Below are 144179 nucleotides of genomic sequence, written 5' to 3'. Positions count from 1 at the left end.
TACCGAATCGGTAAATACCGTGGTAGTATTTACCGAATCGGTAAATACCGAGGTGGTATTTACCGATTCGGTAAATACCGAATCGGTATTTACCGAATCGGGAAAAGAAAATCACATGACTGGATGAAACAGCCAATCCTGTGCAACCACACCCCACCCAACCAGGAAGTGGCCACACCCAGGCAGGTGCACACAATTAACAGACTCTGGAGAGGCTTGGAGTGCAGAGGAGAGGCAGGGAGCCAGTGCCTGTTTGTGCAGCTCTAAATCAACATGTCCAGCCAGAGGACACAGAGAGATGGAGGGGAAAGGAGGAGGAAGATGAAATTCAGCCCCAAGGAACTCCAGGTGCTAGTGGAGGAGGTGGTGAAGCAGCACCAGAAGCTGTTTGGGAGGCAGTCCCTGCAAGTGCCGGAGTCTGAGAAGCGCACTATATGGCTGGGTATCCAGGCGCAGGTCGATGCTGTGGGAGTGACCCACAGGGACATCGAGGTACTCAAAAAGCGCTGGTACGACCTGAGGATTGTGACAAAGAGGAAGATGGGGGAAATCCAGAAGGAGGCCAGCCAGACTGGAGGTGGAATCAACAGGGCACCTGCCCTCACCGAACTGGAGGCCACAATAGAGCACGAGAGCGTCGTGGGCCTTGGGGATGCCGACAGCTCTGCCAGAGCCGCCACCCAACAAGGTAAGACGAATGCACAGCAATGTAGCCCCTCCTACCCCTCTCCCACATCCCCCATTGTGAAATGAGTATCCCACTCCAGTCCATGTGTTAGTGCAGACAGGCAATGCATTATGGGAGATGTAGTCAGGGAACCCCCAACCATGAAGTGATTAGCACAGGACAACAATGCATGGTACACACATTAGCCAAAAGCAGGCAGAGGACAATGTGAGAGTGTTACATGAATTTATTGTGATGCTTGCAATGCAGCCCTTCAGGTACACTGAGCTGATGTTGCATTTCTGTCCACAGATGTAACATCGCGCAGGACTGCACATGGTACAGGAGAGAGGGCACACCGGCAAGACAGGTCTGCTCTGGCCAGCACGAGTACTGCACAGCCAGCATCACCACCACCACAGCCTGCATCACCACCACCACAGCCTGCATCACCACCACCACAGGCCGCATCACCACTCATGCATGAGTCACCGCCCACATCACCACTTGCAATTGTGATGCCGAGGAGGCGTGCTGCTGGCAGGTTGACAGCGTTAGAAACCTCATCGGACGACAGCATGGGCCCGGAGCCAAACACAATGCCCCAGGATGGGAGCTCTGCCACTGTGCCCTCCACCTCACAGGGAGCACCCACGGGTGCAAGACGGCGCCGCAGGTCGCGGGTTCAGAGTCCACCAGCAGACGGTGACAGCCATGGGGTCTTTGCGGGACTCGAGGGCAACATGCTCAAGCAGCAGCGCCTACAAACAAAGGCAGTCATGTCAGTCCAGCGGCATGTGCGGGGACTGAGAACCACATTCAAAAACATGGGCAGGAACATCAGCGCAATGGCGGCGGGGATTACTGACATGGCAGCGGGCCTGCGGGACGTGTCACAGTCCATGCAGCTGTTGTGCAGCAAGTTAGACGCAGATAGAGCTGCAAGGCGCCGGGAACGCCAGAGGGGAGACAGGCACACCAGGGCACTCAACCGCCTGGCTACAGCAACTTCACTACTCTGCCGGCGCTCAGTCAACATGCAGGAGGGCCTGACACACTGCAGCAGCGACGTTACTAGGGGGATGGTGCAGGTCACCAGTGCCCTGGAGGTGCTATTGACCAGTCAGGCGGCCACAAGTGGTGCAGGGGATGCTGCAGAAAGCATCGAGACCAGCAGCAGGAGCAGCATAACACCCCCGGTCCCAGATACCCGCAGGAGCAGCAGGCGGCTTGGGGTTGGCAGTAGTGAGGAGACTCAATCCGTGCCATCCGGCACTGTAGCGCGTGGACGCAAGCATTAATGCTGCACCGCATAGCCAAATACTATTGGGTGACGTAACCCTGGACTTACTCCTTGTACATACGCAATGTTGCCAGAATGGCATATTTTTGGTGTTGTGGCGTAGTGCCTCATTAAAACTACGTCATGACATACAACAATTGGCTGTGTCCCCTTACTTACTCAGAAATAGTTGCATGTGATCTCTGCCCGTCTCTCTCTCCCATCTGTTGCTGTTGGCACTCCAGCAGCGTTGTCCTCTGGCTGACCTGAATCATCATCATTGTCCTCATAATCTGTTAGTTCCACCTCTGTACCTCTCTTTGTGGCAAGGTTGTGCAGCATTGCACAAGTGGCAATGATCTTGCAGCAGATGATGGGTGTGTACTGGCGTGCGCCCCCGCTTTTGTGGAGGCAGCGGAACCTGCTTTTCAATAGACCAAACGTGCGCTCCACCACGTTGCGTGTAGATTTGTGTGCCACGTTATATCGTCTCTCACTCTGGGTTGATGGGTGTAGGTAGGGAGTGAGGATGAATGACCGCACGGCATATGCACTGTCGCCTAGGTGAGTGAAAGTGAACCATCAGTCACATGTCTCAATACACTATGATTTGCAAGTTTCATGGGGCGTCACTGTTACTTACCTAGCAGGTATCCGTCTCCAAATTCTCCGGCAAGCAGTCGTGTGTAGATCCCACTGTTCTGGAAGATGTAGGAGTCGTGGGTGCTCCCAGGAAACTTCGCTACAATATCAGTGATGATGTTCCCTGAATCGCAGATTACCTGCACATTGATGGAGTGGGTGGACTTTCTGTTCCTGTAGATGTGCTCAGTGGCAGCTGGTGGGCAGATTGGGATGTGTGTGCCATCAATACAGCCAATGACATGGGGGAACTGTGCCATGTGATAAAAGTCAGTTTTAGTTTTCTGCAGTTCAGCCTGTGTGTTTGGGAAGCTGATGTAGTGGTGCATTCTCTGCATCATGGCATCCAGGAACTTCCTGAAGAAACGGGACAGGCAACTCTGGGATACACCGCCCACCGCAGCTATCACCCCCTGGTAACTGCCAGATGCGAGTAGATGTAGGCTGCAGAGCACCTGCACATGTGGTGGTATGGCATGCGCCCTTCTTGTTGGCTGGTCCAGGAGTGGGTGCAGGTCCCTGATCAGGTCCATGATGGTTTGTGGGTGTAGCCTGTACCTTTCATGTATCTCTGCGTCAGTCTGTTGAAAGAGTGTGATGCGCTGTCTGTAGATGCGTTCCTCCCGTCTCCAAATCCTCAGACCTGCTGCCTGTAGACGTAGGCGCCTTGCAATGACATACAGAGCGGCCATGTTGTCCACGCTGTTGCATTTTGGGATTGCTTATATGCACTGTTGATGCTTACCACCTGCTTTCAATCCGTGTTAATTACCGACTCTTAATTACCGAATTTCATGGATTTCTTAATTACCGAATTTACCTACATGTCTTTTTCAGTTTTACCACTTCATATTTACCACTTCATATTTACCACTTCATATTTACCACTTCATATTTACCGATTCGGTAAATCTGTATTCGGTAAATATGAATCGGTATTTACTGCTTCATATTTACCGAAAACTGGTTTTTGGCCTCCTACATCTCACTTGACTAAATACCGGTCGGTAACGGCATATTTACCGAATTTCGGCCGTTACCGACCGGTATTTAGCTACCTACATATGGCCCTAAGACTCTAAACCACATCTGTGTTTGAAAACAAATTATGAAAAGAGACCCTGTGAGGAGAGTGCCTGGAAGGAGTGAGGTTCAGTGGGGATCCTTTTACAAGCGAGGAATAAGTCCCAGTGGGGATTCTGTTGAGTGGATCCTTAAAGAAGAGTGTGAGATTTGGCTCCGCATGGAGGACTGTTGCACTGATCAGGCTATCAGCTCGAGTGCTGCTGTTTTCAACCCCTGTATGCCTGGGGCCCACGATGAAGGTAAGGGTCGTCACCCTGGTGCTGTGCTATGACCAGAAGATGTCTGTTACCCATATAGTGTTGTGATCTGAAGGGGTGGTCACTCCTTGTGTGCTGTTTGCGACCCTTGTATGCCAGGTGGGGGCCTCAATTAAGATAAGCACCGTTGCCCTGGTATATTGCTGTGACAAGAAGCGGGCCATCACCCTGTGCACTGTTTTGACCAAGACGGGCTATTGCCCTGAGTGAGCTGTTTGCGACTTCCTAATGCTAGATGTGGGCCGTGGCGAAAAGATAGGACCGTTGCCCTTGAGCAGCATGTGACAGTGAAGCGTAGCAGGTTGTGACACATGAAAGCAGAGCATCAATTAAATCATCCAAACCCAGAAGAAGACAAGATTGCCCACCGGACTCAGGAAGAGTTACCGCATGATCAGAGGAGTGTCGTGGACACTTGCCACCTTACAAGCTGCATCCAGACTCCTGCTTGCTGCCTTGATAATGTGTGCCCAGGTCTGCCAAACCGTGGCTCTGGCAAGTGTGGGGTGAAACTGATTGTCAGGCCACCAACCCTCTGGGAGAACCTGCTCTGACTGAAAGCACCATGATGCTGAGACACTTTGAATTTTAAGAAGTCATCATGGTACTTGTAAAATGTGTACTTCCTAACACAACCTAACACATGAATGGGAAATAATGATAGTCTTGAGACGGAGAAGTGGGACTCGGGGACTTGCCCGGAAAATGCTACAGTGTCGGACTTATGAAGACTCTGAGTATATGTTGTGTGTCGTATTTCACTTTATGTTCATATATAAATACTACTTTTCTCATAAAAGCAAATACCTGACTGGACATTCGTTTATAGGGGTTGCTGTGTGTGTTTATGAGTTGTGAGTTTGTGTACACCTTGCATCTACCTACCCCACGATAAGTGTTGGACTGCTCGACCCAACCTACTATTAGGAGTCAAGTCCTGAAGGGGAGGTACTTGGCGAAGTTACACTTAGTCCATAGTAGGTTGGACTGGGACATAAGGACTAAAAGGCCACAACCACCACTGATGGGCCAAGTAGCGCCTCTTGCTCTGTGGCCCTCTGATAGGGGTTCTGACAGTCCCCATGCAATCAAACCTCGCTCAAGATGGCAGAGAGCCCCATTTGGCTGGCATCAGCTGTCACAATAGAATTCAGGGACTCATCGAAAGATTTTAGGGAGGGGACGTTCTGCAATTCATTTTTCATTTCTTTCATACTTCTACTGCAATCCTCGTTCCATACAAAATCTGCATCCATTTTGATTAGTGATTGCATTGTTTCCACTTTTTCTGTGTACGTTTTTATCCTCCTTGTTAGCGCCTTGCGGTAACTTTTGTATGGCTGAAACCAAACTTGGCTTGAGGACAACACCTTCTTTACTGATGATGGGTTTTTGAGAATGCATTTGTCTCTTTTGAGGGTCACATTGCTTTTTTCTGTTCTTAGGACTTGCCGCAATATTTTGAAGTGGTCCTCTTGTCTGGTGGAATATATTAGCAAATTGTCTTGAAAGGCACGGACACCTTCATATGGTTTGCTCATTATTTTCTGAAACACAGCAGAAGCAGAATGGAGGCCAAAGGGCACGCTGTAAAATCTGAACGCTATACATAGTGTGATGAATGCTGTGAGATCTCGTGGCTGTTTTTGTAGCACAACTTGATGGTAAGCAGAAGTGAAGTCTGGCATAGAGAAAATATTTGCACCACCCAGTGTGGCCACCATTTCATGAGTGAGTGGTAATGGATTGCTTTCCATGACCACCTTATGGTTCAATTGGTGCAGGTCAATGCACAGTCTAATCTCTCTGCTTTTCTTTTTGGCTACGACCACTGTAGACAGGCCTGAAGATGCAGAAACAGGCTCAATTACCATACTTCAGATTGCCAATTGTCCAATACCTCTTTGACTTCCTTGCTAGCAGAGAGAGGGATATTACATGCTTTTTGCTCTACTGGTATTGCTTGGCCTTTTAGTTTTATGCAATTCTGAAATTCTTTAAATTGACCCAGAACCAGTCCTATAAAACACCACCAATGTTAATCTCAATAACATTAAACACAAATGGTGCCTTGCAAGGGTTAATTAGCATAGGTAGAATCTGTTGATATTTCCATCCTAAGATATTGACTGCATGCGTGATAACATAAAGTTTGGCAGAAGATGACCTCCCTTCAAAGTCTAGGCCTGCTTCAAAGACTCCTTCAGGACTAATTTAGTGCCCCCCCCATGAGCACGTAGTACAAAACGACTTTGTCATAGACTCTCTTTATAAGGTAAACTGTTGTCGTCTTCTTTAAAGATAATGGTAATTCATGAACCAATATCTACTAGGACCTCGACGTTAGAATAATTGACTTGTAATGTACATAAGGGTTGGCAGTTTATTACATTTGCCAAGGATAGCCATCAGTAGGACAAGGTCCTCTATAGGATCGTTATTGTCCAGAGCACCATCATCCTCTTCCTGAAACTTGAAGGCCCACTAAGGGTGGATGTTCACCTTGCACACCTTTAAGAAGTGATCCTTTTTTGCCACATTTATGACAGTCTTTTCCTAGAGGTAGACAGTTTCAGTTTTTGTTTGATGCTAGATGTTTCCAGGACTCACAATAGCATTCACTCTTGTGGGGCTCATCAAGCTTGTGTTCTTTGTCCTTGAACAAAGTCCGCTCCAAACACACCTCACAACCCCTCTGGACAGACCATCACTGCGTACACTTCCCCTTCAACACCACTACAGCGCACCTGCTCATGCCGCATCCACCAAGAAGACACTGGGGCAAAGTCACAGAAGAACTCCTCCATGCCACCCTTATCCACGACCCCGCTTCTGCCACGACCGACGCCAACTCCGCAGCCAAGGAGCTTCACTGCTGGATCTCCAGCTGCGCAGACAAGCTCGCACCCCTCCGCAAACCCGACAGACAGCGCCCTCTGAAGGCCCCCTGGTTCACCGCTGACCTCCAAGAAGCCAGACGCTCCTGCAGGCACTTTGAAAAACGATGGAGAAACAGCAAAGCCACCAAAGAGCAGACCTCCTACAAGAACGCCGTGACAGAATACCACCAACGCATACTGAACGTCGGCTATCATTAGAGCCATTGCCAGGGAAGCGATCCTCCTTAGGAGGTATAATATCAGCCTGCTCTCCTGATAAAGGCCCAATTGTATCCTATGGGGCCAAACACACAGAGGTACCCCCCGATGAACCAGCAATACAACGGGTTTTAGAGGTCACAAGGCGATTCGACTCAGCCCTTAATGAGATACCTGCCCAAAGGAGAGAGCCATTGCCGCCCGCCCCTATTTTCACGAATTCTGTCACTACAAGGTCAAAGACGGACCACTCCGTGAGGAGTAAGGGGCTACGAACAAATCCACCAAAGGGTAAGAAGCGTGAGGGTGGCCCTACAAGACACAGCAATAATAAAAAACCAAAAAACACTCTCATTTCGAACAATGGTCCCAGCGATTCACCCGAGCAGGGGGGCATAATTACAACAATGGGACTGGACATTACACCACCTATGCCATCGGATCTCACCTTGCAAGAACTTCCAAAATGCCCTAAATGTTCGACTGATAATGCATTTTGGGTAAAGATGGAGCTATTAATTTCTGGGAGTTTATCACCACTATTCAAGCGATTAGCCACTATAGAAGAAAAACTAGGGCTGTTTTCTTCCGCTGCGGATCTAAATGGCAGCGAGATGGCCCACCAATTTAAGAAGGGACTTTGTCAATCAATATCCCTGCCACAAGCTTCCTTGCCGATTGTTAGAGAGAACGAGCTGGACCCATCGTGTAATTCCATACCAGCTAATGGGGACCAATTGCGAATTAGTGAAAGAACTGCTGTCCCCATCCACTCTTCTCAAACCCCCCAGGCCCCTATCGACGTCAGAGTGGCTAGGAAATGTACCCAATTGCATAATACTGTACCCATCACTGACTGCAGTAACATCATACCTCTAGGTCCTAAAAGAAAATGATCAAGGCCAGATCTTCCCCCAGAGTGTAGCCCTTATATTGTGGTTCTAACTGGTGCTCCCGAACTCCCTGTTGACAAAATTGAGCCATACATGGCCTTGAAGAATAAAGTTATGTATTGGCTACGCGTAAACAGACCCCTGCCTTCTCACCTTGATGGGGAAATTTTGATGGTGCACAGAGTTGAGTGGGTCGGTAGGAGCATAAAAAATATAAGGGGTGACTGTATCCTTATAACATTCAGGGATAAAGGGGTGGCTAAGTTTTTAGTGGACGGAGGGTGGGCTAGCCACCCGGACGGAATTCAATCTGTCCCCCTCTCATTTTTCTACCCAAACACAACACCCAACTTTGAAATAGGATCTATTGAGCATATCGGGGCTACCTGGGAAAGGTGTAGGGGCCCCTTTGGGTCTAGAGTGGCCCCTCTACATGATCCATGTCCCCCGATTCAATGCCACAATAGGTTCAGTACTCTTGATCTCGTTGATTGACTGCATCCTGGAGGTGAGGCCACTATAAATATCGGACCCAAAGGGGCGGGATACACCCAGGTGGGTAGTCAGGTTACTCTCCCCCACCAGAGTAAGGCAAACAATGAACAAGTATATCTATGGGTAGCTCCCATTGCTCCCGAGGGCCCTTCACAACCAACAGTTTTGGCCTTGGAATGTCCCCGAGATTATAACAGTATTGAGACTAGTAAAAATATTGCCCCCGCGCAATCAATGACTGCTAGTCTCCCACTAATAGTAGAGCCAACAGAGAATAGTGGGGACGTATTGGGACAACAAACACATCGAGATATGGACCCTGAAATTAGTCTCAATACCACCAATAAATTAGAATATGGATCGGGCCTACGAATCATATCTTGGAACTTGGCAGGTATCGCCACATTGCTGGACTCCCCGGACTGGGGAGAGTTTATAGATGGCAACGACATATGCCTCTTTCAAGAAACCTGGGCAATGAAAGCATGCCATCGCCTTGGGTTCTTTACGCACTGGGTATCGGCAGTAAGGGCCCAAAGAGGGAGACCATCGGGTGGCTTGTGTATTTGGGTGAAAACACATTTGGGCTGTGCAATTAGAGTAATGGAGACTGGCTCATTGGACATCATGTGTTTGGCCCTATCATTTCGGGATCACGCCGAGTTGAATATAATCAATATTTACTCTCGCCCTGTGAAGAATGGACAAAAATCTAGTACTTTGTCAAAACTCGAAGATTTTCTATGTACATTACCCAAGCAGGACCAATTGCTTATAGGTGGCGATTTTAATTGTCATTTTGAACCTCTGAATGGGGTGTCTAGCCCAGTCACCCAAGAAGAGGATCAATTATGGGCAATTTCTCCCTGCAACTCTTATCCTACCAAGGGATGGACACCCCTGGTTCTCCAACTTACCACTCTATCAATTACCCATTCCCTGAGGGCTTGTAATGGAAGGCATCCAGGGGACAATCCTGGTAAATCTACATTCCAACGGAATAGTTATGTCTCCATTATAGATTACATATTGATTAAAGTGGGCATGTGGTCTAGGGTTACGGAATTCCAGGTAGTAAATCGCAGTGAAAGCGATCATAATCCTCTTGTCCTCACTTTGGAAGGCTATGATAATCCCCTATATCAACCTAGGGATGTTAACCATCTATCTCATCTGGTTACATCATGCGGAGGTCGGAGAGTTAGATGGGAAAAAATTGCCCAATCACAATCCGAGCTAGGAGATATGTACAGGGACATTTACCCGCTCTTTGAGCGGGCATTGGATCATGCTGTTGTGGGAATTGACCCTTTAGACCAGGGCAATATAGGCTCTTGCCACGCAGAGCTTTGTATAATCTTAGAGGGGTACTTTTATCGGGGAATAAGGAGTAAACCACAGATTCTGAGAGAGCGATCTTCATGGTTTACTAAAACCTGTAGAGAGGCAAAGTCATCACTGCTAGCAAACTTAAAAGGGGGGAATAAGGTATTGATTAAGGAGGCGAGGGCCCATTACAAGAAAGTGACTATAGACGCAAAAAAGGAATGGGAGTATAATAGATGGGAGGAAATTTCCATTACATTAAGGAACAAGCATTTGCAATGCAATAGGTCTCGCATTTATACGAGTTTGAGCAATTGGCATTGTAAATTACAATGCTTTTTATTTAAGTTTGGTTTTTTTAAAACATAAATAAAAGGCACTGTCATTTACAATGCCAATAGCTCAAACTCGTATAAATGCGAGACCTATTGCATTGCAAATGCTTGTTGTCCCTTGGCAACCACCGTACCTCGGAAGCATCACATGTCACAGTCTGTGGTTTTCAGACAAGATAAGCAGGACATAGTAACGATCGTCAAGAGACCTAAAAACGCATGAGACCAAATCACACAATCTGAACTAAGGGTTTGGCAGCAGCAAAATATGTAACAATCAAAGCGTAAAAGTTTAGTGCTTGGTTTTCACAATTTTCACCATTCAAATACACTAAGCGTTAAAATAACAGGGAAAATACATTCGTAGGTGTATTATCAAGAGATTGCGATTTTACGAATTTACGGGCAGCTACTAAAATGCAGGCTTGCTCCAATACAAACGATCATGCGGAAGCTTTAGGAGCAAGAAGTTAACAGCCAATTGAACAGCTACGCTCAATGACCAATGGGAAGCTTCGACGCATCACAGCATCGGGAAGTAAGTTTCACTTCTATAACGGGGAGACGTTCGTTATTCATGGAGCCAGAATTACAAAATGATGGTTACAAATTAGACAAAGCAGCTCCGCATCACATGAATAATTCTGAAGGTAAGCATGTGCAATCCTGGTGCCCCTATAGATGCAGAAATAAATGCACGTCCCGGTTTTTGGTGCTTCCTTTACAGTGTTGTGAGTGATTACGCTTCTACTGGCCCTTTCACCGCACTGTGTCCTGAAGTTCAATAGTTTCTAGAGCAGCCTTGTCTCCTTCACTCAGCACAGCTGGTTTTAATGTGGGACCAGTCTCCTTCCTCTGAGCCCATTAGCACGTCCCTGTGAATGATCGAGGCATCGGGGGAAGGAGTATTAATCTGACTGGTTTCATTCAACGTAGGTTTGCACGATATGAATGTTTTCTATTTGAGTTCCAGTTCGGAATACATGTGATTATGGGCATCTTTTCACTGTCTTCTGTTTCCTCTTGTAGATACGCAAATCAAAGCTTATCAGGTCCTGTGTTTTTTCGCTGGCATTCATGGAGGGAGGAAGGGAGGCGGCCGTGCGGCCCCGAATGTGAAAGTGATAGCGATCGCGAAAGTGAAAGAAAACGAGTGCTTTCAGGCTGCCAAATGGTGCGCGCGCCCGGAGCACATGCACTGTAGTTGGCGGCCTGAAATGCACTCGTTTCCACTTCCAAAACTCGCTTACTATAAGTCTCGCCAGGGCAGCGCTAAAGCGCTGTCTCAGGCGAGACCTAAAAAGGACTCCAGGGCATTTTGGAACTTGGTTAAATCGGGGTCCTCCGCCTCCCAAGTAGCAATCCAACCGAATTTAGGTGAGGAGGTATGGCGCCGGCACTATCAAGAGCTTTATGCCAGTAATCCAATAACCCGGGAAACCCATGAATCCCCACCCAGACTAGCCCCTCCATTACTTACGGATGATAGTCACTTATGCACATTAGAAGAGGTTAAACTGGCCCTGAACAAAGTCCTCCCAAACAAAGCCCCTGGATTAGATAGGATACCGGGTGACCTGTACAAGAGTGAACAGGCTGTATGGGCTCCCTATTTACAAAACCTTTTTAATGCTATTCTTATAGGAATGCCACTGCCCCATACTTGGGCCGGTGCCGAGATCATTCCGATACACAAAAAGGGTTCGCCCCTGGATCCGGCAAACTATAGGCCGATTAGCCTAATAGACGTGGCACAGAAGATCTTTGCACGTCTATTATTGGGGAGGCTTCAAACATGGATGGAAGAGCTTAACATCCTGACCCCATTACAGGTGGGCTTTAGAGCAAAAATGTCAACAATAGATCAACTGTTCAGATTACAGATGATCTACTGGAAATCTATTAAACTGGAAGGAGGCAGCCTCTACCTTTCCTTTGTTGACCTAAAGTCTGCCTTTGATATGGTAGACCGACGTCAGTTGTGGGACCTTCTGAAGGGAATGGGTGTCCCCCCCCATACCTATGTTACCTTATGGAAACACTACATAAAGATACTTTTGCCAGGGTAAGGTATGGCCAAAACGGTGAACTAACATCCCCCTTCCCTGTTGAAAGAGGTGTAAGACAGGGCTGCGTGCTCGCACCTACCCTCTTTTCTCTCTTTCTAAACGGCCTTGTGGAAGAACTGCTAGCTTTAAATGATATAGATGCACCTAGGATAGCTGGCAGGAAAATACCCGCACTCATGTTTGCAGATGATACTCTTCTCCTGTCCAAGACCGCCATGGGGATGGAACGAGTCTTGGAGGGTTTTGCTACTTTCTGCAGAAATAGGAATCTGGTCATTAACGTCAATAAGACCAAATACATGGTTCTGCATGCGGACACTACAAATTGTCCTATTCCAAAATTGGACAATTTGCCGTTGGAGCGAGTAACTGTTTTTGATTATTTGGGGTTAACATTAAGTAATAAAATGGATTGGGGAGCTCAGATCTCAAAGGCCAATTTGAAACTGGCCCAAGTTTCTGGGGGAATCCTGAAGATGTATAGAGATAGCCCGCTAAAGTTAATTAATCCACTCTCAGAGGTTTATAAGGTTCAGGTAAGAGGTGTGGCGCTTTATGGCGTTGAACTTTGGGGCCATAGTCCAGTTCAGCTGTTAGAAAAGTCAGAAAACCATTTTATGAGACAACTCTTAGTATTACCCAAGAGCACTCCCCTTCAGCCCCTTAGGATGGACCTTGGCATCCAGCCAATAGTAGATCTGGTTGCGTCGCGCCCGGTCATGTACTGGCGGCGATTGTGGAGCACCCCAGAACTTAAAAATTTTAGAGAGGAACTAAAATCAATTATGATACTCCCGAGGGCTGGTACCATCCCGTGGCTTGCATATATCAAAAAGTCTCTAGGCGAAATTCATCGGGAAGAACTATGGGCTTACCCAGAGGAATCTTGTGCTTCCATACCAAAAAAATCGCTGGCCAAAGCGATAGAGGAAAACAACTTGACACAACTACTATGTCTAGAGTCTAGCACCAACCTGACTTCTGTATTCCTTGAAATGAAAATAAGCTATTGCTTTGAGCCAGCCTTGGATTTGATCCAACCATTGCTTACTAAGAAACTTTATATACAGTTTAGACATGGATCTCTTCCCCTATTCTGCAGGACAAACAAATGGGAAGGTTCTATAACCCGACTCTGCCCAGGGTGTGGATTGTATGAGGAATCAGAGTTCCATGTATTATTCTTTTGCAAGGCTTACATAAATCCACGTAGAAAATGGATCATCCAATTAGCAAAAAATCTGTGTGTAAGTAACTTTAGAGACTTGCACAGGGTAATGAAATATGATACTTCCCCCTTATTTGCCACAGTAACTGCTAAATATTTGTTCACAATGTGGATAATTAGAAAACACCTAGCATTGTAATGTTTTTCTCTCTTATGCAAGCTATGTTCCTTTTATTGTATTTTTATCACAAACATCATTCTTTTTTATGAACATATATTGTCTTAAATTATTGTTTTATCTAAGGTTTTAAAGTTATTGCCTTCATGTATAAATCTGTATTCTTTTATAAAATGTGATGTTTCTACTTTTATGGCATTTTCGCCGAAATAAAGTTTTCTGACTGACTGACTGATCAACGCATAAGAGTCACCAAGAGGACCTTCATCCGGAACAAAATCCTCACCAATTCCTGCAACCCGAATGAACTATTCAACATCATCCAGCAATTCACCAAACAACCCAATTAAACCACGGATGTCACACCCTCACAGGACCTCTGCGACAAGCTCAGCACCTACTTCCACATAAAGATCAAGACCCTCTACGATAACTTCAGCGAGCAAACCCCGGAAAGCGCCCCCCCCCCAGCAAGAAAGACCTGCCCACCATCGCCACCTGGACCCCAGTCACCACCGAAGAGACCGCCACGACCATGAGGAGCACCCATGGACCCCTGCCCGCCGCACATCTTCCACAGACCCACTGTCGCTATAGCGCCTGAACTATGCCACACCATCAACACCACCTTCAAAACCATCATCTTTCCCGATGACTGGAAACGGGCCGAGGTCATGCCCCTACTCAAGAAACCCTCTGCCGACCCGACGGACATGAAGAACTACCGCCCCATCTCTCTCCTCCCTTTTCCAGCCAAGGTCACTGAGAAAATCATCAACGCCCAGCTTACCACCTTGATCGAAGAAAACTACATCCTCGACTCTTCCCAGTCTGGATTCCGCAGAAACCACAACACCGAGACCGCCCTCCTTGCCGCCTCAGACGACATCCGCGCGCTCCTCAACCTGGGCCACACCGCAGCTCTCATCCTACTAGACCTCTCCACAGCTTTCGACACCGTCTCCCACCGCACTCTCCCTGCCAGACTCCAGGACGCCGGAATAAGAGGAACCGCCCTCGACTGGATCCGCTCCTTTCTCGCTTGCACAACCTAAAGGATCAGACTCCAAAGACCTTCAAGTGGATCCCCCCCCGAACCCAGGAAGACCGTCACCCACGACTCATAACCAACCGACTGGACTACGGGAATGCCCTCTACACTGGAATCAACAAATCCCCGCTACACAGACTCCAGACCATCCAGAACAGCGCGGCCAAACTCATCCTCTGCACCCCTGACAAGAGCACATGACCCAACACCTATGAGAGCTCCACTGGCTCCCTGTCAAGAAGAGAGTAGCGTTTAAGCTACTCACCCACACCTTCAAATCACTCCACAATATCGAACCTAAATACTTCAACGACAGAGTCTGCTTCCACGTACCCAAAAGAAATCTCCGCTCAGCCGATCTCACCCTGGCAGAAACCCCGTGCATCTGCAGATCCAGAGCAGGTGGAAGAGCCATCTAAGTCGCTGCCAAGGCCTGGAATGAACTCCCAGTCGACATCAGACGCTCCCCCACCCTGCACACCTTCAGAAGGAGCCTAAAGACCTGGCTCTTCGGCTAATCCCGGAGCTGCACCCGCCCCCCCCCCCCCATCCCCCCGCCCCTCAGTGCCTTGAAACTCTCACGGGTGAGTAGTACGCTTTAAAATTCCCCGATTGATTGATTGTAGTGTCATTTCTAGTCCACACAAGGTTATCTTCATTAACCTGTAGTTCTGTTTTTTAAACATTTTAATCTCTTTCGCTGAGCATTCAACGCTTTTGGATGAGGTAATGACTTTGTGCAAGCTGTGGTTTTTATAGCATAGCAGTCATTCTTGTGCTTTGGTACAAGTAATATGCATTTCTACCTGTTCACATATTATTTTATCAGTATCTCAGAATACACATGTAGATGCCAACATGTGTAGTGTTTCAGCGTAGGCTTTTATTGATTCTCCAGGAGCTTGATACCAGTAATAAAAGTTATGATGCAACATACTCATCCCCCCATTCTCTGTTTTGCCTCAGTGCACAGGTCCCATATCACTTTTCACTCAGGTTTCTCAAATGGTGTTATATTGTCAAATAGGCGCCTGTCCTAAGCGCCTAGATAATTTGTATAACAGTGCTTGTTTTCTTTGGGCACTATATTCTGTTCCAATCAATGGCCACCAAGTGCATTTTGAACATCCTGATTCATTGACGGAACACTCTTGGTGTCAAGAAAAGTATTTGGCATCATAATTGCATTCATAACTCCTGCCATGGGTGCAAGGAATGGCAATGTTCAAAACAACAGAGAAGGAAGCAAACTTTCTCCCTTACATTTCACTCATGTAAGGGTAGAAGAGCTCCAGATTCAGTGAATGCGGAATTGTTTTTAGAGAATATGCTACAGCAAGAATGGGCACAAGGATAAACTCTGCCTCACACTCAAGTATGTGGAAGTGCAATTCCATTAGCATTTGAGGATAGGCAGTCAGAGGTTAATACAAGAAGGGTTGACAGCACAATTCATCACAAGTTAACTCCACTTCAGGGTGGAGCCTCACGGAAATGATGCAGGGAAAGCAGGCACAGATACGTCACCGGAAGCCGCCTGCTGATATTGAGCAGGCAAATGAAGAAGGCAGAAGGGTGGCACCAAGGTCTGGAAGAGTATAACCCCACCTCAGGGGTGTGGTGTTGACTGAATGTGCAGTGCGCAAAGAAGGGAAGACACTGATGCTGGCAGCAGAAGCCCTAGGTGAAGGAGGTAGGAAAAACAAAATAGTACAGGTGGCAAGGACTGGAGGCACATTAGGAAGAATGATAATAATGCAGTGCAGCGTACAGCGAGGGGGAGATAGCAAATGCCGCTGTAGCTTACCTGCGATGAATGCAACGTACAGGCAGTCACAATGTCTCGACACAACATCATCGTCTCACACTAGCTGCCAAACATGCTATCTAGTGAAGACAGAAACTGTGAGGCAGGAGTACAAACTCTTTATTCTTCAGAGCCAGACGCCTCCTCATCAGGGGGTCCACTTGGCAGGTTTTTTTTTTTATATCCCGGCACGGCTGATATTTCAATATCACAGCTGCTGCAAAAATTTAGAAAACTACCTAATTGCAGTATTTTTGCCCTTAGTACATACTTAAGGAGAGAAGTTGGCCTAATGGCTAGGGCGGTCGATCTCGAATCTGGGGAACTGGGTTCGAATCTCGGCAATGACGCTGAACATCTTGTGATTCTGGGCAAATTACTTAATCTCCCCATGCCTAACAAAAATGAATGTGTCCTCATGTAATGCAACTGGTGCTATGTAAAAGGCTCTGATAGCCGATACCCAAGTTCGCGCTATATAAAACTCTGTAAAAAAACAAATCCGTAATTATAAGAAGAAATCACTTTGAAATATGTTCTAGAGTTACCTTGATGACTGCTCACTGATAAATAAAGTAAGCAAACGCAGAAAGGCCATATTAAAAATGAAAACAGATGATTTTATTCAAAGTTCCATATTAAGTATCATAGTCAGGCCTCTGCAAATGCTTGGAATGTGATCAAATGGCAAGTATTTTTTTCTCTGGGAAAGGTGGCTACCCTACTCCTCACAGAATGAATAACTGTTCCCTGCTAACCACCACATTAGCCCAATGTTCCGAACAGTATATCAAGTGTTGATGCATACGCACAGAGACACAAGGAAAGCAAAGCTGGGGAAGCGGGAAGTAAGGACACAGAGGTCGAAGTAGGCAGGATCTGTTGGGCATGACATGCCCATACTTTTTTAATTAACTAAAACAGTTCCTCTACTTTTTGTAAAAAGGCAACCGCCTCAGGATGATTTATTCCAACAGTTGAGATGCGTCAGCTTTAGTGGATGGGAGGGAGTCTCCAGTGCTGTGAAACCAAGGGAGAGACCAACAGCTAAACAAGAAATACGTCTTCTTGCCAGCCAGAGTGCTTGCTGCCTTGAGAAATATAAATATGTGAATATGGTTAACCTGCAAATGTAAAGCCTCTTTGCAAGCAGGTATTTGCTTTAATTGATCGACACAAATGAAGCTTCATGATAACAAAAATGTATTTTTTTTTTTTTTAAATATTGCACGGGTGTTACCAGTATACATGCCAACACTTGAGGACAGGAAAGTGGGAGATCTTGAAAAACAAATCAGGGAAATTATTTTTTCCCATTCATTTCTATTAATGAAACAGGCAATTTTAGACAAGAGACAGCTAAAATAAAGACATTTTTGGCTTAAAAAATAGGGAGTCTCTCACCCGAGTCTGGTCTGTAGGTAAATGTGGTTACCAGCTAAGCTGTGGAGTGTGTGGTTTAAACAGACACTTAGAAAAGGTATGCACAGGCAGGAGATAGCCAATTAAGACATCTTTGGCTTAAAATTGTGTGTCTTCCTTCTGAATCGTGTCTATTGTCATGTATGAGAATAGTGCATTTCTCACTGATTATTTCAAGTTGCATTTTTTTTTCATTTAAGGTGTGCATTATTTTAGATGCAGTTATCTGAAAGTCGAAGACCCACAAAATAACTGCAGAATATTTCGGTTTTTTTCTGGCCATGCCTTTGACCCGGTTCCCACGCTCCATGACTCCGCATACATTGCGTTCAGGGTTTATTTTATTTAATGCAGTTTTATATAGCGCAAACTTTACCCAAAGGTGTCAGAGCGCTTTACAAAAGAACCAGGTAAGTTACAAAAGGTACACAAGATAGTCTAAACTCACAAACAAGTTAAATATATAGACAGTTACCAAGGTACACAAGATAGGTTGTGCACGCTAAAAAGTTACATATATGCAGTTACAAAGCTAACAAGTTGCATATTCATATTGTAAAAAATAAAAGGTGTCAGCGTTAGCTTAAAGCAAGAGTAAAATACATATTTACAAAGTTGACATCATGTGAATGTGAGGTGGCTGTAAGGGACAAGAAATTGGTTGAAATATTCCAGGAAGTTGTAGTGTCGCGCTCTAGTCTTCACGGTGCGCGTGATGACGTAGAGCGCGGTGGCCATCTTGTGCGATGATTATTAGCGCGCAGCCGAGGAGTTTATCGGACGTCTCCCGGCGCTTTCCGTGATACTTGTAAATTAATGAATAAAAGTCACTTACCTACAAATATACAGTGCCAGAGTCCTTCCTCCACGTGGGCCCTCTAAACACACTACAACTGGCGACGAGGCTGGGGATCATAGAAAAAACCACCCAGGAGCAGCCCAGGAACCGCGTGGGACAAGGGGCAGCACACCTGCAACCCGAGGGAGTAGAGGCCGACTCACGCAGGCACAGACAGTAAGGAGAGCGCGGCAGAGGGGAAGCGCTAAGCCAAACTAGCGCGAGAACAGTCCAGAGCATAGCTGCTATATATAAGCCAATTGTAGCCGGTGCAAGCAGCCACGGGCAAGAGGGGAAGGAAGTAACAGCCAAGCCACTCCCTAAGGCACGTGGAGAAGCGGAAGGGGGCAAACGCAACAGGACCGACACTGCCCACAAGTGAGAAGAGCAGTGGGTCAAGACAGCGACCGGGGAAGCGCAGAGGCTAGGTTCCTCATTCGCGCAAGACAGACGGAACGCCTGAGGCCCTGGCGGAGCAAGCAGAACACAGACCAGGGGGTGGAGCTGCGTCGCAACAGAGCCCCCCACGCCTACCCAGGCAAGGCACGCCAAGCAGCCCGAGGGGTGAAGAAGAGTCACCGGGAAGAAGAGCGGAAATGTGTGCTCAACCGTCCTCACTCACGACACCCATTCCCTTCCTACCAAAACCAGGAGATCCATCGATGAAGTGGAAAGACTGGAGAGCATACTTTATGAACTATCTGGAAGCCCTGGAGGACGAGAATGGAGAAGCATTTCCCAGCAAGAGAAGGAAGAGGATTTTACTTCACAACCTAGGTCCAGAAGGCATCAGAGTGTTCCAGAACATAGTCCCGACTCCACGACAAGCGGCAGATGATGACGTGTTCCAGCATGCAATTGATGACCTGAATAAACATTATAGGCCAGCAGTGTGCACGTCCATAGACCGATACAACTTCCAACAGAGGATACAGGCAGTGGGGGAGTCCATAGATGAATATGTGGCAGCGTTGAGGAATTTGGCGGCCACATGTAAATTTGGTATGTTACACGATGAATTCATCAAAGATCAGATCGTAATGCACACCACGAACGCGACGATCCAGGACAAGCTGTGGGTAAATGGAGACGCAACTTTGAAGGACGTCATAGCCATGGTGAAGAAAGCGGAACTGTCAAAAAGATGTGCGGAGGCGGCGAAGAGAGAGACAGCCGCTAGGCCCATGGTGAACAAAGTCACCGAAGCAGAACCACCGGAAAAAGGCAAGGGAGATACGGGGGACACGAGAGCACAAGCTAAATGGACGCCCAAGTCAGCAACGGCGAAGAAACCGGGTAATGAAAGCAAGAACACGTGTTACAGGTGCGGCAGTCTGTCACATCCAGCCTACGACAAGCGATGTCCAGCCTTTCGAGCAAAATGTATGTTTTGCGGGATCGTAGGGCACTACGAGAAAGTATGTCGCCGTAAGCAAAAGAGAGCAGCAGTAAAATACGTTGCACAAGAGACAAAGGCGGAAAGTGAAGGTGAAGAAGAAGGCGGCATGTTGTGAATAGAAGAACACATACTTGGGATCAACTGCAACCGTTCCAAGAAACCCCAGTGCGACCTGGTGATAGTAGGTATACCGATAAAGATGGTGGCAGATTCACGATCCCCATACACCATAATACAACGAACGGTATGGGATGATCACTTCAAAGAGCACCTGGGGCATCACATGGAACCCCCAGATATTCGTCCAGTCACATTCACAGGAGACCCTATTCCTATGGTTGGATACAGAAGATTGAAATTCGAATTTAAGGAACGAAGCGCAAGATGCAAACTATACGTGGCGGAGAAAGGCCCTTCAGTTCTGGGGTGGATCGACCAAGGAGATCTGGGAATACAACTGAACCCCGGAGGCGCCACACAAGTCCCGATGACCAGCGAAGAACAACAACCGGTCGAAGGAAAACTGAAAGAAGAATTTCCAATAGTGTTTGGAGGCAAGGTTGGCAAATTAACCAAATTCACACATAAGATCGATCTCAAAGCAGATGCGAAACCGGTGTGCCACAAAGTGAGAAATATCCTGCTAGCAATTAGAGAGAAAGTACAACAAGAATTACGCAGACTAGAGGACAACGGTATCATAGAACCGATAACCAGTGCGGAGTGGTTGGCTCCCTTGGTAGTAGCAATGAAACCAAACGGCAAGGTGCGTCTGTGTGTAGACTTGAGGGAATTGAACAAAAATATAATAGTAGAAAAATTTCCACTACCAAGGATAGACGAAATGCTAGCGAAGACCGAGGGGGTGAAATGGTTCTCTACCATCGGCCTCACATCAGCCTACCACCACACATGCCGAAAACTGACGTCGTTCATAACCCCGTTCGGATGCTACCAGTTTCGCAGGATGCCATTCGGACTGGCCTCGCCAGCGGCCGTATTTCAGAAACTCATGCACAAGCTATTCAAAGATGTAGAAGGAGTTCAGTATATCCAAGATGACATCTTGGTGATGGGCTAGAACAAAGCAGACCATGACACCAAGTTGTCCAAAGTCCTACACGTCTTGGAGCGCAATGGGCTCACAGCAGAGTGGGACAAATGCTGGTTCGGGATGACATCGGTCACATACTTAGGGCATGAGACCAGCGACCAAGGCATCACACCTAAACAATCCAATGTCAAAGCAATATGTGATGCGCCATCCCCAGGGACCAAGGAAGAAGTTAGATCATTTCTAGGCATGGCTGAATTCTACAGCAAATTTGTACCACATTTCGCCACTAAGACACACCACTTACGCCAACTCCTCCGGGATAAAACAACCTTCAAGTGGACAGAGGAGACTCAAGAAGAATTCCAGAAGATCAAGACAGATATCAGCACAGCAGTTCCCTTGAGCGGATATGATCAGCAAGCTAGATCAGTATTGACGACAGATGCGAGTGAAAGGGGCCTAGGAGCGGTCCTAATGCAAGAGACGAAGGAAGGGGAACTAGCCACCCTCAGCTTCGCATCCAGATCCATATCGCCTACGGAGCAAAAGTACAGTGTAATAGAAAAGGAGATGTTGGCGGCAGTCTGGGCCATAGAGAAGTTCCGCCAATTCTTATGGGGTACAAGATTCAGGATAAGAACAGACCATAAACCTCTGGTCAAAGTCCTCACAACATCCGGACATGCCAATGCGACCCCCCGCATCGCGAAAATGACTTTTAAATTATTGGATTACAGGTATGATGTAGAACACATCCCAGGAACCAGAAATAAAGTAGCTGACTACCTCAGTCGTGCCGCAGCCATGGAGGAAGCTCCGAGTGAATCTGAGGAAGAAGACATTAGAGTGGCGTTCACGGAAGATCACGAACGAGTGATAAGCGAATAGGAGTGGAAGGAAGCGTACGAGACCGACTCGGACATCGGGCGGTCAAACGGTTCACACTAGGGGGATGGCCAGAGAAGAGACACGTGGAGGCAGCGCTCAGGAAATTCTTTGAAGTGAGAGAGGAGTTACCAGTGTGTGACCAAGGGATCTTCCTGCGTAGAGGTGAAAAGGTAGTTCCACCCAACACGCTGGTGTCACGCTTACTAGCCATCATACATGAAGGACACCTGGGCATTGTGAAAACGAAGCTCAGAGCGAAACAGATGTACTGGTGGCCGGCCATGGATAACCAGGTAGAGAGGTACGTGCGGGAGTGTGATCAATGCCAAAGAGCGGACAAGTCCCAAAGCCTGATGCGTCCACCCTTAGGGAAAATCGACAACCCCACCATCCCTTGGGAAGATCTGTCGATAGACATCTTGGGGCCAATATTGGATAACCAGGGAGTCCAGAAATACGTGGCGGTACTTGGGGACCGGTACTCCAAGTGGCCAGAAGTGGACATATAGGAAGACATGGACACTGACAAAATATTAAAATTTCTCACAACCGTTTTCCTTAGAGAAGGTATTCCACGCTCTCTCCTAAGTGACAATGGGCCTCAGTTCACATCGGAAAAGTGGAATGCGTACATGGGAAGGAATGGGATAAAAATCAAACATACTTCCATATACCATCCAGCAGGGAACGGACTAGCCGAGAGGTTTAATAGAATCATCATGGGCTTGATACAATCAGCGATAGGAGCTGGGAAGGACTGGGAGAAAGAACTAAAGTGCATGTTGTGGGCATACAGGATTACCCCGACCAGCACAGGATACAGCCCCTTCCAGATTCTCAGGGGTCGAGACCCATTCACGAAGGACAATGTTGTCTGGAAGGAGCGCACAATCACGAGCAAGTGGTCTCCAGCTGTAGTGCAACATAATCTGGAAAAGGCACAGAGAATATATACCAAACACTTCAATAGAAGGAGAAATGTCAAAGAGACGGAGTTAGAGAGAGGAGAATGGGTTCGAGTCAAACTAGCCCAGTTAAGAAGGAAAGGCAACAGCAAGTTTAGTGCACCGATGCAAGTGGAGGAAGTCTACAACCGAGCAGCCTTGCTGAGCGACGGAAAGGTTTGGTCCCAGGATAGGATGTCCAAATGCAACAAGATCTTGAGATGGAGTGAAAAAGAAAGTGGACAGACAGCAACTCCCCGGATGCAAGATATGGAGGTCAATCTGGTGGGAGCAGGAACGGGAATAACCAGAGAAAGAGAGAGAGAAGAGGAAATAGAGAAAAGGAGTGATCCAGGAGCTGAGGAACATTCGGGAAGCACCAGCAGGTCAGCACAGGATACAGCCCCTTCCAGATTCTCAGAGGTCGAGACCCATTCACGAAGGACAATGTTGTCTGGAAGGAGCGCACAATCACGAGCAAGTGGTCTCCAGCTGTAGTGCAACATAATCTGGAAAAGGCACAGAGAATATATACCAAACACTTCAATAGAAGGAGAAATGTCAAAGAGACGGAGTTAGAGAGAGGAGAATGGGTTCGAGTCAAACTAGCCCAGTTAAGAAGGAAAGGCGACAGCAAGTTTAGTGCACCCATGCAAGTGGAGGAAGTCTACAACCGAGCAGCCTTGCTGAGCGACGGAAAGGTTTGGTCCCAGGATAGGATGTCCAAATGCAACAAGATCTTGAGATGGAGTGAAAAAGAAAGTGGACAGACAGCAACTCCCCGGATGCAAGATATGGAGGTCAATCTGGTGGGAGCAGGAACGGGAATAACCAGAGAAAGAGAGATAGAAGAGGAAGTAGAGAAAAGGAGTGATCCAGGAGCTGAGAAACATTCGGGAAGCACCAGCAGGTCGTCGTGCAGAGGAGTTCCCTGGAGTGTAGAAAGAAGTGGAACGAGGAATTCCCAAGAAGTAGCTGAGTACTCTTCCAAGACTCCGGTGAGGCGCACACGTACTGGCAGAGCTGTGGTAAGACCGTTGAAGTACATAGACTTTGAGATGGGAGAAGGGAACGAGTCCAACAGCAAGTAACCTGAGAGACATTATCTTATGTGTGAAATGTATATCCGTAAAGGGGGGAGATATGTAGTGTTGCGCTCTGGTCTTCACGGTGCTCGTGATGACGTAGAGCGCGGCGGCCATCTTGTGCAATGATTATTAGCGCGGAGCTTATCTGACATCTCCTGGCGCTCTCCGTGATACTTGTAAATTTATGAATAAAAGTCACTTACCTACAAATATACAGTGCCAGAGTCCTTCCTCCATGTGGGCCCTCTAAACACACTACAGAAGTGCCTTCGGAGGAGAGTTTTAAGATCAGTTTTAAAGGTAAGAGGTGGTGGTTCGGAGGGTTGGAAGAAGTGAGTTACAGATTCTGGCCGCATTACCAGAGAAGGATTGTGTAAAGATGAGGCGTCAGAGGTTATGCTTGTAGAAGATTATTACCTTAAAGGACGACGCACTCAACCGGAGGCCAAGTGCATAACTGACAGATCACTATCCTACCAACTGTCTAAACTGTCACCCTAGAACGTCCAGCTGTCAACATTCCAGCTGGTGGCTTCCGCGCGCAGGAGGGAGGGGCGCGCAGTGGGAGCAGGCAACCCTGGTAAAGTACTACTGAGTAATCATCCTAACAGATTGAGCCGTAAATCGTTCCCTTTTGAAGGTAGGAGGTTCGAGCAGTAAATTTTCCTGGGTGACAGTCCCAACCATACTTTTTGATGAACTATGACCACTGTACATTACCAAATCAGAGAGTGATAAATAGCGATATTCCTGTATACTGAGCTAACAAGCATTGGCATAGCCAATAGGTCTCGCCTTTTGGACCTTATAAGTGTTTAGCCATGCAACAGCTGAGTAACTAAATACTTATAAGGTCCCAAAATCGAGACCTATTGGCTATACAAAGCGACCGTGCGCCCCGAAAGTGATCGCGATCCGATCACGATCAAACATCAAAGCGGCCGTGTGGCCGAAAGTGAAAGTAATTGCGGTAAAACGCTGCGCGCGCGCCCGTGCACATGCACTGATCCGATCACGATCAAACATCAAAGCGGCCGTGTGGCCGAAAGTGAAAGTAAGTGCGGTAAAACGCGGCGCGCGCGCCCGCGCACATGCACTGTAGCTCTAGGCAGGCCTGGTAGCACTTTTTTGGAGCCCTCTCAATAAGTCTCGCCAGACCAGCGCATGCGCTGGGTCAGGCGAGACCTAAAAATGCTTTTGTTCTAGCCTCAGAAGTGCCAGCACAAGGCGTTTGAAAAACCAGCGCGTTTGGATGCTGTGTTTATGTTCCAATGTGTTGGGCGGGGCTTATTTGGGTCTTTTGGCAGCAAGGGTGTCATCTCGTCTCCCAGCATGCTTCGAGCGTTGTAAAGATGGCGGCGCCCATATCACGGATGCGGTTGTGTGCTGCCTGGTTTCTTCCACCGACTGGAAGGCGATGGTACTCCTCGGGCTCGTTTCTTTATTCTGCAGCAGAACGTGGCTTGTTCCGGGATGTGTTCCCGGCGGAGGGGGGCGCAGATGTACTTCAGAAGCTAATGGACTCTGGTCCACAGACAGTGTACTGCGGTTTCGACCCCACTGCCCCCTCCTTGCATGTGGGTCACTTGCTTCCGTTGCTCGGGTTGCTACATTTTCGGCGCGCCGGACACAACTGCATCGCCGTCATCGGAGGGTCCACTGCCCTGGTCGGGGATCCCAGTGGCCGTTCCCACGAGAGGGAGCCCCTGAGTCCGGAGGCAATCGAGGACAATGTGAGGGGGATCCGGGAGAATCTGCAACAAGTCCTGGGACACCACGAGGATTGCCTTGACGGCACGAGGGCAAGCCCCACTGGAACCTTCACTATCCTCAATAATGCCACTTGGTACCGGCGTCGCGGCGCCGTGGAGTTTCTGTCCTCAGTGGGTCGTCATCTTCGCATGGGCACTCTTCTAAGCCGACAGAGTGTGCAGAGCCGTCTTCGCAGCCCCGAGGGTATGAGCCTGGCCGAGTTCAGTTACCAACTCTTCCAGGCATACGATTTTCTCTATCTTCATCAGCAGCACGGTTGCAGAATCCAGTTAGGTGGCAACGATCAGCTGGGAAACCTTATGAGTGGCCACGATCTTATTCACAAGTAATACAGCGTTTACCTTTTGGTCTTCTACTAAGGTTATATTTAACCTCTTCATTTTGGAAAAAAATAATATTTTTATTGAGTTTTTTTTAACCCTATCAACAAGGCATTTTATACATGGATCAGGTTATGATACAAAACAAAATCAAGCAAATATACATACAAAATAAATATCATTAACAAAAAAACAATAGCAGTAGCAATAATTGGGGCCACATAGGCAGAATAGCATAATATTACTTCATCCAGAAATGTTCAATTTATAAAGAACGGCCGCTGCCAGCACCTTATATGTACAGCTATCTTTGTCCTTCCTACATTTGTTGTATCCATTTCGTGTTTTGGGGCCCATATTTTACAACCCATATCTTTTTTCCTTCTCCCTTTATTTTTATATACGGATAGCTCTAAATTGTAATTGGCTAACAACCTTGACCGCCAATTACAAAAGGTTGGTGGGTCAGAACCAATCCAATCATTAGTAGTACAACACGTGCCACTGCCATAGCAATAAATAGCATAGCCGATGCGGATCTCGATCTTAAATTACTATCACTATCAGAACCAACACCAATAATTCCTAGTTCCCCATTAATTGTAATTGGGGCTCCAAGAATTAAACCTAAAAAATTCACAATCTCCTGCAAAAAAGGCCCCAATCTTGGGCAGGAAAAAAACATATGAATCGAGTCTGCAGCCTGAAATCCACACCTGTTACATTTGTCCCCCGTCGTAGCCCCACATTTGGCAATTTTAGCAGGAGTGTAATACAAGCCAAAGAGGGACATATAGTGCTGACTTATTAGTCTGCCCGATATTAAGACCTGGTTTGCAAGATCAAGAGATCTTTCTATTTGTATACCAGTGATTCCCAATTTATTCACCCGTTTAGTGTTCCAGATTTCTATGTCATCCGGAAATATTTCCAGTAATTGTTATAACTGACCTATTGTTTTTTTCCTTGTTCTTTCAATAATTGGAATTTTCACAAACTGAGGTTCTGAGCCTGACCCTATCCGACCCAGAAAACTAAGGATTTTAAGATATTTGAAAAAATCTTGTCTCCCTAAGCCATATTTCACCTGTAAATCCGAGAAGGATAGAAATTGACCCTTATCAAACAAATCGCCAATGCAACATACTTCTCGCAAGCCCCATCTAAATGTGGCTTGATCCCGAAAAATTATAGGGAGCAAGCCAGAGGCAGCGAAGGGGGTATATGCATTCAAATTTGGGATATAGAACTGCCACTTAATCTGTTTCCATACACCATATGCGGCCCTAAGTATCTTAAACTTCGGTTTTTTTTTTAAATAGCTGAGTTCTGTAATCCTAACTAGACAGGAATTGGCCTCCTCCCCCAGCCCAAATTCGTAAATGGAAGGTCTGTTAAACAATGGGATCTCGGCCTTAGCCTCAACTCAAATGCCATACGTTTATTATCTAGTAATGCCAACATATTAGAAGAGGAATGAGGAAGATGCTAATAAAATGATTGGGCGAAAGTATTTCCCCCACTGTCTTCTATCGAAGTAGAGGCAATTTCAGGTGGGAGACGGCCAAAATTAGGCCCGCCTGAATTGTCTATTGGCATGTATGAGAATTGGATATCAGAAATTAAATTGTTTCTTCCATATCTGTCAGAAGCCCAGATAAATCGCTATGGCATGGAGAGAAGTGTGACAAAACTGTTGTGCACTTGCTTGCAGGAGCAGGTTACTGTTAGTGCATAATCCCAGCCCCTACCATCTGCATGCAGGATTCGGGAGATTAGCCTTAAAATCGATAGTCTCCCGTCTGAATCAGGAGGGTTGGCATGTATGGTTTATGTTCATGCCAATGCCTATCCATTTGCCTTTGGTCTCCAATCTATCTGTACTTAATGCAGTGCAAGTTCATTCATTGAAAGTGCTGGCATTGGATGTGTGTGTGTCTAGGTTATGTACTCTTTTTTGCAATTGAATTGCTAATAAATCCCTTTTTATTAATTGTGTTTTATGATAGTGCAATTCGTGATAGAATGTTTTTGGATTATGTCAATTGTCTTTTTTAACACTGTTTTAATGAAATATTTTTTATCAATAAATCGATTCATATCTTTCTAGAACCATAGGTGTTGAGATTATCTGTGGGCAATATATGGTCAAAACTTCTTGTGTATGTACCCTGTGGAATGGTATAAGAGGATTGTGTGTTGTATGAGAGAGTAATAGAATAAAAGTTGTCTATATGACACAATACTGCCCAATGGATACAGTTTTTCTACTATTGAATGAGAACCAGCCAAATTCCGGTTTCGTTACCAGTTCTTAAACCGAGATATGGGTTGGTCCCAATTAATATTCCTGATGCAGTGTGGTGACACTGGCCCACGTTAGTCGTAGCTCATGCACATTTGTCGTGCTTTAGTGTGCAGCTTATCAGCAGTTATCTTTTTAGGTCTTGGCTAGATAGCGCATGCGCTGTCTCGAAAAGACATGTTTACAATTTAGGGGGCTTCAGCCCGCCCATAGGCTTACCATTTGCTTGCTCCATCGTCCCACTCATATTCTTTGTCCCTGTTTGTCCATGGCATGCATGCATGTGTCATGCCTCTTCTTGTGTTTAGCTCTCCCCACAGCATGGACCAAATACTTGTGTCCATCCACTACTCTTGTTTTAGGAGCTACTTTTTTCCGTGTGTTCGAGGACTCCACACAAGTGTGCCTCTTTTCCCCCTCCCACCTGCCCCATCCCTACCTTAGCCAGGTCGCTCTCACATCCGAATGCTCCTTTATCTGGGTTTATAAGTGCAGGAGATATTCCAGCGCCCAGATTGTTTCCATGTAAGTGTTTATGCATTCATGTTGGAACAGTGTGCAAGTGCATGCCAGTTATGATTGGAAACAAACGTTCTGTTTCGTGCGCTTAATCATTGTGTTTGATTACTCCACACAAGTGCTCATCTTTTCAATCGCTCTGCCCTCCATGTCCTGGTGCCTCCTTCCCCGCCCTACCCTCCCCATCTCAACCCCAGCCAGATCGCCCTCCCATCTGAACGCTGCTTTATCCGGGTTTATACGTGCAGGAGATACTCCAGCATTCCAGGGCCTAGATTGTTCCCAGTGTTAGCATGTAACCATTAATGTTGGAACAATGTGCGAGTGCATGCCAGTTATGATTAGAACCAAATGTTCTGTTTCTCGTGCTTAAAGCTTCTAAGAAATGAATATTGCTTTCATGTTATTTTTTAAATCCAAAGAGTCTGGAGAAGAATTGCAAGGCTCAAAGTTTACCAAGAGTTCAAGCTGTTTTCTCGTTTTGTACGGTATTGTGTAAAAGACCGCCAGCTAATATTGTTGTTGCCTCCTCCTCGTAAGCTTTTGTATACATGATTTAAAAAAAATCATCTTATTCTTTTCGCATGGCTCAGAGTAGTGGTAAATATAGGAGCTAGAAGTTCAGCATATTCTCTACATAGCTTAAATAAATGTTTTTAAGCAGCATGCTTCTCCCTAGGTGCAGACTACTACTGTACCCGTATGGCCCAAATAATCTGTGTTATAATAATAGCATAATGTACAAAGCTTTTAACCCTAATAATGTCATACCACAGGAAGTACAACACAGCGCAGCTTGAAACTCACATTTTGGATGCCATACTTGGTCACCCAACAAAGATACACTCAGCGGGCTACTTTACCATTCGGCAAGCAGTACAGAGCTTTGAAAGGGTTGTTGATGTCCCTAAACTCTGTGTGTATCTGAGATGCATGGCTTTATGCATACACAGAAGGAATCATCTCACCGGTGCGATTAGGTATAATTTTGTCACATCAAGGGCTAGGTTTTAAATCCAAACCATAACTACACGTTCAATGTTTTTACGTGGATTTCAATGTTTTTTTTATTTTATTTTTTACCCAAGTGTTATGGTGTTATTGCAAAGCTCACCATAACTTCATTTTAACTTGTTTTTTTCAGTGATATAAAACAATAGTTTGCTTTACCAGTACAAAGTCCATGAATTATGGGCCACAAAGGGTCTACGCTTGTCGAGGTATGTGGAACTCAATTCGAGTTTGGATACCCTGCTTCAAAAATAATGCAGCTTTTCAGTATTAAAGCGGCATCTGTGATATGAAAAAAAAGAACTGTGCAAGGATGCATCAGTTTCATCATGTTGGTTAAAATTATAGTTCTTTTATTTTAAACTCTTTTTTATTTTTATTGACATTTTTCAAAACAAAGAAGAATTATAGTTTTTAAAGGAGGTCCATTAGCTCTAATTTGGAGATTCCTTCTCCAGGTATTTTTTTAAATTCAACCCCTATTAGACTAAGTATGTTGGGGTTGGTCCTAGCTAAGCAGAGAGTGGCTATTCACTAACTGTCCCCTGCCCCTCCTATGGTGTGTGAATGGGTGAGAGACATGGCTGAGTGGGTAGTCGCTGAAAAGAGCTGGATGCATAAATGTAAGCATGACGATAAACTAGAGCATGATCTGCATGCTTGGGCGGTGATGCTTGCGGACCTACTTGACCCAGCTGATACTTACTTTCCCCACCAACCCCAGACTAGCGTGCTGCCTCTGCGCAGAGTGAATAAGTCAATACTGTGTAATGTTTAGAGAGGGAGCGGAATAACGTTTCCTTGTGGTATATTGCACCATGGAGGAAACCCCACGAGAGACGTAGGAGTTACAATGACTGTGTTGAACATATAAGCGCAGACGTTCCCCCCTCTGTTATATTTGTTGTTACTCCACAATCGTTTGCAGTAACTGCAGGGGTAGACTGGGTAAGGGGAGGTTTGGATGTTCATATGGTGCTAATTGTGATCTGTAACAATTTGTACTAAATCCCAATAAAATTGTATACCACCTATTAGACTAAGTACACATGGGCATATCCTATGTAGTCCGTAAATAGGATGTTCATAGAGTAATGATGTTCATTCTTAATCACAAAAACATCATCCTTTGTTTGCATTATAAGCCCTACAATGCAATTGTGTTTACAGAGCAGTTATTTAATATCTCTGTGCTTTCTAGCATCTTGTTGGAGAAATTAAGTTATGAAACAGCAATGCCTGTATCATGACATTTGACAGGTATGATGAATTGAGAATTTAGCTTATCTGGATGTATTTCACACCTTTTTGATGATGAAGCAGGTGTGTTCCACATGTGAAAAGGGATGATATTCAAGATTCTAGGAGCGTGCCCTGAAAAGGATTTATATAATGCAGTTTATTCTAAAGTGTGGCGTTGCAAGAATAAGTGTCATCTACGTCTCATTGATACCCCTCAGACTTTGAATTTTTTGGTTAGGTAGTTGTAGGGGTTGAGAGGGTGGGACTTTAAGTTGGCCTTTTTTGTCTTCCACTAATATATCAAATCAAAAATCTTGACACACAAATTTTATGGTGTCGAAAACATAGTGGGATGGAACAGAGAAGGTAAAAGTATTGTTTTTTTAGGTACTTTATATTTTTTGTAATATAGGGTCTTATTATGATGCCTGTCAGATACATGTCCTACCTGCATCGTGTTGGAATGGAACCCGACCGACTAGTAGTCGGCAGTTCCAGCTGAAAAATTAGGATGCGACCGCCTATGAGGCGGTTGGGAACATCAATTTTTCCATTGCAGCTTATGCTGCGGTCGGGAAAGGGCCGCAGCATAACCCGCATTGGAAAATTTGATGTTTGCAAACATCAATGCCCTGTGTGCCAGGATGTTTTGCCAGGTCTCGTAGCGGAGGCTCAGAGGGACAAGGGCCTTGCTAAGGACTGCAAAAGTCTTTTTTAGACAGCCTTTCATTGGTGGTCGGACCACCATTGAAATGCTGTCTGGAAGGGACATCGTAATTTGTAAGATGCTGCCTGAGCAGGCACCGCCCTAATCGTAGGAAATTACATTTCGACGAGTCAGAATCGTCGGTCGGTCCCTACGCCCTGCCTCCGATCCGCGGCGGTCGGACTGCGGCAGCAGATGATGACGTCCTGTTGTATGCGATCCAACCGACTTCCTAATGAGGCAGATAGTTGTCTATAATATTACCCTTTGCTTTTTAAGTTATTATTTCAATGGTAAATTGTGTAATTATTTTTGTGTAGTTTATTTTTGACTTAGTGATATATTGTTTAAGATTGTTATTTTATTTGCATTTATTTATTGGCAAGTTGGGTTTGTAGAGAAATGGAGAAGTTTTTTAATGTTTATTATTGCATTCATTTTTTTAATTTTGTTAATTTGATTAATTTTGTGATTTATTAGATAATGTTAAATAAAATGGTACTAAATTGTAGTTTTTTAATTGGTTAATTAAATGTAATTGGTTTAGAAAATTTGTAAATTGTAACTTTTATACTTTTTTAGTAGTTAAATTAATGTGTATTCTATATATATATGTATATATATATATATATATATATATATATATATATATATATATATATGTTTTTTTAAGTGCCTTAATTTGTATTTGTTGATGCTGCATTTGTGGGATAGTAGGTGCGGAAGTGTTTTAAAAATGTATATCTTTTTTAAGGTTTTATCAAGTAAATATTTTTAACTGTTTATGTATTCTTAATTTTGAATATATTTAAAGTTGTCATTATTTTTATAAGGTTTAGTATCTAAAAATGTGCTTTTAATATATTTATTAAAAATTATTTTCTTATATATATGTGTGTGTTTGGATTGGTACTTTCCGTTGTCCAACACTTTCCCTAGCGTGCCCGGCGTGCATTGGAATAGATAGTTAATCTGACCCATTTTAAAGTTCAACACTTTACCAACTGGTGCTCAGGTTCGAGCGAGAATAGCATATCTGAACCCTACAAATTTTCATATTTTTATAGATTTATTTAGGGTCTGATTACGATGTCAGCAGCAGTCCGACTGCCGTATTATAATACTGGCGGTTGGACCCACAGCTGTCGGGCTCAACATGGCTGCCTCTGCCAGGATTGTATATCCTGACGGTGCAGCGGTTGGAGGAGCATCCCAGAATGGCGGTGGTGCTGAGGCAGGTACAGCCATCAGGATTACAACATCCCTTTATGACAGACTTTTTGTGATGTGGACCCTGCCATGAAAAGGTGGTCGGAAAGGTATCCGGATCCCCAAACAGGGCCCCCGTCTGTCGTAGGCCAATGAAATGTGTCCCTGGGTACACATGTAGTGCCTCCTCATCGATCAGCTTTTAATGGGCTGAGGCATTTTTGTAGGTATCTTGTTAGAAGGGAACAACTGTATAAAAGGCATAAACAGCCATTTCTTACATTCTGGTTATAGACTATGGTACCTGATTCACAAAGGTTAACAATGCATGTGTATGTTTACTCATGTATGTTTACTCTTACTTCTAGGGTTAAAGCTCAATGTTTTTTCCATCCGCCATCGCGAGTGGAGATTTACACCTTGGTTTAGACTTGCATGTCTCCACCCCTTCCCAATAGGAGAAGTTGTGGAGTCTCTAACAACTAAATTTACATGTATAAAGTTCATTAAGAGTTATTTTTCTCCTACTGGTGGAGATCACCACCACAGGGATCGAGATCTTCCTCTTGTAAGCTACAGGGAAATTGAATAAAGTTCATTACTTAGAATAAATCAGTTTTAATGCCTAATATACTTGCATAACATACTTGTAAAATAACTCAAAATATTTCTTATTAAACTGGACATAATAAAGTAACATTTTACAGCACATTAGCTCTTCAAATCAAATATATATTAAATTATACAATGATTATTTTATACATTTTATTTTTTAAACAATTAAATAAAATATTCACCCTCTCTAACATTTAGTTCATGTTTTGTAACTCAGTTGAAATGTATATATTTATTAAAGAACATTTGCATTTTTATTAAAAAAAAGTTTAATTCCTTTGGAAATTAAGGGGTCTATTAGGATGGCGGGCGGATTCCAGTCCGCCCGCCACTCTAGTGGTGCTGGGACCGGCCGCCAGTGGTGCGGCGGTCCCGCTGTGCCAATTAGGATGCGACCGCCACCACTGCGGTCGCATCCTGTATATTTAACATTGTGGCGGGTGGTGCTGTATTCAGCACCCGCCAGAATGTTGAAAGGGCATTTTGTGCATTTGCATGCACAACGTGACAAGCACCGCGTGGTGCCTGCCACCTTGTGCATGCAAATATGGGGGATACAATGCGTACCCCCCAAGTGCAGCCACCCACCCCCCAACCTCCTGGGGACCTACAACGGGCCCTCAAAGGCATTCTCTGCATGCCTTTCCATGGCAGAGTCTCCGCCATGGAAAGGCATGAGACCACCATCATTGTAATATGGATGTTGGTGAAGGCACCTCCACCATATTGCAGGTCTTTTCCGCCCGGTAGGCAGTCGGGCGGATTGCCTACCGGCGGAAAACTGGCGGACGGTCTTTCCGTCCGCCTGGGTCTCCACCGCCATCGTAATATGGCAGGGGGAAATGTTAAGCGGGCGGACAGATATGGCGGGCGGATTTCCCACCATCCTAATAGACCCCCTAAGTCTTTGAATGAAAATAATTTTCGTTATTTATCACTTAAAAATATGTATATAATTTTAATTGTCTAGCTCATTCCACTTATTTAACATTAGTCACAATGAAGTATTATTTTAAATCCTTGACTCCATTGTTTTCTATGGGAGTACTTTACCATACCAGTAGTTGGCAAAGTGTGGTGCTTGACTTACTCCAAGGCTGAGCTGTATGTTTAAGCTTGTTTTGACAGCGTTAGGGCTGTAGTTACTTTAGATGTTCATTTTGTGAATTGCAGTTGTCATATTCTTTTCTGGATTTGTGTTTTGTATTGGCATGTACCTCCCAAACCCCTTCTTGAATTTCCCCTAAACCCCATCCCTATTTAGTAGTATTTGTTCCCCATTTTCCCACCACTCCCCCTTGTTCTTCATACATTCACTATCCGTATACCTGCTTGTGCGGAGATCTAGGCCACCATGCTGTAGATCTCTGCATACAAAAGATAGGAGAGGTGGAGGTCTTCGGCCATAGATGTATGTATTTTATTTGGTAGTACGAGAGTAGTACTACTGTAGCACTACTTTAAAGACTACAAAATGTAGTTTGTGAATTGGGCTTAGAGTGTTTGAGATTTTGTTTTGTAGAGGTGTACATGGAATTAAGAAATCCTAGTAATTCGGTACAGGTGGAAGGTTTTGGGGGCGATGGTCAGATCTTTCAGTGCTTTGATGTAAATATGGCCAGCAGCTTGATTTTTGACTGATAGTAAAAATATGGTGTTGAAATTAAGGTGACTTTCGTCCATCCGTTCTGGATGCTAGTGAGCTGTGAGTTTAGTTGGGAATAGATGCAGACAAATTTAGCTCTATATACGACTGCATATCATCTTCATACTGATAAAATACAAGTTTTATTTGAGACATTAAATATTCTAGGGGTTCATACAATTCAATTATTATTCCTTGAAGAGCTATTGGAATTCCTCTTCTGTTTATCTTATTTAATGGAATGTCTTCAAATTGAAAACTGTATAAAGATCAATATTCAGAAGACCTTGTTAAAAAAAAAAAAAACTAACAGCCTCATTTAGAGTTTGGAGGGAACAGAACCTTTTCTAGTTTCTGGAGGATTAAATACGGAGTTGGAGTCTCGGGCTGGATTTGCTTGCTGAATCATTGTTTTCTAAACACTTTATTTTAGAAATGCTTCCAGTGTTACTGTACAAATGCAGTACACTTCTGTGATGAAGCGACATATTCAGTTTGTAGGTACAATTAGGGCAAGGGGAAATTACACTTTATGCAATATGATTTATTCAAGACAAGCTATCTTGGTGTGAGAAGCTTGCTGATGTTGATGGGATTGTATTGTATTGAATCCAAGCCCTTCAATTAATTTCTGTAAGTAGGGTGAGACTGAATGCCACAATTCTGTCCCCTTTTTAACAAAAGTTTTGAATGGCAGCCAAGTGATTTGAGATTTGTCTATTGTGTTACGGCCGTTAATTTTTGAAGGGCATAGATTGTTCAGACTTTTCACTGCCAAACATGTAGGGGAGGAGAGACCTCTTGCTTCCATACCTGCGCTAATACTAAATGTGCTGCCACTAAGAGGTGTGGAGTTTACCCTTTGGTGTGGAAAGAGGATATCTACTGTTCTCTCTGGGGTCGCCTACGAGTATTGTGGGAGGGTTTATTGTGAGTACCAATATTTACCTGATGTGTGACAGGATTTCTTTCCAGTATGCTTGGAGACATCTACATGGCCACCACATGTGAAAGATGGTACCCCTCTCACTGCAGTTCTTCCAGTTAAGAACTGGCGCTAACAAATATTTGCCGATACCATCGGTGAGTAGCGTATATGCATTTTCTTTCTGTGAAGTGCAAATAGATTTTTCTTTTCCTTTGCCAGATTTTGTTCCATATGTCTTCTGGGATTTTGTGGCCGTTTCCATAGTGTCACATAGCTGTGTTGGGCTTTAGGGCCCAGAATAGTGAATTCTCACTGCAACCATGTAATCCCATATCTACTCTGTGTGCAAATATATTTTATAGTGAGGTTTTCTCGCTTTTTGCACCATCACAAACTACTTGTGTGCCTGCCCAGTGGAGTAGTTGTGTTAGCTGAAAGTCTCCCTTCTGCCCAGGTGCCAATAGGCCTGTAACTCCTCTTGAGCGCATAGGTCATTAGCCAGATAGTCAAGGGAGGGTAGGTTGCTGTAATTCCAATGTCCAAACTGCAGATCAGAGCGACCTGGCTGGAAGTTTGATTTGTGGATTATGGGAGTTACTGGGGAGGGGAGTGTGGTAGAGCCTGCATTACATGTTATTTCCTTCATTAGTCTATAAGAATATAGTCCGAATAAGAGTGGTAATCAGCATATGTTGTTTCCCAGACCAGACCCGCTCTGCGGTAGCCATTAGATTAGATGCTGTGGAATTTAAGAGAAATATTGTTCAGCATTAACCCAACCACTCCTTCCCGGGATTTGGTTCCAGTTTAGAGCTGGATGGATCGTTGTAGCTGCAAGGTAGGATCTAATATTGTGGAAGCCTAACTGTTCCTCACGTGTGGTTTTGTACAGTGTTGCTCTACGGACTGTAGGTGCATGATCCTTCCTTACATAGGCAAGAAGTTTCTTTAGAATACAGTCTATGGATCATGCGCTTCAGTTTTTGGGCCTAATGGGATCTTGTCTAGAAGTTTAGTGATGAAGGGCCAATTGACCTAATCGAGGGCCTTCTCTGTGTCGCGCAAGAGGAGGTCCATCGGCTTTCTGCCTTCTCAGCTGCTTCAATTAACAAGGGCAAGTCTTGTATAGCCTCTAGTATTGTGGTTTTGGATTAAATCAGCTTGTTGAGGTGGGATGGGCATATGGTACCTACGGATTAAGCAGGACTGTGTATCTGGACACATAACAGTCAGAATATGGTGACTGAGTCCACACATATCATCAGAGAATGTTGGCACAATTCCTAGCTAGCTCACTGTGTCTCATCTGAACCTCTAACCATGACAGGGTACCAGATGGCATTTGCAACCCAAGAACATGACCACTCTAATTCCCCAAAGAAATGGTGGAAACAGATCTACCCTTTTGTTGTTACTCAGGCATGCCCAAGGGGTCACAAGAAAGACACAAATTGGCTATTCAAACATTTATTGAAACAATTCTATTGTGTAAAAAGGGTGAGCTGCAATTATTAGTAGGATGAAACAAAGTATTGCAACCAGCATTACAAGAGTGATGAAAAAGATAAACTGTTCAACCATTATAACATTGCTGTCTGATTATATGATTATCTAATTATATTTCTACTACTATCTAATACTAGCGAGGGCATAGTGGGAATACCTTCTGCTAGATCTCTTTGGACAACCTAACCCCCCATACCTGTGTATGATGTATCAAAAGGCTGATCTGGTGTAGACCAGACTAACGTCCTCTGCAGGATGAAGACTTGAGTCAGCAGGGCTGCATATCAGTCACAGTGCACAGCTTTCCAGGATAATCCACAGAAGTGCTCCTCTGCTGGATTTGGCTCAGAGGCAGTTTTTATAACAAAAGCACCGTCCCAGTCGTACTGTGTAAAAGGTGCAGTGCCAATGTGATTTTTGTCTTGAGACTCGTAGCTGTCTCCATCTGAAGATCCAAATACGAGGGCATCGCGTTCAAATGTTTCTTTGTTATGAACCCCAATATAGACCTAGGTAGTTACAGGACCATTTACCTATATTCGTCCTACCATTGTTCCACATAACGAGTTTGGTGCTGACCTTTTACCTAGTTAGGTGCTCAATAAATGTCATGTGGTTTTCTCCGAAAACTAGCCTAGTTTATTATGCATGAGTATTCTCCGTATCATAGCAGAATTACAATCTTCTGCATAATAACTCTGTATAAGGGTCATCACTATCGTCATCCTTGGTGTACATGCCCACAGTACCATGACACATCTAGGTAGAACCCCTGAGAGTAGCTTTTGGGTTTTGTAGCACAACATCTTCGCTGGGCAAACTAGAGCAGAAAAACTTCCATCCTGACATGAGACACTGAAGTCCCTGCACGGAGACACTCCAGCACGCAGTGGTCTGACATCCCTTGCGGGGTGTCCAGCTCGAGACCAAGACTGGGTCCTTCGCTCTCTCACATCAGGTAGCGGTGTTTGCTCTTTCCTAGGGGGATTCTTGGCTATACACCTACATACGTGCTAGGTCCACTTAGGTACTTCTAGTTAGGGGGTAGCATCGTAGGAGTACGTAATATTGTCATGTATCTATATGCCTACCTATATCCATTGTTTTAGCACTATGGTAGAATTCTATCTTTTAGTTACTCTGTTGGTGCTTATGACCGTATATATCTGTTTCTGTGCCAATGGTTGCTACAGCTCATGTATTTTACACTAGAATGATGCTGGTTCAAAAAATGCTCATTGAAAACGTCCCCACCGTTTATTCTGTGTGTCTCTCTGAGACAAAGTGAGCACGAGTGACTGAGCGAAAAGTACTGTACTGTTTCTACAATTCCTGAGGGGAAAGGGTTGTCCTGTTCGATAGTTGCCAGAAACTATTCGCTCTTTGGTAAGGTTGTGGGGTTTATAGTGGCACTGTGAGCTAGCTGGTCTACAGGCGGACATATCCTTTGGGGGGGGTCTGGAATCAGTCTGGGCACTAATCCCTTAGTTTGTTGTTTCAATGCGCAGATCCTATATAGATTTGTAGGAACTACACAACACTTGTCTTGGACAGAGTGTACTGGCGACATGATAAAATGCATACTAAGAATTGTACCACATGCTAAATAATTTCTAAGTATATTATCATGTAAGTACAAGGCAAATTTAAACGTGTAGGTAAAATGGAAACTTGTATATTTTCCCTGTTGAGCTCCACAACAAGATTAGGTCTGGCCATATTGTGTGAAGTCGGGAGACTAATATAGATGCAAAGCTTTTTACGTCTGTAGTAGGAGCGCAATTGGTCTACATAATGGGTATGATTTCGAGTCTTTTCCAGGTTATAACAGTAAAGTAAGTTGTTTTTGTAGCATACTGTCTGTGACAATACCCGGTGCCAGAATATTCTGTTGTATATGTTTCTAGGAGGGTGGTAAATGTTATGAAAAAGAAGGCTGAAAATCCACCTGGGCCCGGCATTTTTTGTCCAGGTGAGTTGTTGATGGCTATTTTAAGCTCCTCCTCTGTGATTTTGTCCTCAAGTGACAGGAAGTCTGCTTGCTCAAGCAGGCACTGGCATGTGGCAATATAGGATTATTGTGTTTGGGGAGAGATGGTCACTCGAGGAGAGTGCTCTGTAGCAAGCCGTGGCATCTGAGCGAATTGCTCTCTGCTTATCACTTATGTTGCAGATGTGGTTCTTAGTGCGTATTTGCTTAATCTTATAGGACAGCAGTCTATCTGCTTTGTCGCTCTTTTCATATGTTTGTGATGCATAGAGTAGCTTTTCTGCTGTGTTCCACATCATTAATTGTTTAAGTTCACTGCATAAATTTCATAGCTTTCTATGTGTATGGAGGGAGTTTTCTTGCCTGTGTTATGTTGGGCCTCTTAGTCCTTCAGTCCTACCTCCAACTACATTTTCTTTTCCTAGCTTTTCAAATGTTGTGTTGTGGGAAAACTGCCTTTGCAGTGTCCCAGAGGATGCTCTGGCCGATGTCGGCATTGATAATTTCTTGTAAAAAATGTTCTACCACTTCCCGTATATGTTGTTTCACCATGGGACCTGTCAGCGTATCTTCGTTGAGAAGCCATGGTTCATGGTCGGGGAGGGGGTGATAGGGATTTACAGTATTGAGCCTCGGCAATATGGTGATGTGATCAGAGAGGATTTGGGCCCGATATCCGTTGTGAGTAATGGGGTAATAGCCCTGCAGTAAAACCTGCAGTAAAAAAAAAAATTTGTGCATGTATGATGTGTGTACTTTGGAATAAAGGGTTTTAATATCTGTCCATCCATGGCGTAGTATCCGTTTTTTAATGCATGATGAAGTTAGTCATCAAAACTTGGTCGGCGTTTATTTCTGTCCGTTGGGTTTCGATCAGACGTAGCATAGTTAACAAATTCAACAGAATTCGTTAGCCAAGTTTTCTGGATTGCCTGATTTTTCAGCCCTGTCCAAATTGTAATGTGTTTTTCAAAGCCAGCTATGTTCCAGCTGGCAGTACAAATACTTCTAGCATTAGACATATTGATGACATGAAAAGAGCAATGATAGCATGAATGGTGTTGCAACCATATTTCAGTATTTATCTTAGATTCTTAGAATGGGTTGGTATTACTTTGTGTTTATATTATATGGTGGCCATTTATCCTTGTTTTCTCTATGAGATGGGCCATTTATTTTGTTGTAGGAGAGCATAATTCAGCTGTGGGTACTCTACTTGTGGACTTTGTAATGGACAGTACTGATAGGATCAGTTTGACTTTGCTTGGGTCAGCTTGCCGGTGGCCCTTTTCAGAATTGGAAATGCCACACTTTCTAATGTTATTCTCATAGTTTATAGCTGCCTTCAGTGCTGTCTTCAAAATTGAAATCAATGTTTGCCTTGTTGTGTTGTTATGATACTCGCATTTACATATCGCAGGTACACCAGGTCGGTAACTTGGCACTTAGGTAACAGAGGCATGAAACTCTGCTCAATGTTTTAATCATATGCTTGTCTGAGGAGCCACGTTTTTAAAAGTTGCCTGGATCTGATATTACTGCGGGTAGTCCTAATCTCGAATGGGAGGGAGTTCCAAATGCAAGGTGAAAGTACAGAGAATCTGGAGCCACTCATTTCTTCTTTTTGAAGGTGGTGATTGTAAGAAGGTTCAAATGGATGGATCTCAGGTTACGAGTAGGCGTATATTGCTGTATACGGGCTGATATGAAAGCTGGGCTGCCGCTGTGGAGCAATTTAAAAAATAATGCAGCCAGTCCTGAAGATAGTTGTTTGTTCTACCGCTGGCCAATGTAGTAGTTTTCTCAGGGGGCTTATGTGGCAGTATCTAGCCTGTTGCTAAATTAACCTGGCTTTGTGTTAGTTGTAGTCTACGATTGAAGCCCTTTGGAAAGCCCAAGTGAAGGGAGTTTGCATAGTCTATCCTGGAGATGACTGTAGCGATGATGACCTGGATTAGGGCTTCGAAGGTAAAGAATTTGCTTAGCTTTCTGATTTTGCAAAGTTGCAAAAAGCAGGATGAAGTTACTGACGGTTATTGGGGTTTCATGGCCAGGTTCTTGTCAATGAGAACTCAGATGCTCTTTACTGAGTTCCTGGGCTGGGGGGATGTGGGGGGATTACTGGGGGGCGGTGCACCCATTGCGGATGGCCATAAATGAGGAGTTCCACAAGTCATGCTTGCTTCTAGTTATGACAGTCTCTGTCTTGTTAGAGTTTAATTTTAGTTGGTTGCCTTTCATCCAGTTCCGGATACACATCATCGTATTTTGGAAGGCGTCTTTGGATTCCGGTGAGTTATCGATAGCAAATAACAATTAAGCATATCGTCCGCATAGGTGTAAATTCAGGCCTTCATTTATTTCAGAGAGTGCTCTAGGGGGCGTGTATACAAGTTAAAAAGATGGGACAATAGAGAGGACCCATGGGGTACTCCACATTTTAATCAGACCTTGGATGAGCTGAAGGGAGATAGCGGGACTGTATGAGAGCAGTCCTCAAAAAAGGAGATAATCCAATCAAGCGCTGTGCCGTGCAGGCCCGTGACTCTGACACATTCCACCAAGAGCTCGTGGTCGACCGTGTCGAAGGCAGCTGATAGGTTGAGCATGACCAGCGCCTGAGTGATCTCCTTGTGGCCTTCTTCTCACATGTCCTCCACAACTGAGAGGATGACTGCTTTGACAGAGTGGGCTGGCTGGAAAGCTGCCTAATGGGGATCAAGGATGTTTGTTTCCTCTAGGAAAGATCATAGGCTTCTGGCGACATTTGTCTCTAATAGCTTTGCTAGATAAGGTAGCAAAGAGATAGTGTGGTTAATTTTTCAAGGTAAGTGTGTCTTCACCATCTTTCTTTAAGAGTGGGACCACTTTCACCTTTTAAAAGGTGCTAGGGACAATGCCTTGGCTAAGGGACTGGTTAAGGAGGAATATGGCTGGATCGGGGAAGAGGGAAAATAGTTTATAAGACCACCGGAGGGCAGCTATCATTGGGGAAGACTGATTTAAGTTTGGTCAGCAGCTACAGGAGGCAATCCTTGCTAATAGCGGGAAATTCAGACATGGTTGTCGTGTTTCTGTCTTTAATGGGTGTTGCAAAGGGGAAAGGACATGTATGGGGGGACGCTATCTTTTTTTTTTGTTTTGATCTTAAAGTAAAGAAAGACTTTAGGACGTCGCTTAAGTTCTGAGTAGACAAAATCGGTGTCACTGTCTGAATTTGATAGTTCGGACACAATTCCCAAAATTTCCTTTGACTTGTATCCTTGTGCAAGATCTCTCTTCCTAATTCATCCATGGTAAGGACTACTAGATAGTTGGTGGTAGTCATCCTCAAATTTTATATTAAATACATTATGGAGACAATTTGGTATCAGTTCCATGAATTATTACAGGCAAGCCAAGGGAACCTGGTTGCAGTATACAAACAACAATCATTCTTCTTATGTATAGCTGATAGAACTTTTTTTAAAGGTATCTATGCATTACAAACTATTTGAAAGTATACACACAATCACAATATTGGTAGCAAAAACAAGCTTCCATAATACAGATAGCAAATTTATACACAAAAAAATCACTATGAGCTTGCGATTGCAGTGGTCAGTGCTGTAGCAGTGGTACAAAGAGAGCTAGCGTAAAAGCTAATTTAACTTTGTTATTCATGCGAGTATGATATGTAATGTGTGAGTGCAGCTTCTGTATTTGTTGACCACCTGGCCATTCACCTTCCAAATGGGTTCATGTCCCATTTAAGCAGCTACACTATTCGCAAGTGCCATTTCGCCCATTTTATATATGCAATATAATTAATTGTGGAAACAAGGCCACAGTTATTTAGTAGTAAGCTTCATTCTCTGGATAAAAAGTATTCACCATAAAAAGATAATAAACGAAAAATGAGCTCATTAAACCAATAACTTAAAAGCCAGTTATTGCTTCAAATCATTTCAGGTCTATCATGAAAATACATAAAAGGACTGATGTGTCTATTAACATCTGAGTTAAAAAAATAAGAGTATGGCTTCACAAATTGTTCTACTTTCAGTTTCAATAAATATCAGACAGAGCAGTTTTATTCTCAGATAAAGTAAGGGTGGACATATACATATTACGTGTTCAGTAGATTCATCATATAAATTACATAGGCGATATTTCAGCCGCGAACCCTGTCAAGAACCTTCATACTCAAAAATTGAGAGCTAAAATGGTCTGCAGTGTAAAAAAAATGTTTTTGCTTTGTAAGATCAGTTAGTTTAAAGGTAATACTATTGTCTCTTTGTATCGACTCCTGAATATAGCCATGAAACTTATATTCCAAGTAGCTCTTTAAGGGCCTTATATAGGTGGCCTGGCATTTACCACTTCATAAATACCGAATCATACCGATTCGGTATTTATGAAATGGTAAATGCTATGTAGGTATTCATTCGGTAAAAATTACCGAATCGTAGAAATTCGGTAATTACCGAATCGGTATTTACCGATTCGGTAATGAGGCATACCTTCCCATTGATTGAATCAATGGGAAGGTATGCCTCATTACCGAATCGGTAAATACCGATTCGGTAATGGGGGGAGCACAATCAAGGGTGGCAGGGTGTCACATTGACACCCTGTTGCACCCCTGATTCTTGCATGTGTGCACATGTGGCACACATACATGCCCTAAGGGCATGTATGTCTGCCACATTGCACACTTCTAAGCGCTTGAAAATGCTTTTACAGAGCCATTCTTCATTTACCACCAACTATTAGTTGGTGGTAAATACCGACTCCACACGACACCCACACACTCCCCCTACATATCATTACAGGATTCGGTATTTACCGAATTGGTAAAATTACCGATTCGGTAATTTTACCGATTCGGTAAATTACCGAATCCTGTAATGCGCCCCCTACATTGCAAAAGCCTAAATACCGGTCGGTAACGGTATAATTACCGAAAATCGGCCGTTACCGACCGGTATTGGGCTACCTACATGAGGCCCTTAATGCCATTCATAGGCCTGTTTTTAAATGTATTTTTTTTCAAAGACTACTCTACGGGCAGACAATGACAAACTAACTATGACCTCTAGTGATGGAAGTTGCTAATCTCTAAATATCATGTTAATAGAATTTTTGATTGGTTGAGAAAAGGTGTTATTTAAAGAAAATTTTTCCCTGGAGATTAATTATTTTAGGGTTTCATAATCCCAACAAGCACATGAGTAGTTGATTAAGTGGTGTGTGAATAAAAAAATGGGCAGTGTGAACCCAACCTAACCCAAACCAAATAGCTGCCTACACTCTGTGTACCAAGAGGCCGTGATTTCATAAATCAAAGTTTGGTATGTTTTTCGAGTGGATCCTTAAAGACTGGATTATTTACTAAAGAACGTCTTAATAGCAAATGTAATTTCCTGGTTTCTATGTTTAAGGTTAGAGAAGTGCAGGTCCCAACTTACTCTGTTCTTGATTTGGAAGTCCAAGTAAGGATAGCTGGTAACATGCTCTAAATTTGTAGCCTCCATTTTGCATGACATTTTTTTTTTTACGGGCAAAACCTGTAAACAAAAGCACTGCAAACCATAGCCACACGTGTTCTGTTGTTTCTGTGCAGTTGCAGTAAATTTTTACTACAAATGGCACGTAAATACGCGATCGATGTGTAATTTCAGGAATTTTACGTAACAAGAGGAACGTGAAATTCCCCAAATTATGTGCGTTATGGAGGCATAATTTATATTTTGCCCAGGCATACGCTGGACAAAGATTTTTAGCCGAATACTTTTAGAGGAAATATGTTGATCCCGAGAGGAACTTGGCGCTAACATTTTTGTAATAGGTCTCAAGATGTGGCATAGTTCGTTTTTGCCACCCTTTTTACTAGAATTCCCATAGCTAGGAGAACTGAGTGTTTCTCCTATATTTTGTTAACTCAAGACTAAGACGACAAGGAAAATATGATTGTGTTGTTAATTGATCAGTGACTTTTTATGAAATTAATCAGTAATATATCAGTTGATTTTACATTTATCTCTATGTAAGACATCATGTGGGCCTTTAGTAGAGTGCTAAGGATTGAAGTAAATTTTTGTGCTAGTCAGATCATCAGATTCACACATGTTAAAGAGGGTTGTTAAGCAATTTTTGATATTTTCCTGCCCTTGCACATTCTGAATTGTTAGCATGATCACAAGATCAATTTAGAAGTGCTAAGAGTATGCTGAAACTAAAATGTATCTGTAAAATGTATTTTCCAGTTGCTGATGTTTTTTAATGTCGGTAAGTTTTGGTGTAGTACGGTATTGTAAATCCTATTTTTCTGTACAGAGTTACTGGGCAAGATGTATTTGGTGTCACCCTGCCTCTTATTACCAGCTCTGCTGGAGATAAACTGGGAAAGACAGCAGGCAACGCAGTGTGGCTGACCCGAGAAAAGACTTCACCTTTTGAATTCTACCAGTTCTTTGTCCGTCAGCTTGACAGCAACGTGGAAAGGCAAGTTATGTTTTATTAGCATTTTGAAGGCATCTATACTTGATAAATGAAGTATTTATTCTAGAGTTTATTCTGTGCCTAAAGTAAAGTTTGATTTACTGAGTGCTTTTGCACACCTAAGTTCAACTAGGTTGCCCAATTAACACCAGAAGCATCCATCATCCCACAATTTCTGACACACTGAAGGATCTGCCACCATTTAAACCTGCAAATGGAACCAAGTACCATGGAAATTCTTCCAGAACGTGAGATTTTTCACTGTACTGCATTTATGGAGTACGGTTTGGAGTATGGGTGATAGCGGTAACAGTTGCACATGAGGGGTGCCACCAGCTGATGATCGAATGGCAGTAAAATGAGGAATGAGGAGACAGTCAATGTTGTTAGTAGGAACCCCAACGTTTGAAGAACACAACCATTATGGCATTTGCTGTGATGTCCTCCTTCAATGTGCAAGTCCTTTCTTTTGAAGTCAGATCCTTATCTTTTAGGAAAAAGATGCTGAAATTCTATTACACGCTTAATCAATCTGTGTTTCTAGGTCTCTTTTTCTTTTAAGTTTTCTTTGTATTCTGTTTTAGGATTCCTTACGGAACTTTCAAGGCAGCCTGGGTTTTCTCGTCTCAGATGGTGACAATTGGTGCCTTATACTCGTGAAGTCCTATGGTTTAACATTCTGTTGTGCCGAAAACGGAGCACCAGATACACTCCCTTACACTTGACCCTCAGGGTAGTGAAGTTGAGCAGTTCAAAGTTTGCTCACACGGGTGGTGTGATGTTCCAATTCAATAAACTAATACAGATCAATAACTCCGTGTAAACTCACTGCTTAGTCTTTAAAAATGAAAACATACTTAAATCACACTGCTGTACGTATTAGTGCAGAAGCAATAAGTTAAACTGGGGGTCAGGTCTCTGGTGAGTGTAAAGAGATGAGCACAATGTTCCAACACCTCTCTGCACTTCATCTCTTGCTGCACTCCATCTGTTCGTGCAGGAATCAGTTCAAAGACCAATTGAATCCCATCTACTGAGCCATCTTCTATGCTACAGATTTGGGAGGTGGTCAGTCTCCTCTCCAACATCTTTTACTATTTCTAAGAGCTCAACAGTGTAGTGTGTCCTTCCGTAGTGCTTCATCCTATTCACATGGAGCACCCTGTGTTTCCGGAGAAGAATCTGAATCAGTTGTGAAGTTGACATTGGAAATGTTTCTTACTACCTTGTTGGGGCCAGTCCATTTGCATTTGACAGATCGAAAACATGTTGGCTTGACCACCAAAACTGTCTGACTCTCTTGACACCCAGTACCTGTGTTGCCTACCGGTCGTACCACTCCTCCACCAGCTCTTGATCACCCTGAAGGTTCTTATTTGCAGTGATCATCAGTTGATCCAACAGCTTCCTGAGGCACAGTTCAGCACAACGTGTTTACGCTCTGAGGGGTAACTTTGCTGGTCTCGATGACTTAGGTTTATGGACCACTCACAGGATGCCCAAATAGAAGCTCAGTGGGTCCAAGTCCTCCCCTCTTCTATGGGATTTTCTGTAGGCAAACAAGATACGTAGGAGGAAAAGATTACATTTCCTCCTAAGATTCTCAAGTACAGTACTCCTCAGGCTCCTTAGTGTTTTGTTGAAATGTTCAGTTCCGTTGATTTATGGGTGGTGCACAGTGGAGAAGTGGTAGATTATACCAGTTTGCTCCCACATAATCCTGACGTATGAGGAAATAAAATGTGTTTCTCAGTCAGATACAGCTGTCTCAGGAAATCAGACCTCATAGAGGATCGCAATGAGGGTTTCAGGATATCTGGTGGCATTTTCCCCATCACAACTAAAATGTATTTGTTGTCTGAAGCAGAAGGTAGATTAGATGAGGAAACTGTCTATGCCCACCCTCTGAAATGGCACACAAACCACAGGTTGAGGTACCTATGGTGCCATGGTTTGGCCTCCAGACTTGCCACTTGTGACGAATTGGGCAGGCTCTGCAAGATCTCTTCTTTTAACCTGTCTTCAATCTTCTTGATGCCCAGAAGACATGCTAATGGTATTTCATGGGCTAGCAACAAAATGTACTTTTTGTGTTTTCTGGTTCACATTTTGCAGACTCCTAAGAGTAGGACACCTTTTCTGTGCCTAGCAAAACTCTTCCTCCAACAACAACAGCTCTCACAGTGACCTAGATTGTATGCCTTTGGCATCTCATCCTACTCTTCCTCTGGAGCGTGGGGAATAGGCGCTACACCAGTATCTTCTCATAGCTTTCCCTGGTCTACAATACTGTTAAGAGAGTGGACCAGCTCTTTCACTGTAGAGGTGACCTTAGCCGATCCCTGAGGCTGATTTGTAGCCTGTGGTCTGATCTGCACAGCTGATGTTGTCTAGGACATATAAGATTGGGCGTGGCGCTGCCCTATGTTGACCCTCTTGCCTTTTACTTCTTCTTCAGCTTTGGCAAACGGGTACCCCATGTCATCCCCACTGGCTGCCAGGTTATTGTCAACTGTACCAAGAAGAATTTCTTTGGGTTTCGGATACTTACTCTAACGATAGTCACTATCCCTTAGTTCAGGAACCTTCCTGCCATTGATAGCACTGTATAACCCTATGGTGTTTGGGTAATAAGCTACCCTCTGGTAGAACATGGGTGTTCAGGACGTCCTTGGAGGGTGACTGGCTAGGTTGTGGATAAGTTCTGATGATTCTCCTTCCGTTTTAGTTTGGGGTCTTGCTCCTGTCTTTGTGGGTTCCCTTGATTTTCATGGTTCATTTCATTACTTCGTAATGTAACACAGGTCAAACCAGCATGGTTCAGATGTTTCAGCTGAGCTGTGCTCCTCATGGAATGTGCGCCTTATGGTCCCAGGTGCACATCAAGGGCCATGCCAGGCCCAGCTGACTGAAAAGCCATCTGCATCTATAGGTGATTCAGTGTTCAGAATAGCACAGGCTATACCAGCATCAGTGGAGGAGGCTGTAGTAGAGGTGCAGTGCTCATGCCTTGGAATCGTGCAGCTTGTGGATCTTTCTCGGACACAAAACCCACTATACAGACAGCCTGGTTTCTCACTCCTAGTTAGTACTTGGATCCTGATGCACGCCTCTCTGTCACTTCACTTCTCCTGTGCTACTCTGACTTCTCCTTTCATTTGGCACCTCACGTCTGTGTGGTGCTTAGATGTAGGAGTGGAACTTGGAAGGTCTTGAGTTCCGCAGTATCCCCAGTATGTTACACAGTCTGCATGTTGCAGAGTCACTTTGGGGACTCCTAGACCTGACTTAACACAGCAGTGCAGGTTCACCACTGGTGTGTAGTGGGCATCTTTTGGCTTGCCACACCACATCTCCGTTCATGGTTCCTCTTTTTTTGAGCAGTTTTTGAACCTTATATGAATCCATATCGTCAAATGGATGAGAAACATCTGCCTACAACTAAACACCAACAAAACTTAAGTACTCATCATGGGCCCAAACCCAGATGCCTGGAACGACACCTGGTGGCCCGCCGCCCTCGGAAGCCCGCCCACCCCCACTGACCACGCACGCAACCTGGGAATCATCCTGGACTCGGAGCTCAAAATGGACCGCCAGATCAACTCCGTCTTGTCTTCCTGCTTCCACACCCTCTGCCTACTACGTAAGACATTCAAATGGATCTCCCTTGAACACAGAAAGGCCGTCACGCCTTGGTCACCAGCAGGCTCGACTACGGCAACTCACTCTATGCCGGAATAAACAAAAACCTCACCGGCAAGCTACAGAACATCCAAAACGCCGCTGCAAGACTGGTCCTCAACCTGCCAAGACCCTGCCACATCTCCCAGCACCTGCGCACACTCCACTGGCTCCCCATCGAAGCTAGAGTCCCCTTCAAGATGCTAACCCACGCTCACAAGGCCCTCTACGACAGCATAACTGAATAGCCGACTAAAATTCCACGCACCCCAAAGGACTCTACGATCGGCCCAGCTCTCCTACGCCGTGGTCCCCCGCACCAGAAAGACCAGATCGGGAGGCCGCTCCTTCTCCTTCCACGCGGCCAGAGCCTGGAACGACCTTCCGCTCCACCTCAGACAGTTAACTTCGCTCCCCATCTTCGCAAGAAACCTCAAAACCTGGCTCTTAGACAGACCGCTCCTTGATGGACTGGAACCTGCGAAAACACCCTCCAGCGCCTTGAGACCCTTACGGATGAGTAGTCGCGCTTAACAAACACCTGATTTGATTTCTGATTGGAACCTTCAATTCCCCTCCTGAGCAGTCGGTCAGCGCTCTCCTCTGAAGCAGGGTCCAGGCAGCCTTTCCTGGCAGTCTTGGTTGAAGATCCCAGGTTTCTAGTTCTGAACCTGGTAAGGCTAGTTGGTGGTGAATATTGCAACCCAAGAGCACAGATTTACATGTTAACACAGGTGTGGAGAACCTGGATTCCAGTAGAGAAATCTTGACATCCAGGCTGAAAGTTTGTGCTGTTGCAGAAACTGCTCAGGAACAGAACTATGCTTGGGATTATAGACCATCGGCAGGTAGGGACTGAGTCGCCATACCACCTCAGTATCTAGGAGCCCGAGTCAGACTAGCTATAGTACCTATCTTGCCCTCCTAACCGTACCAGAGAAAAAAGTGAATTGGCACTCCAGAACACAAAACTCTCGTCCCTCTCAAGGATCATGGTAACCCTTTCGCTCCCTCACTCGTATTCATCCACAATAAGATAAACAAGAGGCACAAGGACGTTTAGAATATTTATTTAAACTATTGTGCTCTAAAATGCAGTGTTCGTGCCACAATTAGAAATCAAATGCACACCAAAAATACTGTTAGCATGGTTAATAAACTATATACCATAAAAAGCCCTGTAATAATATAGGACAGATTAGCCTAGCCACCCCCCTTCCCTATTGAAGCTTAATGATTATATATGAAATGTCTTTGGGTGTAGTGGCAGACCCTGTACCTTAGCATCCACAGATGAACATTCTACATCTCAGCTGACGCAGCAATCTTGTTCCGGAACCTTTCACTTTGTCTGTGTGTTTTTACTCTTATACTCTGTTATAAGATAAGACATGTTTGCGCACAAACAGCAGCTGCATTCTCGTGTTATTTCTAGGTGCAAGGGCCTGACCAGAGAGAATAACAAGGGGCATTGTTGTTTGACCTTGTCTGTGGTGTTCAGACTAAATCCCAGGAAAAGAACAGAACACGTAAACATATGCAGGTTCTGTATGAGAGTACAATGTGGCACAAAAGCAAGCAGTGTTTATATAGTACTCTGTGCAAAAGAAAATGCAGTCCTTTACAGGTATGCCCCAGGAAGCCGTAGTGTACCGGAACTGACATTCCTGGGGTGCACCGGAAAAGAACACTCGGTTGCTCCGGAAGTGTTGTTTTTTAACCTGCGCTTTATGGTTCACGGCAACTATTTGCTTTTCTTTGTATGCGGCCCTAACTAATGACTCTTTTAATGTCCCTCTGTGCAAAATTTTCCATATGCCTCCAGTTTAAAATAGTATAGAAGGCATGTGAACCTTCTGTCTGTGCAAATATCAGCCACAGGTTTCAAGCAAACTCGTTGATTTTTCGTAATTACATCCAATATTCCTTTGGCGCTAAAAGAGCCCGCCTAATCAGCAAATTCATGCAGCCAAACAGAGTGCGGGTGAGTGGAATCACATTACCGGAGGGGACAAGCTCTCACGGCATCCAATAGAATTCCACAGAGATTTATTAGAGTGAAAGAGGTCACCGGTGTGGCCAGTACCCTTGGTATGAACAAACTGAACGTCAACAAGACTGAAGATCTCCATGTGCCGGTTTCACAAACGGGGACACGCACAATCACGAAGCGCAAAAATGTGCTTCACAAAACTTTGGATGCAGTTTTCAGACCCCTTATCTCAGCGCATGATCTTGACCTGAGGGCAGTGAGAATGCCGGGGCTGCGCATACATGGGGTGGTCGCGTGTTGGTCCAAGTACACAGCATGCTTGCAGCTGGCCCGCGCATTCGTACCCAGGATACACTTGGGTCTGGTACCCAGAGCCTGCTGACGTCAGCCAGCTGATACCCACGTGCACATGCCACCCATGCACAGTTGGGTTTGGGAGAGTAATTGTACACTCTAGGGCTCGTGCAGGGTCAGGTGGTGGAGGGCAGGGCATACATTGCAGACAGGGCACATGCCAGTCCCGGACTCATGGTGCCTCGCCCTGTGCTGCGCCAACACAACCGCAGGGGGGCAAGAGATGTTCCAGGACTAGAGCTGGGTGCATCTGGCATCTGTAGGAATCTATGCGGTCCACAGCCCCCGCCATGCCCCCGGGATATGCCTAGGACAGGGTGCCTGTGCAAAGCAAGCCTGTGAGTACTCCAAAAAAACAAAAGCCTCGGAACACTCCTGTGTGAGAAAACAAAGACTGAAGAAAATTGCTGTTTGAGGCATATGAGCTGCAGATTACATACTTTTGCATAGATTGCCATCTGGTGTTGGGCCCGGATGTTTTCAGTTTGTTTTTCTTTTTGGAAAGTCTTTGGAAGTCACGAGGTCGGTGACTCCTCCCTTGGATGGTATTGCGCATGGGCTTCGGCTCCATCCTCAGATTGTTTTTTTCCGCCATCGGACTCGGATGTAATACTTCGCGCTCCGGTTCCGAACATTTCCAGTTTGACGATTGAAGCGGAATCCTCGCTCATCGCGGTATTGTTCAGATCCAGATCTCCTCAATCACCTTCTCTTCGACACATCTTCGATTCCAGTCGTCGACGGCGGTCTTCGGGCCTACCTAAGCTCCGGTCCCAGCTGATGTAAAGAACTCCTTTCAAGAAGTGCCCTCGATGTGGGTCCAAATTCCCCCACACCGATCTTCATGAGGTGTGCAACCTCTGCCTCTCCACTGAACACGAGGCTCGAGACTGTCCGGCCTGCAAGTCTTTCAGATCGAAAAAGACTATTCGAGATCGAAGGGCCAGACGAAACATGGCACACTCCTCGACCTCCGTTCCAGTCGACATCTTTGGGGACGACGTAGAAGATCCGGGACAGCAGCACACCGAAGAGGACCTCGTCAGTGCTTCCGAAGCCGACGACTCAGATGTGGAGGACATCACCCCGGCGCAGAGGGTCGTGAGTACTATACCCCCTCCCGCACCGACACCCAAAAAGGCTTCGGTCACGCCTTTGCCTCCGGGCCTAGGCAAGACCAGAGAAACTGCTTCAAACACCCCACCTTCGGGCCCGGTGAAGAAGCCAAATAAGCCTTCCGGCGGCTCGGGCTCGAGCCAACCCTCCAGCGGTGCCGAGAAACACACTTCGGCACCGAAAAAGAAACCGGCCTCTACCTCGACACCGAGCTCCGCACCAAAGTCCTCGGTGTCGAAACCCAGCCTTTCGGTACCGACCAAACCCCATAAGGCCTTCGGCACCGACACTTCTACGCCGACCTCGGCGCCGACCAAGAAATCGGAGGTTCCCAAGCCCAGTGCTAAGCACGGCACGGACAAGCCTAAAAAGTCATCGGCCCCGAAACCTTTGGCGCCGACGGAACAAACATTGTCACAGGAACTGTTTACACCGGATCCCTTGCAAAAGACTCTTACCAAGGATCCAAAAACTGGACATTTGGCACTCTCTTCTGAAAAGAGACATTTGGACAAACCGGCTCCGCCTCCAAAGAGGAAGGACTCTGCTACCTCCCCTTTCAGAATGCCTTCCCCACCTCCTCCACCTCCTCCACCCTCTCCACCTCCACCCCCTCCGCCTTCTCCACCTCCACCCCCTCCGCCTTCTCCACCCCCACCTCATCGCTCCCCGACCCCGTCTCCAGACGATGATGATCAGGGGGACCCATATTACGATCCAGGGGATGTGCCCCAAGACCCCACCCCTACAGGATCCCCAGACCCATGGGACAACTACAATAATCCATACATTCCATACGTCCCACAAGATGACCTTTACCCTTCCAGGCCATCTCCACCGGAAGACTCATTAGGTTTCCACCACCTACTTCAGAGGGCGGCACATTATCACAGGGTAGAGCTACACACTGACCCAGTAGAGGAGGATTTACTCCTCGACACCTTTGATACCGCACATAGGTCTACCTCCATACTACCTATGCTCAAGGGGGTGATAAAACATGCGCCAGAGGTTTTTAAGGACCCAGTCAGGGCTAGGGTCATTAACCCACGCATAGAGAAAAAGTACAAAGCTGCCCCCACAGATCCTGCCTATATCAAAGGGCCAGCGCCACTGGATTCCCTAGTGGTTTCCACTGCACGGAAGAGGTCAAACTCCCAGGCGTCAGGCGAAGCACCACCACCTGACAAAGAGTCAAAGCTACTTGACGCGTCAGGAAAGCGCACTGCGTCACAGGCAGCCAATATATGGCGTATCGCCAACACTCAAGCGCTATTGGCCAGATACGATAGAGCGCATTATGATGAATTAGAAACCATAATGCACCACCTCCCAGAAAGATACAAAAATAGGGCCAATGAATTAATTCAAGAGGGTAAGACTATAACTAACACCTCTATACGCTGTGCCTTAGACGCAGCAGACACAGCCTCCAGGGCCATTAACACTAGCCTCCTCCTCTGTCGCAATGCTTGGCTGAGAGTATTAGGCTTCAAACCTGAGGTACAGGCCTCCATCCTAAATCATCCCTTTGACCAAAAACACCTATTCGGCCCAAAGGTGGATGAGGCCCTCGAGAAAATGAAGAAGGACACGGATACTGCGAAATCTATGGGAGCCCTGCAGTCACACCCTCCTAGGCGCTCCTTTCGCCGCTCTTCCTTTCGGGGTATGGCTAGAGGCTACTCCTCAGATAGCACGTCCACTTCCTACAAATCCCCTGCTCAGTCCACCTTCACATGGGGTTATCAAAGAGGCGGCTATAGGGGCAATAACAATAAAGGCAGAGGCAAAACAAATACCGCCCGCTCTGCCCCACCGCCTACCCAATGACTTCCCCCCGCTCCCTCCAGACCATCCCACTCCAGTCGGGGGCAAGCTACAAAATTTCCTTCAGGTCTGGAAGACCATCACCTCAGACAAATGGGTGACCCAAATTATTCGCGCAGGGTACTGCCTAGAATTGACATCTACCCCCCAAATATTCCACCCAGGCAACGCCCAATGTCACAAGAACATTCCACATTATTAAAACAGGAGGTAATCTCCCTCCTACAAAAACAGGCAATAGAACAAGTTCCCGCCAATCAGCAAAATGTAGGGGTCTACTCCCTATATTTTCTAATATCAAATAGAGACGAGACTCTACGACCTATTCTAGATCTCCGACCTCTAAACACATACATACATTCGGACCATTTTCACATGGTAACACTTCAGCAGGTACTTCCGCTCATCTTCCAGAACGACTTTCTCACCACACTGGACTTGAAAGACGCATACTTTCACATTCCGGTACACCATGCTCACAGAAAGTACCTCAGATTTGTAGTGGACGGGCAACACTACCAGTTCAAGGTGCTCCCATTCGGGGTCACAACAGCACCAAGGGTATTCACCAAGTACCTAGCGGTAGTGGCGGCACAACTCAGAAGACAGCAGAATCACGTCTTCCCATATTTAGACGACTGGCTGATAAAAGCCACGTCCTACAACCAATGTGTACACCACACCGCCACTACAATCCAACTACTTCACCAGCTAGGCTTCACGGTGAACCACCAAAAGTCCCAGCTAACACCATCCCACATAAAGCAATACCTCGGTGCCACCATAGACACCTCAAAAGCCATAGCCTACCCCAATCCTGCCAGGATTGCAAGCATTCAGTCTTTGCGTCAAAGATTCATACCTCAACACTCTCTTCCAGCAAGAGTGTTTATGCAACTGATGGGGATGATGGCCTCTTGCATTTTCATAGTGCCTCACGCACTCAAAGAGTGCTTAGCGCGCCAATGCAACCAAGCCCAGGGGAAACTGACAGATCTGGTGTTGGTAGACGGTTGCACCCATCGCTCTCTGCAGTGGTGGAACACCACAAATCTTTCCAGAGGTCGACCGTTCCTGGACCCGGTTCCACAAATAATACTAACAACAGACGCATCGCTCTCCGGCTGGGGAGCTCATCTATTACACCTCACAGTGTAGGGCACATGGACGCCGCAACAAAAGTTACTCCATATCAACCATCTGGAGTTACTGGCAATCTTTCTAGCCCTAAAATCCTTTCAAACACAGATTTTAGGCAAGGCAGTCCTCATTCGCACAGACAACATGACAGCCATGTACTACAAGGCGGCACACACTCTCCACAGCTCTCTCAACTAGCACAGAGCATATGGAGATGGGCAATTCCACACAAAATCTTTCTCCTAGCCCAACATGTCCCAGGAGTCCAAAACACCATGGCAGATCTGCTCAGCAGACAGACGCAGCAGATCCACGAGTGAGAACTTCACCCACAGGTTCTTCACCCATTCTTTCAGATGTGGGGGCATCCACAGATGCACCTCTTCGCCACCCACGAAAACAAAAAATGCCCAAGCTTCGCCGCCAGATACCCACACCCATTGTCCAAAGGCATTGCGATATGGATGAACTGGTCAGGCAAATTTGCGTACGCCTTTCCACCTCTCCCACTAATTCCATTAGTGGTGCGAAAGCTACAACAGCATTCCCTCTCGCTGATCCTAGTAGCGCCAACATGGGCCAGACAACCGTGGTACACCACGCTGCTGGAACTCTCGGTAGTACCACACCAAAAGCTACACCTCTCACCATGCCTCCTAACCCAGAACCATGGAGAGATCAGACACCCGGACCAGCTCAGCTCAACCTTGCGATCTGGCTCCTGAGATCCTAGAATTCGGATACCTTAACCTTCCCCCTGACTGTATGAATGTCATCAGAGAAGCTAGACGCCCTACCACTAGAGCCTGCTACGCTGCCAACTGGAAAAGATATGTTGTTTATTGCCATAACAACACAATCAATCCTCTAGACGCATCTATACAGCACATCATATGCTACTTGCTCCATCTACAGAGGTGTAACCTAGCATATACATCCATTCGGCTACACCTTGCAGCAATTGCTGCTTACCTACAGAACAGACAGCACCTATCACTTTTCAGAGTGCCTGCCATTAAAGCCTTCATGGAAGGCCTGAAACGAATAATTCCCCCCAGAGTACCACCCTCACCTGTGTGGAACTTAAATATAGTTCTCACAAGGCTAATGGGACCGCCCTTCGAACCTTTGCATAAATGCGAACTTCAATTTCTCACATGGAAAACAGCATTTCTTGTAGCCATCACTTCCCTTAGAAGGGTCAGTGAGATACAAGCACTTACTATACAAGAACCTTTTCTCCAAATGCACCAAAACAAGGTTGTTCTCCGTACCAACCCAAAATTCCTACCCAAAGTAATTTCCCCCTTTCATCTAAACCAATCGGTAGAATTACCGGTATTTTTCTCACAACCTCAAACTGTTGCAGAAAGGGCTCTGCACACGCTAGATGTTAAACGGGCATTACTTTACTATATCCAGAGAACACAACCTTTCAGAAAGACCAAACCACTATTTGTCTCTTTCTCTCCACCACACAAAGGCAACCCCATCTCGAAATCAGGGATAGCTAGGTGGATTGTAAAATGCATACAGATTTGCCTTCACAAAGCAAAATGAACGCTATCTGTTCCCCCTAAAGCCCGCTCTACACGAAAGATAGGGGCTTCTATGGCTTTTCTAGGGAACATCCCATTAGATGATATCTGTAAAGCAGCTACATGGTCAACACCGCACACTTTCACTAAACATTACTGTGTAGATGTGCAAACCAAGCAACAAGCTAGTGTGGGCCAGGCTGTACTAAAAACACTATTTCAAACCACTGCAACAGATACTGGTGGTCGCCGCTAAGGTTGGGAACTGCTATATAGTCTATGCAAAAGTGTGTAATCTGCAGCTCATATGCCTCGAACGGAATATGCCACTTACCAGTATGCATCTGTTCTTGGCATGTAGAGCTGCAGATCTACACACGCCCACCCGCCTCCCCGGCTACCTGTATCTGTTCCAGTCTATCTTATTTAGATACAACACACATGGGTTTCTTCACTGTTATTACTACGCTCCATCTTTCCCTGTTGGCGAAAAACAATCTGAGGATGGAGCCGAAGCCCATGCGCAATACCATCCCAGGGAGGAGTCACCGACCTCAATCAATCAATCAATCATAGGCATTTGTATAGCGCACTGCTCACCCGGAGGGTCTCAAGGCGCTGAGGGGGGGGGTGGGGGGGGGGGGAACGCTACTGCTCGAACAGCCAGGTCTTGAGTTGCTTCCTGAAGGCGAGATGGTCTTGCGGTGTCCGGAGGTGGATGGGGAGGGAGTTCCATGTCTTGGCTGCCAGGTAGGAGAAGGATCTTCCTCCGGCGCTGGCTCTGCGGATGCGGGGGACGGTGGCGAGAGCGAGGATGGCGGAGCGGAGCTGGCGGGTGGGCTTGTGGAAGGTCAGGCGGCTGTTGAGGAACTTGGGGCCCAGGTCGTGGAGGGCCTTGTGTGCGTGGGTGTTGAGTCGGAACGTGATTCTTTTGTTGACGGGGAGCCAGTGCAGGTCTCTCAGGTGTCCGGAGATGTGGCTGTGTCGGGGGATGTCCAGGATGAGTCGTGCTGAGGCGTTCTGGATCCGTTGGAGTTTCTTCTGGAGTTTGGTTGCGGTGCCGGCGTAGAGGGCGTTCCCGTAGTCCATCCGACTGGTGACGAGGGCCTGGGTGACCGTCTTCCTGGTCTCGGTGGGGATCCACCGGAAGATCTTTCGAAGCATGCGCAGGGTGTTGAAGCATGAAGACGAGACGGCGTTGACTTGTCTGGTCATCGAGAGGGAGGAGTCCAGGATGAAGCCTAGGTTGCGTGCGTGGTCCGTTGGCTTGGGGGTGGCTCCCAGGGCGGGGGGCCACCAGGAGTCGTCCCAGGCGGAGGGTGATGATCCCAGGATGAGGACCTCCGTCTTGTCTGAGTTCAGTTTCAGGCGGCTGTTCTTCATCCATTCGGCGACGTCTTTCATCCCTTCGTGTAGGCTGGCTCTGGCGGCGTCCGGGTCGCTGGTGAGGGAGAGGATCAGCTGGGTGTCGTCGGCGTAGGTGATGATCTTGAGGTTGTGTTGACGTGCGATGGATGCGAGGGGGCTCATGTAGACGTTGAAGAGGGTGGGGCTGAGCGATGACCCTTGTGGAACGCCGCAGATGACTTCGGTGGCCGCTGACCGGAACGGGGGGAGGCGGACTCTCTGGGTTCTTCCGGCGAGGAATGAGGTGATCCACTCCAGGGCCTTCTCCTGGATGCCGGTATTGTTCAGGCGCTGTACCAGGGTGCGGTGGCAGACAGTGTCGAACGCTGCGGAGAGGTCCAGGAGGATGAGGGCCGCAGTTTCCCTGTTGTCCATTAGGGATCTGATGTAGTCTGTGGCTGCGATGAGGGCGGTCTCCGTGCTGTGGTTGGCTCGGAAGCTGGATTGCGAGTGGTCGAGGGATCCGTTGGTCTCGAGGAAGGCGGCTAGCTGTCTGTTGACTGTCTTCTCGATGACTTTGGCAGGAAACGGGAGGAGCGAGATGGGGCGGTAGTTCTTGAGGTCGGAGGGGTCTGCAGTTGGTTTCTTCAGCAGGGCACTGATCTCGGCGTGTTTCCAGCACTCCGGGAAGGTGGCGGTGTTGAAGGAGGCATTGATGATGTCGCGGAGGTGGGGTGCGATGATGTGGTCGGCCGTGTTGAAGATGTGGTGTGGGCAGGGGTCCGTAGGGGATCCGGAGTGGATGGTGTTCATTGTGCGTGTTGTGTCTTCGGTGCTGACTGGGGTCCAGGTGCGGAGGGGGGCATCGGTTCGGTGGTGGGGTTCGTGGTTGGTGGGCCGAAGCTGTTGTGAATGTTGGCGATCTTGTCGTGGAAGAAGGCTGCGAGGGAGTCGCAGAGGTCTTGCGAGGGAGTGATGTCATTGTTTCCGGCGTCGGGGTTGGAGAGCTCTTTGACGATGCCGAAGAGTTCCTTGCTGTTGTGGGTGTTGTTGTCCAGTCGTTCCTTGAAGGCTGTCTTCTTTGTGGCGCGGATCAGTTGGTGGTGTTTGCGGGTGGCGTGTTTGAGGGCCGTCATGTTGTCTGTGGTCTGGTTGGTGCGCCAGGTGTTCTCCAGGGAGCGGCAGTTCTTCTTGGAGGTGATGAGCTCGTCGGTGAACCAGGAGGCTTTCTTGCTGCCGCGTCTGCTGGGGGGGTGGTTCTTCAGTGGTGCGAGGGCGTCTGCACAGTTGGTGATTCACTGTGTGAGGTTGTTGGCGGCTTCGTTGGGGTCCGTTGAGCTGGTGGGGGGGTTCTGGCTGAGGAAGGTGGTGAGCTGGTCGCCGGTGATCTTGTTCCAGCTCCTGCGGGGGGCTTGTTGAGGGTGGTGGTGGGTCATCGTTTTACTGAAGCTGAAGTGGACGCAGCTGTAGTCAGTCCACTGGAGATTGGTGGAGTGGCTGAAGGTGACGTATTTGCTGGATGAGAAGACTGGGTCAAGCGTGTGGCCGGCGTAGTGGGTGGGGGTGGTTACCAGTTGCTTGAGTCCGAGGTTGGCCAGGTTGTCCAGCAGAGCAGTGGTGTTGCGATCCTTGTTGTCCTCCAGGTGGAAGTTGAGGTCCCCCAGGAGGATGTAGTCGGTGGAATTGATGGCGTGCGGGCTGACGAAGTCTGTGATGTCTTCGCTGAACTGTGTGCGTGGTCCCGGTGGTCTGTAGACGAGGGTGCCTCTGAGCGTGGTCTTGGGGTCGGTGTGTATCTGGAAGTGGAGGTGTTCGGCGGAGGTGAAGGTGTCATCGGAGTTGGTCGTGATGCGGATGGTGTTCTTGTGGATGATGGCGATGCCTCCTCCTGTCTGGTTGACGCGGTCCTACCTGGTGATTTTGTAGCCTTCTGGGACGGCGATGGCGACGTCGGGCGCTGAGGAGGCGTTCATCCAGGTTTCCGTCAGGAAGGCGATGTCTGGTGCTGTCGAGTCGAGGAGGTTCCAGAGTTCGACGGCATGCCTGTGAACGGAGCGGGTGTTGAGCAGGATGCACATCAGGTGTTTGTTGCTGGGGCTCGGTTTAGCAGGTGCGGTGTTGGGTCGGAGGCCGCTGAAGCGGCAGGTCAGGCAGGTGAAGGGTCCGTGGGTGCGTCTCGGGGTGGCTCGGTAGCAGGCGGTGTTTCGGCCGGCGTTGAGTGCGTGGAGGGTTTTGGCATCGTAGATGTGCAGGGTGTGCTGGCGAGGGCGAGGACCAGGGGGTCTGGCGCTGGGCGCGGTCCAGGCGCGGACGGGCGCAGACGGGCTTACCTTTGGCGCACCTTCGGCGCTCAATCGGCGCTCCCGCTGCGCGGTCGCTCTGAGGGCGTCATAAGTAAGGAGCCGGGAGGGAGGAGCAGCTGGGTGGCGGGAGCGGGGCGGCGAATGGAATCACAGGGGGGCTGGGCCGCAGGGAGGCAGCGGCGGGAAATTCCAAGAAGCAGCGGGCAGCGGGAAATTCCCAGGAGCAGCGGGCAGCGAGCGAAGGAATCTGCAGGCAGGAGGCGGCAAAGGCAGGCAGGAGCGGCAGCAGTGAGTGGGGCGACCAAGCCCTGTGGAGGGCTGAGCGGTGACTTCCAAAGACTTTCCAAAAGGAAAAACAAACTGCAAACATCCGGGCCCAACACCAAATGGCGATCTATGCAAAAGTGTGTAGATCTGCAGCTCTACATGCCAAGAACAGATGCATACTGGTAAGTAGCATATTCCTTTACAATCCTTTTGGATTTTTTAAATACACCAGTGAGGCGTTTAGGCATGGTTTCCTAGCCCGCCTGTCACTTCACAAGCGGCTTCCAAGCTTCTACAAAGCCCGCACTGCTGTGCCACGTCAGGGTGAATCAGAGGTGTGCCGCCTGTGGCAAGCGCCGGTGCCAGCCTGGGAGGGGGGAGAGCGCCAGCTGTCATCCTGGGCCTCGCTGGCAGCCGCAGAACCACGCGCGCTCTTCCTGCCTTTGGAAGAGGATCATGCGGTGCGACCTCCATGCGGGCCCTGGGGGAGGCTAAGACCAGGGGCCACAGGGCGTATATTATAACACAGCCCATCACACAATAACAAGAAGGCAACTGCACCTGCTGAGGGGCACAAGGGCTGTCAGAGGGCATGCTCTAAATGCAGTCTGGACGAGGGCGAAATCAGGGGGCTTATAACACAGAAAGCCATATATTGAGAAATAAACAGCCGTTATATCCACCCCGTGGTGCCTGAATTACCCCCACTGCATAAAGGTGGGGATATAGTCTGCACTCACTTTCACAAAGTCATATGCTCTCTGACAGGCTTTTGGATATGCCTTCTGTCCCTCGCAAGCAGCCCATCATCCAGAGTACTTGGGCCTCACTTGCTTCCTCCTGAAAACCATGGCCTATGGGGTGGCGAAAACATTTGCTACCGCAGGAGTGGTTTGCAGCTTAGGTTTGCCTACGGTGCTTCGACCTGGTTCATATTGGATGAAGGTGTTTTCCGACATTCTTTTTGAAGCATGTACATTTGTCACTTTTACATAACATTTCAGGACATTGTTGACATGCACGATTATAAGCTCTGTGTTTTCGGTTCTGTCTCTTTCTTAGACATCAATATGTGAGCATGACACATTGAGTAGAACTCCAAAATATATGGCTAACAGCAAAGTACATTTTTCTTAACAAATTTATAGCCCAGCCCACGTATATAATTAAATCCAGTAACACTCCTTCTCTGCTTGGCTACAAGGTTAAGTTTCTCGATGCGTTCTTACAGCCCGACTGAAAAAGCGCGATTGGATGTTTTTAAACGTCCTCAGCATTCCTAATCAGCCACGTTTGGTGTTGCACCCATAACTTGTTCTTCTTTGGCTTTATTGCTGATGAATCATGTGCCATTTGCGCTCTCTGTGGGATGTTGGCCAATTTTTGTGGTTAGTATTTTGTGCCAATGTATAATATGCTTCTATGAGACAAGTTCCTTTTATCTTTTAAACATGTATATTTTCGCTGCTAATAATGGCCGTAAAAAGACATCAGATGCTGTTGCCCACATGCTGTAAAAAATGTATTTTTAAAATTGCCACATCGTTTTTCTGATATCACTTAGTCAGTTAATCCCTAGAGTTGTATACACTTAAATATCTAGTGTACGCATGCCCAAAGCATTGGAACCAAAGTTAACTAGTTTAGTCACTTCAATTTTTTTTTCTCCAAAATAGTACTGGTTTGCAAAGTCAGAGTTATATATTTTTGCCTGATCTTAACGAAGTGATGGTATCTATTGTTACATTTGTCAATAGACAGCTTAGCTCAAATATTATTGTTAAATCCCACCCTCCCAAATGGATAATTGCTTATAGTATGATCTTTCATAATAGAACATGTGTATCTAGTGTATCTTGCAAGGCAATCTTTTAAGCACTGTAGTCAAAACCACCCAAGTGGTCAACATTGTTCAAATTAACACCATGTACCTGGTGTGTCATGCAGTTTGGTGCTTACTTTCCCTCCATATTAAAGAACAGTAGATGTTTCAGCAGCCAGGCTAATGTGCTGCATAGCAAAATACATATAAAGTCCCAAAGGCGAGACCGATTGTATTGCAAATGCTTGTTGCTTATTCTTCTCACTCTGGTCCAGCCACAGAACTTTGTCACACAAGGTGTTAGTAGTAACTTGGGATAGATGGGAGTCTCCAGATAGAAGAAATGTAAAACAGGTCTGCAAAAGTGGGGGAGGATGTCCGACTTTATTATCCATTAACCTACCAGTGAACAGTGGGCCATGGATGGTCAGCGATAAACTTCTCTAGCTTTAATGGGGCTCTCTGTCTCTTCTCCCCCACACCTAAAAATCTGAACCACTACAAAGTATTCGTGGAATGTCCTGGAAGAGCCCTGCAAATCACATCTGCTGTCTAGGTTCTTAAATCCTCCATCTTCAGTACCACTTGATGTAGTAAATACAAAATGAATCCAGAAAGGTCCCTCCTGTACAGTATCTAAGTCCCTTATGGTGGGTGACGGACCCGGTTGCAGAAGACTGGCTGACCTATTTACAAAAAGGTGGGCGAGGCCAATAGCTGGGCCTTCTCTGTTCATGCTTCTATGATGTGGAACAGCAGCCCTATTGACTTCAGATCAGCAACAACTCTTTAACAATTCAGAAAAAAGCTGAATACACACGTCATCAAGAAGTATACTCCTGACCAACAGTTTACCCTGAACTTTCTTCCAGTAATTATCTATTTCTGAGGGACATGCCTCCTATTCATCATTCTGTTGCTCCTGAGGTGGGTTATTGCTTTTCACATTGCAACACCTGCATACATACATGCAGACTCTCCCTGATACAGGCAGTTAAAAAGGCCTGCTATGTCACTGCAACTGGTATTTCTAACACCAATCTCTCTAAAGGTGATGGGAAGAATGCTTGTAATTTGTCTTACAATTAGAAATCGCTCAAGAAGAGCCATTAAGAAACTTACTCTACCAATGTCAAGGGGGGGGCTGGGTATTCCCCAGTTTCAGTACTACTATTGGGCGGCCATGCTCCAATACATGAGGATCTTATTTTTTGGCCCTCAGGTATATTCTGACCCTGCTTTTTCACCCTCTATATATGAGCTTGTTTTAGGGCCAGAAGCCAACTACGTATTCTCTAAATTTTTTGAGCCCAGCTATTATAAAAGAACCCGTTTTAAGATCTTGGTGGCTGCAGCCGCAGTCTGGTTAAAAGTGCATAAACTTTTTACCATAAAAGAATATCATCGATACATGCCTCTAGGAGAAATAGGGAAACTGCCTATGATTTTTTTCAGATTCAATCATGCATAGATGGAACACTCAGGGGATTAGAGCCATTGGGGACTTATTTTCTAATAACCAGCTGACGTCTTTCTCTGAACTCCAAGAGAAATATGGGCTACATCATATGGATTTTTTTTAAATACCTTCAGATTGAAGCTTTTTAGTTAAACTTATCTCAAGAGGTCAGATTAGTTCAGAAAAGAATCCAATTTTGGAATGTATAAAAAAAGGAAATGTAAGATATCTCAATTGTCTAAAATTATAACTGCAACCAAACAGGATGATCTTGCCTATTTTGAGCAACGTTGGGAATCGCGGCTAGGGATAGTCGGTGTTGATTTACAAGTAGTGTTGAATCTTTTGGATGCGGTTTTATTCTCAGGTAGCTATAAAAGTCAATGTTATATGGCAATTTTCGATCTGTACTATTCTCCAGCGAAGATAGCCAAATGGGGTACAAATAAGGGGGATCGATGTCCTAGATGCAGCCAGAGGGCTGCTGATTTGTTGCACATGATATTTGAATGTCCTGTACTTACCTCTTTTTTTAAAGAAATACACTGTTTTTTGAATTCAGGTTTAGGAGTCTCGGTTGACATTACACCACAATTAGTACTCTTTGGTTATGGTTTTGTTTCCAACAGCAGAAATCGCTCAACCCCAGAGAAAGGCTTCTTGTTTCTTTGTATGGCTATTTCCCGCTTATGTATTACCTCACAATGGCTTAGCTCGGAGGCACCTTCTTTTTCTATATGGAAAGCTAAATTGTTATCCTTGTATAATTTGGAAATTTCCCTATATAATCATAAAAGTACACGAAGGAAAGAATTTGGGTTCTCATTATGGGCTCCAGTGAGTAATTGGATTTGATTATTATACTTCTTTTCTGTGTATGTTTACTCATTATGGAATGATTATTGGTTGTTTTTTCTTTTTTCTTCTGATTGTAAACTTGTTTCATCGATGCTGATTTATCAAAAAAAAAAAAAAAAGAAAAAAGAAAAAAAAGAAATCGCTCAGGGTAGCATTCCACCTCATTGTTCTTTTGCTCACCATCAGTCAATCTATCAGTTAGGATTTGTTAAGCGCTGCTTATCACCCATGAGGGTTTCCAGGCGCTGGGGAGGGGAGGCAGGCGTAAAATTGCTGCTGTGATTAGTTAATGCAAGAGCCAGGTTTTCAGGTCCTCCTTGAACTCTTGCAGGGTGGGGGATGTGCAGAGGTGGAGGGGGGAGGCCATTCCAGGACCTGGCTGCCAGGTGTGAGAAGGCATGGCCGCCACTCATGCTTCTGTTGATGTGGGGTGTGTGGGCTAAGGAGAGGGCAGAGGAGCAAAGTTTGCGGGTAGGTTGGTGAAAGTTCACCCTGTGGTTGAGGTAGGCTGGTCCCTTGTTGTGAAGGGCTTTGTAGGCGTGGATGAGCAGTTTGAACTGGCACCATTTGCTGATGGGAAACCAGTGTAGAGCTTTGAGGTGGGGGGAGATGTGGGTCCGCCTCGGGAGGTCGAGGATGAGTCTGGCTGCTGCATTCTGGATGATCTGGAGTCTGTTTAGGAACTGCGTGGTGATTCCTAAGGTAGAGGGAGTTGCCATAGTCTAGGCAACTAGTGACGAGGGCCTGGGTGACGGTGCGTCAGACTTCAGAGGGGAGCCATTTGAAGATTTTTCTGAACAAGCGCAGGGTGAGGATGAGACCAAGTTTATCTGCTTCCTCATTGAGCGCTTGTTGTCTAGTTTGTTCTGAAGTTTCTTGCGTGCTCTGTGGGTGTGGGGCCGAGCTCCACTGGCCATCAGGATGTGTCCCACAGGGAGTTGTTGTTCCCGATGATGAGATTTCTGTTTTGTCTGTGTTGAGCTTGAGGCATCTGCTTTGCATCGAGCTTGCAATGCTGACCATGCACCTTTGGAAGTTAGATTTGGTATTAGTCGGGTCCTAGGATAGTGAGAGGATGAGCTGAGTGTCATCCGCATAGGAGATTCTGTTCATGCCATAGGACCTGACCAGGTTAGCTAGGGGTGCCATCTAAGTGTTGAAAAGGGTCGAACTTAGAGAGGAACCTTGTGGGATGCCGCAAATTATGTTGAAAGGTGGGAAGCGGACGCTTTGGGTTCGTCCAGAAAGGAAGGACGGGAACCATTGGAGGGCTTTCCCTTGGATCCTCATTTGGTGAAGACCGTGTAGGAGGGTGTGGTGGAACACAGTGTTGAATGCTGTGGAGAGGTCGATGAGGATCAGGGAGGTGGCCTCTCTTCTGTCTAGGAGACTTCTGATGTTGAAGGTGGCCACAATTAGGGCGCGCTTAGTGTGGTTATTTGAGCGAAATCAGAATTGGGAGGTGTCCAATAGATTTTATTTTCTTGGTGGGTGGTAAGTTGGAGGTTTATAGCTTTCTCTATCACCTTGACTGGGAATAGCAGTAGGGAGATGGGAGCAGTAGTTTTTGAGGTCTTTAGGGTCTGTGGTTGGTTTTTGGAGGAGTGGCTTCACTTCTGCGTGTTTCCATCCTTCAGGAAAGGCCGCTGATTTGATGGATGCGTTGATGATTGTGGTGAGTTCCTTGCTGATGGTGCTTTTTCCTAGGTTGAACATATTATGGGGGCAGGAATCCTTGGGGGCCCCTAGAGTGGATGGAGCCCATGATTGTGGCTGTTGTGTTTTGCAGAGAGGCTCCCTTGCGCTTAGTGAGCCTTTGTGGAGATTGTTGTTGTTGAAGAGTCTGAGTTTGGTTTGGGGGTTGAAGTTCTCGTAGATGGTGGTGATTTTGATGTAAAAGGTCAGCCAGGGTGTCGCAGAGCTCCTGAGAGGGGGGGATGGCATTCTCTGTGGCTGCGTAGTTGGAGAATTACAGCTCAGTTTAGACCCAGCCATATGCAAATCAATCTTGACCCTACTCCAGTATTAACAATCCAGCCCAAACTGCCAGGCCTGCTTCTTCCCTAAACGGGACCCATGTCTGGGCATCTTTTGTGTGTTTGATGCACTAGCCTAAGTGGCAAAGGTTTGCCCAATTGTGGGTCCCATGCTCACTATGCTACTGGAACCAAACTATACCTAACTGCGGCGCCATAATCAGGGTGAAACCGATCTTGGGTTGCCTGTGTTCCAGTTTAGGGAGGATCTGGCCTTGCAGTTTGGGCTGGACCGTTCCTATTGGCACTTGATTAGGACCTAGGTGGCCTACTGATCAAAAGAACGATGGTTTGGAATACTACCCTGAGCAATTGCCAGTGGTTAGACAGATTGCAATTGTTCCTCCCATCACCTATTGCTTTTTGAATTACTGCCCCGAATGCCAGTCCTCTACAGCCCTGTAAACTGACATTCACATTTGGTAAGGAGGGTAGACAGGGAGTGCCCCCTAATAATAATGAAGCTTATAGAGTGCGATAGTTACTTCGACAGAAGTGTCCCAGCGCTGGTCAGTCAAAGCTCCCAGAAGGATTACAGAAAAGCCTAAGGGAGTGCCTAAAGAATCCTACAATTGTATTGTAGAGTTTCTCTGTGTTTCTTCTCTCATCCTTTCATAAAGTACACACAGTTCAGTGGTGTCAATATCAATGACCTGTCTGTTCTCCAATATCAAAATAACATGGGAGTCGTGGTATGAAGTCCATTTTACACTTAGAGTTCGATGTGACATTGCTGTAAAGAAATACATTAACCCTGATGAAGTCCTCTCCGAGGACGAAACGCATTGGCCGGGCTGTTTCTTTGATGTATTGAAGAACAATAAAGAGAATTGTTTTCAGACGTCATAAAATGGCTCCCATGTTATTTTGATATTGGAGAAGAGTACATTGATATTGACACCATTGAACTATACTTCATGAAAGGAAGAGAGAAGAAACCAAGAGAACAAACTCTACAGTACAATTGTTGGATTCTTGAGACATTCCCCTTGTTTTTCTGGTTTAATGTATTTATGGGTTTGGAGTAGTTGGACCATTAGGTGGTAAATGCAGACCTCTATTACCTTGTGGAACTAGCACCTGTGCAGCTGTCTTTAGCCAGAACTACTCTTGCTTTAAAAGACAGACGTTTCTTCGTGGGTTGTCGGTGCAATCTGCACAATGCTCAACCCAAAGAGGCCAGATTAGGAACTCTTAACAGAAGCTGAGCTGTAAAGTTCTGAACACGCTTTAGTCTCAATAGCAGAGACTGAGAAACTCCCAGGTAAATATTGTTATAGTAATCCAGCTGTGAAATGACAAGTGCTTGGATCACTTTTTTCTGGGCAGATTCAGGCAAAAGACTGATGATGTTCCTGAGAGATTTTAAAATCTCAAGGCATTTGCCTGCCTGCCAAGGCGGTAATCCTGGCTATCAAAGGTGAGAGTTTCATCAAACCAGATGCCTAGGTTTTTAATCGTAGGCTTTAGTGAAGGAAGGGGGCTGAAGGTGCTGGCCACCAGTTGGGAGACGATATTGAAGACTGCTTGCCCTAGATAAGGACCTCCGTCTTGCCTGCATTTAATTTCAGGCAGTTGAGGTCCATCCATTAAGCTACCTCCGACAGGCAGACCCTCAAAGAGGCAGACATGCAAGCAGAGTTCTACTATAAGGTGACAATCAACTGCATATCATCGGAGTATTCCATTGTCAAAACTGTGGCGCTCAATATAAGCCAAGGAGCCGCATATACAGACTGAACGAGGTCAGTCTCAAAGGTGAGCTCTGCGGAATCTCCCGTTGTAGCGGAAGGACCTGAGATTGAAAAGGTTTCTGAAAGACCTGAAAAGAACGGCTCTGCAGAAAGGACACTAACCATTGCAAAGCCCTGTGCCCGACAACACAGCTTCTCTAATGGGAGGTTGTGGGATACAGTGTTGAAGGCTGCACTCTGGTGCAGTGGCAACAATGCTGCATTGTCACCACTATCCATTATCTGACGCATCGACTCCGAGGTGAGCTAAAGTGCTGACTCTGCTGTACCAGGGTGAAAGCCCGACTGCATTCTGTGCAATAAGTTCTTGGTTTCAATAAACATTGACAGCTACTGATTCATTTACTTTTCTGACCCTTTCGAACGAAAAGGGAGCAGTGAGATTGGCCTGTAGTTCTCAAGTTTAGTGGGAATGAGAGAGTTTTTTTTTTTTTTTAATTTTTTTTTTTTTAACAGTGGGACCACTGACGTGTTCTTCCATTTCATGGGGACTTGAGCAGCTATAAAGGAGTTCTCTGAATACTGGAAGAAGCTCTTCCATTTCTTGCTCCAAAATAGCCAAGGCAACGGGATCAGAAGGAGATCCAGATTGCAGACTATAGCTCATCCAGCTCCAGGGGTTTAAACTGGAGCAGTCTGATGCAATCTGTAGAGTGCTTGAACTAGACCTCGAGACGAGGGGCATTTCTGGCAGCCTCTGGGAAGGAAGGATAGATGGACACTATTTTGTCCAAGAAAAATTTAGTGAGGGCATTACATGTATCCCCTGAGGGAGGAATGATATTAGAAATGCAGTCCATCGAGGATAGACATTTCACAATAGAGAACATTTTTCGTGAGGATTTCTGCACCTGCTCGATTTTGTTAGTACAAAATTCACATCGCACATGCCTAATGCGCCTGTGATACATTGTTATGGCTGAGCGATAGATATCCTTACTGGCTTTATCAAAATCTTTATGCAAGCTGCATTTGCATAGCTCACAGTTTTTTAAGCGCAGCTATTTCCTCATTGAACCAATCCACCGTAGGCCTGGTTATCCGTGCTATCCTATCGACTACTGGTATGATTTGGTCCAGTGCCCCAGATATCCAGTCTTCTACCAGAGCGTTAGCTAAAGTAACACAGTTTTTGAGTTCAGGGCGCTTCAGAGCCAAGGCTGCATTAGTAAAATTGGCAGAGGTAACCTTTGCCCATTTCCTCAATCTGTCACACTGTCCAGGAACAGAGTTTCAAAGAGTTTTGCAAATGGGGACCTGAAAAGAGATTGCTAAATTGTCCAACCATGGAATAGGCAAAGGGGAGGTCAACCACTAACGCACTTAGATTGGAAAAAATAGGGTCAAGTCTATGCCCGCACATGTGTGTTGGCAAAGAGACTAATTGCGGTAACTGGAGACCTTTCAGGTCCGCGACTAGCGCTGCTTCTGTAGGACATATGATGCCTTTGAAATGGAGATTAAGATCTCCAACAACAGTAAAGTTGGAATAATGCAGAACCAGAGACTGTGGGGCATCAGCCAATGGTGCAATGAAACTAGAAGCAGGACCAGGCGGACGGTAAATCAGAATCTCTGAGATCGGGAAATTGCTAGAACAAGACAGAGTAAACCAAGCCTCCTCACTGCCATCTATAGTTAATTCTGTGAAGGCGCACAATAGGGATTGTTTAAAAATAATAGCAATGCCCCCAGCTCGTTGGGCTTTCCTATCCCACCTCACTACCGCAAACACACAGTCCTGCTCTGGGTCTTGAACCATGTCACAGTGCTTTCTGTGCCATCACTGCACTGCATTCGGTCCCAGCGCCGTGATGCCCCTTGACATGATTGTTGTGCTCTATAAATACTTAAAAATACAGAACACAACTATAGGGGACCTATCTTCGACCCAGTAATGTCTTTGCTGAATTTCTTTATCGGTGTCCTTTAAAAAAATTTGATGCAGGATTCAAGCATACATGATGTGGCGGTCAGATGCCTTAGCCAGTCTGTACTTCATCTGTGTGTTGAAACAAAGTGGAGTCTCTTCTCCCGTGTCCGGTCATGTTTCTTGCCTCGACTGCTTCTCCCTACAAGTTTTTATTTTTTGTGCTTTAGTGACATTAATGAAGCAATTTTCATCCGAAATGTAACAGATCTGTCCATTGTGTGTTCTAACTATAAAGTAAGAGATTATTCATTTTCTGATATCTTATCGCGTTTAATATATATTTTTTATCCAATAAAATGTTCTCTTCAACTAAGGGCCTTATTTAGATGTGAGTGATAATGGGGTGTCTGCCAAAAATTAGGAGGTGCGCTGTTCGCCCACCTTTCCATTGCTTGGTTTATTTGAAAGTGGGGGGTACCACTAAGTTTCAATATTGTAGCCACATCCGATTCCCCTATTATAAACACCTTCCCCACAGTAACCCTGCCACAGGACTTCCGGTAACAGGACTTGGGAAGACTCGCTGAATTTGAGGCGGGGCTTCTGACATTGTTTTCTTCTCCAGAGGTGCAGCGAGAAAGTCCCAGCACAGCAGTTACATTTTCTTCCCCCCAAAAGCAAGCCCCATGCTTCAAGATTTGTTCTGAAAAATAAAATTGCTAACCGGTCTGCGATGCTCCGGGTCATAACATGAAAAGGGTAGCTGACATGGATTAGTTTTTCCGGAAGTGCTTATGCTATCTTAATCTGCAAGATTTGAATAAGGCCGTACGTCTGTAAAAATCAGCCATCCCTACAATAGAACACATTTTTTAATTAGGGCATATTGATGTTGAAACGGCCTACAAATGAAGAACGGCAACTTGAATTTAAGCTTGCACAAACCTATTCCCCCTTGGATGAGTGTTATATTAAGAGGATCATATTTGGACCCGTTCTATTTGTTTTTCTCATGAGAAACATGAAATCTTCTTTCTCTTTAAAAGTCTTCCCAACACATTTATACAATTATTGGCAATCTAGAATATCTTCTGGTTACGTCTGATGAAAATGTATATTCATCAGAGAACTGCCCAGTGCCTGACAGCATGAGTGAAACTGAAACATATAAAAGTGGGCTCAAATAATCTTTAATGCATTCCCAAAGCCATTTTTTCTACCTCTAGACTGCTTGGTTGACTGTCTCTCATAGAGCTGTTTTGCTTGTGATAGATTTTGATCTGATCTTCTGAACTACAAAACTACCACAAAGGAGTGAAAATGAGGCATGAACTTCAAAGAACTTTCAATAACACCTAGAGGGTGTGCGTTTATTTTTTCAGTTATTGTATTGTGCAATTTTCAGAGATGAAAGTCATGCTCTATGCAAGTTAGGTACCTCACAAACCTTTTCTATAGTAATTGGATAATATTTCATTGAATTTTTCTGCTCCCTTTCCACATGCATTCATTTAGAGTTTCAGTCCAATGTTCTTATCATTCTGCCAAATTACTCTCAATCAATCAATCGGGGGGGTTATAAAGCGCGCTACTCACCTGTGAGGGTCTCAATGCGCTAGGGGGGAAAGAAGATGGCTCCCGATCAGTCGAAGAGCCAGGTCTTGAGGTCCTTCCTGAACGTGTGCAGGGTTGGGGAGCGTCTGATGTTCACCGGGAGCTCGTTCCAGGTCTTTGCTGCGATGTATGAGAAGGCTCTTCCTTCGGTCTTGTTTCTGCGTATGCGGGGAACTTCTGCCAGGGTGAGGTCGGCGGAGCGGAGGTTTCTCTTGGGCGCGTGAAAGGAGACTCTCTCGTTGAGGTATTTGGGTCCAATGTTCTTGAGGGCTTTGTAGGCGTGAGTGAGGAGTTTGAGAGTGACTCTTGTCTCGACGGGGAGCCAGTGAAGGCCCCATAGGTGTTGGGTCATGTGCTCGTGTCTTGGAGTTCCGAGTACTAGTCTGGTTGCGGTGTTCTGGATGGTTTGGTGTCTGTGTAGGAGAGTCTTGTCGATTCTGCCATAGAAGGCGTTGCCGTAGTCAAGTCTGCTGGTTGTGAGTGCGTGGGTGACAGTCCTTCTGCAGTCGGAGGATCCGAAGGCAGTTGAAGCTGGTGGAGGCGACGACATTGACCTGGCGGTTCATGCAGAGGGAGGAGTAGAGGATGATCCCTAGGTTCCGGTCGTGGTCGGTGGGGGTGGGCGGGGTCACGAGGGCAGGCGGCTACCAGGTGTTGTCCCAGGCGGTGGAGCAGGGTCTGAGGATGAGGACCTTGGTCTTCTCCGAGTTGAGCTTCAGACAGCTGTCCCTCATCCAGGCTGCTACATTCTTCATTCCTTTTTGGAAGCAGAGTGGTGTCATCAGGATTGTTCGTGAGGGAAAGGATGAGCTGAGTCGGCGTAGGATACGAGTCCGTGTTGTCTGACGATGGCGGCGAGGGGGGCCGTGTGAATGTTGAAGAGTGTAGGGCTGAGAGATGATCCCTGTGGGACTCCGCAGTTGATGTTGGTGGTTTCCGAGAGGAAGGCAGGGAGTCTGATCCTCTGTGTTCGGCCGGTGAGGAATGGTTGGATCCAGTCGGGGGCGGTTCCTTGTTTCCCTGCGTCGTGAAGTCTGGCTGTGAGAGTGCGGTGTGAAACTGTGTCGAAAGCTGCAGAGAGGTCTAGTAGCATGAGGGCCTCAGTGTGTCCCTGGTCCAGTAGCATGCCTATGTCATCAGTGGCGGGTAGGAGGGCGGTCTCAGTGCTGTGGTTTCTGCTGAATCCAGCTTGGAGGCGTCCAGGATGAAGTTATCTTCGACGAAGGTGGTCAGCTGGGTGTTTACGAGTCTCTCGGTGACTTTGGCCGCAAAGGGGAGGAGAGAGAGATGGGCCGGTAGTTTTTCAGGTCTATGGGTTCTGCTGTAGGTTTCTTGGGGGGGGGGGGGGGTTTACCTCAGCCCTTTTCCAATCGTCTGGGCAGATGCGAGGGAGGTGTTGATGGCGCGACCCAGTTCGGGTGCGATGGCGGCTGCTCTGTGGAATATGTGCGGTGGGCAGGGGTCCGTAGGTGCTCCAGAGTTGGTTTTCTTCATGGTTGTGGTGATGAGTTCGATGGAGGCGGGATCCCAAGACGTGATGGTAGGCTTGTCGGTGGCAATGGGTCGGGGGTAGTGTCGGGGGTGGGTTCGCTGAAGTTGTTGTAGAGGTCTTTGATCTTACGATGGAAATAGGAGCTGAGCCTGTCGCAGAGTTCCTGGGAAGGAGAGATTTCCGTGGCTTCGCAGGCGGATCTTGAGAACAGCTGAATGATGTTGAATAGTTCTCTTGCGTCTGTGGCGTTTGTCTGGATTTTGTCTTTCATGAAGGTCCGTTTGGTGTCTCTTATGCGCTGGTGGTATTCTTTCAGGGCGTTCTTGTGGTTGGCCCGTGCTCCGTGGTTTTCTGGTTCCTCCAGGTTTTCTCAAGGCGTCTGCAGGCGCGTCTGGCCTCATGGAGTTCTGTGGTGAACCAGGCGGCCTTAAGAGGGCATTGTTTGTCGGGGAGGCTGAGCGCTGCGAGCTTGTCTGCGCAGCAGGAGATCCAGCGGTGCAATTCCCTGGCTGCGGTGTTGGTGTCGGTCGTGGCGACGGGGGTGTTTTGGCGGAGGGTGGTGTTGAGGAGTTCCTCTGTGACCTTGTTCCAGTTCCGTCGTGGCGGGATTGGGTGCGGTGGTGGTGTTGAAGGTGAAATGGACGCAGTGGTGGTCCGTCCAGGGGGGCTGGGTGGTGTGGTTGAAGCTAATGTTGGTTCCTCCTGCGAAGATAAGGTCGAGGGTGTGGCCTGCTCTGTAGGTGGGTGTTGGCCAACTGTTTCAGTCCTAGGTTGGCGAGTTTGTTGATGAGAGTGCTGGAGTCGGGGTCGTTGCTGTTGTCGAGGTGGAAGTTCAGGTCTCCAAGTAGGATGTAGTCTGTGGAGGTGATGGCATGGGGTGCGGCGAGCTCGACGATGGTCATTGCGGGCTGGGTGCGGGTTCCTGGCAGTCTGTAGATGAGGGTGCCGCATAGCGTGGTCCTGGGGCAGGTCTGGACCTGGAAGTGGAGGTGTTCTGTGTTGGACTGGGGGTCACTCGAGGTGGAGAGTCGGAGGGCGGTCTTGTGTGCGATGGCGAGTCACCCTCCTGGGCGGTGCAAGCGGTCCTTTCTCTGGAGCTTGTAGCCGTCTGGAATGGCCGTGGCGATATCTGGGCCGGAGGTGGCGTTGGTCCAAGTCTCTGTGAAGAAGGTGACGTCGGGTGAGAAGGTTGGGCGAGGGTCTTGCTCAGTCGGCGTGTCTTCCAGAGTGGAGTGCGTGGAGGTTGGTCGGGTCGTAGCGGTGAGGTCTAGGAGAACCAAGGTTCCTGGCGCTGGCCGCGGTTGGGTCGTGGATGGGCGCAGACGGGCTTTCCTTAGGCGCACCTTTGGCGAGACCACACAGCGGTCGCCATATGTAGGGGAGGGGGGTGGGAGCAGCGGAAGGGTTTCAGGAGCGGGGCTGGATCGGGGAGCGGAGCCACAGAGGTGGCGGCAACGTCGGGAAAGGTGAGCGTGTGACACTGGTACCGCAAACACTGGATTTAAATGAAATCAAATTAAAACTAAATCTGCAGTGAGTCCCAAAAACTAAACCAGAGAATAAAAACAGCAGGGGCAAGTTCCAGAACGCAAGGAAACCTGCGGCGCGGTGATGGGCTGCCGGCTCGAACCCTGCCGGGACGGGTCTCAAGTGCTGGGGCGGTTGGCTGAAACTGGCGGAGCTGCTGGGGAGAGTGCTGTCCTTGTGCCCAGAGGTTAAGGAATCACCCAAAGATTGTGCAGGTCACCAACTTAAGATATGTTTTTAAGCAATCTGACTAATGTCTATACTGCTATTTGTTTATCTTAATTTTTATTGTAGAGATATGCCCGTAACCAATGCATTATCTGATTAATATAGTTACCCTTTCGCAGGGTCAGACTTAGTCAGAAAATAGGCCCAGGCATCAAAATAAAAGTTGCCCCATTAGTGAAAAAAATAGTTAAAGAGCATTGGCATAGCCGATAGGTCTCACCTTTTGGACCTTATAAGTGTTAGCCATGTAGCACATCATCCTGGTTGCTGTGTCGCCAGGGATTGGAGAGCTATATAAATCTCATGTTGCAAGGCATAATATAAATAACACACCATTGAAGAATGATTTATTTACGGATTCTAGAGATCCGTGAAGAGAGAAACGTGTAGTAAGGCCTGTAACAATCGTTTTGCTTGACGCAGCCTTTTATTCATCCCAGGCAGAATAAGGGAGTACCGGGCACCAATCATTCAAGTATCAGGACTGGGCGTACATTTCTCTTTCTTCCTTTTACAATTCTTATATGGCTGTACTTAGGCAACACTCCCTTCCAGTACAGACAAAAGTCCTAGGTGAAAGTTTCTATACGTTGTGCTGGCCGCACAAGTTGCAAGACCAGAGCTTGTTACTAGACCGCCCTGGGTCATGGCACTAGCTTTGGGAGCTCAAAGGTACAGTATCATGGATAGAGGTTCCTGTAGAGCCCAGTGTCGGCTAGCTTTGTAATCATTTTCGGGACAAAAACGTGCGGATTTTGCTAATGGGCACAATTGTGCTTCAATCCTCCGTTTTGATGAGTACACTAGTCTTCTGAAACAGGGGCTCAAGCATGTTATCAGAAGATGGTGGCTCTGCTTTCATTTACAACAAGCAATGGAGAGGGAGGTGCTGAAAGGATGTCAGCACCAACAGTAGAAGGAGGGTGCAGGAATGAAGATACGATAAAATGCAAGCAGCAATGGATGCCAAAGCTAAACATGACTTTAAAAAAAAAAAACGCTTTGCTTGTCGAGCCGCTACTGTGGTCTTTTTTTTCCCACTGGAAGATTAAGACCCTCCTATCAGTGAGGGGCGGGGTTTGCAGACACAGTAGCGCTGAGGTTGGCGTCCCCGATAGTGAAGAAGGAAGCCTAAAAATAGCATGGGGAGATTTAAGCTGTTATAAAAAGCAAGCAGCAATGTGCAGGAGGTGGTGGTGGGGGGGATCGCACAGGGAGGTGAAGTGAGTTATGGCTATAATTAAAAATAAGTAACTCTTTAGGGAAGGAGGGTGACAACAGCAAGAGCCTGTGGCTCAAAAAGCGTTCGGACTAACAAGGAGAAAGTAGTGGGACAAGTGTAAGACTACAAGTAATGAGGGCCTTCTCCATCGGAGGAAACAAACAATGAAAAGGAGGGACAAATAGGAAAGCTTAAGCACTTGGAAGCAAGGATTTTTAAAGGACACTGGAAAAAACAAATGAAAAGCAATGGGCGGGCTGTAAGACTACAAAGTATATACATCATGTCTTGACCTAAAAAGTGACCAATGTATACTCATTGGGCAGTTTTGAAATTATAAAGACACACTGTCTAAGTGGTTTTCTGGGTTTATGGAAGACTGCATGGATTTAATGTTGCTGCAGGCAATGTTTTTCTTAATATCAGGGAAATCCACTATGAAAAGTGGCCCAGACTACCACAAAACAGGCACACAGGAAGTCATAAAACCTGCTCACACACTGACATGTCAACGCACGCCTTTGGGCACTGGCTGATTGCCCGATAGGTCAGTCCGGCCTTGCCCTTTTGTGTATTTAAACTGATAAAAGTGATGATGTTGGCAAAAAATAGACTTTGGCATGAGTTCTGTGTTAAGAAGCAGAAATGAAGACTCAAATTGGGCAAAGGTTTCCAACCTAGGAATGGTGACGTAGGCTATAGATAAAAAACAAAACAATATTTACCCTATACATGTTTGTTCTCTGTGTTCAAGAATAGCTTATAAAAATAAGAAAATGTCCTATTGCAAACCCATACATTGAAATATTCGATCTGAACTGCAGCATGACAAGTCCTTGCCAAGTTACTGACCTACGAAGAACAGGTGTGCTCGGAGGAGGAGCCTATTTAGGATAATTGTAACAGGAAGGACAGTGCTTGTTCTTTTTTATGGACCAAATTCAACAAGCTCAGTCTTTTCTGGTATTTTTGCACCAAACGGATTTTCAGGTTATAGCGATGTATACACTGTATTGACTAGTGCCTCAACAAGAAGCATACGTAACCAGCTCTGTGTACTTTGTTTTAAATATTAAAGTTTTTGACTTATAAAGTTATCTTCCTCCTAAAGATTTCTGAAACTGTTCACGTTTCTTCCTCTTCCGGAGATCAAGCACATTATGGAAATGCATGCTAAAGAACCAGAAAAACGCCTCCCTCATAAACGGCTGGCTGCGGAAGTGACCAAGCTGGTTCATGGTAGAGAAGGGCTCGAATCTGCTAAGAGGTAGGCTCTATTTACCACCGGGCAAGTAAGTGGGGAGCGACTGGTATTAAGAAATACATTGCAGATTCTATTGATTTCTATTATAAAGCAGCTAGTACTATCAATGGTAACAGAGTATGCATAAAATAATTCTTAAATTCAAAAGCTTAAGTTAAGAATGGGAACACGTGATGTAATCAATGTAACACACAAAGTATTTACTAATTTTAGAAAAAAACAAAGAATGTCTTGCACAGTTCAGTCCGTCCAGATTTATTAATATAAGCCTTTATCTTGAGAAGTATTAAAAATTCAAGTGACATCCAACCTTTTAGCATTTCTCAGAAGAAAATAAAAGGTAAACTTTGCTCTTAAAAAAAAATAGATATTTTCTAGAATTACACTATACAAGGTAATATCGGTAATGTCGTATTCAGTAGGAAGTGATCTGGTTTCAATTGCCTACTGGCTGTAATTCGGGGCATTTACCACTTTTAACATACTGTAAATGTGAACCCCGCTCCCCCTTTTAAAAAGTCTTTTTAGCTTTGCAGCTAATTGATCATGCTCCCCACCCCCCAAAGAGGCTTCCAGTGTGCCATGTCTCTCTAATAAACATCCGTCTCCTAGCTCCTGTGTGTCAACTTTCATGCTCTTGTGTCATTTTTGGTGTATTCAGCTTTTTCAGTCACATTAATTCGGAGGTATGTCACTGTTTTGTTTTTCAGGTGTACCAATGCCCTTTACCACAGCAGCATAGATGCACTAGAGGTGATGTCTGATGAGGAACTCCAAGAACTCTTCACAGAAGCACCATTTGCAGAATTCTTGTTTGAACCAGGAACCCGGGTACTAGATATGTGCCGAAAAGTAAATGCCATTCCAGAAGGAGCAAGAGGGTAGGTTATCTGGGGTGAATGGGAAGATATGTAAGCCGTTAGTCTACAATGGTGCTCGGGGAATTTAATGTAAAACAAAGCTACATGTTAATATGATCTTTTCACCCCTACTCTCCTTCTTGCAGTCCTAATCGCAAGTTTCAAGGTACGAGCAGAAAAGTCAAAACAGAGGGCAGAAAAACGAGCTGAAAAGGCAAAACAGAGTAGGAAAACTAGGTGAAAAGGAAAAACAGAGTAGAAAAACGAGCAGTGAAGACCCAAGCGGAGGGCAGAAAAATCAGCTGAAAAGACAAATGAGGGCACAAAAGTGAGCAGAAGAGGCAAAACGGAGGTCAGAAAAACGAGCGGAACAGGCAATACAGAGGGCAGAAAAAGGCAGAAAAGACCATGTCATGAGTGATGTAATATGTGCGGTCATAAGCAGTGCATTGCAGGGGCTTAAGTTATAGTTAGCTCAGGTAATTAGCTGCTGATTTTCACACGTGTGAACAAGGCTGTGGGACAGCCGAAAAGCGTTATGTGAAGCTCAGTAAACTTGGGTGCTTGAAACATTTCTTTGTGGCCTGAGAGTGTGTTATTCATTGTGAGAGATCATGGGAAGATTGTATGTCGGTGTGCGCTTCGCTGACGCACACACCACTTTCCACGGGTCCGTTGGTCCAGCAGAAACAATGTTGTTATATATATAGTCTAAAACTTACCTTAATTATACTTACCTTAAATAGACTGGGAAATTATTGTAGGGTTAAACCTTTTTATGTTGTCTAGGAAAATGTTCATATTCCCTCCATCCCATGTCCTTTCATTGAGAACATAATTGAAGAGTGAAACTTAAATAAAATATTGCATAAGATGCTTTTATAGAGCAATGACGTTCCTATACATATTGCTCTCCCATGAAAAAAATAAAATCAGGGAGTGGAAATTACGCAACTTGAGATCTTAACCTGTACTTTATACTGAATCTTTTTGGAGAGATTTACATGAATATATTTACCCTGCATGTCAAACCCTTTATTATTTCATATAGTGCTATCTGACTCTAAATTTAATCTGCTTCAACCTCAACCAAAGTCCCGACTGGCACGCCACTGCTTGACCACTCATCTGTCACCTTATCCTAACCGCATGGTAGGCACAGATTCTACATCATCTTTCTGGCACTGAGACCAAGAACGATAACTATGAAGAGGGGGGACATCATATGTTCCCTAATATGAGTAATTGATATAAAGAGCTTCAGAATGCCAGTGGGCTTTGCACTTCCTCGCTACTCACACTTTGTTTCTCCCAGAGGAGAGCGCCTCTTTCGTCTCTTTCACCATAGTCATGCAATGAGTGGTTGAGGTGGTAGAGCTGAAATGACCAAATATAGAAGTCAAATCTAATGTGTTAACAGAAGTTCTGCAGCCTAGGCAGGATCCAACTGAGCCCCTTGCTATTCAGTGAGACACTTGTTGACATCCTTCTGGACAACATAAAGGTTGCCTATCGTCTTGCACCTGGTGACTGCTTTCCTGACACAACGCCCTACTCCGGAAAGTCTGGTAGTGCAAGCGTTCACCAGCAGGGTCAAACTACATGTTTTTCCTACTTGTTCTTCGGACTAAGAGCCAAATAGAAACTTCTTGTCGCAGATTCCTTACCATAGAATTATCCCCAGGAGTTTAAACTGAATGCATTTTTTTTTTTACCAGTATGCTTGCGGGCTTGTAGATCTCATCTGTGTCTTCATGCCAGAAGTGACATGCGCAGTGCCTATATAGGCGCCACCCCAGCGCACTGACATCACTTCTTTTCTTTCTGTGCCAGTCAGCGGACATCTGGAGAGAGCTACCCCCAGTCATTTTTTGACTGACCTTTTTTCACCTTTTGTTGAAGTGTTCTTTTTTTTTTTTTTTTTTTTTTTACAAATCTCCTGGTGTGGCAGGGTTGTCCACTAGGAGGGCTGGCTTCAAGCACTACAGCACCTGTTATTGGCAGACATAGGTGAGGTACCCGCACCTTGTTTGCCTTTGGTGCCTGCAGTGCAACCACGACACAAAGATCTGCACTGATTACTGCACCATGCACTACAAGGCCTTGAGAGAGCGGTCCCTCAAGGAAGCATCCAGATCGGTTTCAGGGCCCAAGATCCTGCTCGCACTTCAAGTCGTCCAGGCCTTCAAGTAAGACCCACAAGAAAAAGAAGATCAAGCAGTTTAAGAGGTCTCCGACTTCGCCCGTCCGTCACGGTCTTCAGACAATACAAGGAAGCATAGTCATTCGAGGCCTGGCTCCACAGTTGAGCCTTCACATGTGCTGGCTTTGTGCCTCCCTGGGAGATGGAGCTACCTCAGCCCAACTCTGAGTTTTATGAGGCCTTGCACCTCATATTTGGGTTGCCTGTCCCCACCGGCATGCTTTCAGGAGGGGCCATTACTGGTTCCCCATCCGTGGTAGGATCTGGTATTTTCGATGGCTTCATACTATTTTAGATATACACCCACTTAAAGCCTTCCTGCAGAAGGACAAATTCATGATGCTCAAACTAGCCCAGGCCTTCTCTCCCCTGGACCCTGGAGACTGGGTTGAGGTGTGGATATGCATGTGCTTATTTTCACATCCACGTCATGGAGGCCTAAATATATTTCCTGTAGTTCGTGGTGGCCAGAAGCATTTTAAGTTCTCAGTGCTCCCCTTCGGGCTCACTAGCTCCCCTCGAAAGTGATGGTAGTGGTCGCAGCACAACTACAGAGGTACCAGTATTCCCCTACCTTGATGACTGGCTGTTGAAGGCGGGCTTGCCTGAGGCAGTTGTCAACCCCTTCCTGGTGGCGGTAAACCTCCTGACATTGTTGAGGTTCGTGGGCATTGAGCTGAAGTCATACCCGACTCCTTTGCGGACGCTTCACTTCATCACATCCATTCTGGATACGAAAGTCCAGGACATTTGGGCTATGATCCCAATGTTTAGTGCCTAGCAGATCAGGAACGACAATTGCACCCTGAGTTGGCACAGGAAATCTTCCTGCAGCGGGAAAAGAAACCTGGTTAGATTTTATTTATTCCCCTGCCACCGATGAGAAGGCACAGCTTTAGCATTTCTCCACCTACAGTTTCCAAAGCAACTTGTTGTCGGAGACACTTTCCGTCTAGAGTGTAGCGCAGGACTCCTGTATGCTTTCCTGCCACTCCCTCCCCTGAGTTTTGAAGAAGATCAGGGACTGGGCCCAAGTCATCCTGGTGGCACTGGATTGGGCCAGGAGAGTGCGTTACCCAAAACTCTTGGGCATGACCATTTGTCTTTGTAACAAGATGCCACTTTGGAGGATCTTCATTCACATCATCAGGGCGTAGTGTTGCACATGGGTCTGCACCCTTTGCACCTTTATGCTTGGAGATTGAGTAGTGACAGTTGATCTCCTTCGACCTGCACCCTGAGGTCATTGATTTCATCTTGGGGTGACGTGTCCCCCCACTAAATCCGTGTATGCCAGCCGTTGGGAGAAATTTGTGGAATGATACAACACCAGACAAATTTTGCATTTGTAGACAAGTTTGTCTGAAGTTTTGATATTTGTTCCGTCCTTAGTCCAGCTAGGATTCACCTTCATCAGTGCTAAGGGCTACTCGTCAGCTCTCTTGGCATTCTTTCAGTCACTAGTTGCGATGAGGTTTTTTGAAAAGTTTGCAATATTTGTTTCAACCAAAACTCTGTGTGATGCCCCAGTGGGATTTGACTTAGTCCTCACATTCTTGATGTGCACCCTTTTTGAGCTGTTGCACAACTGTCCCTTGAGACGTCTGACCTTAAAGACAGACTTTCTCATTGCCATAATGTCGACTAGACGTGTGAGCGAGCTTCAGGCTCTATGTGTAAATCCATCTTACGCCACCTTCTTCCCTGATAAGTTGGTTTTGAGGACCAGAACTTCCTATTTACCGAAAGTGGTTACTTCTTTTCACGTCAGTTAAACCGTCACCCTTCCTGTGTTCTTTTCATCACCTTATCTCTCTAACTAGGAAGACAGACTCCATTATTTGGATCCTAAAAGTTTCTACATTGATAGTATCAAGAACCACCCACCCTTTGTAGGGTTTTCTGGAGCAAAGAAGGATAAAGCAGAGCAAAAATGGACCATCTCCCAATAGGTTGTTTCCTTCATAAAGATCTGCTACGCACTGGGGAAAAAAGAAAAAAAAACAGCCCCCAGAAGGCTTAAGGGCTTGTACTACCAAGGCCAAAGCTGCCACCACACTGAGTGCCTGTCCTGGACATTTTTCAGCCATGTGCACTTTTGTACACACATTCACAAAGCACACGACAGTCAGATCTTTTGAGCGGGGTATTTTGCCCGCTTGGTCCTGCTGGACATTTTGTATTAAGCTTGTTCACAGTCCCTACTACTTGGGAGATACTGTTATTATATCTATTCACAAGGTGAGGAATCTGTAGTTAGAAGTATCCATCAGAAAAACAAGTTACTTCCCTTTTACAACCATTTTACTGGTAGATCCTCCATCTTACCACAGATTAGTCACCGACCATCTCACCTCCCAGTTTTGTGAACTGGATTCTCTTCCATCTTTCCATCTCTAAGGTACCATTATAGAGATATGCACACTGATCATACCAATTTGCTGATGGACTCTTTTGCTTCTAAGGCTGTCTGCTTCCTCGGACGCAGACAGCACTGTCATGGGTGGCTCTTATATGCGGCTCTGCTGTTATCTTCCGGAGTGAAACAAAGTTTTTGCGGAGCCACACAACGCCACCTAGAGGCTCACAGGAGAACTGCTCTGAAAGTTTCCTTCTCCAGTCTGATACCTGGAGATTATTCACAAGGTGAGGAATAACATAAAATAACATGTATTTGTAAGGTGAGGAATTTCCATCATAAAGATTGATACTAAAGGTAAGTAACTTGTTCAATAGGCCTATTAATGTTATTGCTGTGTCTATTTTTGTTTAGGATTCTGAGCTTTTCGATGGGCAAAAATTTTGAGCATGCACATTTAAGATGAATACCAATGCTGTAAAATTGTAGAGCCAAGTAAACCTCACAATATGACATCAAGAGGTAGAAAATTCTAGAGCAGTGTGTCTCAGTGATGTAGCCCGTGAGCTTTCCTCAGATATGTATCCTTGCACATTTGGTCACCACCATTCAATTCATCGGTCTTTTCTTTTAGTTGCGTTATGAACATTCGGTTACTCTGAATGCACTCAGGGTTCCCAAACTTGCTTGAGTGAACAGTTGGTCTCTTAGGAGTAAGAGTAAAATTCCTTTACTTGCGTACCTACCTACCTACCTCCAACCTTGTTTCATGACTGCTCATAATAGCGTAGATTAGTGATCTTTGGCTTGGAGGAGTACAGGCTTCTCGGCTTGTTTGCTGCTATGAGTCTTCTTAACGATCCCTGTCCCCAGTAGCTGCTGTAGTGCCACTCATTTCTTGTTGGCACCAATTAAAGAGTTTCTTCGAAGGCTATATGCCAGTATTCGCAAGGTTGTTTGTAAGGCTACACTCCCTAATGGAGGGCATCCACTAACTGGCTGGACTATTGTACAATACAGTGGATTAGCTTCTCCAAGTGCCACAGGAGAGGCTCCAAACTCCATTGCACTGCCCCACATTTCACTACAAAAGGTTCTCGCAACATTGGAAACATCCGTACTGTTGATCCCTGGAACCCCTACTTTATTTCCAAAACTGTCTGTGCCTGTCGACGTTGGGTCTTACTACCTCAAAAAAACAGGATCTGTGGGGCTTTGTTGACCGAAGCAAGTAGTGCTTATTCAAATCTCTCAACCTAATTATATTCTCTAAACTAGATTATAAGCATCAGAAAGAGTTAAAAAATAAAACAGGAGCTAAAAAAAAATCACAACTTCTTAACATCCTCTAGAGGCAAAGTGTAACTAGTTTTTAATGCAGAGAATCCTGGAAAGTATTTAATCAAAACACACTTTATTAGGACACCTTTGAATTGTTTGTGCATGTTTCCCTACCATTAATCTCTCATGAGCATCCCAGCTTTACAAGAAATGTAAAGCTTGCAGACCTTGCTCATAACAGTGGTTTTCTTACAGAATACATTTTAATGATATATATTTGCAAAAATGGACAGTGAACTGCACATGTTGCTGTCTACCTCTCAACTAGGTTTTGCCGTGATAACATGCTAATTGGTATACATGTTTGTTTTGTGCCTGGAGCTGTGGTGGCTTTTACCTATACCAGAAAACAATTTTCTTGTTAACGAGGCAGCTGAATTTAAGAGATTTATGGGAAGGTTTGCTAAAATTTAGTGCAGCACAGTGTTGCAGGGATTCTGCTTATACACAGAACTATGCGTAGAACCCCAGGACCTCAGTGAGTTGTGGTGTACCAGAAACTCATCTCAGAACCCAGAACCCAGTATCCGGCTAGCATAAGTGTCCCATTCGTTATCCGAGATTTAGCTCGGAGGTCCCAATGAAAAGACAACCCAGAACACGCGACTCAGTACATACTCAGGAATGGTGGGAATCGGAAATACCTGTTCGTATATTATTCTCACATCAGTCCACAACAAGAATCAACAGAGACACGGTGAAAATAAAAAAGAGTTTATTTTTATAGACCACGTGTCCTAATATGCAGTACTTTGGCTAATACAAGCAGACAAATGATTAAAATCAAAACCATCAACATAGTTACAATTCCATAGAATATAAAAGGGGTGATCATGTTATGACAGTGGATACTACCACTTTCCCTTTACTAAGAAGCTAATATTATTATTAGTCTAACAGAAGGTCTCTTAGGCTTGAATAGGGGACCCCATACCTCAAAGATCAGCTTAGTGAAATCACATCACAGGAGCGTCAGGAGTCTTCTCGCAGGAAGGCTCGTCTTCGGTCTGAATAATAAACATGATGTCCGTGATATTAAAAGCACCAACTTTCAGGTATGTGCAGCTGCTCGTGTGTTATGACTAAATAGTGGGTCGATCAACCTAGAGTGGAAAACATGCATTGTCTAACAACTCAGACTGTTTGTCACATCGTGTGCAGACCAAGGTCGCTTCGCAGAGCTCGGGATGGTAACAACAGATTGCTCTCGTGTGAGGCAAAACTCGATTCAGCAGTTCGTTTAAGCAATAACATGTGAACGCAGTGTCGTGTGCAAAAGCAGCAAGATGGCTTTCTAACTTCTGACGTGGTTATGCTAACTTAACAATGTATGTACGTATTAAGGGAGTCCTTACTACATGCCCCCTTGATCGAAGCACTACTTAGTATGCAAGAAAAGAGAGAACGCAGAGTTCAAGCGCGACAGAGCAGAACAAGGCGTATCCCATTTAAAAAAGAACTGGTCAGTTCAGGCAAAGGTCGAACAGAAAAAACCAAAAAAAAAAAAAGGGAGAAAAACAAAAAACATCGAACGTGTCGTGGGGGTGAAAAAAGGAAAAAACGCCTCACCGGGCGGAAGTGCAGACGCACAGGGACAGTTCAAGACACGTGAGGAAAACACAGTGGACGAAAGTTCACTCAATCCATGAAAGTATATGCAGCATACGTGGCCACAGCCTCCAGCAGAAAATCATTGGCACGGCCACTGAAGGTTTCAGCCATCCAGTTAAGTAAAGAAAAGGAACATACGTGTTCTTCTATCAGCGGAGCCTCTAGCACCATCAGAGGGCAACCAGCGTGTACTTCCAAGTAACTCATATTCAAGAAGTCATATGCCGCTCTCACGATGTCCCAATTACCCAGGATACCATGTGCCGCACCGCAGGCCATAATCCGAACACCAGAACAGGCAGACTCGAGAGACACTAAGGGCCTCATCAGTCGATCATAATCCGGGTCCGGAGACACCATGTTGGTTAAACACAAATCCATAGGCCATTCAAAGGGACAATCTAGGCAGTGGAAGACAGGTTGCACGCAGGTGAAGTAGGAATACCGGAAGGATAATCCATATGCCAGGCTCAAAGTCGCCAACGGCAGGACACCATAGTAATCAAGCATCCTGTCACGAAGAAGCTGCAGACGGGACAGGCTGTCGTGTGGCACAGAAAGAGCAGCCATTCCGCAAGATGAAAAGTAAAAGTAGCACACCTGCCACTAGAGCCAGAATTAACGGGACACCTCCAAAGACGCTGGAGAAAATAGAATGAAAAAATGCCGGAATCACACCAAAAATAGTTTGGAAAGAGGTCACGAGGCCCGAGCCCACAAGTTTAAAAAAATGAGCCAGGCCAGTTGTGGACGAGGCATTGAAAATTGTTTGGATCAAAGCACCAAAATGCAGGGGGAGGTCAGTATTCAAAAGCGCCTGTACCTCGGTGCGCGTATTTGCTACGTGAAGGACAAATGTTTCCCGGGAGGAAGTCAATGGCACCTCCTTTTGGGACAATAGCGCTCTTATTCTGCTCATCTTGTCGAACTCTGCTTTCAAGGTTGGAATTGAAGGCCAGATAGAAGCATCCAGCCTCCCATGCGGGGGTGGGAACAGGACGTTATTGCAGCAGACAACCCTCTGTGTTACAGTTACTATATACGGGATCCCTACTAACATCCCGCAGCAAGCTTCATTGTTCAAAATTAAATAACTACCGTTTGCAAGCAGCGTGAAAGATGGCGTAATCACTGGTACCGGGATACCTTTGAGGAAGCAGGCCAAGTTCGGAGCGTGTACATTACAAGCACCGTGCAATTGAATGTGCCTACACACAACAGAATGATCAGGTGACGTTGTACATTCCTCACCCTTCAGATAAACCTCAGTACCGTCCCTTGTACATCTATACGTAAAGGGGAGGGACCAGACTTCATGTACGAAAGCGGTGCCCAGCTGTTCATATCTACCCAGAGCATAGTGTTTCATACAAGAGGTAAACTTAAAAAGCGCAAACGGTAGACTTATCAATCCGTGTAAGAGCCACACAGCGGAATCGACTTCCGCAACAGAAAAAGGTAACGGCTCCAATTTCTCAATATGGAGCAAGGAATATGTAGCATCCTTCATGGACATGAACTGCTGTTTGTCAGTAAGGTTAAAGGGAAGAAATAACGATGTTGTATTCAGATAGTCCCAAGGGACCTTCCCTGCCTTCAATGTTTGTAATGTCCATGCAAACTGCATAACAGAACGTAACTGGTTTTGACCATGATACAACACAGACATATCATCCTGCACAATATCCACAATTGAAGATACAATATTATCTAATGTATAAATGCGAGAAGAAAGAGTGTTAATGCTGTTATCAATAACTGCTAATACTTTTTCCATATTAGCCTGATCAATAGCTCTCAATCTTGAAGCTGCCTCAATTTGCAACAGTTTCCATACTTCGTTGTAAATAGCATACGCCCATCTCTTGGATCTGCCACCCACAGGACCTTTAACAAAATCATTCAAATCTATTTTGTCATGTAACTTTGATAAATGAACTTTGACAGATGCCAAGGTGGAATGTCGCAGCCAGGACTGACATAATTTCCCCACAGAGTATGTAGTTACAGTATGTGACGACTCAAACCGGGGGTCCACGCGATCTTGAGTATACCCCGGTTTCAGTCCTAGAAAACGACGTTGACAGGTATCAGAACTGCTTTGCCAAATTAACCATCCCTCACTATTTAATTTCGAAATATTGAAAGACGAATTGGAAACCAATAACTGCAAAGCAGGAAGGGACAGATCTGTGTGATTATACCAATTTGGGTAAGCACCCAGATCCGGCATAGAAGGCGAATTTAGTTTTTTAGAAGTGGCCAATCCGAAACAGGTGGTTTGGAAGATGGTTGCATTTAAAAACAACATATGATTTGGTATCAGACAGGCACGGTGTAAAGCTTAAGTTCCCTGAACCTGCCACGGTTTGGAACCCCAAACCGACTTAAGATCAATAGTAGCCTTCCATAGATCATAACCTTTGATTGACAACTCATCCATAAAGGACTTAGAATATAGCAATTTGGTGTGTGTCAGTCTAACCTTGGAGGCAGACTCAGGCTTAACTTTAAAATAAAAGGATGCCGGGGCTGAAACACTGAAATCAGTAAAATAAGTAAACTTATCAACTAATGTGTGTGAACTGCCAAACGAGGGGGTGGGACAATGTTCCCACTGTGTAAAATTTACAAAATTTCTAAACGAATTCGATTTATGCAGGAAGTGATTGCCATAATGTTGAAAACAATACTGTTCCGCATAATTAGCCGCATTTTCATACAAATCCTCTGCATCAAAGGCGGCGTAATATTTCAAATCTGAAAACAGTGCTTCAATGGCGTGTACATCCCAATCATCAGAACGTATGTTCTGTTTAACTACATCACCCATAGAAACACGAAATACATTAGGCACATTAATGACCTCTGTAGGCCCATGAATTTGAAATTTAACTGCATCCCATGCGATTCCATCCATGACGGGCCAGGCAGTAATATTCACAAAAGTCTGGTCCCTTTTCATGATGTGGGATGAGGAGTGGGGGGCCAAAGTTCCATTGATAAGTCTAATTGTCGATCTCTCTTTGAGATAATGGCCATCCACCAAACGGAAGAAAACTACAACAAATCCAATGGACATAAACAAAAAAATACCAAAAAGCATCAACCAGATGTATGTCCAAGGAGCTATCAAAAAATGTTTCTTAAACCAGCTCACAAAAACAGCAATGTTTGATGGGGGAGTTGAGGGCAAAGAGTTAGTGTCAAAGGAAAAACGGGACGGCCAAGTGCTGTAGATTGTAAAACAGGCGAAGGTCCACGTGTAGGATAAGCATACTCAGTCTCTTCGGACAAACCACCAGCCGGTGGTATCAGCAAGGGATCAGTAACTGAATGCATCTCGATTGCAACATCAGACAAGGTGGTAGAAGCAGGAACCATCATTGAATTTCTTTGCATTGTCTGGCATGAAACTGCCGGAGTCATACTAAGAAGTATCGGCCACTCGCTGAAGTTTGACATTGTCAATAGAGATGTACCTGTTTTCTTTGCGACCAGGAAGTGGAGGTAAAATGACTGTTCTTGTTCCCTGCACTCCAAGCACTGGAACTGGTGCACGATAAGAGGGGCCGAACTCCTTCTTGTTCTCCACCTTCTCACGGACCAGATCACCAACTCGGGGTAGCCAGCCGACTACCGGAATCTGAACCTCAGCTTCAGACGTGGAGGGCAAATGTTCTTTCGAAAGAGAGTCTCTGGCTTCTTGTAGAGTCTGCAAAACAGCACAGTGATCATCTACGTCAAAGGGTGCGGTCGACGCCGCAATGTCTAGACCATCAAGGTCTGGAACAAACATTCTGATTCCGAAGAGCATCATGTACGGGGTCCGCCCACCCAGAGACCTTCTAGGGAGATTATTTAGTGCACGTTGGACGTTATACAAATGGGCTAGCCAGTTCCGGCCTGTGCCTAAAACACGTGCTGTCAATGATTGCTTTAAGTCACGGTTCATTCGCTCCACCACACTATTACCCTCAGGTCGGTAGGGAGACGAAAATTTGACTAGGACCCCCAAATTTTTCATAGCCTCCTTGTAAGCCTTAGAGGCGAACGCAGGGCCCTGATCAGAATGGAAGGTACCACACGCAAAAGTTCCCACAAAGACACGCAAATCCCTGATGACAGTCCGCGAGTCAGCACTCCTTTGTGGCCATACCCATAGAAAACGTGTGCACGAATCCACTGCAACCAAGATGTACTTGTACGCAGTAACAGAAGAAAAAGGACCGCAGTGATCTAAATAAACACAACCAAATGGCTTATTAGAGATGTACAGCTGTGTCTGTGGTGGGCGCGCAACAGTAGAAGGTTTAATCTGTTGGCAAATGTCACAATCAAGAACATAAGCGCGCGCTTGTTTATATAAACCAAACCACCAGTAACGTTGTTGTAGCAGAGATATTGTAGCTGACACACCGGCGTGGGCTGACGCCAACCCCTCGTGCGCAGCCAAGATCAGTGCTGGTCTGCAGTCCGCGTTGGGAATTATTCTATCACCAACGTCGTTAATCCTCACTAATGGGACGTTATCAGGACTTAAATGATAAATATACCGAGAGGGAAAACCCTTCGGGTAATCTCCTCCCTTCTCTGTAGCAGCAATAGCTGCCAAGATGTCATCATCAATCTTACTTTTGGATCTTGTAACTGCTGCCACTAAGTATGTAGCCACTGCTGTTTTCGCTGCCTCGTCAGCTAAGCTGTTGCCGACAGCATGGACACCAAGCCGCTGGTGACCAAGAGTGTGAATAACACTTACGAGAGGGAGACGTTCTTTAAAGTCCGCCACTCGAACCCAAAGCATTTTATGCTTAATTGTGCTACCTTTAGTGTCGCGGTAATCATTCTGAGACCAGAAGTGTAAATTGTCATTGTAGGACTGGACACAGTAGAAGGAGTCACTCACTATAAGAGTAGTGACTCGGGGATCAGCAAACTCCAGTGCAAGCACCAGAGCCCGGAGCTCCGCCAATTGCGCGGTACAATTACCCAATGACTGCGTATGCACTGCATCAGATTGGAATTCACCATTTACGAATGTACCTACGACAATTGCGCAAGCCGCAGAATAAGCGTGCTTCGATCCAATTGCGGGTTGCGCAGACCCGTCAGTGTATATGACACAATGGTATTCTTCGAGCGGGCGCAAAGACAGAGGTGCCGGATGAACGAATTCATACTGCAAGTACTCTTGAGTCTGTAATGAGGCATCAAAGATGTAAGTGACGTCTGGCGACGTCAGCGTTGTAGCCCATTGTATCCACCGTGGATGCAAAGCTTTAGAATTGGGTACACTTGCTTTAGTCACTGCCTCTAAAGCAGGATATGGAGTTACAACCAGAATCTGTTTCCCATGCGACAGTGCGCGTTCCTTGAGGATCGCCATCTGCACAGCAGTCAGAACTTTTTCGACCGTGGAAAAACGTAATTCAGCAGAGGTGTACAAGTGTGATTTGTACGCAATGGGGACTGTGTCGCCCTCATTAAACGTCAAATACGTGAACCCCACGGCGCCTGGTACTATTCTTATTACCAGGTTAGTGCGGTTATCACGTGTCAGCAAGTATTGTGAAGCAAGAAGGTCAGCCTGTAAAGACTGTAAAATAGCAGAGTGTTCTAGCTGCCAGCTAGATTTCGAAAACGAAGGCTGTACCAAGGCGTAAAGCGGCTTGATACGCTGGGCATAATCAGGAATGTACGTACGGCCGAAATTCAGAAAACCCAGCAGAGATTATAATTTCTTCAGTGTCGTAGGAGCACTTAAGCGTGCACACTTTTCCAGAAAGTGGGGGGCTAACCCCTTACCTTCATTGTTGAGCTCGTAGCCCAAAAACAACACCGTATATTCTGCGATGTGTGACTTCGCAAAATTGAATTTGTAGCAATAGTCAGCAAAACTCACGATAATATTGTCAACCCGAGACAGATGCGGCATCAGCTCATCATCCGTAAGATAGACATCGTCAACATATGAGTATGCTTCGGGGTCTATTCTTTCTAAAAGAGAAACCACGCGAGCAGAAAAGACGCCAGGGCTATTTTTGTAACCCATGGCTAATCTTGTAAACTGTTTTTGTTTTCCGCCTGAAGTAAACGCTGTCCACTGGCTACTCAGTGTGGACAGGTTGTGGCTAAAAAAGCCATTGGAAATGTCGAGTGTCGTTTTAAACCTCTTACGCACGAGACTGTCGACCAAAGCCGAGCTATGTGTATTTTGTACCGCGCAGGTCCGGCAATGGGAGTTTAGGTGCCGGTAATCCAAAACTAAACGGTACGAGCCGTCAGGCTTCGTTACAGTGAATAAAGGGTTATTCATAGGGGACACACATGTTTCAATAACACCCTGATATTCCAATTGTTCAAGGATTGCCGCGACGTGGGGTCTCGCTTCACGACGCATAGGATATTGAGGTTGAGGCTGGGGCATAGACCGCAATGGAATCTCATGGCAGGGGGACAATCTGTCCCATCCCACCTGAGTACGATACACCGCAAGCGCAAGCGCCCACTCCTCAGCATACACTTCAGCTTGGTCCTTAGGCACTGTGTGCGCAAAGGACGGGAGGATTACTTCCTCCCCTCTAGGAGCCTCTAAAATGAAAGCTGGGGGCCAATCTGCCTCCGCTAGGAGGATATCATAGGTGGTGGTCAGATTATCCCAAAAAATCCCTTTTATTGTACGTTGTATGTCACCCTCAATTAATAAGACTATTTCATAAAGTCTGTCAGGAGGAGCCACTCTGGTGTCAGCTGTTTCAACAGTAACCGATATATCAGTTGCTGTCACCACCAGAAATGGACGCAGAGCTTGACGGACTATGGTAATTTCCGCTGCGCTGTCCAGGAGCGTCAGCGCCCATGTCCGGTTCCGAAGCTGTGTCCGCACTATCTGAGGCATACCTTGCCGTCAGAGCCGCCACTTTCTTCTTCTGAAACGGGGGTCTTTGTCGTGCAAATTCGTCCTGCTTGCCTTTACCCTCAGTCTGTCGGGGCTGGTCACGCTGTTGTGGAGCACCCCGACCTTTGCCACCGCCTCCGCCACCGGACTGTGTAGCCGATGTTTCCTGTGAAGAACGAGGAGAGCGCTGTTCAGAAACCTGAAATCTATCAGGAGACTTTATAGCAGCACGATCGCGCAGATCATAAGTGCGTTCGCTACTTGACTGTACGGGAGAGGCAGGCCGAGAGCCCTGTTTCTGTTGCTGCTGCTTTCCCTGTTGTTTAACCTGCCATTTTTGTTTAGGAAAAAAGGGCCGGTCGTCCTTACCAGACGTTTCTGCCTTACCCTGCTGTTTTAGATCGGGATTCTTTATTACAGGCTTAACTCCTAAAGAGCTACGACCCAAATCCCGATATGCCTCTGCGATTATTTTCGCAAATTCCTGCGGTTTGTCCTCCTCAGGAACTCGTTTCAGTTCATTACGAACCTGGAAATGCAAAGCATCACCCTTCAGGTTACCAATTATCATGGTAGCCACCAGGTCAAATTGCCCGAGGAGCCGCATCCCTAACTCTATCGCAGACTCCGCACCATGGTTCTTTTGAACTCTTTTGATAACGGAGGGCAGCTGCAACATAGACGGAGTGCCAAAGCACTGCGCGTACGTCGCTGCAAAGACCTTGTCCCAATTTGCACAATCATCAATGTGGGGGACCAAGTCCTTAGGCAAACTAATGGTGAGGATCCTGTGTTTCTCCACAGGAGTAGTATTCGGGTAAACCGCTTCTATTTGGTCAAATTTTTCAGCAAGCCAAAAGGGGAAATCATCCCTAGTTTGGGGGCGCTTGCCCATAACAGAATTAACCATAACGGGACTAATGACCACCGCGTGATGATCAGTAGGCTGTCCCGCAACAGCAGGTGCCCCCGCCTGCATATTGCGCGACACATACTGCACTAACGCCCTATATACCGTAATGAGGGCAGTGTGTAGTACACGCAACTCAGCCACCGTCACCGTGAGGTAACGGGGATGAGGCGTAAATCCGGCTAGTACCGGCCAAGTGGCCCCTGCAATTGATAAAGGGCCCATTCTCGGCGGTATAACCACATGGGGAAGGGCGCCATTAAACCAAATATGGTGCTGCCAAGCAGATATTGGTATTTCCTGTGTCCTATACGGCGTATAGTTCGCCGGCACTGCAGCGGCAGTGTAAGAATGAAAGGTGTCATCATCCCCCACCGCTGGAATCGTCACCCAAGAGTAGAACAACTCATAGGGATGAGCCGCATCGGCTCCCACTACAAAGATGACGTTCATACCAGTGTCCGGTACCCCATACTGCGTCAAATGACGTTTCAGAGCTGCACGGCTATGCGCCGCAATATCCACCGACATTAGGACAACACACACGTGAAACTATCAGTAGCACAAGGGTTCAATAACCTTTTTAATTATCAAGCTTGAAAGAACCTATATCAATAGACCTAGGTAGGTTTAAAACCGTCAGACTTGTTATCCGGAAACAAGAATGAGGGTGTTGTGGACAAACGCGAGCACTACTAAGGCGTTTCAACTCATAGACCAAACGTTAGGTGCGCCATGTTGCAGGGATTCTGCTTATACACAGAACTATGCGTAGAACCCCAGGACCTCAGTGAGTTGTGGTGTACCAGAAACTCACCTCAGAACCCAGAACCCAGTATCCGGCTAGCATAAGTGTCCCATTCGTTATCCGAGATTTAGCTCGGAGGTCCCAATGAAAAGACAACCCAGAACACGCGACTCAGTACATACTCAGGAATGGTGGGAATCGGAAATACCTGTTCGTATATTATTCTCACATCAGTCCACAACAAGAATCAACAGAGACACGGTGAAAATAAAAAAGAGTTTATTTTTATAGACCACGTGTCCTAATATGCAGTACTTTGGCTAATACAAGCAGACAAATGATTAAAATCAAAACCATCAACATAGTTACAATTCCATAGAATATAAAAGGGGTGATCATGTTATGACAGTGGATACTACCACTTTCCCTTTACTAAGAAGCTAATATTATTATTAGTCTAACAGAAGGTCTCTTAGGCTTGAATAGGGGACCCCATACCTCAAAGATCAGCTTAGTGAAATCACATCACAGGAGCGTCAGGAGTCTTCTCGCAGGAAGGCTCGTCTTCGGTCTGAATAATAAACATGATGTCCGTGATATTAAAAGCACCAACTTTCAGGTATGTGCAGCTGCTCGTGTGTTATGACTAAATAGTGGGTCGATCAACCTAGAGTGGAAAACATGCATTGTCTAACAACTCAGACTGTTTGTCACATCGTGTGCAGACCAAGGTCGCTTCGCAGAGCTCGGGATGGTAACAACAGATTGCTCTCGTGTGAGGCAAAACTCGATTCAGCAGTTCGTTTAAGCAATAACATGTGAACGCAGTGTCGTGTGCAAAAGCAGCAAGATGGCTTTCTAACTTCTGACGTGGTTATGCTAACTTAACAATGTATGTACGTATTAAGGGAGTCCTTACTACAACAGGAACCAAAGATGTGATGCTGCATTGTGCTCGGAGGTGAGCACAGCTCCATATATACTTAGATAAGGCCCTGCTTTTCTCTTCCTCAGCATTGCACTTTTAAGCTGCTTAGCACCACAAATACTTCTTTGCACCATAATGCAAAGGTGTGAATGTGATGTCTAGAATAGGGTTTGAACCAGCAGTGTACCATTCCAGTACAAGAAGCTATTTTAAGTGAGACTTTAAAACGTTTAACGCATTGTATGTGTACTGTACAGTGCAGCCAACATACCGTGTGTGGGGAAATAAAAACATTTCTACAAGTTAACAGCTATCTTGAGGCGGTGCTATTTCTAGGCACAAAACCCTGTCTACAATTTTAAGCAGATGGGACTTTGCATCAAAAACCATGGCTGGTAGTTCGGGAATGATGTACCACCCATAGTACAAACCACTACTTTGTGTTACTTTTAGTCTACCTTTCAGAGCAAAAAATGTTATGCAATGGAAAGTACCAGAAAAAGTAACACTTTGCAGCACATTTGGTGACTTTGCACCTGCACAAAATGTTGATAAATCTGCCTCTTGGAATGCTATTACTGCGCTCTGCAACTTGGACTGATCATCAAATGCTTGTCACATATACAGCTCAGTGTTGAGTTCTATTACTCACCTCTGCCATCACTGGCTTACTGGTAGCCTATATTGTTTCATAATAGAAATTGCAGAAAAGTTTATACATAGTGGTATTATTATTAATTCTGCTGATGGGCAGATGTGAAGGTGTGACTTCCACTAGCAATCTGACCTTCAGTAAAGACTTGAGCCAAGGCTTAGTTTGGTCATCTTGCATTAGACACCCATTTATCCAGTAAGAATGCTTGCTATCCTGCCTCTTCTGCTGTTGTAGTACTAGATAAACATGTTTGTGTGAACTTCTACTGCAACCATAGTGAACCTAATCACAGCAATGTGCTCCACTGTTAACTCACTCATCAACAGCTTATGTTTAAGTTCAGTATCTGAAAACTTTTCACATGGAATAAAGTGAGTTCTGTCCTTGTAATGACGTAAGCTGCCCTCTCCAGTCTAGTTTTACATTACCCAATATTCTGAGTAAGGCAAATTGAAATTGCGCTTTGACAATCAACAGCAGAATAGTAAATGCAGTCATTCTTGCATTGTTTGGCTGGAAAAATGGTATTGATTCCATCCAAATGGCCTAATAATTTTTATTTCAATGCTTCTAAAAGTGCCTCTAAGAATATTAAGTATACTGCCTAATGTTCTATTAAAGATTCTTTTCTTTACCTGCTTGACTCTAGGTATGAGATTATTACAAATGGAGGAGTTAATATAAATCACAGAAGAGTAACGAATCCAGAAGAAGTTCTTGTTGCTGGACAGCATATCCTCAAAAATGGACTTTCGCTGCTTAGGATTGGAAAGAGAAACTTTTATATTGTTAAATGGCTTCAGCTGGCAGATAGTGAAAGTATATTGAATTAATAAATGAATTTGGACTCTTCAAACTTTCGTAAAGAATTTTCATCCCAGTCGTCAATAAATAACATGACTGACGAGATGTGCTTTACTTCAAAGAATTTCCTGTTACACATGGGGTGAGTTATTCCTCCTACCCACAAGAACAAAGAAATTGATGCCCTGTGAAATATCATTGGATACATTTTAATGCTGTTGTTTTGATATGTAATCGAGAGAACTGCCTAAAAGAAGGTAGTCCAGACAATCCTGCTTTCGGTTAACCATTTTGACTCCTTCTGCAACTTGATGGGCTTTAGATTTGAAATATTACACTCCTGCTCCAAATAGGTGGGTCTCACTTGTGACCTGTGGTTCTGAGGTCTGATGTTGAACTGAATTAACAGTTATTTAGGCCTCATATTTGAACTGTGATTGTGGGAAGTAGCAGGTGCGCCCTGCAAGTTCTGTTGTATTCTGTCCACGCTGCAAGTGGATGGGCTTTATGTGAACTGGTTATCAGTTATTAAAATAAAAAAACAGCGCCTTCAAATACATCACGTCTTTACAGCGCAATCAGATAAAACACATTTTATGTAATTCAATATAAACAACACTTATATTACAATGTGGCAACATTATATGATTTCATTATTTACAAACAGTTTGTTAAATATATGATTTAAAAAAATGTAGTCCATTCCAAAATGGCGTTCGTACTCTCATTCTAAAATATCATTTATTTTAAATTAATTCATTAATAAAATTATACAATTTCATTATTGTTTTGATTAAAATAGTTTCATTTTAAATCTTAATTTATATTTTAAAGAATGTCGTGTATTGTACAGTAACTAATATATTTAATCTAAAAATGTATGTACACATTTATAAATGTATTTTGTTTTAAAAGTATAGACTTCTTTCTTTCATGAGTGAACATATTAATTCAATTAACATTAATTGTTATGTTTCAAATTAAGGAAAAAGCTACTTGGTAACCAGGTATAGAAAAGGAGAGACGGGCGCACAACAGACGTATCGGGCAGTATTAATACGGACGTACAATCTATTGGGTGCTACTAAGGGGAGAGAGGTCAGTTACCACTTCAACCTCATGGTTTTTCCTCCTAGAGGAAAATACAAATAAGAGAGAGTCTACCCTGAGCACACTATAACATTTGCAGCCCAATGTGGAATCTTCACACGTTGTTCTGAAAAGTTCATATTTTTAATTTCAAATTATTCTGGTAATGTCTACACAGCTTGTCGTAGTACAGTACATCTCAAGATTGGCCTTGTAGTACAATTCTTCACAAAGAGCAGCCTTGTACAAATCTTCACAAACAAAAAGCAGCCAACATGTGTTTCACGCTGTTACGCACAAATGACTTCTTCAGGGCTGCAAAACCCCCCAAAAATATTAACAAAATTAATAATAGTGATATATTTCTTATCATGTCTTTATATGCTACGTAAAGCCGTCACCAGTATTAAAGATTTGTAGACTCAATCACCAAATGATAGAATCAAGTTGGTGCATAAGAGAGAGTGCAGAAACAAGGCATAACCAAGAGAAAGAGGGGGAGGTAAAGGAGATCAGTGATTAGTGTGACCAAAAGGTAAGGTCAGTAATTGAACTAAAGAAAAGTAAGTTAATCACCAAAAACTCATATAGTTAAGTAATTAACATCACCTGATAGCCAAATGGTGTAATGCTCCACAAATAATGCTCCAGAGAAGTAAAACGCTCCAGTACCTACGGGATAAGACATAACCCATTACCTATAACTAAAATGAGTGACAGGTCCTGAACTGCAAAAAAGTTGATGTTTATAATATACCTTCACACTTTCTGAATCAATCTTTGCAAGTGAAGATTAGTCTAATTGCATCAGACTCCGTATTCCACTTCCAAAACTGAAATAAAATACATATGGAGAGTTATAGGATATAATTATACTAAGCTCTGTAAAGGCTACCCTACATTGACTATAGGGATTACCTGATAATGTAGAGAAATGTCTTCACACTTGCTGATTCAAGCATTGCAAATGTGGAATTATTGAATAGTGTCAGACTTTGTTATCCACTACACACGAACTGAAATGAAATGCGTGTAAAAAATTAGAAAGAATAATAATTACTCCGATCTCTAAAGCTCCTGTAAATAAACCATCAAAGTTCACCTGATTACGTAGAGTAAATTCTTCTGGTCGTTCACCTTATGTTAGTGTTGTAGAGTACATACAGCAACAATCCTTGGGTCTAAGTTACATAAACAAACCAACCATGTAGTAAGGCACTATCAGAACCACACTAGTGAAAAGAGGGGAAGAGATCCCTTTAGGACGAAATCCCTCACCCACCTATGGCATGTTTTTCACCTGCTCTAACTGGATCTACTAGGTCCTCCAAATGAGATTTCTAGTGTGAGTGAGAACGCAGTGCAAAGAAAAAGGATTAAGGTGAGTGAAGTGATATTTAAACTGGCTAGAGAGAACCTAAGCGTTATTCATGAGTTCTCACTGTCAGGATTAAAAAAACAGTGCGCCTGAGATGGATTTAAATCGCACGTGTAAATTGGTGGATTACGGTCAACATGTTTCAGCCGTGAGGCCCCTAATTCGGACCAGGCTTTCTTCAGGACCACTAAGATGCTGCTGCTAAGTGAAATGTGTGACAAAGAAAAATATTTTTTCAAAACTTATTATCAACACCCGGAACCAAAGGTACTTGCGGTTCCTGCTCAGTGAGAAGTAACAGTACCCGTAACGACTGGGTATTTTGCAAACCTCAACCTGGCAGCAGCTCAGAGGAGAGGCACCACTCTGTCCGTCGGTACCCCAGTTCAGTGGAGACTGTCGACAGTCACTTAGCAGCAGCATCTTGGTGGTAGCTCACAAATAAAGCTTAGGTTCTCTCTAGCCAGTTTTAATATCACTAATATCACTTCACTCACTCACTTTAATCCTTTTTCTATGCACTTAATTTTGCCTGTGAAATTCATTTGTATTAATTGTTTTTTTAATAATTGTTTTAGTCATCTGGCTAAACTTAAAAAAAGAAGGTACATTTTTATTTGATCTATTCTAGCTATCTAATTTTAAATTTGTTATTACCTAAATTAACGATATTATATTTGAATCCAATTTTTAAGTATTTAATACATTTTTCTCTTACTTTTCTACAATTAGTAATACATTTGCCTTCAAATTTTTTTTTTTTTTAACTTATTATTTATGTACTTGATATTTTTAATGGCCTAAGGATTACTAATTAAACATTAATAAATTATGCAGATGAATATGAATGTTAATGATAAATCATGTGTAATTTAACCAAATACGATGTATGTGTGAGCCATCATTTTATAATCAAAGTTTTTATTAATTAAAAAATTATGTTTAATGATGATCTAATTTAATTAAGATAGTAACATTTATTAAAACAAATTATAGAAAAAATATTTTTTAACTTAGTATTAGATTTTTATAAACTTTGCCTAGAATACTGTGTTAATATCACTAATTAAAATATACATTTTACTTGAAAAATAATTTAGCAAAATAAAAAAATATTTCATCTTTAATCATATTTTTAATGCATAACAAAATGGAAGGCATAGCATAAGCTAAATATATTTCTGCAAAAAGAGGCAATCACCTCAAATACAATGATAATATATACACACACACCCAAACGCGCACACACACACACACACATATATATATAATATATCTCAAAGAAAAAATGTCTGAACTAAGAGTACACTGTAGATGTGTGAATTATTATGCTCAACACTGCAAAGGAAGAACTGTTACTGTTGAAGATCACATACAGAAGACCAAGAACACAACCATTCTGCCTCTGCTCTGGAAACTGAGGCAAGAGAAAAACATAGCATATATTAAGTTTAGCTACGTTTTCAAGCAAATGCTCTTGTTCTGTATTAAGTGAAGCCTCTACTAGCATTCCATCTATATGAATGGAATGATGCCTTAAATTAACGCCGGAAAAATAATGTGCTTTCTTTTCCAAAAACGTTCTAAAAACTAACTTTAAGTTACAAAAATGAACATTTCTACTTTGCAATAATGAGAATCCACTGAAAAGAACACTCATTTTTACAACCATTACTTACTTATTAACCATAATAAAATGATATTTGGTTGATTGATGGCACATTTAAGAGTACTACACATGTATCTACCAAATATATACATTTCTGTCATAAATAAAAAATAACCCTATACCACTAATCTATTGCCTACTTCCAGACACAAAATCTCAAACTTGAAATGAAATAATACGTACAATAAAATAAAAAATAAACAACCACAATAAATTTAGATTTATACTCGCATGCAAGGTTGTTATTTTCATTTTACTAAAGTGGTATTGAAGAAAAAACAGTATCGGATTGACAACTGGCACCAATTTGAAATAAAAATAACAGCATTGGCTTTCATCCCACCTAAATGTGTAGATGACTGCACAGATATCATAGAATTAGATATTGTTACTGAAAATGCCAAAAACAATTGGCACCATTATTAAACTACTTTGAAGAAACATGGATTGGAAATCTAAATCGATCAGGTATCAGATTTTTTAATACAATTGTGGAACTGTTACATAAGCTGCTTAGAGATTGAGGTGAAAACTAATAATTCTGTTAAGGGTTGGCATAATGCATTTGCAAATATCCTAGGTAAAGCACGTACTCATTTTTTATAATTTTCTGGTTATGTTATGTGAGTTGGAGAGCATGGCTAATCACCCATGAGGGTATCCAGGCGCTGAGTAGGGCATGTGTGACGGGGAAGGAGGAGATCATGCCTGTTTCATCTGGAAGTTCCATGTCTTGAGGTTACTTTGAAAGTCCATTAGGGAGAGGGAGGTTCTGAGGTATTTTGGGAGGTAATTCCAGGTCTTTGCTGCAAGGTCTGAGAAAGAGCGTCCTCTGCTTTTGGTCTTCTTGATGCACGGGAGGTTTGCTCTTGCCTGGGACACATATCGAAGGTGTCTGGTGAGTTGGTAGAAGGTCGGCAGTGGTTGAGGCAAGCTGGACCACTGTTAAGATCTTTGTAGGCGTGCGTGAGTAGCTTGAATTGACATATTTCCTGAACTGGGAGACAGTGAAGATTGTTGAGGTGTGGAGAGATGTTGATATTTTGCAGGTTGTTCAGAATGAGTTTGGCAGTAGCGTTCTGGGTGGTTTGGAGTCGGCGTAGGACTTGGTCTGGGATTCCAACGTTGAGGACGTTTCCATAATCAAGTCTACTCATGATAAGAACCTGGGTGACCGTTCGTCTGGTGTTCAGTGATATCCACTTGAATATCTTGCATTCGCAGGATATGAAAACATGATGAGGAGACGACTTTGATCTATCTGGTCATGGAGAGGTTGGTGTCCAGGATGATCCTGAGGTTCTTGGCATCGACCCCTGCAGTAGGCCATGTTTAGGGGGGCCACGTTCAGAGGGCCACTAAGAGGTGTCCCAGGGGAGAGTGGTTGTTGATTAGGACTTCGTTTTTATCCTGTGTTAAGCTGGAGGCATTTGTTTTCCATCCAAGCAGTGACGCTGCTCATGTAGTTGTCGAAGTTTTACTGGGTGAGTCGGTAAGGGAGAAGATGAGCTGTGTGTCTGCTTAGGATACTATCTTGATGCTGTGTGCTCTGTCTTCGAGGGGTGGTCATGTAGACAAGTGTTTGGCTGAGCAGCGATCCTAGAGGAACTCTGCTGATGAGTTTATTGGGTTCTGATGTGTAGGGGGAGTCTAACTCGTTGAGTTATGTCCTTGAGGAAGGAGGATATCCCCTTGAGGCCTGGTCCGCAGATACCCAAATGCTGAAGCTTTTGGAAGAGTCATTTGTGGGAGATCATATCGAAAGCTGCGGAGAGGTCGAGGAGGATGAGTCCGACTGTTTCTCCTTGGTTGAGGATGCTTCTGATGTCATTGAGGCCACAATGAGGGCTGCCTCTGTGCTGTGGTTGGTGTGAAAGCCTGATTGAAAGCTGTCTAGGAGTTGATGGAGTTCTAGGTAGTCTTCACGTTTGGTATTGATGGCTTTCTCCATGACTTAACTGGAAAAGGCAGTAGCGAGATGGGTCTGTAGCTGCTGAGGGTGTTTGGTCCGTTGTGGGCGTTTGGTTTGCTGTGGGTTTCTTCAATAGGGTATTGACTTCTGCATTTTTCCAGCAAGACAGGAACGTGGCAGTGGTTATGGAGATGTTGATGGAAATAGTGAGCATGGGCGAGATTATGGTTTTTCCAAGGTTGTATGTGAAGTAGGGGCCTGGGTCTGAGGGGGCTCCTGAGTGGATGGTATTTATCAGGGCAGTGGTTTCTTCTTCGAGGGAGGAAGAGGGGTTCCAATTGCTTAGCTGCTGTTTGGTGATGGAGTTGTCCGGCTGGTTGGGGGAGTTTGTTTCGGTATGCTGTGGGTTGAATGTGTTGTAGATTTAGGCAATCTTCTGTTCTGAAGATGTTTGAGAGGTCGTTGAAGAATGCTTGGGATGGGATGATGTTGGTAGCTGCAGGATTGAATAACTCCTTGACGATGGTGACGAGTATTTTTTCTTTGTTGGAGCTGGCTTCAACTCTGAGAGCTAGGGCCTTTGTCTTTGCATCTTGCAGTTCTTGGTAGAGATTTAGGGCAGCTTGGTATGTGGATCTTGTGGTGGTGTTTTTGTCGTGTCTCCATTTTCCATTAATTGCAGTGGTGCATGGACCCCCTAAGCTCACTCATTTACCAGCTGGGTCCTTTGTAGGTCTTCTTTCTGGTGGGAGCGGAGCGGTTGCCACAGTCGGTGGGCCATTTATTGAGGACCTTGGTGTTGACATTGAGGTTCCTGATGCGGTTGGCTGTAGGGTATTGATCCAGTTTTCCTCTGATATTTTGCCCCAGTGTCTTGATGGTGCTTTGGATTTTTCTAGTTGGGTGGTTTGTGGGTGGGTATCTTGAAATGATATAGTAGGTAGACCATGTGAGCGGGGTCGTGTGGGTGGTGGTGATACTGTTGGAGAAGAAAATAGGGTCAAGTGTGTGGCTTGCTGTGTGGGTTGGTCCTTGGATGAGTTGGATAAGTCCGAAGTTACTGAGGCTGTCAAAGAGTGCTGTCGAGTTAGGGTCTGTGATATCTTGCAGGTGGAAATTGAGGTCCCAGAGGAGGATTTAGTTGATTAATCTAATGTAAAAGGGAGCGATGCAGTCTGTGATTTGGTTGCAGAATTTCACTCAGGAAATGGTAGGTGAAGGTTCCCTAGAGGGTGGCGGCATAGTCCATTTGTGTTTTGAAGCAGAGGTGTTCATGAGGTTGGTGTTCATGAGGTCGGTGTCTGAGTCCTTTGAGTTGGTTCAGTCAATCATGTTTTGTAAACGCGAGTCCTCTGCCTGTTCAATCCTGCTGTATGATTTTGTTGGTGGGAAGACTGGGGCGATGTCTCGTTGCAGGTTGGCCAGGAAGGGAAGGTCGGGTGTGTTGCTGTTGTGGAGGTACAAACAAACACACCTGGATTGTACCCAGGGTAGGGAACTAGAGGCTATGGGGTCTCAAGGTTGAACTGACCTCCCAACACAATATATGCACACAGACAGAGCTACCCGAGATTAATACATTTTTTTTAAAATCTTTTTTTAAATTCTGTATATCTCGCAGTCCTACTCGATATGGGTTATTGGACTCATAAAAAAATTTAACGGGTTGTCCTCACACACCACCAGTCATGTCATTGCGTCATCCTAGGACAATCCCACACTCTTCAAAAACACGGTTTGATGGAGAGCGGGCCTTCACCTGGAGTCATGGAGGCACTTCTAACTGAGTGAACCCCTGATTAAAGTGTATTAAAAACCAATGTGGCATCCTAAAAACTTTTTTACTCATTACACATGACACTTGGTATTAAAACAATCATGGGGATAAGGGGAATTAGTACCCCATCACCATTTTTACTGTCGACATGTTTCTGCCATGTGGCTCATGTGAGTAGTGGCATTCTTCAGGACGGGAAATACGAGATCCTAATGCGGCAACCATACATTGGACTTGCCACTAACAAAGAGTGACCTGTGTCTACCTCTTATATATCTGGCCCTTATGTACCTGCAAGTAAATAAAACAAATCTCTTAGGATTCCATACAGCGTTAGTGAAGGGATACATTATAATTCATACATAAAAGTAAGCATGCAACATTCACATGCTTAGTGAATTGTGGCACTCCACATGTGAGGGGAAAATGTTTATCTCTCTTAGTTATGAGAGAAGCTCACAATCCTACCCCACTGTTGGGTCTTCTGGGTCCCATGGAGGGAGGACTCCGGAACTTCTGTAGTCACACTCTGAAGGTGGTAGATGGAGGGAGGGTCAGTATAGTTTAACAAAATAGTTTAACAAAAATATGCTACCACTTGTGGTCGCCCACATCCCAGGATACAATATCCCTCCACACATACACCCTCTTATTTCATCAAGGTCTGTTCTTCTCTGTGAGCTTATACACGTCTGCTCCTTTTTCCCGGTGCACATTGATTGGAGCAGAGGGCACATATTTATACTGAATTTTCCTCTTAGGGGTTCCGTGATCACAGGAGGATTGCCTGCACCTATGGTGGAGTGAAAACCGACCCGTCCTCTGATGGGAGCTACACGGTTCTCAACGTCATCGCCGCAATGTCTTGACATCCCATCAGCGAAATCATGGGAGTTTGAGTCCTGTGTATCTGGGCCGGTACATAGGTGGCTGATGTATCACAGGGAACAGGCTTGTGTTGAAAGATTGCCCCCGGTGTAGAGCGGTCTTTTGCTGGGTTAAATAATTATTTCAATTCTCTATTTATATATTTATACCAAATCACATTGCTAAATTTGAATCATAGGAGTTAGAGTACTGTGTATTGAGGCCCATAAAAAGACGGCTGATACATGAGTATACATGGGATAAGCTTACATAAAGGGACTATTTGTGGTATAGTGCGGCTTACTGGACCCAATTATCTCAATTTTTATTTATTTATTTATGACAAACAGCATTATTCTGCTCAGATCCAACTGGGATCTGTAAGTTCAGAGAGATCTGCCACAATGATTGTAATGAGCTATACTCCCCAAGGTTGTTATAAATATAAACAAATGAAAATGGAGATATTTGGGTCCAGTAAACGCACTATACCACAATACGTGTTTTTAATAAAATGTGTTTTATAAAAGGAAGGTTTGAAAAGATATATATTTTTTTATTTTAAATCCTCTTAAAACATATGCACTTTGTTGTAACCTAGGCAGGATATCCACCAGCACCCCTCGAACCTTTGAACACGTACCACACCTCGTCTACAGTGGTATCATGAGTATGGCCTGGTTTTGCTAGCATGCAGCGTTTGAGACATTGTGTACCTTGCGGTCTTTATTAGCGGAATTGACTTCAGTTGTGAAGGAGTCGCATAATAAGCTTTGTTCTTGGTAGGCCGCTACGCTACTGTACGGCAGGGTAGATATTAGGCCTTCAATTGCGTTAAGCATTTGTAAACGCTAACTTGACATCCGACCATCGCGCCCAGACCTCAAGCGCAGTCATTGTTCAACATGCGCTGGTTTACGCGTCGCAGAGTTCCCTTGAGCTGCACCTTAAGTCGCGCTCTGATCTGCTTGTCTAGAAGATCCATATTACTGATGTCGGGCATAATGCATAATTACAGCCGACGCGGGGTGAGGGCGTGGAAATAAATTCCAGCCTATGAGGAAATGTTGCTTCTCAGGTGCTAGCTGGTTGTAGTTAAACAACAACTAGACAGCAAGAATATTTTGGAAAGTTCATCTGATGGATGCTGCAATTAGCAGGAATATATAATTTGTTAGTTGTAAACATTGTTTTGCAGGAGTTCTTTCCAACGGTTTACAGTGAATATCTGGGAGACCTTACACTGGAACACTGTTCCCTGGAATTATTGGAAATTTTCAAGAGTGTATCTTAAAGTCAACTTAATGCGTATGCCACTGAACTTGGCTGATACCAGAGGAGATTATTTTAATCTTTTATTTATGGAGTTCTTATTTTAACTTGTTTTGTGGTAGTTCTTATTATAATTTATTATATTAACTAATTGTTTTAGGCTGTTGTGTTTACTTGCCTTATAGGATAAAATGTCAACTACAAGTATGTCTCAACCTCCTCGGAGTGTGGAGAACCAGTTTTACCATGGAAGAAATGGAAAACACTTTTGGACTCTTATTTAATTTCCATGGGGGGTGGGGGGATAGTTGTTCCCAGCAGCAAGAAAACAAGGGGTTTTACTGCACAGTTTAGGTATTTGGGGACATAATATTTATGAAAGCCTTGCTGGAATTGTGACGAGGCATGCGGAAGATCAGCCTAGAGAGGTTTATGAAATATCTGATGATGTTAGAGCAGCATTTTGTCTCAAGTATAATGTTATGGAAAGGCACAAGTTCTTTTCCAGGGTACAGACAAAAATTAGAAAGTAAGCAACTGTGTATCTTTTCTCAAGAGCTTAGTGTGCACACGTAAATTTGGTGACTTGGCTGAATCACTCATCAAAGACCAACTGGTGAATTGCACTAATGACTCCAGGGCACAATAGAAACTGTTAATCAAAAACTCCATGGTGAGAGAAGCGATTGATATTGTAGAAAGGATGGAGCATACCTCGGGATGGAGCATACCTCGGGATGGGTGTAGGAGATGAGAGGTACGCTTCCCACTATGGTTGAGCATGTAACCAGCTAAGCATCTGGAAATAAAGTGATGGTTTAACTTACATTTTTTTTTTTTTTTTTTTTTAAAACAGGAGGATCACAAGAAAGTTGCTCACAAAGCCCCTGGGTCCAAAGGATTAATCCAAGGGAAAGATGCAAAGCTAAAAAATGTTAAGTGTGGCAGTTCTAGCCATTTATCAAACAGTCCCAATTGTTATGCTCACAATGTGGTGCGTCGAAGTTGTGGAAAGAGGGGGAACTTCGCTTGTGTGTTCAGAAACAACAGGATACAAGAGGTGTATGAAGGGGAGGAAGAGAATAATGGAGTTGTCCTGTAAGTATCAGCTTCGTCTGCAGGGTGTATAATATGGAGTGTGAGGTTTGTTGGAGGTAAGGTTAGAATGCCAGAGTGTGTTATGACTATTGGTGGTAAGGAGTTGGTACTGCTTGCCGACTCCGGTCCCCCTTTTACTCTTATTGGAGACCAGAATTGGGACGGAATATATGGGAAAGATGGTGTGAAGTTGCTTCCTCCTGATTTTGTACCTGAGGGCTATGGGAGTACAGCTATGGATTTAATTGGGTACACTATTATGAGCATTTGTTTTCAAGGGAGAGAGACACTGGGCAGAGTCTACCTCGCGAGGTGTGAAGACCGTCTCCTAGGCTGGCTACACCAGAGGGATTATTCTCAACCCAATCTCTAAAGATCAGGTTCTTCTAGTTACCATGTAGAAAGACGATCACAGTTACCATGGAAGAAGATGATCTTCCTGTTCGAGAGTTCAGGGATGTTTTTAGGGATGAATTAGGCCTCCTCAAAGATTTTGCAGACGATACACAGATCTACCTGGAAACCATCTCAATTGAAGACATTTAGAGACTAAACAACATCCTATTAGAAGTACAACACTGGCTAGCCCTCAACCACCTGAAACCCCACCAAGACAAGACGGAAATCCTTCTCATATCCAACAAAGACCAGACCCCCAAGATCACAGAATGGCTAAAAACCATTGATGCTCTCAACTGCAATCTCATCCCTGCGGACTCCGTTAAATCTCTGGGAATCACTCTGGACCCTAACTTAGACATGGTCAAACACATCAAGTACACCGCAAAGAGCGCGTTCCTCAACCTAAAACAGCTCAACAAAATAAAACCCTTCATCCCTCCCAATGATATTAAACAAGCCACACAATCCCTGGTTCTGTTCAGATTGGATTATGGAAATTCAACCCTCACAGGCACGGCAAAATCTCACTTAGCTCCCGTCTGATCAACTCTAAATGCAGCAGCCAGGATGGTCACAGGAGTAAAGAAATATGAACACATCTCTCCCGCTCTCAGGGAGCTAAAATGGCTCCCAATAGAAATGCGTGCAAGCTTCAGAACTGCATGTCTCACTCACAAAGTTCTACACACACGTAAACCAGCCTACCTAGCATCAAAACTCACCAAGGCGGGTCAGATAAGGAACCTTAGGAGTACGAACACCCTACTCCTAATCCCTCCGAGAACTCGAAAATGTACCCAAAATCTGAAACGACAACTCAGTCCATTTCAGTACAAACCACTCCTTCATAAAATTTAAAATCCAGCTCAAAGACCTCTACCTCAGCCAATCTCTTCCGAACGGATAACTGCCATTCAATCCTGCCCAGTCGAGTATACAGTCTCGCTGACAAGAAGACTTTGTCACCACCTACCTCTGGACTCGAGTCAAGAATTAATCTGTTTACTATTGTTTTACACCGTTATGCGATTGATACCTTTGTCCCCCCTCCCTGAAAAGAACTTGTCACGTATCACTGCAGTTACTACTGTGTTTATATTGTCTCACTTTATTAATGATTGCTACATGACAAAAGGTTATAAAGTGCTCCGATACCCTCGGGTTTGGCCAGCGCTATATAAAACTCTGAAAATAAAAAATAAATAAAAAGAATTTAAACACAAGATCATTCTCAAAGATCATGCAAAACCTGTGGTGCACAAGATGAATTATATGCTGAAACCTCTCCTGAAGGAAATAGGCAAATTGTTGTCGATAGGCGTGATAGAGGAGATTGAGTCCTGCGAGTTGCTGGCGCCAATTGTCTTGACCCCTAAGGACAACGGAAACAACATTTGTATGTGTGTGGATTTAAGGGACCTTAATTAAAACATTTGGGTGGACCACCAGCCTCTGCCCAATATAGCAAAAGCTTTGACCTCACTGAAAGATGCTTGTGTCTTCAGCGTGATGGATCTCTGTGCCGCATACCATCGCATTAAATTAATTTGTGACACCATTGGGAGCGTTCAGGTTCATGAGATTTGCTTTTGGATTGGCTTCGGCTGTGGCATGTTTTCAAAGACTCATCAAAACGATGCTCAAGGGAATTGACTCTGTATCCTTTCCATAAACCAAGCTGTCATCTTGGAAGAACATCACAGAGAGTCATGATCAGGTACTTTTAGGCGGGTGTTCACAAGACTTCGAGATTGTGGTCTCGCTCTCAAGAGGGATAAATGTAAATTTGGGGTCAGATCTGTCTCTTATCTTGGACACACCATTTCGGAGAGTGAGCTGGCCGAGTATTGTGCCAAATTCATTCCTAATTATGCAAGTGTAATCCGGCCAGACTGCTTCTTAAGAGGCGCCAATTATACTGGTCAGATGATTGTGCCAAAGCATTTGAAGTGGTTAGGGGCGACATAACCAAGATGCCAACACTGGGGCATTTTGGAACTTCCAAGAAAACATATCTAACCACTGTTCCATCCCAGGTGGTGAATGGGGAGGAGAGACTGGTCCCATTTGCTTCCTGTTCCCTGTGGGGACAGAGGAGAGGTATTCTGTTGTGGAACGTGAAATCTTGGTCTGTGTATGTGCACCACTTTAGGTTTTTCTTGCATGGGGCTACAATTTGTATTGAGGACTGATCGCATACTGCTGGTTCAGTTGTCAGGTTGTAAGAACATCAACACCACAACGCCCTGCATCAAAAGTTGGGTGGAGAATATCATTGAATTCAATTACCATGTTGAGTATCTGCCGGGTGCTAGAAATGTACCAGCAGATTGCCTTTCCAGATTACCTGTTGAGAGAGAGGGTGAATTGGATGTGGTTGAACACCAGATCAGTTGGGTCAAGGTGACAGCCATCTGCAAAGTTGAGTGGGAGGACAAAGCGGAGTGTGATGTAGTCAGGAAGGAAGTGATGTAATTTGTGGTGGCAGGATGGGCTGTTCTCAAGTACATTTCCGAAGAGACCAACCCTTTTTGGGTGGTAAAGAAGGAATTGTGCTGTGTTCAAGGGGAGCTGTCCTGTGGAGAACACATACTTCTGCCTTCAGGTTTATGGGAAAAGATTGTCAACTTGACTCATGCGGGACATCTTGGAAGTTTAACCAAGTCCAGGGTGAGGGAAGGTTATTGGTGGCCAGGTGTAGACAGACAAGTAGAGGGTGTGGTCAAATATTGTATACAGTGTGCGAGTAGTGATAAAACCCAGTGAGGACAGCTCCCTTGTCCCCTGTTGTTGTCCCATCTGAACCCTTGAACAAGTTTGTGTTAGATGTAGTGGGCCTGTTTGAGCTATTGCCTACGTCTGAGTTGGTTGGTTGGTTGGGACAACACCTCCAAGTGGGTTGCAGCTAGATGTGAGTTCTGAGTTGGTTGGTTGGTTGGGACAACACCTCCAAGTGGGTTGCAGCTAGATGTGAGTTCTGTCACCACCAAACATGTAATAGAATTTTTGTGTGAAGTGTTCACTTGTGAGGGTGTGCCCAAGACTATCATCAGTGACAAGGGGGTGCAATTTGCATCTATTGAAATGGAGTTTCTTGGGGATCTGGCCTTTAAGCCTTATATTCTGCCCAGTCCAACGGATTGGTCTAGAGTATGAATTGGTTGGTTGAGGCTGGTGTCCAGACCGCTTTGGAGAATGGAGTTCCCTTGAAGATGGTGCTCAGAAATAAGCTCTGGGCACACAGGAATACCCCCAACTTGGTTACTGGAATGTCCCCTTTCCTTTGCCTAAAGGGAAGATTAGCTGGTGGCACTCTGAACCCTCTGTCGTTGGATTTCAAGAAATAAGCTCACAGGATCGATCCTCAGTCTATTAGGCTGCATCAACAGAATTATAAGAGAAAGTTTGATAATAGACATGGAGTGAGGGCCCATGAGTGGTGTGTGGGGAATGTTGTTTTTATAAAATATCCGGTTTGGTCCACTAAAGGCAAAACTCTGTTTCTAGGTCCGATATTCATGATTCAAGTCAAGAGGAATGTTGTGGTGGTGGATGATGGCAGTGTGTGGAGCATGTCTCGCTTGGCGAGGAGTAGAATTGGGGGTAGCACCCAGGTCGATGGTGGTGCTGAAAATAGTGGGGATGACAATGATGGTGGTGATGGGAATAAAGAGGTGGCTGGCGGTGAGCCTTCTTGAACTGGTATTCACCGCAGCCACCGTGATGTCTAGAGACCCAAACACGTGGATGAATATGTTTGATACTTTGTACCTTTGCACATAGGTATTTTATACAGTTGCATATAGTTTACTTGGTATGCATGACCTCTACCTTTACTGTGGCCATTGATTGTATTGGGACATACTAGACAACGGTGAATCCGCGGTCCTCATCCTCCTGGACCTCTCGGCTGCTTTCAACACCGTCTGCCACCACACCCTGCGCACACGCCTCCGCGAGGCAGGGATCCAAGACAAAACCTTGGACTGGATCACCTCCTTCCTCATCGGCAGAACCCAGAGTCTGCCTCCCCCCTTTCCGAGCCGAAGCCACCACGATCACTTGCGGCGCTCCCCAAGGATCATCCCTCAGCCCAACCCTTTTCAACATCTACATGGCACCACTCGCCAACATCGTCCGAGCACACCACCTCAACATCTTCTCGTACGCCGACACCCAGCTGATCCTCTCCCTCACCAAGGACCCGGCCACCGCCAAATCCAACCTCCATGAGGGAATAAAGGCCGTTGCAGACTGGATGAAGACTAGCCGGCTGAAACTGAACTCGGACAAAATGGAGGTCCTCATCCTCGGCTCTACCCCCTCCGCATGGGATGACTCCTGGTGGCCGGCCACGCTGGGAGCTGCCCTGACACTCCCCAACCATGCACGCAACCTGAGGTTCATTCTGGACTCCATGCTCTCTATGACCCGGCAAGTTAAAGCGGTTTCCTCCTCCTGCTTCAACACCCTCCGCATGCTCCACAAGATCTACAGATGGATCCCCACCAAAACCAGAAGGACGGTCACCCAAGCACTCTGGACTACGGCCACACTCTTAGAAGAAACTCCAACGCATACAAAACGCCTCCGCACGCCTCATCCTTGGACTCCTTCGCCACAGCCACATCACCACCCACCTGAGAGACCTGCATTGGCTTCCGGTCAACAAGAGGATCACCTTCAAGCTCCTCACCCACGCTCACAAAGGACTCCACAACGCCGGACCAGCATACCTCAACGAACGACTGTCCTTCTACACCCCGAACCGCCAGCTTCGCTCCGCTGACCTCACCCTCCCCACCATACCACGCATCCACCGAATGATCACCAGCGGCAGATCATTCTCCCACCTCGCCGCCAAGACATGGACCACCCTCCCCGCTCACCTGCGTCAGACCAAGGACCTTCAGGAGACTTCCCAAGACCGGGCTGTTCGACCAGTAGCTGCCTCCCTTAGCTCCTTGAGACCCTCACGGGTGAGTAGCGCGCTCTACAAATGTTTTGATTGATTGATTGTATTCAGGTCATTGTATATTTTACTCTCAAGCTTTTGTTCTATGCTAGTTTCTGCTGCTTTTTTGTTGGGTTCTTTTTTCTTATGGGGGGGTATGTTTTTTTATATTAATATTCTTTATTTACTTTTAGGGCGGCAACGTTTTCTACGTTTGATATGTGCCCTGTTCAATATGTTTCTATATCTTAAGGAAGGAGATGTGTTGTAACCTAGTTACCAGATGGAACTATGGCAAGTCAAAGTTTTGTGTTGTGACTTGGCTTGCCATGGTTACAGGATAGAATGGTGGGGGAATTCTGTAGAGGCTGTTGGCGTGAGAGGAACTGTGGAGGCCGTACTGCTTATGCTGGTGGATATTGTAATCAGATTTTGGATTCCCCATTGCATCTTTTGTACTTCTTATCACACTCTAATACATTTTTTTTTAAATTTGTTATAAAAAGGTAAATTTTGTGATCAAACATTGCAAAGATACCTTCACAAAGTAAATGATATATGGAACAAGAGTTATGTAATCGGCTGTAAAAAATATTTTTTTTATCATGTTATGATTTAATTACAAGTTAAAAGTAAAAATAAAAATCTTACCTTAAATGCCTATTGGAGTCCTTCCTCTTCTGCGGTTTGCAACGTATTTATAGAAAACATTTTGAATGTGAGAGAAAATGGCATGAGTGAAAACTATAATAGGATTTTTTCAATGTATTGAAATGCATGTTGAAATATTTAATAAAAATGATTAAGAATATGACATGTTGGATATTGTATATTTAAATTAATATGTTTTAATGTAGGTTGCTTTTATTTAATTACTCAATTAAAATCATTTGTTAATTTGTTTTTAATTCTTATATATTTTTTTATTTATCTTTTTAGTAAACAAGCTCATCATACAATATCAAAACTGAGCGTTCCCTGCGAACACAATGTTACATTTCAGCATATATCTTCCCATGAGAGTGGTCAAGGTATGGAGATCGAAGGAGTCAGAGTCATCTATTCCCCAATTTGTGTGAATCTGAGGCTGCCCTCGTTCATCAATTTTGCTATACAGTTTAGTTTCTGTTATACTCTGGTATATCATGGCCCCAATGGAGCTCCTTTGTAGATCTTCCGGGGGGGACCATATTTTCTCCTACTTTTTACTTTCTGGGGCACCCTCTAGCTTTATAGATCAGTAATTCTTATATATTTTTATATATATATATATAGAATACTTTATGAAATATTTGTAAAATTATTCACATTAATTTACTACCCATCCGCTACCCCCTATATTCTTTATAACCTGTTTCTGAATATATATTTTTTCATTGGTTTTAAATATTTAGTATATTTTATTTACATATATATATATTATTTAAAATAGAATTATTTTGTTAAAATGTTAAAATTTGAAACTAAATTACTACTCATTCTTTGCCTAATTTGTATACCCACCCCTAATTATTGCTTGACCTGATTGAAATATGATCATTAATATACTAGTACTATCATTTATAATTTAGTTTGTGTTTTCAAAAATTTTATTTTAAATTACATACCCTTTTAATTTTTTTAATATTTGAAAAAACATGAAACATTCTAAAATAGAATTATTGTATTAATTTAGATTGAATTACAATTGGATTACTTCCTCTACTTCACCCCTATAACTTTTATAACCAGCTCCTAAATATACTTTTTTTTAAATAACATTAAAATTCTAAAATCATTTTCTTTTATTAATGTAAATATTTAAATCAAATTACAATTACATTATTACTATCCTTTGCCTCTATAACCTTTATATCCTGTTCTATAAGCTATGCATGACCGGGAGTCGTGGTCGGTCTCCAGGCAGTAGAGGCAAACATTGTGGGGGTCCGCCACCGACATATTGCGACGGCAGGCCTCAGAAGTCTTAAATCCAGGCATCCCTACGTGCACCAAGGAGAAAAGGAGACAAAAAGTCTAAAAAATGGGTAGTCAAAAAGTGACTAAGGTACGTGCTCTAACCGGATCTGCGCTTGCTGGCGCGGAAAAAGAAAGAACTGACGTCAGCACGAATGGGTGGCGCCTAAGTAGTCTCCGTGACGTCATCTCTGCGCTTACGATGCCAGCGATGGACGCACCTACTGACGCGCAGGGGTACTGCTAGCAAAACTTTTCAGATCCAGTCTGACGCCTGGGGATTATTCTAAGGTAAGGAATCTATCACTAACGTGTCTCTTTTAGATATCCTGGTCTATAAGCTATGCAAATAACATAAATAAATCTAAAATAGTATTATTTTATTATTAATTTAAATATTTAAATCGTTGCTGCCCATAAAGCATCCAGGTCTCTCGTTGATCTTCCTTGACCCTTACTAACCAGGGATTACCTTTTATTTTCACATACTGCAGTGGCTTGCTTTAGCCTTCTGCTAGGTGTTGAAACTGATGGTTTCATTCCAATCCCTAAAAAGACCAACAGAAAATCTCCTTTCAAAAAATATATGTTCTCTTCAAATAAATCTCCAGAGCACTTCATACATTGAGGGTATGCAACAGTTCCTCCTCAGGCAAAGAGAGCAAAAACACACGCACTTGCAAAACCAGATCACTAAAATAATGAAACATCGAGGGCACCTTTGGAATAAAAGCATGACTAGGTGTCGCAGGTGAAATCACTTGACCACTTTGTCCTGAAGAATTTTCAAGAATGGCTCTGATCTTAAGAGAGCGACTAAAGCTGGATCCCCCAAAAAAGGGTCAACACTCTCTTCTCAGCACCACTTCTCAAAATTCCACCATTTTCTTGAAGAGACCTTCAATGTTGATAGATGCCTAGACTGCTGTTGCAACTTAGCTACTAGCCTCTGAGAAAATAGGGGCATAATGAAATCATCCAAGCAGTCTGCACTGCCAACTTAAGCAGGAGAGGAAACCATGTTCGCCTCTTCCGCCATGATACAAACAGCAGAATCTCTGCGTAGTTATCCTGTATTTTCCTTAGGGATTTTAACACTAGGAGAATAGGAGGAAAGGCATGCATGAATGTCTAGGCCAAAAGGAAGGAGAGCGCATCTACCTTCCTGGCAGGCAGTCCTTAGTCAAAATCATGCTAGAAGTGCATTCCCATTGGTCAAAAAGAAGTCTTTTTCTGGCGACCCAAACCTCTGGACTATCTGTCAAAATGTTGTCAGAGGTAGGGCTAGTTCTACTGAGGAAGGGAATATCCCAATCCTTGGACTATGAACTGCTGGAGGGATAGCAGACTATCCTCTGCTCCAGAACAAATCTCATGCGCCAGAGACCACAAAAACTTCACCTATGAGCATCTTTGATGGTTAACATATGCCTCAAAATCTCCATTGTCTATCCTTATCTGCACATTGTGCAACATAATGATGGGGAGAAATATAGTAATGCCAAGTTGACTGCTTTCAGCTCTCCCAAATTGGCTGAGAACTGTTACATACGGACGAGCGCGCAAGGTATCTAGGCATCCTCGTGCGGTCGCGTGTATGGCATTGTTTACTTGTGAAGTGAGGATGTGACACGTGTGCCCCTTCGCACGCAGTGTGTCTTTGAAATACATTTGTTGGGAGCTCGTGGGTTGTGATTAATCAAATGTGCGATGCGGGTATTTATTTGTGTATGTTATGCTTTTAGGGCGTTGAAACTGTAACTTGGATATGTGCAAGTTCTGCTGTACTCCAGCTCCTTCAATAAAAGAGGAAAATCTTATGTTACCCCTTCTTGTGTTTCCTGGATTTCCGCATTGCAATTTCTTCTACTTCTCAACACTGGCGACGAGCGGGAGAACCACAACATTTTTAAGTATTTTGTGGATTTGTTTTCCGTCAGCATATCGCAATGTTTGAACTTCCTTCAGGCAGAGACGTCTTCTGGCTGTTTTCACGTCAGCGAAAGCATCTCTTATCTGATTGATTATTGGGAGTTTTGTTCCGTGTCTCCACGGTGACGTTGGAAGTACATTTTAACCCTTGCAGCACCTCCTTGGATCACGGAGGTTGCTGTCTCAAGGGATTTCTTTGTTTAACACCTTCTTTGATTACGGAATCTACTCCAAGGCAGTTTCTTGGCCCAGTTTATTTTCATTGAAGCTGTTATCCTGAGGAAGTGTTGATTAACTTTCTACAGCATTTATGATTCACCTCTGGCATCGCAAATCGTGTGCTTTCTAACATGTTATTACACGTTATGGTAACATTTTTGTATTGTATTTATTCTGGTAATGTTTATGCATATTTAGATTCGAAAGGAACTGTATTTAAACAATGTGTACACCTTATAACAGTGATACACCTACTATTCACATATTTTAAGACAGCAGTGACTACTTTTGTTATTTTAAATTGGTTTTTTGTCTTTCTACTCTCAGACAATGGTGACTACGTCTATTATTTGAAATTATTTCCATTGTTTTTTTTTTATTTTACATTTAAGCAAGTATGTCAAGAATTGTAACACCTCCATCTTTCTTATCAATTCCTGGTGAACCACCTATGGCTTGGGATATATGGAAACCTGTATTCTTAGCTTATGTTGAGGTACTTGAAGGGGAAGAGTGTGAACATGAAAGGAAACTGGCTGTTTTGAAACATTGCTTAGGGGGCATGGGTTTAAAAGAATTTAAGAATCTTCCGCCTTTAGTTAATCCTGGAAATATTAATGTTTATCAATATGCAGCTAAGCAATTAAATCTAAGGTATGGTAAGAAAACCAACATTGTTTTGGAGAGATTTATATTTTACTCTAGAAAACAGTTAGCTAATGAGTCTATTGACGATTATGTCTCATCGTTAATATCTCTTGCTGGCACATGTGATTTTGAACATATCTCATATGAACAAGTGTTAAGGGACCACATATTAATGAGAACTAACAATAAGAAAATTCAAGAGAGGTTGTGGACTACGTCGAATATGTCTCTTAATGCAGCTATTGATACTGACAAGGCAATTGAAGATTCTAAAAAGATTGTACAAGAGATAAGGGGTACAGAGAAGTGTGAAGTACAAGTTGTCCCTAAAGATCCTGATCAAAACAAAACAAATGTTCCTCCCAAGTTTGGTAATTTTCAAAGGAATGAGAAATATAAAGGTCCTTATTTATTTTATAGATGTTGCAGCAGTGGGCATTTAGGGAACTGCAGAAATTGTCCTGCCATAGAGACATCTTGCATTAAATGTGGAAAGAAAGGACATTTTAGTATGTAGATATATTCCTAAAAGAGTACATTTTGTACATGTTTTTGATGATTTTGATTCTTCCTATGAATATGATGAAGAAGATGTAAACACTATACTGAATTTAGGTGAGAGTAGCAATAAATTTCCTTCATGCCATGTTACAATTAATGGTGTGTGCACACATGTATTGGGGGATTCATGTTTTGTCTCATGATGTGGTCAACAAAAACTGGCCCAATTTAGATTTAAGTAACCCAGATATTAGTCCTGGTGGATATACTGGCCACAAAATTGATTTGGTTGGCTATTTTTGGGCCAATTTAAGTTTTTCTGTCCGCTCCACATATGGAAAAGTTTATGTATCCAAGAAGGGGAAATCGCTTTTGGGTTGGCCACATCAAGAAGAAATGGGAATAAAAATTGGCCATTATGCTAATCCTCAAGTATTTACCACAGGAAGTCCTACTACCAGTACAAACGATTCCACCAAAATCGCAAAATAATTAAGAGTTTTTCCCTAAAGTGTTCAGTGACAAGTTAGGAACTTATCAAGGATTTAAACATTCCATCAGAGTTATGGAGGGTGCCATTCCTGTGTGTTATAAAGTAAGAAATGTTCCCATCTCTTACAGAAATAAACTCAGATATGTTACAAGACCTATGTAGCAAAAACATTATTGAACCCATAGAATCATCACAATGGGTTTCTCCCATCATGATTTCGGTTAAACATTCAGGGCAATTGAGATTGTGTGGACTTGCGCAGTCTAAATAGTGCCATCTGGGTTGATGCTCATCCTCTCCCAAATTTACATGAACTGGTATCAACTTAAGAGTGCGCCAATGTTTTTTCGTGTCTAGACCTTGCTATTGCATACCACCAAGTCGTCTTAGATGAGCAATCTAGGAATTTCACTGCATTTATCACACCTGAAGAGTTATTTTGGTTTTGTAGAATGCCTTTTGGGCTTGCAAGTGCAGCCTCAGTGTTCCATTGACTTATGAAGGAAACATTGGAGGGGTTATCTGGAGCTATTGCTTTCCAAGATGACATCCTAGTTTTTGGGAAAGACCACGAGGAACATGATTACAATCTCAAGAAAGTTATTTTTGCATTGTTATCAAAAGGTCTTACTTAGTGTGCTGACAAGTGCAGATTAAAACAATTGGAAGAGGAGTATCTTGGGTTTAATACCGTCCCCACTAATATGGTGCCCAAGAAGAGCCATGTTGACAGTATTATCAATGCACCTACTCCTGATTCAAAATAAGTTAGTGGCATTTCTAGGATTAGTTGCATTTTATGCAAATTTATCTCTAACTATGCTTCTAAAGTGGACCCTTTCAGGTGTCTATTGAAGAAAAATGCTGTTTTTAAATGGAGTCAAGAAATGAGCAATGCCTTTTCCCTGTTAAAAGAAGGTGTAGTTAATGCTCCATGTTTAAAACATTTAGTGATTGGCAAACAAAGCATTGTTATGGTTGACGCTAGCAATAGTGGTTTGGGTGGTGTACTCGTCCAAAGAGACAATGGCAGCGAATGGGTAGTTGCTTCCACATTTAGAGCCTTACGTGATGCAGAGAAAAATTATTCTGTAATAGAAAAGGAGCTTTTAGCTCGTGTTTGGGGTGCCGAACATTTTAGGACCACCTTATGGGGCACCAAGTTTATCATAAAAACAGACCACAAACCGCTTGTATACATGATGGCACCCGGTGGTGGTCGCACAATGTCTGCTAGGTTGGCTTCTAGATTGCAGAATTTTCGTTACCAATTGGAATATGTGAATGGAAAAAACAATGTACATGCCGATTGCATGTCAAGGTTGCCATTAGCTACAGATCGGTCTGAGAAGGATGACAAGTTTGAGTGTGAAGTAGCATTTACACATAAAGATATTACATTGTTTGGCAGTTCCTGTCCTATTGTTCAATATGATAAATGGTTGGTTGAAATGGAGAAAGATTTCGAACTTAAGAATGTGGCAGAGTATTATTAAAGGATGGCCAGAACAAAGGAAAATAAAAAATGAATTAGATGTTTTTTTTAAAGTTTGCAAGGAGTTAGCAATTGATAACGGTTTAGTTGTAAGGGGGGACAAATTTATCCCTCCGTTTTAGTTTAATGAATTCTATCATTTCTTTAGCTCATGAAGGACATCTAGGAATTTCTTGTACCAGAAGAAGGGTCAAAGAGTGTTTTTGGTGGCCAGGAATAGATGCTTGCATTGAAGAGCATGTAAAGTTATGCCAACATTGTGCATTGAGTGATAAATCGGCAAAAGCTTTATGTACTGAACCGGTTCAGTTTCTTGATGGCCCTTGGCCGAAATTAGGTCTTGATATTATTAGATCATTTGCTGTTTTGCCTAAATATGAGTCATATGGATTGTTTCTCATTGACTATTACTCCAAGAGGCCTGAGGCCAAAATGGTGAAAGATGTAACCTCGGAAGTTGTTGTAGAATTTCTGGACAGTGTATTTTGCAGAGGGTATTCCTCAAGAGCTGGCGCCGGATAATGGACCACAATTTGTCAGAAGAATTTTTGAGGATTATCTTCATAATTGTGGTGTGTTCCATACTGAGGCCAATGGTCAAGTGGAACACTTTAACAGAGTTGTCAAAGAAGCTGTACAATTGCGTGTGAAGGGTGGTATAAAGTGGAAAATTGTGTTACATTCCATGCTATTAGCTTATAGAACAGCTTCTAATGCTATTACATCAGTCAGTCCTTTTGAACTACCTAGGGGACATAAACCTGGATCCAAATTAGTGCCATGGTGGTTAAGGAACAAGCGTGATACTACTGTTGATAATTTTGAGTCGGATTTCACAGGGATTAGACTCAAAACGGAGGAATGAAAATCCAAATGAAGCAAGACATGAGTTGCAAAAGGGGCCCTGCTAGCAACCAAAGAGTAAATGTTGGTGATATGGTACGCATAAAATAAATCCAGTGCTGAAGGGGAGGAATATTTGGTCGGATCCCATTTGTGTCATTAGGAATTCTGTTTGTGTTAAAGGGGGAGTGTATGGAACCTGAACAGAGTGTCTTTATTTAAAGGTAATACTACTAGGTGTGACCTTTCTGAAAGTAATGTATTTTTGGATGTAACTAAACCGCATCAATATGTTAGTACTCATGTAACTAAACTGCATCAACATGTTAGTAGGGGACGTATTCATATTGGTGATACTGCAAGGCAAAAAATGGGTAGAATAAGACGCCCCACTGCTAAATTTGCAGATTACATTCTTAGTTAAAAAAAAAATAATAATTTCAAGGGGGAAGGTGTGTTACATGGACACAAGCGCGTGAGGTATCTAGGCATTCTCGTGCGGTCGCGTTTATTGCGTTTACTTATGAAGTGGGGATGTGACACGCGTGCCACTGTGCACGCAGTGTGTCTTGGAAATACATTTGGTGGGAGCTTGTGGGTTGTGATTAATCAAATGTGGGATGTGGGTATTTATTTGTGTTTGTTATGCTGTTAAAGCATTGAAACTGTAACTTGGATATGTGCAAGTTCTGCTGTACTCCAGCTCCTTGAATAAAAGAGGAAACTCTTATGTTACCGCTTCTGGTGTTTCCTGGATTTCCGCATTGCAATTTCTTCTACTTCTCAACAAGAACCCTCTGTGAGACAATGACCAACTTCCCTGGACTGATTTGTTCTCCAGAATTGCCCTCTAACCAAGCCCACTCACTCTGGTTGGGGAAAGCTTTGAAGGACAAACCCATGGTTAAGTTCTATTGACTTGGCAACCACTGCAGTGCCTGCTTCACCTCTGAACCCACCAGGATTCTGGCTTTGTGTTGTAGTGATTTGGGCTCACAGTGATTGAACAGATGGTTGACTAGCAGGTATGGATGTAACCTGACCACTATTAGAACTACTACTGATGAGGTCATCAGGCCCTGAATCCTGAGAAATCCTCTCGCTGTTTGGTGGGGAGAAGGGGGGGGGGGGGGGCTCCTGTGCCAGAAGGGCTGACATGTAAACATCAATTTCTGTCTCTGAGATGAAGCCAGAAACACTTTCACCAGATCTGTTCTGAAGTGAGCACCTATGTACTGGAGGTTTTGCATCAGACAGAACAACCATGATCTTCCAGTATTCCACAAACTGCTTCCACTTTTCGAGCAGCTTTAAAGAAGAAGAAATCAGCCAATCAGCTAGGTATGGGACGTGCAAGATTCCCTTTCCTTGGTAATAATTTGGTAAAAAAACGTCAGTCTGAAGGGTAGAACCAAGAAATAAAACACAGATTCTTTGGGGAGCCAGATGAGTTTGGATGCTCAGGTATGCGTCAAATAGATCTAAGGATGCTAAAAAGTCTTCACATTTCATATAGGGCAGCACCTTCTTACAGAGATAATCTTGAATATTTATGTGTTAAATATGTTCGCTCCCTTAAAGTCCATGACCGGTGTGAACTCCCAAGATGCCTTTTTGTTTGTTTTGAGTAAGACCCTTTCCTCTCTGGAGCTACTGGACCCCAGACTATTGCCTTCTTTAGTAGCCAACCGTGAACTCCTAACAAAGGTTCCCCACTTCAGTGGATCTCGGAGTAGAGGGGTAGGAAGAAGAAAAAATAAATATTAGGATGACTTGAAAGAGAAGCTGGTACCCCTGTTTTAACAACGTCCAGAACCCACTTGTCCGAAATTGAAGATTTTACACTTGTCCTGAAACATATTCAACCTGCCCCCTACCGGTAATTTATGATGGCCCCCAGCTTAGTCATGATTTCGAGCTTGATTTAAAGTATCAGATCCTGCAGCCTGAGCCCTGGATTTTCTGAAAAGACAGACCCATCCTTGCCTAAAGCTTAACCAAAAGCTCTTTTAGAGGCAAAGAATTTCTCAATTTTGAGGGTGCCATGAGCTGTCTATCCTGTACACATTTGGTTTAACCAGCGTCTCCTATTCCAAAGGACAGAGGTTTCCTCCTGTAAAGGGAGATTTTTCTGTGTGGCATCCACCTTCTAGGACCTTATCCATATCAGTCTTCTTGCTACTACTGATGACCTAGCACATCAAACGATACATTCAAAACAAAAAAGATGCACATTGCTTTATCTGTTCTGCTAGCATTTGGAAGTCTTTCAACAAAGATTGTATTGCATAGCTGGCATATGCAGATGCTGCGATTGCAAAGCTTGAGGCAGAATATGCCCTCTTCACCACTAACTCGACCTTTTTGTCCACCGCGTCTGACATGGATGCTTCCTCAGATATTATTGTGCCCTGGGAGGACAACCCTTGCAAAGATAGAGTCCACTTTTACCTGCGAAGTAACTCATCTGAAAACTCACGCAGTGGGTGTCTTAATTACAAAGCGGGAAAAAGCCAAGCTTATCGACCTTCCACTCATCAGTCAGCACTTTCCATATAGCCAGATTTAGAGGTAAGCTCTTCACTTCTTATCTCTGGTACTGGTCAAAGTCATCCTGGTCCTCTTGCACTGGGGCTCCTGGAAATGCCTGATTTTTCCTGAAAAGCTGAAGGACTTTAACACTGTCCCGTTACAAATCTGCCGTTGACCTTTTTCTCCCATGGGTGTACTCTTGAGAAGCCAAATGAGATCTTTACATCTCCTAAAAGGAGAGTCCACATGTGGAAAAATAGTTGTGCACTTTATTTCCAGTAACTTCTGCCACACAGCTTACACTTGAATGCTCTTCTTCCTCACCACATTCCAAAACATCACAGTGCTGACATTCTACAGATTTCTAACATACTACGGTGTCTCACAGTGTACAACAATATGAGATTAATCAAGACATGGTATGCGGATATTTTAGAGAGCGTAGCTACCCGAAAGCTTCCCAGTGCTAAATGAGTCATTGCTTGCAACTTCACTTATTTGTCTTATAGAGTGGGTGGGGCTAGTGGTGTTAGAGCCATGTTTTGAGCTGTTTTCTGAGCCGCATCTCATTGTGTTGGTTTCTTTGATCAACAGGCATTGAGTTACACATCTTAGGGATCAGATGTGAGAAGGAACTCCCACCCCATCTAGTCCTTTGGATTCGCAGAATCAGCCGGAATCGGGCATTGGAGGATCTTAATGTCCTACAGGGAGTGTATGTTATGGCGACAGGAGAGCGTTAATCAGGGAAGGTCCTTTGAGGTAGATTCTTCTGTGAGCCAGGCATTGTTCCTTGAATTTTATTCTTTCTTCGACTGGGTGAGTGAAGGGCAGCCAGAGCATTTTTTCCCTTGAGGTGTGTTTGGGGATCTTCACGATGGTTCTAGCTGCCACATTTCTAGTCTTTTGATGACGTATCTGGGTGAGCCAATGTAAAGGGAACTGCCTTAGTTCAGACAGGATAGAATCAGTGCCTGGACCACAATGCTTCTGGACTGAGTAGGAAGCAGATCTAGGATTTTAAGCAGAGTTCTGATGATGCCATATCAGGATGCAGTCAGTGGTCTTTTACTTGAGCCTCCATGAATAGGGAACTATCCAGCCACATGCCTAAGCTTTTTATGGGGGGGGTGGGGGGGGAGACGGGGTTGGTGGAGTTCCCAGGCACGCTAGCCATCCAAGCTTTATTTGGGACTCTGGCCTGTTCCCCAGGATCATCAACTCAGTTGTGTCTCCGTTCAATTTAAGCGAACAATTTGACATCCACCTTGCAACCTTTTCTAAGCAAGGGGCCAACTATTGGTGTTGCAGTCCTATCCTCGGTCAAAGGGAGACGACTAGTTGTGTGTCTGCATAAGAGACTATCGACAGCCCAAATTCCTGGGCATTGTCCGCATATAAATGTTAACAAGTGTGGGGTTCAATGCAGAGCCTTGTGGAACCCCACTTTTCATGGGGAAGACGTCCGAAGAGCATAAAAAGTTGAAAAGACCTAACTTTTAAAAATGAGGTGAGCCAGTTGCGAGATCAGTTTTTTTTATTCAGGCTTCACTCATCTTGTGAATAAGAGTCTTTTGGTCGACCTTATTGAATGCTGCACGGTCAGGACAAGGAGGATAATGGCAGCGGCACCTCCCTTGTCCAGCAGCATTTTCAACCCCTCTGTTATTGCTAGGAGTGCGGTTTCCATACTGTGTTGTGGCCGGAATTCTGTATGCGAGTTTGAGGAGAGTTTTCTTCCTGAAATAGGTAAAGGTTTGGTTGGCATGTTTTTCCAGTATCCTCCCCATGGCTGGAAGCAGTGTGATTGGTCCATAGTTCCCGGGGCAAGAGGTGACGAGATCATATATATATATATTTTTTAAAAAGATTTGACCACTGCATGTTTCCAGGTTAGGGGAACCAGTCTAGTGGTGAGAGATAGATTGAAGAGGGAAGTTAGAGAGGTAAATCGGAACCCTATGAGATATGTCCGTCTCTGGTGAGTTGTTCGAGGTGTTTTTTGTCTATTGTAATTCGCCATATATAACCAAGATTTTTTTTCTTGAAAGTAGGCTGCTACTGCTGTCCAGGTGGGGAGAGGGTTTTGGCAATTTGAAAAAGTTCCCTGGGGCATTGGTGGCTCTTTCAATTTGGCTTCATAATATGACGCTGGGTCTTTTTAATTTCCTGATGGTAGTGCCCGAGTGCTAGCTGATAAGAATGTTTTAGGTTTTCTTCATAATTTTGTTCTCCATTTCCTTTCTAAGTTTCTGCACCCTTTTTAAGGATACAAGTTAAGCAGTAAACTAAGGAGTGGATTTTGTTTTCCCCCAGTCTTGATAGCGGCAATTGGGATTGTTTTGTCAAGCGATTTTATAATCCACTATTTAACTTTGGAGTTGGCTGCTGAGGGAGTCATCCCCTATGGTAAGTTTGAAGGCAACCAATGTTTCTGTGTTCAGTTTGGACCATCCTTGGTCAAGACTGGAAGTGAGCTTGTTGTCTGTAGCGTGTGGGATACCATCCAGTGTAAATGAGATCAAGAAGTGATCCATCCACGTCATAGCATATGGTTTCTTGATATTAATGTTAGCATCATTGCTAAACACAGGGTCTCGTAGATGCCCTTTATCCTGAATGGGACCTTCCGCTCTTTGTGCGTGACCTTGGTTTACTCCAATTAATTTAATGCCAGATGCGATTGGGTTGTTGGCCTTGGCAAAGTGGACGTTGAGATCTCCCAGGAGCATTAGGTTTGTGTTTTTTGATGGCTAGGCACAAACTCCAGCAGGGCTTTTGTAAACTTAGAGCACTGGCTAGGGGTCTATTTATTAATACTCATGAGAAAAGAGAATGTAGGTGATAGGTTTATTGTAAAGGACATGTTCTCACAGTCTGGGATGGGCAGGGGGTTGTACATACACCTGTATTTATCTTTTAGTATAATAGAAATTCCCCTGCCAATTTTAATAGTGCAGTCTTTCCTGCATATGTAGTATCCGAGGGGTAGGGGCTTATCTTGTAGCCATATTTCTGTAAGAAACATGGCATAAAATTGTTCATCATCAATTAGCGTTAATAAATCCAATTTGTGACGCGGCAAGGATTTGCAGTTGATAAGAGCCAGGTTCCATTGTTTGGATGCTGGGTGTTTAGCCCAGCTCCCACAGAGACAGGACCATGTTACCCAAGATTGAAAGTCCGATACAGAGGTTTCTAGCCACATCTGCGGTTTTATTGTGTTTGGCTTGCCAGTCTGCGATAACTGTTTTTATTGAAACGCTAATTAAACCATGTATCTATCATAACAGACTCTTTCCTTAAAATAAAAAACGTTGAAGAATCTTTTGTGGCTTTTGCAGTGTACGTTTCACTAGGTCCAGTTGTCACTTAACAGCTAGTGCTTGTAAAGTGAAAAGATGCAAATGCAAGCGCTAACCTGAAGGCATAAATTCACTTCAAAGTGCTTGTTGACTGCTTGTTGCCAATGTTTCTGCATATTGTAATGCCAAATGTGCTTGAAAACAGGCTCATGTCTCTGTGGGCGCTTTAACAGTTTGTTTCAGTGCGATTGGTGGGCTTACTCTTCCGAGATGTAGGGATGAAGACTGTCTCTATGCAAATAACAACAGACTTGCATTTGTAAAACAAGCATTAAAGCAAGTGAATCACCCTCGACTCAAACAAGATTTGCAAAACGCAGCTAATCACCCGTGAGGGTATCCAGACAACTCCAACAAATTGGTGGCAGGTTTCTGCTGTAGACCAGAGTCCTGAATGTCCTGACTCTCTGCTGTAGGAAGGCAGTGTCAGGGTAGGGTATGGCTCTGATGAATTGGGGTGTCTGTGAAGGAGTCGGTTGTGACTTCAGAATATTGATAGTAAACTATAACAATATTCGGTTTGCCATTGTCTACGACTGTCTGTTGCAAGTCTGCCTTCAACAGCCAGTTGTTGAGGTAGTGGAAGACTGGCACACCCAACATCTGAAGATTGTGCTACCACCATCACATTTTTTGAGCAACTAAGGGGCACTGGTAAGGCCAAAAGGGAACTTCGCAAACAGAAAATGCTCCTACCCATTGTGAACTGCAGATAACACCTGTGGACCTGCAGGATGGTAACGTAGAAATACACATCCTGGAGGGTAAACACTACCATCCAGTCCACAGGGCAGACAAGACCTGGGCCAGCGTGAGCATCTTGAATTTGTCCTTCCACTAGGCAGCTTTTAAAAGGTGGAGAGCTCAAATAGGATGAGGGCTAGTTCCTTCTTCTGAGGCCCTAACCCTTCTATGGCTCCTTTGGCCTGCACCTCTTGCTGCAAACATGCTGTCCTCAGTCAGCCACGCTGATGGGCTGGAAGGTGCAATGGGGTAGAAAGAAATGAGAGGACATAGCCTCATTGAACAATTTGGAGGAGCCATGAGTCCAAAGTGATGTCTTGCAACCCTTGGAGGAAATGTCTCATCCTTCCACCTACAGGGTGGGTGTTTGTCGAAAAGGACATACTAAAGTGGTTTTGCGGCTATTGTCACTGGAGTGGCAGGGGACCGTGCTGCATGTTGTGCCTTTGCCCCTGAATGTTTTCTCTGGGAGCCATGGCCTCAGCCAAGAAATGGCTGAGAAGTCTGTTGTGCCATAGTCTGGTGATACTGAAAACCCCTGACATATTCCCGAAAGGGGTGAAACCTCTGAGGAAAGTGCCTGGTATGGGCAGACAATCCCAAGGAAAGTGGAGTGGTTCAGCTTTCTTTAAAGAGGTCCAGGGCTGAGTCCGCTTTCTCACCAAAGGCGCTAGAACCATTGAATGGCATGTCCATTAAAGATGCAGAGACAGCTGCCGAGAAACCCATACACATCATCAAGGCAGGCACCAAAGCACCACACTCGTGTCCATAGCCCGACCAAATCAATTGTGCCAAGGCTCTATCAATTAACAAATTTTGCTACAACCCGGACATCCTAGATGTTTTGAGCTAAAGACGCCTGTAGTTCCTCCAGAACTGCTGGTAGGATTGGGCCTACCATGTCCCACAAGACATGGGTGCGGGTGAGCCAGAAGGCAGTTGGTGTTGACGTTGTAAGGCAAAGCTGGCAGAAGAGAAGATGCACTTGCCAAAGGTCTCCATGGATTTGCGGTCAGGAGGGGTTGTATTAAAGTTGTGAGGTTTATTCTGCTGGAGGATGCCTGTACCACCAAACTCTTGGGCATTAGGCGTTGAGTTAGGAAGTCAAAGCGCTGGTCTGTGCCTATTGACTGGGGGCCAAGAACATGGAGTTGTCCAAGAGGGTATCCTCAAAGGCTTTTTTAAATGGCAGGCGAGGTTCAGTAGGTGCCTGGCCAAGCTAGAGAACCTCAATGAGAATGTTAATCTTTACCTCCAAGAAGGAGCTTCAGGTCAAGGGCCTCTGCAGTCCTTTGCACACCAAAGGCGAAAGAGCACTCTCCTCTGTGGCAGCCGGGTAGAGAGAAAAGTCCAGTGTGTGGAGAAGTGTCCATGTACCAATTGTAATCCATATACTGTGGGACAAATTTGTCACCTTCATTGTAGGCATTTTTATCAGAATCTAAATCAGACAGCTGGTGTAATGTACGAGGTCTGTTGTGTGGCAAAGGCAATGTGCTCGAATCTGCAGGGTTGGCTATTGGCTTTGGTCTGTTGGTTTCTGAGCGTGCCCTTAGTTATGGTCCAGACAAGGCTGGCTTGGTGTCCGAACCCATTATAGGTGGTGGATCCTCTTACGGCATCAACATTAAGTCAAGGGAACTTTTGAAGAGAGTGGCGCAGGAACGGAAGCTGCCACAGAATCCAGTGCAGAATTGAAAGCTGGCTCTTGAAAAAATAACGGACATCAATACTGCCGAATTGCTCGACGCAATGTCTGGACTCTCCCTGGACCAGATCGTTAATCAAGGAACTCATGTGGCAGGACACACACTGGATGAGATTTTCTCCTCTAACCCTAACCCTAACCCTAACCTTAAAATTACAGAGCTATTACCCGTTACATGGTCAGACCATAAAGCCATCATATTTTCTATTACCGTTAGTCAGGTACAACTTGGTTTATCCAAAGGCCAGAGGTCAGTTATATACCAAGACTGGGCAAAAATCAACACATAGCTCCTACAGGAGACACTCATCAGGACCAGACCGGAATCTGTGCCCGACAGTAATCATCTAGTCGACAGGATCTCCTCTTGGATAAAGACAGCGGTAAAAATGGCAGTCCCTACTAAATGCTTTATTCCAAAACGGAAAAAGCCATCAGAACCTTGGTTCTCTGTAAAACTCAGGGCACAGAAACAAACATGCAGGAGGGCTGAGAGAAAATGGAGAGCTAACTACGATCTAAACTTAAAAAATGACTATGCTCAAACTAACCGAGTACAAAAAACTTGTGATCAGGGAAAAATGTAATTATTTTACAAACAAAATCAAAGAGACGATGAACTCCAGTAAGGAACTCTTCGCGACAATTAAAAAATTAGCTGGTCCCTCACCCAGGAATCAACTGGAAGGCAGCACTGATTTCTGCAGTAACTTAGGAAAGTTCTTTGTGGACAAAGTTGCCAAAGTATTTGAACTATTCAAAACAAACCACTCCATTTCAAACTCAGATAAAGAACTAGTTACATCAAATCCCAAAAAAGACTTCCGTTTCACGGTCCCTACGGTAGAACAGATACACCAGGTGGTAAAAACCATCAAATCCGGCAATCCAACGGATCCTTGCCCGCCAAAAATAATGCACTTATTTCCAGACATACTCAGTTAGCAGCTACACGGCCTGTTCTCGGAGATAATCCATTCAGGAGTGTTTCCGGAGGCCTGGAAAATCGCAGCAGTAAATCCCTTACTAAAAAAAAGCACCCTGGACTCTAAAGACCTCAGCAGCTATAGGCCAATCTCCAGAATACCTTTTCCAGCTAAGGTACTGGAGAAGCTGATTAACCAACAACTAAAGGATCTCGTAGCCTCCAGGAATTACCTGGATAACTCACAATATGGATTTAGAGAACAGCACGGTACCGAGACAGCATTGGTGATGGCAGCGGAAGGTCTCAGGAATGCCTTAGACACAGGAGGGAAGGCCGCCCTGATCTTGCTAGATCTATCTGCGGCTTTCGACACCGTGAACCATGATATCCTCCTGGCACGCCTGGACGAACTAGGGATTCAAGACTCTGCTCGCCAGCTGATGGCGTCCTTTCTGAGAGATAGATCTTTCACAATCACCTTGGGAGAACACTCTTCTAACCCTTTCATGACGCCATGTGGGGTACCTCAGGGCTCGGCGCTAAGCCCTACCCTCTTTAACATTTACGTTGCTCCTTTAGCCTCAGTCATCAGAAACTTTGGGTTCACACCAGTCTCTTATGCCGATGACACTCAAATAGTGGTATCAGTATCTGGCAATATAGAGGAATCAGTAGATCGCTTTAGGAACTGCATGACTCAAGTCAATCATTGGATGCGATGCAACTGCTTAAAGTTAAACGGTGATAAAACCGAGATCATGCTGCTAGGTACTATGGCCGATCTCTGGTCTCCCGACTGGTGGCCTGACACTCTGGGCGACTGCCCTCTCCCAGTGAGGAAAGTCAAAAATCTCGAATTCATTTTCGACGATAAACTGACTTTTAATGCCCAGACAAATAAGGTGTCATCCTCCATTTGGCATACTTTGAAATTGATCAGAAGAATATGTCCATTTATTCCTCTGGACTCATAAAAAACTGTGGTCACAGCGCTTGCCTTGTCTACACTGGACTATGGTAATGCCTTATATACAGGCATCCAAACGCAATACCTTACCAAACTGCAACGCCTCCAGAATGCGGCAGCAAGATTGGTATTGGACATCCCTAGATTCGAATCTGTCTCTAATAAGCTAAAGGACTTACATTGGCTTCCCGTGGACAAGAGGATACAATTTAAATCCTTGTGCCTGGCTTATAAGGCACTCCACGGCTCAGGATCACATTTCCTGAGAACTCAATTCCAATGGTATGTCCCAGGCAGAAGTGTCAGATCCTCCAACACTAAACTCGTCCAAGTACCCAAATTCAGGCAGAACAGATGGGGTGGAAGAAATTTTCTGCTGAGGACAACCAAGCTATGGAACCTCCTACCCATTAACATAAAAAACAGCCCTACACTCTTCGCCTTTAGAAAGGCTATCAAGACCTGGCTATACCCCTGCTAACCATCCTCGCAGAATCTCCTTGCATCCAACTTCAGCGCCAAGACTCCTTCGGGCATTCGTGCGCTCTACAAATGTAAAAATCAAAACAAATCAAGAGGCACAGAGTGTGCCAAGGGCGAATCTGCAAGGCAGACCACCAATTGGCGGCCTCTTCAGATCCTTGGGGCCCAAAAGCATGCCAGAAACGTGCCAAGTATATGTAGCATGGCCGCCCTAAAGGCCTTGATTTGCTAGTCGCTAATGGCCCCAAAAAATTATTGTTGCATTGGGACCAGATTCTTAATCAGCTCTTCAGGAGCAAGACTGAGTGGAACACTGATGCCATCTAAGGAGTGACAGAAAGGGGTTTATTCCCACTTGGACTTTTTGCATTTCTTCGTCGTCTTCCCCATAGACACGTTGAGGATCTGCTGTGGGAATGACTTTGGGAGAGGGAACGGGACATTCCTTCTGACTGTGTTGTGGAGTCTTCTAATGTTTGGAAATGCAGAGTTTTACATCACTCAATCTCATCTGGCCTTCGGGTTCATCTGGGTGAAGGTCCTTCAGTTGTGCTCTGACCCTCGGCATACCTTGTTGGAAGGTGTCATAAACATTTGTTTGCAACAGTTCCTAAGAGGTTTAAAGACCGTTGTTTCAGAAGACATTTCCCTTGCATACTAGTAAAAACGAAAGATTTGTGTGAAAAAGCTTGGCAAAGATGAGGAGTAGCGCATTATGAAGGTGCATGGGTAAAGAAATGAACTGACATCAGCACACATGGGTTGCGCTTATATGTGGCCCTACTCATCACTTCTGAAGCGGAACTATGTTGATGCAGAACTTCACAGCACAACCTGTTGGCATGCAGGAGTCCTGCTTTTGAGCTTCCATGCCCCGTCTGATGAAGGGGGTGGGGAGGGAGGGGAGAGATTCTCAAGGTGAGGAATCCTCACTTAGATGTATCCATAAGAAGCAAATATGTTTGGCTTTTCTTTGGTGTACCTGGAGAACCCAATGAAAAAGTTACTTGCCCTTGGTAACTTTCTTTCAGGTGCATACTATACCTGCAGACTTCTCACGTTCTAAATATCGGCAAGCGCAAATTGAGGGCCTCACTTACAATATTTTGACGCGCAGCAAGCCTTCCTGCTGCGCTGCTGTACGTCGAAAGACAAGGGCAGGAATGCGCTGTATCTACAAGATATGGTGCATTCCTGTCCGTTTCCCCTGCATTGGTGCACCATGGGCTGCCATGGGCCAATGCAGGCACCCTTGTGCCATGATGCAAGGGTGTCTGCACTGTAGGGGTGATTGTTTTTGTGCAGAAGTGACACCCTCCTCCAAACAAAACTATAATTGATGGTGTTTTTCTCCTTCTATGCGTGCTACAGAATGCAGCACAGGTAGAGCAAAACAAATGAGGAGAAATATAGGTGTTTCTCCTTGTTGCACCCCTGGGAAGACCTTAGAATCTGACGCATTCACAGGTTTATGTAACCCTTTGGTCACCATCTAGAGACCGGAAGAGACCGCACAGGCTGGGAGGGTGTGGGGCAGGGAGAAGAGAGGGCTCACAATCTTTCCATCAACACTTGGTCCTTTACCCAGGTATCCCTCCTTCTGTATCTGCTGTCATCTACACCCATGTAACTTTATTTAAGCGAAAAAAGAAGGGTTTGGGGCAAAGCACAATTGCACCTATCCCTAGTAGAGTTCGTTACAGATAGACAATCAACTCTGTTCATTTAAGATTTTTTTTTAAAATCGAGCGAGTTGGACAAGTATTTTTTTAACTTAAAATAAATGTTTTTGATGTAACGAGGAGTTTTATGTGTATTAGACTGGACCAAATAGTAGGATGGAGGTATACTTTATGAGCTGGCAGCTTCACTGTGGGTGTGCTTAATTTACACTCAAATAAAAGTGTGAGATTGGGACTTAAAATTGTCTCGCTGCAGATAAATAATCAACACCGTTCATCTGAGAAATTGTTTTAAAAACTGAGTAAATTAGACAAGTATTTCTATTTAAAATAAATGCCTTTAATGTGATAAAGAGACCTATGTATATTAGATTGGGATGTATATGGATATGGGTAGTTACATATTAAATGTTGTTTGTTCCAATGGATAGATGACTATTGAATTGAGGGATGGCTGATACTGAATAATTTAACGAATTGTGAAAATCAGGAATAGAAAGCGTCTAATCGCCATATCTCTCGCTCAGGTACGGATAGTGAACTCTACCAAATGTACATGTAAAAAAAGTAAAAAAATCAATAATATATTCTGACAGTATTACATGTATGCCATATATGTGTTGTGTTCTAAAAAATAAATGATTTTCTTGATAGATATCGTAAGAGTATACAAAAAGACCATAAAGAAAGAATTCTGCAATTTTAACCGGTAGAGCACAGACCACAGAAAAATAAAGTCACTAATTAATGGTAAGCGATATGGAATGTGTACCACTGTGTTAATGGTTAAAGGTCTTCCTTATGCTCCATTATGACCAAAAATATTTATGAAAATATACATAAATGTAAGACAATGACATGCCTTAGGAATATATTATAAAATTGTTCCTTTTTAATATTGAAATCAGCAGAGTGATCAAGATCCTATACAAATAAGATGAATAAGAATGGGTGAAATAAGTAGCTATATTAGAAGCCTTTTGCACTATCTCTACATGTCAAAAGAATTGTTGAATTATTGATTCGTTAGAAAGAATTAGGAAACTTGAAACAACATGGTTTGCTTATTTCATAAAACAAGATGTAATGATTGTTTGTATTGTACAAAGTGTGTGTATTATAAAAAAGTTTGTAAATAATGTATATTAATTTTATAAATATATATGTATTATTTATAGCCCTGAAGAAGTCCGCGAGGATGAAACGCGTTGGCTATGGTCTGTTTTAACATGTTTGAAAGAAATTTCTGAATAAAGGATCGAAGAAAAAAACAACTCTGCTGAAAGTCCATGTTTTCTTATGGAAGATAATCCACTGACATTTACTTGTGTCATAATAATGTTTAACACTTGAACTGTATTTTGGGTGCTGGACCATTGGATTGTACCCATGTAACTTTATACAGCATAGTTCAGCGGGTTGAGCAGTTGTTGCAGAGATCTAGGTGTGCGCTGGAAACCTGGAAAAAGTTAGGACTGCCTGAGCCCTTTTAATGTTGATAACAATCGTTTTTGCAGTGGTATTAATCAATGCAAGTAGACAGTTTAGCCTCAACTGCTACTCGATTGCTGTGAGACACACCCACAAAGCTCTGGCAGTGTACCTCCTTCATGCCACGATTGAGGTTCACAGACTGCTCCCTTGATACATCTCAGTGCTGACCAGAAGCCACCTACTGTGCATCAGATGGACACTCAGACAGCTCCTGGCCTGCAGAACCTATTCTAGAACCAGAGATCATGCCAATCCAACTCACTTGAGGCCAGAAGCACGTTCAGCTGTTCCTTAAATGGTGCCCACAGACAGCTCAGTCGATGCTCCTCACTCATGCACTGCAGCATGAATTCACAATTCAACGCTGTGTTTGAACTTTGTCAATCAATCAATCCATTTGTAAAGCGTGTCACAAGGGTCGGGGGTGCTGCTACTGTTCGAACAGCCAGGTCTTGAGTAGCCTCCTGAAGGTTAGTAGGTCTTCGGTCTGCCGTAGGAGGATGGGGAGGGTGTTCCAGGTCTTGGCGGCTAGGTGGGAGAACGATCTGCCGCCGGTGGTCGCTCTTCAGATGTGGGGGACAGTGGCGAGGTCGGTGGAGTGGAGCTGGCGGTTCGGGATGTAGAAGGCGAGTCGTTTGTTGAGGTATGCTGGTCCAGTGTTGTGAAGTGCCTTGTGTGCGTGGGTGAGGAGCTTGAAGGTGATCCTCTTGTTGACTGGAAGCCACTGCAGGTCTCCCAGATGGGGTGTGATGTGGCTGTGGCGAGGGATGTCGAGGATCAGGCGTGCAGAGGCGTTCTGTATGCGTTGCAGTCGTTTCAGTAGTTTGGCCGGGGCTCCCGCGTAGAGGGCGTTTCCATAGTCCAGTCTGCTGCTGACGAGGGCCCGGGTGACTGTTCTTCTAGTGTTGGTGGGGATCCATCTGTAGATTTTTCAAAGTATACGGAGGGTGTTGAATCAGGAGGATGAGATGGCGTTGACTTGCTTGGTCATGGAGAGTGTTAACTCGAGGATGAATCCAAGGTTGCGTGCGTGGTCGGTGGGATTCGGTGCTGCTCCCAAGGCCGGCGGCCACCAGGAGTCATCCCAGGCAGATGAGGTGGAGTCGAGGGTGAGGACCTCCGCCTTGTCCGAGTTCAGCTTTAGACGGCTGTTCTTCATCCATTTGGCGATGGCTTTCATTCCTTCTCGAAGGTTGGTTTTGGCGGTGAGAGAGTCCTTGGTGAGGGAGAGGATCAGTTGCGTGTCGTCGGCATAGGAGATGATGTTGAGGTCGTGCCATCTGCCGACCTGGGCGAGCGGGGCCATGTAGATATTGAACAACGTTGGGCTGAGGGAGGATCCTTGGGGTGTGCCGCAGATGATCTTGGAGGCTTCGAATCGGAAGAGAGGGAGGCGGACGCTCTGGGTTCTGCAGGAGAGGAAGGAGGTGGTCCAGTCCAGTGCTTTGCCTCGGATTCCTGCGTCTTGAAGGCGAGTGCGTAGGGCGCGGTGGCAGACCATGTCAAACGCGGCTGATAGGTCCAGAAGGATGAGGGCTGCAGTCTCACCTTTGTCCAGCAGGGCCCTGATGTCATCGGTGACTGCGCTGAGGGCCGATTCGGTGCTGTAGTTGCTGCGGAACCCGGACTGGAACGGGTCCAGGATGTTGTTCTCCTCGAGGTAGAGGGTCAACTGTTTGTTGACAGTTTTCTCGATGACCTTCGCCGGGAGATGGGCCGGAAGTTCTTGAGGTCCCTCGGGTCTGCCTTGGGTTTCTTGAGCAAAGCGTTGATCTCGGCGTGCTTCCAGCTCTCCGGGAAGGTCGCGGTCTCGGAGATGTTGATGGCCTTGCGGAGGTGGGGTGCGATGGTGGGGCTGGCTTTGTTGAAGATGTGGTGAGGGCACGGGTCTGACAGGGAGCCGGAGTGGATGGTGCTCATGACTTTGATGGTGTCGTCGTCGTTGATGTTGGTCCAGGTGAGTAGGGGGTCGCCGTTGGTGGTGGCTGTGGGGTCTGAGGTGTCGTTGGCTGCTGTGGTAGACTGGTTGTCGAAGCTGTCGTGGATGTCTGCAATCTTGTGGTGGAAGAAGGAGGCCAGGGAGTAGCACAGGTCTTGCGATGGTCGGATGTCGTTGGTGTTGGAGCTGGAGTCGGAGAGTTCCTTCACAATGTTGAAGAGCTCTTTGCTGTTGTGTGCAATGTTGTCAAGGCGATCCTTGAAGGAGGTCTTTTTGGCGGATCTGATGAGGTCATGGCGTTCTTGTGGGCTGCTTGGTTTTCTAGTGTCTGTTTGTGGCGCCATTTCTTCTCCAGTTTTCAGCAGTTTTGCTTGGAGGTCTGCGGTGAACCAGCTGGCAGTCTTGTTGGTGCGTGTGTTGGAGGGAATATAGCAAAATGCTCCCACCCGACCTATAGTTGTTTAATTGCGGCTTTCACAAGCTCTATAGGGCTCCCTATACTATAGAAATCAAAATATACTATCAAGTTTTCATTTGAACATTTTATTCAAAACATTTTTTTTTCCTCCATTTGAGTTTTTTATTCAGATCATATTTGTCTTTTCAATTCATATGAATATATTTTTTTAGATTATATGATTTTTTTTAAATGGTGTATACAACACATGAAAATACATCGTTTTTATAATTAATGTGAAAAAATCATATAATTTTTTGCCACTACATTAATTCGGTCCTACCCCGATTAAAAAAGAAACAAACATTTCTATAAAGAGATCAAATCATGTCGCACCTCTCACTCCATTCTACCATCATTCATACTGAACATGCATACACTCATTCAATCTTTCTAATATCTCCGAGGCTTTGGAAAAAGTGTGCTACAACACCGCAAGATGAAGATCCTGTTCATCCATCCGTAGTGTGGCCGATAGCCCGGGATATCTAGTACCAACATACGTTTCGGTGGATTCAATTACTTAATGTCCACCTTCCTCAGGGCCATCCACTTTCTATTATTACTTTCAATAGTGAAGGTGCGATGAACAAATCCTGCTGAAACGATCAGAGAGTTATCTTTTTCTGTAATCCGCTGTGTCTTTGCCAGCCAGACACCCTCTCCTAATTTGATTACTTCCTACTAGTAGGATGGTTCACTTTCACCCCTGGCACAATTGCGCCAGTGTTTCCTCAATGTGAGGTTGTGATATCCTGGGTTTGGTAAAGGGTATTTCTTATGAGTTGATGTCGTCCAATATGATGTCCGGAGGATCTTTGGGGTAAACTACTGGTTCAGACAGTCAGGCCGCATTTAATTTTTAAGGGCGGTCCTACTGCATCGCGTCTAGTAACTCTGCTATTCCCAACCTGGTTGGGAATAGCTCATAAGAATCAACTCATAAGAAATACCCTTTACCAAACCCAGGATATCACAACCTCACAGTGAGGAAACACTGGCACAATTGTTTGATCTTTTTATAGAAATGTTTGTTTCTTTTTTAAGGGGGGTAGGGCAGAATTAATGTAGTGGCAAAAATGTATCCATGTACATTGTCAATTGAACTGGTAAATGTGTTGGTTACATTTTTGTCAGGTTTTTAATGTATATAATGCAATAATTTTGATTTTTTCACAATTATAAAAACGATGTATTTTCATGTGTTATATTCACCATTTAAAAAAAAATCATATTATAATCTAAAAAAATATATTCATATGAATTGAAAAGACATGATCTGAATAAAAAACTCAAATGGAGGGAAAAAAATGTGTTTTGAATAAAATGTTCAAATGAAAAGTTGATAGTATATTTTGATTTCTATAGTATAGGGAGCCCTATAGAGCTTGTGAAAGCCGCAATTAAACAACTATAGGTTGGGTGGAAGCATTTTGCTATATTTATGTTGATTTTCCCCTTCTCCCAGACCTAGAATTAAATAGAGGGGGAACCTTTTTTCAGATAGGCGTGTGTTGGAGGGATTCTTTATCCGGGCGAGGGTGTCGATGCAGTCGTCGATCCAGCGTCTTAGGTTGTTGGCGGCAGCGTCGGGGTCGGTGGGGTCTGTGGGTGGGCTTCGGGCAAGGGCGGTGTGTAGCTGGTCTTCTGTTATGTTGTTCCTGCAGCGGCGGGGGATCGGTCTGGTGCGATGGTGCGTGGCCAGCTTTTTGAAGGTGAAGTGGACGCAGCGATGATCGGTCCAGTGGAGTTCGGTGGTGTGGCTGAAGGAGACGTAGGAGCTTGCGGAGCAGATGGGATCAAGCGTGTGGCTGGCGGAGTGGGTGGGCGTTGTCACGAGCTGTCTGAGTCCTAGGTTGGCGAGGTTGTTGATCAGGGTGGCGGAGTTGGTGTCGTTGTTGTTCGAGGTGGAAGTTCAGGTCCCCGAGGAGGATGTAGTCCGTGGACGCAAGGGCGTGCATGCTGACGAAGTCGGCGAAGGAACTGTGGCCTGGGTCCGGGGGGCCTGTAGATCAGACTTCCTCGGAGGATGGTGTTGGATCAGTGTGGATCAGGAAGTGCAGGTGTTTGGCGGTGTTGAGGGTGTCGTCGGAGTAGGTTGAGACCTTGAGAGTGGACTTGTGGATGATGGTGATTCCGCATCCTACTCTGCGGGTGATCTTGTAGCTGTCCGGGATGACTATGGCGATGTCTGGTGCCAAGGAGTTGATCATCTAGGTCTCTGTCAGGAAGGCGACGTCCCGGGAGGACGTGTCGAGCAGGTCCCAGAGTTCCACAGCATGTTTACGTGTGGAGCGGGTGTTAAGGAGTATGCACCTGAGGTGGTTGCGTCCTGTCCTGGTGGGTGGATAGGGAGGTGTGAAGCTGCAGTTCTGGCAGGAGAAGGGTCCTTGGGTGCGCTTCGGGGCGGCCTGGAAGCAGGTGTGTGCTCGTCCGGTGTTGAGTGCGTGGAGGGTGCTGGCAACGTAACAGAGATGGGTGTTGTGGCGTTCGCGGGGGCCGGGGTTCTGGCGCTGGGCGCAGTCCAGGCGTGGATGGGCGCAGATGGGCTTGCCTTAGGCGCGCCAGCGGCGCGCGGATGCCATAAAAAGAGGAGGTGGGAGGGAGGAGCAGCTGGGAGGAGGGTGCGGACGAATGGGAGCAGGGGGCGAGGCCGCAGGGGACACAGCGGCAGGAAAGTGGGATCGGCGAAAGGTACAGAAGGAAAAAGAGGGGCACAGCAGAAACCGGGGGAATGAAGGGGCGAAAAGCTAGTACAGTGAAAACAATTACAATACAGGCAAAAACAAAGCAAGCAAACAAACCTATGGCCTACCACTCACCACCAGGGATGAGGCACAGCTGGTAGCCTGCGGGTGGAGGAGGGCGTCGAACTCAAGGTAGAGCGGCAGCGGGGCTCAAGGGCGCAACACACAGGTGGTGCTGTGCGGTGTGGGGAGCGACCTGCCTAAACAGGGTCAAGGGTTGTTCGATGAAAGCCAACCCTGAAAACAACATTGACATTAGAATACTACGTCCCTAACACAACACCTATGTAGAGTTTGTGCCAGGTGTCTACAGCCGGTACGTCAGTGCACTCTTGTGTGCCCCTCCTGATGCCCTTCTCTCTCTCGAGGAGCTTTGTACAGAGCCCTTTAACAGCTTTCCATTGTGGTACTTGTCAATCGGATTAATGAGGTTTAAAATCCTGGTGGCGGTTCGGAGTGTAAATGATCCAGCACAGACTGGCCCAGTGCACAACTGGTGGGGAAATCCATCCTTTTTCAAAACCCATCAGCTTCTTTTGTTTTTTACTCTCTCATAAATAAATGCTGGAAAAAAACTAGAAAGACCTCAGGGGCGCCCGAAGTTTCCCTCTACCAGTAGTAAGATGCTTTAAGACACAAGAGGTCATAGAAAGGGCCTCTGTTCAAGACAAAGTACTTTGGCGCTAAACAGTAGTGTATGAAGCGCTGTAGAACCAACACAGGCGAGTCCAAAAGTAGGCGCGGGATGAATCCTGGAGTCTCCCTTGAGCCAGAGCTTTACACATCCACACATGCAGCCGTCGACCCCACTGACACCACAAACCGGCTATTGCACGGCTTGTGTTTGCACTAAGTGAGGGGGCTGATGCACGTGGCTGCAGAAGTACAGACAATGTTTCAAAAGTAGGTGCCCCTACTCTTGCTCTAATAGCGCCCTGGGCGGACACACAGGTTTCACCCTTGCTACAGCTGTGAATGAAATGAGGCACAGAGACCATGCCCTCACCTGGCTACGTGAAGCCAGTGACTGCACCACTCGAAATTAAAGGGACGGTGAGCAGCAAGCATGTCCCTATTGCGGGCGGGGGGATGAAGAGCAGTCCGATCTGAAGCACCTGTGACTAAGCCATTAGCAAGACAGCCTCGCCATGAGTCGAATGATGTAATTGCACATGAGTACGGCCGCCATCTTAAATTGGGGCAATACAAGTACAAAAATGTAATGGTAGTGATTTTCTCTGCCCGTCGCAGCGCGTAACTGGAAATTAATGTAAATAGTTGTGGTCAGATGAACAAGTTACTTACCTTCGGTAACGATATATCTGTAAGAAACGTTAGTTATAGATTCCTTACCTTAGAATTACCCCAAGGCGTCAGACTGGATCCGGAAAGTTTTTTCGCCAGCAGAACCTCAGCGCGTTGGAAGGTGGTGTCGGTCAGCTCCACGTCCGGCGTCGTGGTCCCCGGGATGACGTTGCGGCAGCTACTTAGACGCTTTCCTCGTGCGCCGTCAGTTCTGTACACGACTTTCCGCGCCAGAAACGCAGAGCCATGCAAGACACGGACCACTGGTGCACAAAGCTAGGGCCCTGAAAGGATGTCCTTAATCCTAGAAATCAGTTCGCAGAACGGGGCGGATGGGTGGGGCGGTAAGGAATCTACAACTAACTAATGTTTCTTAGATATATCGTTACCCTAGCTTGTTCATCTGAAAGAAACACGTGAGTTATAGATTCCTTACCTTAAAATAGATACTGCAGAAATACCAACCCCGAAGGTGGGTCTGTGAACCAAGATCACACCAGAAAGTCCTGGAGAACAGAACGGCCAAAGAAGCAGTCTCTCTCTGGATTTGGCTGTCCAGGCAGTAGTGTTTGTAAACGTGTGCAGCGATGCCCACGTGGCCGCCTGACAGATGTCATTTAGTGGAACTCCTCTTCCCAAGGCAGTAGTGGCTGCTGCAGCTCTGCTGGAATGGGCGCATAGCCCAACTGCTCCTTTTTAGCCAAAGAATAGCATGCCTTAATACACAAAACAACTCATCGAGAAATGGTGTGTGTGTGTGTGTGTGTACGGCCCGACCTTTCTTGGCGCCACGTAGCCAACAAAGAGCTGATCATCCACCCAGAACTGTTTTGTACGACCCAGATAGAAAGATAGCGCATGTTTTGGGTCCAGACGGTGGAGCATCTCTTCCTCCTTCGAAGGATGCAGAAGCGGAAAGAAGGTGGGCAAAGTAATGGTCTGCCCGATGTGGAAGGCAGTGACCACGTTAGGAGGGAAGGTCCTGAGAACCACCTTGTCCGGATGGACAGACAAGAAAGGAGGTTTGGAAGAAAGGG

General features: G+C 44.9%; 1 protein-coding gene across 1 annotated transcript; it reads left to right on the top strand.

The window, feature by feature from the left end:
- The first annotated feature begins 25236 nt into the window (after positions 1–25236).
- Positions 25237–99197, top strand: YARS2 (tyrosyl-tRNA synthetase 2). The gene is made up of 5 exons (XM_085652406.1): positions 25237–26088; positions 46078–46245; positions 78811–78966; positions 79674–79844; positions 98129–99197. The coding sequence occupies exons 1-5, from the start codon at positions 25262–25264 to the stop codon at positions 98310–98312; spliced, it is 1506 nt and encodes a 501-aa protein (XP_085508532.1). The 5' UTR covers positions 25237–25261; the 3' UTR covers positions 98313–99197.
- Positions 99198–144179: the final 44982 nt, after the last annotated feature.

This window comes from Triturus cristatus, chromosome 4_1 (assembly GCF_964204655.1).
Source record: "Triturus cristatus chromosome 4_1, aTriCri1.1, whole genome shotgun sequence".
NCBI lineage: Eukaryota > Metazoa > Chordata > Amphibia > Caudata > Salamandridae > Triturus > Triturus cristatus.
Note: the sequence above shows the minus strand (reverse complement) of the source record. Positions and strands in the feature narration are given on the sequence as shown.

Bases quoted from the DNA above. Each gene is read 5' to 3' on its own strand.
- YARS2 (XM_085652406.1), top strand. From the start codon at position 25,262: ATGTGTTGGGCGGGGCTTATTTGGGTCTTTTGGCAGCAAGGGTGTCAT. The intron at 78,967-79,673 runs GTAGGCTCTATT...TTTGTTTTTCAG, and splicing joins GGGCTCGAATCTGCTAAGAG to GTGTACCAATGCCCTTTACC. The intron at 79,845-98,128 runs GTAGGTTATCTG...GCTTGACTCTAG, and splicing joins ATTCCAGAAGGAGCAAGAGG to GTATGAGATTATTACAAATG.